The 144,179-nt window shown below is 29.8% G+C and overlaps 17 protein-coding genes and 1 non-coding gene across 25 annotated transcripts; 12 read left to right on the top strand and 6 right to left on the bottom strand.

Moving 5' to 3' along the window:
• On the top strand, positions 4,807-5,506 carry LOC109333785 (auxin-responsive protein SAUR71-like). Its single transcript, XM_019569356.1, has one exon. The coding sequence runs from the start codon at positions 4,915-4,917 to the stop codon at positions 5,353-5,355; it is 441 nt and encodes a 146-aa protein (XP_019424901.1). The 5' UTR covers positions 4,807-4,914; the 3' UTR covers positions 5,356-5,506.
• LOC109333740 lies at positions 31,327-33,228 on the bottom strand. Its single transcript, XM_019569305.1, has 2 exons — positions 32,908-33,228; positions 31,327-31,857 (listed from the first exon to the last, which is right to left on the bottom strand). The coding sequence occupies exons 1-2, from the start codon at positions 33,148-33,150 to the stop codon at positions 31,339-31,341; spliced, it is 762 nt and encodes a 253-aa protein (XP_019424850.1). The 5' UTR covers positions 33,151-33,228; the 3' UTR covers positions 31,327-31,338.
• Positions 34,340-46,557, top strand: LOC109333573 (ubiquitin-NEDD8-like protein RUB2). Of its 2 annotated transcripts, XM_019569075.1 has the most exons (4): positions 34,340-34,490; positions 35,290-35,549; positions 36,684-36,806; positions 46,546-46,557. In XM_019569075.1, the coding sequence occupies exons 1-3, from the start codon at positions 34,398-34,400 to the stop codon at positions 36,793-36,795; spliced, it is 465 nt and encodes a 154-aa protein (XP_019424620.1). In that variant the 5' UTR covers positions 34,340-34,397; the 3' UTR covers positions 36,796-36,806; positions 46,546-46,557. The 2 variants fall into 2 exon arrangements, with proteins under 2 accessions (XP_019424620.1, XP_019424619.1); XM_019569074.1 differs by lacking the exon at positions 46,546-46,557 and having other exon boundaries at positions 36,684-36,932.
• LOC109333572 (myb-related protein Myb4-like) lies at positions 46,803-49,735 on the top strand. The gene is made up of 3 exons (XM_019569073.1): positions 46,803-46,989; positions 48,378-48,507; positions 48,725-49,735. The coding sequence occupies exons 1-3, from the start codon at positions 46,809-46,811 to the stop codon at positions 49,554-49,556; spliced, it is 1,143 nt and encodes a 380-aa protein (XP_019424618.1). The 5' UTR covers positions 46,803-46,808; the 3' UTR covers positions 49,557-49,735.
• Positions 49,943-50,016, top strand: TRNAT-AGU. The gene has a single exon. It is a non-coding gene; the product is annotated as a tRNA-Thr (tRNA).
• On the top strand, positions 55,533-56,816 carry LOC109333878 (probable aspartic protease At2g35615). Its single transcript, XM_019569461.1, has one exon. It carries the CDS (start codon positions 55,533-55,535, stop codon positions 56,814-56,816), a length of 1,284 nt encoding a protein of 427 aa, XP_019425006.1.
• On the bottom strand, positions 59,876-61,212 carry LOC109333877 (aspartic proteinase CDR1-like). Its single transcript, XM_019569460.1, has 2 exons — positions 60,851-61,212; positions 59,876-60,662 (listed from the first exon to the last, which is right to left on the bottom strand). The coding sequence occupies exons 1-2, from the start codon at positions 61,210-61,212 to the stop codon at positions 59,876-59,878; spliced, it is 1,149 nt and encodes a 382-aa protein (XP_019425005.1).
• On the top strand, positions 66,152-72,799 carry LOC109334268 (probable serine/threonine-protein kinase DDB_G0282963). 7 transcript variants are annotated; one of them, XM_019569934.1, is made up of 10 exons: positions 66,152-66,474; positions 67,195-68,499; positions 68,530-70,229; positions 70,314-70,394; positions 70,939-71,091; positions 71,226-71,389; positions 71,548-71,695; positions 71,776-71,898; positions 72,055-72,142; positions 72,391-72,799. In XM_019569934.1, exons 2-10 carry the CDS (start codon positions 67,509-67,511, stop codon positions 72,585-72,587), a joined length of 3,645 nt encoding a protein of 1,214 aa, XP_019425479.1. In that variant the 5' UTR covers positions 66,152-66,474; positions 67,195-67,508; the 3' UTR covers positions 72,588-72,799. The 7 variants fall into 7 exon arrangements, with proteins under 7 accessions (XP_019425479.1, XP_019425480.1, XP_019425482.1 ...); XM_019569935.1 differs by having other exon boundaries at positions 67,195-68,759; positions 68,790-70,229; XM_019569937.1 differs by having other exon boundaries at positions 67,195-68,892; positions 68,968-70,229.
• On the bottom strand, positions 74,064-74,694 carry LOC109334269 (SKP1-like protein 14). The gene has a single exon (XM_019569938.1). The coding sequence runs from the start codon at positions 74,637-74,639 to the stop codon at positions 74,139-74,141; it is 501 nt and encodes a 166-aa protein (XP_019425483.1). The 5' UTR covers positions 74,640-74,694; the 3' UTR covers positions 74,064-74,138.
• LOC109334704 (phosphoglycerate kinase 3, cytosolic-like) lies at positions 81,698-84,103 on the top strand. Its single transcript, XM_019570609.1, has 6 exons — positions 81,698-81,902; positions 82,380-82,457; positions 82,706-82,966; positions 83,053-83,370; positions 83,577-83,735; positions 83,855-84,103. Exons 1-6 carry the CDS (start codon positions 81,708-81,710, stop codon positions 84,047-84,049), a joined length of 1,206 nt encoding a protein of 401 aa, XP_019426154.1. The 5' UTR covers positions 81,698-81,707; the 3' UTR covers positions 84,050-84,103.
• LOC109334703 lies at positions 84,281-91,409 on the bottom strand. Its single transcript, XM_019570608.1, has 13 exons — positions 91,328-91,409; positions 90,033-90,210; positions 89,428-89,478; positions 88,511-88,641; positions 88,290-88,403; positions 88,049-88,168; positions 86,914-86,981; positions 86,052-86,227; positions 85,710-85,763; positions 85,220-85,329; positions 84,980-85,093; positions 84,670-84,795; positions 84,281-84,492 (listed from the first exon to the last, which is right to left on the bottom strand). The coding sequence occupies exons 2-13, from the start codon at positions 90,207-90,209 to the stop codon at positions 84,465-84,467; spliced, it is 1,269 nt and encodes a 422-aa protein (XP_019426153.1). The 5' UTR covers position 90,210; positions 91,328-91,409; the 3' UTR covers positions 84,281-84,464.
• LOC109334705 (DCN1-like protein 2) lies at positions 95,153-101,838 on the bottom strand. The gene is made up of 11 exons (XM_019570610.1): positions 101,723-101,838; positions 101,254-101,315; positions 100,570-100,706; positions 100,041-100,099; positions 99,094-99,117; positions 98,239-98,321; positions 98,091-98,155; positions 97,903-97,952; positions 96,410-96,511; positions 96,192-96,251; positions 95,153-95,617 (listed from the first exon to the last, which is right to left on the bottom strand). Exons 1-11 carry the CDS (start codon positions 101,723-101,725, stop codon positions 95,513-95,515), a joined length of 750 nt encoding a protein of 249 aa, XP_019426155.1. The 5' UTR covers positions 101,726-101,838; the 3' UTR covers positions 95,153-95,512.
• LOC109333876 (metal tolerance protein 9-like) lies at positions 106,405-109,111 on the top strand. The gene is made up of 6 exons (XM_019569459.1): positions 106,405-106,539; positions 106,912-107,157; positions 107,555-107,652; positions 107,935-108,151; positions 108,266-108,431; positions 108,897-109,111. The coding sequence occupies exons 1-6, from the start codon at positions 106,405-106,407 to the stop codon at positions 109,109-109,111; spliced, it is 1,077 nt and encodes a 358-aa protein (XP_019425004.1).
• On the top strand, positions 110,862-112,383 carry LOC109333636. Its single transcript, XM_019569163.1, has 2 exons — positions 110,862-111,285; positions 111,693-112,383. The coding sequence occupies exons 1-2, from the start codon at positions 110,996-110,998 to the stop codon at positions 112,168-112,170; spliced, it is 768 nt and encodes a 255-aa protein (XP_019424708.1). The 5' UTR covers positions 110,862-110,995; the 3' UTR covers positions 112,171-112,383.
• LOC109333635 (zinc transporter 1-like) lies at positions 116,242-118,545 on the top strand. The gene is made up of 3 exons (XM_019569162.1): positions 116,242-116,847; positions 117,005-117,154; positions 118,174-118,545. The coding sequence occupies exons 1-3, from the start codon at positions 116,254-116,256 to the stop codon at positions 118,477-118,479; spliced, it is 1,050 nt and encodes a 349-aa protein (XP_019424707.1). The 5' UTR covers positions 116,242-116,253; the 3' UTR covers positions 118,480-118,545.
• LOC109334439 (ALA-interacting subunit 3-like) lies at positions 121,472-125,511 on the bottom strand. Its single transcript, XM_019570224.1, has 8 exons — positions 125,234-125,511; positions 124,068-124,126; positions 123,860-123,934; positions 123,669-123,779; positions 123,482-123,552; positions 122,903-123,200; positions 122,364-122,653; positions 121,472-121,747 (listed from the first exon to the last, which is right to left on the bottom strand). The coding sequence occupies exons 1-8, from the start codon at positions 125,307-125,309 to the stop codon at positions 121,696-121,698; spliced, it is 1,032 nt and encodes a 343-aa protein (XP_019425769.1). The 5' UTR covers positions 125,310-125,511; the 3' UTR covers positions 121,472-121,695.
• On the top strand, positions 128,962-138,724 carry LOC109334436 (succinate-semialdehyde dehydrogenase, mitochondrial-like). The gene is made up of 20 exons (XM_019570222.1): positions 128,962-129,110; positions 129,888-130,001; positions 130,220-130,319; positions 130,809-130,857; positions 131,738-131,825; positions 131,949-132,059; positions 132,985-133,047; positions 133,169-133,279; positions 133,846-133,911; positions 133,994-134,071; positions 134,173-134,250; positions 134,491-134,557; positions 135,104-135,189; positions 135,457-135,489; positions 135,602-135,634; positions 136,831-136,931; positions 137,115-137,200; positions 137,362-137,468; positions 137,550-137,627; positions 138,435-138,724. Exons 1-20 carry the CDS (start codon positions 129,015-129,017, stop codon positions 138,471-138,473), a joined length of 1,584 nt encoding a protein of 527 aa, XP_019425767.1. The 5' UTR covers positions 128,962-129,014; the 3' UTR covers positions 138,474-138,724.
• On the top strand, positions 140,592-142,290 carry LOC109334437. Its single transcript, XM_019570223.1, has 2 exons — positions 140,592-140,711; positions 140,825-142,290. The coding sequence occupies exons 1-2, from the start codon at positions 140,621-140,623 to the stop codon at positions 142,288-142,290; spliced, it is 1,557 nt and encodes a 518-aa protein (XP_019425768.1). The 5' UTR covers positions 140,592-140,620.

The following is a 144,179-nucleotide window of genomic DNA, read 5'->3' as shown; positions in this document are numbered from 1 at the left end:
ATAGTGATCTCTCACTAATTTATTTCTTTTTAATTTCATCTCCCACACATCACATTTATAATCTAATACCTTATAACCAAAATATGTATAAAAATGGCTCACATAGTTTCATAAAAAAAACTACTTCAACTCAAGATTATATAGAGTTAAAATGATTCAGTTTTAACTGAGGCTCAAAACAATTTGTAAATATTTGGGTTCTAAAAAATTGTTGACAAACTACTTATTAGAAAAACGAATTTATACAATCTATATGCTTCGATATGAACATTCTTCAATTAGGGAGCATGAATGGATAAAAAAAAGTGTATTGGGGATTTAAAAAATGTAAGGTACATTAAAAATTAGATATTGTGATTACTAATACAATATTTCCATGATTTGAAACTAGAAGTGCTAGGACATTTTTATTAGAATAATTGAATAAAAGAAAAAATGTAAATCATTCTAAAATAGTAACTAACAAATCCTAGGGTATGTGAATAATGATAATATGTGTTATGAGGTGATATTTCTATCATATTTAATTTATTCGTGATGCCTATCGATTTTATGTGTTAGAATGACTTATATATTACTTTTACAAGTCATGAAGAAGTTGGTGGAAATCCTTGTCATAAAACTTAGCTAGTGAATCATAAAGTAAGAAGAAAAAAAAGTAGGTGTGTGGTTTGTCCTTTCTATTGGGGTACCACGATTCTCATACTCTACTCTTTAAAAATGTTATTCCTTGCTTGATCTTAAATAAGGTTAATCAAAATGATTTTTGAATTTCAATTCAATCTTATATTTAAAGGTATATTAAATTTTATATGTGGATCAAGTTAACTTTAGACTTTAAACTCAACTCTGACTCGATTAAATATAAAATATTCTCCTCTTGATAAAGTTTTCTTAGTATTAATTTTTTGCAAGTAATTTGATATGTGAACATAAAAGTATTTTATTAGTCATCTACATATGTGTTATGAAAAGATTAGATTATCAATATCATATGAAATGATATAGAGATCATGACAATAAATTATTTTCACAATAGCTCTTAAATAACTAGCAAAAGTAATTGAAAAACATAGTTAAAAATATAAACTAATATCACTAGAGGGGTTGTTGCAACCAAATACACTACTTATTTTGAGCCAAAGACACAATTACTTTGTACACAACTAAATAATAATGTATAAACAGAAGTCAAACATGAGCATCTGTTAGATAAGTCTTATCCTTTAATAGATCCAAAATATTAAATGAGTCTAATCTTTTAACCCGAAATTAATCCTAAATCTAATGAAACCTGAAAATTTATAAGTCCAATAAGGATTGAGTCAAAGTGCATGAGCGAATAATAAAGTAGATCATCCTTACTCCTATAGCATGTAAACTACATGACTTTCCCACACTTCAAGTGGTCCACCATTACCTACAACAATAGAAACATAGATCAAAATTCAACACTGAATAAAAATTAAAAGTATACAAAAAATATGATATTATGGATATATTTTTTTATTAATAGTTTCATCACATTATTTTATTTATTTATTTATGGATATTACAATAATTTTTTGAATTTATAAAGTCTCTAATAAAAAAATTGGTCAAAAAGGGTACTCTTGTATTTTTCACAGTTAAATAAAATATTTTTATTCAACTCGAGATTGTTTTGTAAACAATATTTATAAAAATACATTTATCGCAAAAATCATATTTTTGGATTTTTTTAGTACCAATTTTATCTTCATTCAAATATTCGAATCAATATCAAATATCATAAAGTCATTTAATTATCGACAATTTCATTTTAAATATTTGAATTTTAAAAATCATATAATAAGTCGTAATTCTATTTCTGTTACTGGTTAATCGATTAAGACCAATTGTTAACCGATTAACTGAGCTGTTTTTCCAGCAACTAGGTTGTTGATAAAAAGCGGTAAATTTTAACCGCCACACCTATTCAACCCCCTTCTAGGTATATTCCGTCACTGATACCTAACATATCGAAGTATGAATTTTGGTTGGATAACCATATTTCCAAATTAGCTAGGCACAAAAGAGAGTTTTATGTGTTTTGACCTCAAAAAATATAGTGGCAAGTGTATATTATTTGGGAGAGATCAATCTTGCATTATCTATCTTTTATATGAAACCAATGATCCATTGAAGATTAGGCCATGACAAAGTCATTGCCATTTTTGTAGAATTTAGTGTAAACTTCTGTAAATAATTGTTAGTGTTATTCTAAATATCAAAACGCAATCTAATAATAATAAATGAATATTCTAACATTAATAATTTTAATAATAAATGAACCATATAATAATAATATATAACAATTTAGTAATAATAATATTAAAAGAGAATATTCACTATAGTCTTTATAATTTTCTATGTGTACCAATTAGATTCTTGAAAAAATAAAAGATAAACTAATATTTAATAATCATGGATGCAAGTCAAAATAGTCTCAATGAAGTATTATAAAATATGCTAAAATAACTAATTTGATCCATATTGATATTTCTAGGAACTATTTTGAATTTTTCAATGATCAAATTGATACACTACACGTAAAAATTTGAGGAACCAAAATAAATGTTTATTCTATTATTTTTAATAATTACAAGAATAAGTCAATTAAAACATAAAATTGGTTAATGAACATTTTTTATTGAATTAATCATTAAGGCTTGTGAGACTAAGGAGGCAGGAATTGTTGCTTCCTTTTTTTAGAGTGAAATGAATTGACATATGAATAATTAGTTTCCTTTTCATCTTCTATATCCTCCTCAATTTCTTCATGTCACTCTTCATCAACAACATTTTAACTCCATATTGATACCACAACTTTGCTCTTTTCATTTTGGAACTAGTTGCAACATCTTTTTCAACATATATATTAAGCACTCCCATCGAAGATTCCTTTAAATAATTAATAATCGTGTATGCATCAATACAATAGCGCATATATGAAATAAGCACATATATCAATCCAGCATGAAAGCGTTATTATACATCTAAAATAAGCACCTATATTAAATGTATTTTGGTGGGTTTTCTTGTTCAAACAATGTCACACAAGACTTCACAATAGATTGATATTGTTCAATGTTCCATCCATTATGAATCATTTTCTTCAAAATACTATAGTCAAAACCTCATTGCATTCGTAATAATTTTCTCCTTCCATTAAACATAACTCTTTGCCTTCCTTCATAAATTCTATTTAAAATAGAAAGGGAACTAAAATCTTAATGGTTGAGTAACACCTATACAAAATACCATAAAAATTATTGAACTTATTAAAAATATTAACATTAATAAACCCAGAAGAATAAAAAAATACTCTAAAAGTAATTTTATTAGAAATCTAATAGATTAATGGACATGGTTATTAATAATAAATTTACTTTTTTAAATTAACTACAACATAAACATGAGAAAGAAATAATATAATAAAAATAAAATAAAAACAAATATAATAAGTGAGTATATAGGAAATTTTTGAATGGGGGTAGAAGCATATAAAAGGAAAAAATAAATATGAATGAAAAACATATAAAATAAGCAGAAGTCAAAGTAAAAATTAAAATTACATTACCTTAATAGGTAGAAGTATGACTAAAAAAATAAAAGTAATAAAAGTTTAAAAAGTAAAAAAATAACCAGAATATATTTTGTGGAGATTGAGAATAAAGGAAATATGAAATAAAATGTGTATGGGAATATATAAATGAAGAAAGTTGAAAGATAATTTAAGAGGAGAGGTGATGAAGAAACACGATGTTATCAATTTCAGATTGTATAACGGGATTGACTAGTATATTAGGTAACAAATCTCATACTAATACCATACACATAATAGTCATCTATTAAAATTGGTTAAATTCGATTTTAATTGGCCAAATTTCTAATGTATAATATCAACCATATATACTCGTAGTTTTTCTTAAAAAAATATGATACAAAATTCAATTTGTACCAAGTGTCTATATACAACTATAATAATATTATTAATGTTTAATGAGGGTTACAATATTAATAAGCAAAAAATGCATGCACTCATATTGTAAAATTTTTATATACATTCAATTTATCATCCACCATTTATTTTTAATCACCATTGACTCTTCAAAAAATGATACAAATAAATGACAAATAATTTTGACTGTGCATAAATTTTTACACTTACAATATATGAATATTGGACTCTATTAAATATTAATAATATAAGAGAAATAAGTTGGAAAGATTTATTCCAATGTGGCATGACTCAAAGTTAGGATTCTCTATTATTGGCGAGACAAAGAAAAATACAATTTTTAAATACACATTTACCTTTCTAGTTATAATAAAATTATACTTTTATCTTTAAAAGTAAAAGAAAATATATATAATTAAGAGAATTTTTGTTCCACTCAATGAGAAAGTTGCAACTCACATAATAAATTGGAACATTAAATATTAAGATATTTAATAAATTTAATATTACTTTTAACTCTATGATCATACCATAAACATTATTAAAAGAAAAACATTTAAATATAAAATATATTTAAATACTTTACTTACTAGGAAGAATAAATAAAAAACTCTTATACTAGTTTTATGACTAATTTCTTATTTCCCTAAATATTTTCAATGGAATCACATCTCCCATTTTTTTTTATGTTTCATAGTATCTTAACCCAATTAAAAGTTGTTATCTATTTAAAAATAATAATAAAAACATAAAGTAATTTTCTTTTCGTTGTACCTGGCAAGTACGCTTCTGTGTACCGGCCAAGTACGCTTTCCGATATATATACACACATCACCTTCTCCTCTTCTCTCTCATATTCTCTTTCATCCTTTCTCTCTCTTCTTTCTCTCTCTAACTTTTTGAAAACTCTTCACTCTCTCTTCGCCGTCGTCATGAAGCAGTTGATCCGCCGTTTCTCGCGAGTCGCCGACTTCCCTCGCTACACTCGCCTCCGCTCCGAGAACCCGCACCCTCGCCGCTTCCGGCGGAATCACAAGATCCGCCACTCGTCCTCCGACGTGCCGGAGGGACACGTGCCGATCTACGTCGGCGACGAGATGGAGCGGTTCGTCGTGAGCACTGAGCTCTTCCACCACCCGATCTTCGTGAAGCTTCTGAATCAGTCGGCGCAGGAATACGGTTACGAACACAAAGGCGTTCTCCGATTGCCGTGCCACGTCATCGTATTTGAGCGCGTGCTCGACGCGCTTCTACTAGGCCACGACACGCGAGAAATTCAAAAAATGCTCAGTTTATCGGCGGAAGAGTTGAGTGCAGAAGAAGAAGAAGAAGAAGAAGAAGAAAAGTTTGAAGAGGAAAATATGGAATGGTAAAATAGAGAGATCTTGTTTTTCTGTAAATATAAATCAGGATTTTGAAGAGAAAAACAAGTACAGTGATTAGAAATGTTTAGGGTTTGTTTTTTGTTCTTGTGTTTTACTCTTTTTTGGTTGCTGCTTAATTCTTCACAAAGGAGAAAATATTCTAATGTTTTTTGCAACCAAGGAATGAGAATCACTGAATAACCTATCCTAGAGTGAGACTTGTCTCAGGTAATATAATGGAGAGAGAAAAATACTCTTAAAAACAAAGAAAAACAAGTATAATAACTTTCCTTACACTTTTATAAATAAAATAACTAATATCGTTTCTTTTTTAGTATCCATCATTTTCGTGGTTACTTTATTGAAAAATAAACAGAAATTAGGAAATTTATGGACTATTTTTTGAATTTTTTTAGGAGTATTAATAGTATAGTCTTTCCTCCGAAAATATGTCATTATCTTTCCTAATAAAATTAATTTTTTAATATTTTTATATATATAATGGAATCTTACACTATTTGATTAATATTTGGTGAGATATTGTTTGTATTTAAGATTTGATCAAGTGTGAGTAATTTTGGGTAGTTTTAATTGAATGAATAAGTTTATCTACAAAGATAATTTCTCAGTCAATTATGGGAAATGTTAAATATTAATTAATTAAATTAAGAGAGAGGATTTATTTACTCTGAGAATTAGTTTAAAAAACTTACTATATATCTTAGTCATCAATTCTATGAAAGTTTAATGTTTTAGATCTATTCATTAATTTAAATCATTGGATTTTCCTAAAAATCAATGACTAAAATTATGAATAAGTTTTAGAAAATATTATTCTTGAAATAAGTAGATTCTCTTCTATTAATTTAAATAGTGAAGTTAGCACCACTTCTCCATGGTCCACACTAGTACATTTAGTTACATGCATGTAAATTATTTAAGTATCTTTTATTCTTACCAACAAAGTGACTTATCCATTTAGTGACATGTAAATTATTGAAGTATGTTTTATTCTTACGGAGAAAGTTTTTATTATGTACACGATAAGAATATTCCAGCATCAAACTGGTAACGTCTTACTTAACAACTAAATCATTCAATCATTTGAGAAGAATTCTCTCCATTATAAAAAAGAGAGAATAAAAGACAACTATTATAAAAAACAAATGAAACAAAAACATGGTAAAACATTGTTATGGCTTTATTAATAACACAACAAAAAAGGACATTGTAGTGTGTTGTGTTTTAACAGCACAACGTATAATGACTCAGCAACGTTACTTCACAAGAGTGATAATTTGCTCATGTTTGTCAATGATGTTTCGGTAAGTCTTTCCAAATCAATGTCAAAGAAGTCTTGGTAGGTATTGGTTACTGAGAAAAATATATATAGCGTAAGAATTTTTTACACTGTCACTGTATTATCTATCATTTATTTTCAATTATAATTAATTCTTACATAAAAATAATTCAAATGAATGGTGAACGATACACTGAAAGTGAATAAATTTTTACACTATCAGTATATTGATATTTCATTTTGTTATTTTCTTTGGATATTGGTGAGGTTTGATGATCATGTAGAATGAAGAGAAGTGATGTAGATAATGTATAGCACAAACCCTACGAAGTATTCCACTTTTATTACCACATTTTTACTCTTTTAATTGAAGTCTTAATTTCCTAATTCATTTGTGTTATGGCATGTTTTTGTCCAAATCTCTTTAAATTTGATCACATCAACATTATTCTCGCAGAAACCCAGCCCTCTTCCAACTTTATATATATATTCTCTATGAAGACTCAATTTTTAACTCCTCAAAAGTAATAATATCTCAATACTTGACATAAGGAAATGGCCAAATGGGTCAGCAAAATTGACGTGTCCTATGAGCATATTGGGGAGTCTTAAATTGAAAATTTGGAAATCTGTATACCAATATTATGAGAATAGGACCGGACGGGATGGTCTGAGTGGTTCAACTACTGACTGGACTTGAAAATAGTTGTGGTTTATAGTCTTAACTGAATGAGGGTTAGACCACTTTAAACTGAAAAAATTCAAGTCTGATCTTGATAAACCTATTTAAATCGTAGTAACCCGAGAAGTAAACCGGACAAATGACTTAAAATTTAGAAAAATGGAATATTACGCTAAGCTTTTGTTTTAATTCTGTCCAAAAAGATGGAGAATAACTATTAATTATATAATAATTTACATGTATATATAATTATAGATAAAACATATTAATTATATATGAAATCATTTGGTCCAACTGGATAGTTTAACCGGTTAAACCTAATACGAGATCTTTTCCAATTTAACGATCGGCTCGTGTTTCACAACATTGCTATATACTATATAATAAAAAAAAGGTTCCACCACATTATTAATTCCATGACACATGTCACAACTTCTGCAAAAAAAATTCCAACACTCCACTTTCTTAATGTACATCCTCCCACACAAGATAAAAATATATCTTTACACATTGTTCATTACTCAATATATTATTTAACAATAATATATAATAATAATAACATTTAATAATGTAATAAAATAACATTTAATCATTTTATTAAATTGTACTTGTATTGATCATACGAGTAACACAAGTGTTCTTAACGATGCAAATGTATGTGTTTAAAATTTTATAAACTTTACCGATTATATCTGACTTGATTATTAAGATTAACTTTGGCATAAAATATATGTTGTCTCAATATTTTTTGTTACTCATATCATCTTTCTTTCTTTTCAAATAAGTGTTAAACCCGCAAAAATACATTAAACCTTGAATAATATTGTGCTGGCTGGTCAAGGACATGAATAATATTCACAGAAAATATTCAACACCAACTTTATTGGGTTAAGAAAACATTCCTTAACGTGAAACCTAACTTTGAATCTCGAGGTTGAATTTTGAGGTTGAATTTTGGGGTTGAATTTTGGGGCAGTACGGACTACGGAAAGTATTAAAGAAAAGGAAAAAAAATCACATGCCTGGATTTTCATTACTTTTGTCCTTAAAAATTGTGTTAAACTTTAGACTTAGAGTGAAAAAATCCTCTTATCTTTAACACCGATATCCCTTGTGTATGAAGAAAAAAATATTATACTATTTTAAATGTATTCGAACTGTAAATTACCTTCACAATATGTGCAAAAATAATTTCCTTTTTTATAAGTGCCTTTTAATTTGGTGAATATTAAAAATGCATTTTTATACAGGTGATAGCGTACTTTATTTTTTGGGTTTTCAGTGAATTTATTTTAATTTTACATTATAATCAACAAGAAAGGAAGGTTGCTGTAATTTTGAGAAAATACTAACATCATTAAAGATGTAACACGAACCTCTATTAATTGTGTCATTTTTAGCTTAATTATTTCTCCAATTATATAATTTATTCTCCTATAGGTGTCGTATTCTATCTGTAATTCAAAACTCACGATATATCAATAGATGTTGATCTAGTAGTATAAGAGCCTACTAAATTCTTATGATAACTAAAAAAATCAAAAATTCGATTATTAGAAGCGCGGCCAAACTCACAGAAAGATATTAGTTCTTTACCCAAAAAATATGCGGAATATCCTTCGTACTACTAAAAACCCCATGCAATGGCATATAACCCTAAATTCAATGGATTTTTAGACCAAATTTTGGGTTGAATATAGTTTTTTGAAGATATTATATTTGTTCTTCATTCATGTACGGCATGTGAGTAATATTAATAGTAGGTTCCAAAATAAAATGTCACGGTATTGTGAAAGTTTTGTCCATTTCTTTTGTTTCCACCCTCGAGGGAATTTGGACTTGCATGAGCACACAATTTTGTTATATAAACAACTGGTTTTGTCAAAGATGAATAAAATTATCTTGATGAAAGAGACAATCAAGCAAAACTTTAGGCCACAAAATATGTAATTACGTATGGTGTTAAATGAATCCGCAACTTTTAGAATATAATAAATAATTTGAAGTTAAATTATTCAAAATGATAGAGTATATGATGAAAAAGAAAGCAGGTTTGGTTTTATATCAAGGACTTAATTTGGAATACGACTAAAGATATAATTTACATATCACAAGTAAAAATCATAGCCAAGCTATGAAATGCTATGCTTGAAAATAAAAATGAAATACACGTAAAGAGCTTGAGTTCCGGGTCCATAATATGTTGATAAATTACCATAAGTTTATTTTAGTGGTGAGTGATATAATTTAAATAAGGTTATATTTATAAGGAAATTATTCAAAGAATATAAATTAAGTTAGAAATACAAGTTCAACACTTTTCAAAATTTTAACTACTTTGCTTGCCAATACAATTTTTTTTTAATTTATTTAAACAACGCTCTAATAGCATTTATTAATAATGGTTAATGACAACAAAATTGTAACCTAGTCAGATATAACTTATCCCATTTTTTTAAATGCAAAAATGACAAGGAGATGCTAACTAATATCATAAGTGAAAATGATTTTTGCTTTGGAAAATAGTGAATTTAAAATTCCGAGAAATAGTGGATTCAATTTTTCAATTTAAACTTTTTATTATAGTTTTTCTTATCAAAAGTACTTATAGAATACTAGTTAACAAAAACATTAATGATGATAACTAAGATTTAAATAACTCATCATTAGCCACAATATTCGATGTTTCCTTTTCCATTCACACTAAGAGATGCATGTATCATGACATCACTAGTTTGTACTATACGTACTTGAAGGGTCCTCATAGTCCATGGTATCTTATTTATGATTTCTTTAAAGCACTTAACCTAAAGTTTTAGATATACTAAACAAAGTATAAATAAATAACCATTTGATGATAGATTTAGATGCTATACATTCACTTCTCCTAATTTGAGGTCATAGATTCTCTCACTAAAGTTAAGTTGATTGCTCGTTAACTTCTTTATCTTTATTCGTATTTAATGGTTTTTAATTAAATTTATGTAATATTTTATTAATTTACCCCTTATCTTTATATAATACTTATACTAATTCTTTTTTTGACCTATTATCTCTTTTATTAATTAGATTTGAGTGGAATTGTAAAAAAAAATCATTAGACTAATAAATAAAAATATTTTTTTCCTAAATAAAATTTTAAAATATTATCTCTCTCTCCAATGGATAGCAATTAAAAAAAGACCAATCATATTTCCTCATACTGGGTTATAGGATCTGAACCCACTTTGAGTTGTTGATCAATAGAGAAGAGGGTTATGCCCCTCCCATCACCATTAAAGCTTATCATGTGCTATCCCAAATTAATTATGATTCTAATATGTATACAATTAGGTAAAAGTTTATACATAATTAATACTTTATTTATTTATTTATGACTTTATCTATTTATGTTTCATCATGATTGGTTAGGGACAGGTTTCGGGACAACAGATTTCCATCGGTATAATGCACTTGCCCAATATAAATAAGCTATAATTAATGTAGAGAGTCTCTTATACAATTCACGTGGCTACATTTATTTGATTTTTGCTCTACGACATTGGGAAATAGATCACCTATTATTATGGGTGTCACATCCTTTCTCGAGTTAATCAAATTTCAATAAGTAATATAAAAATATTATTTTTTTGCTTTTAAAAGTTTTATTCATATAACAATATTTGATTGGCTGAAACATCCTTAAAAACAAGTGATATTTTCATAACATTGTGCATCTTCTATCCTCTAGCCCTCCACATTTTCTCTCTGGTGTTTTACTCAGTCAACAACATAAGTAATGGTGCAGAACCATATGAAAGAACTATAACATAGCTAGCCGTAACTTTCCAAACAAGTTCCATAACTTATTAACTCTCACATGGTTTTAAATTGGGGTCATATTAAATATGGTTGTGGTATGTTTAAATAAGTTGTAAACTATTGTGGGAAAATATAGCCATTATGACCACCAACGATTATGGCAGTGATGAAGTTCAACATCATTGTTTTAATTAAATTGCAATATATATCTAAGTTGTACATTTTTATCCAATGATATATTGATACTTACACTTGTATTGATCTTTTTTGTAAATTATAATTGAGTTAGTACCGTGTACGTTTCTAATATATTTGCTTATAAAAAAAACTAATAGAGGCAATCAGTTAAATGTTGTTGGAGTGTAGTAAATTTTGGTATTTTGTGTTAATATTGTTTTGAACTAATAATTAGTTTAAATTTTATTTAACTTTTGTATTTTTATAATTAAAACATGTGTAAGATAGACTAGTTAGTTAAAAATTAAATATAATTAACTCTCTTATATTTTCTATATAATATGTTAGTTTATTTATAATTTAATTTCATTCAATATCATCTAATTTTTATAATTCAAATCATTCATCTAATCTATAAAATACACATTTTATTTTTTATTTGATTTTTAATATTTACTGATGTATTGGGTGACTACAGTTGGTCCTACATTTTTGCAATTCATAAAATTGTACAACAAGTTTTGTATAGATCTCATATATTTATTTAGTTATTTTCATTTTTAAGAAATTATTTGTAACAAATTTAAATTTTATTAAGTTTTAGTTTGAGGGGGTCTATTAAATATATTTAGATTGATAAAGAATAATGTTATTTAGGATTTAGTTAATTTCATTTTTTTTATTTGAGTTTATCATTAATTTAAGTTTATCTTATTAATTATTATTTGAGTTTATCATTTTATCGTTTGTAACACATTTTGTATATATAATAAATTAATTGGACTCACTCCTATTTGAGTTTGACCACTAATCTTTACCATATAAACTCTTACACATTATCTAAAGTATTTTGTTTAAAGTACAAAAAATTGATTTTTTTGATATAATGAATAGTTATGATCATTGTACTTTAGTTAGCAATAAATATAAAATAAAGTTTTATTAATAAGTCGCCTAAAAATTGTTAGGATAAAATTTAGCATAAATTACAATAAGTCGCCCAAAATTGTTGAGGTGGTTTGGAGTCCTCCGATGGTTGGTGGGATAAAAATTAATACGGATGGAGCTGCTCACGGATTCCCTAGGCATGCTGGAGGTGGTAGTGTTTTTAGAGACAACAACAAGATTTTCTTGGGTTGTTTTGCAGTTTATTTTGAAATTCAGAATTCCAGAGCTGTTAGCTGCAATAAAAGTCATCAACATTGCACACTCTATGGGCTGGAACTCGGTGTGGTTGGAATGTGATTCGACTATGGTGGTTGATATTTTTACTGGTATTGCTGCCCCTCCTTGGAAGCTGCTTCGCTGCTAGAACCAGTGCATGAAATTAATAAAGGGAATGAAGTTTAAAATATCGCATATCTTCAGAGAAGGAAACGCTTGTGCAGATAAATTGGCTAGTGTTGGAATCCAATCAAAGTATGACTCATGGTGGAATTGTATTCCCTCTTGTATTGTCTCGGATTAAATAAGAAATAGATATAGATTGCTTAATTTTAGATTCAGACACATGTAACTCTTATAGTTGTCTCCTTTAGGAGTTTCTGTATTTTCTTTTCTTCTCCTTTTACTTTGTTCTACTACTCTCCGATTAATGAATTTGGAGTGTAGTTGCACTCTAACCTTTATAAAAAAAACTTTAAAGTGGAAACTTCAGATCAAGATCAAGAAACATATAATTATGATGATTAAGTTATTCTCTATAATTACGAACGATAAGGGCATAATATGTTGACAATTGCAATCACAATAATGTAAAATTTGATCTTTTCAATAACGATAAATTAATTTTTTTGGTTAGCTTGTATATAATTCGCCAATTAAAATGTTTCACGTGGTATACTCATCAATTAAATGCCATTTTTATTTGGCTTCTATGGGACGAAAAGTATCATAATTAATTTTTTTGTTGTTGTTGTTTTCCACTTTTCCTACATGATATGGCCTTTTCATTATAAAATCTAGAAATATTATTAGGAGAGAACCTTTCATTTTCCTTTTACTTCACAAAATCTTTTATTTCTCAATAATAGTAAGAAACTCAGTGTGATAAGAAAATACAAAAACCATATACACGTACGCGTTCTATTTTTATCCCTTAAAGTTGATTCATTTTTCATGAAAGACTACATTGATAATGTTTTTTATACACATAACACAACAAGCACATGATTGTAATTTAGGGTGCAACTAACCAAATAAAGTTAAAAAAATCACTCAAAAAAATAATATATATATATATAACTCGTGACCTTATATTTTTTTGTGGGTTGCTCTGTCAATGTCACACCAAAACATGCCACTAGCAAAAAGAATTGTCCTTATCTATGTGGCTTTTGTTTTTTGGTGAGTATCAATCTATGTTTGGTTTTGCATGCTTGTCAGATCGCACAAATCAATAATTAGAAAATATTTTTATGACTTATGTTATTAGTTTCCGATTAAAACTTCAACTTTTGAATTATTTGAGATTTATATGATAGTGATTTTGTAAAAATTATAAGTAGTCTAATGAAGTTGCAAATTTGGGGTCACAAAGAAGAATTCAATATTTTTTGTTATGGATTAGATGATTCTGTACAATTATTCTTTATCAAATGACCTTATCTTATATCCAATATTCAATTATAAGGTGGAGCCACATACTAGAGAAAGAAAATGAAATTGAAGATCATTGCGTCACAAGAACGTATGCTCAATGTCATTAATATAGAATATGAAAAAAAAATTAATCTTCTACTACTTAATCATATAAATTCTCTTATTTCTATGTGAAAAAAGATAACATGTTTTTTTTATATTTCTATGTGAAAAAAGATAACATGTTTTTTTTTATATTTCTATGATAATATATTATATTTTTCTTCAATACTTACTTTACTTATTTTTTTGATAGACAAATATTAGTATAATAGTATTAGTTGTGGGTGAAACTCGAACTTTCAACCCCTTTACTTTATTTCTTAATCTCTTTACCCTAATCATTAAACTACTTTAGAACTCTTCACTCTGAAGTCCGGAAAAATATTATTATTAAATTTGTTAATCTTAGCCCTAATATACATATAAAGAAGTTTTTTAAAACATTTGAAACAATTTTGCATTTTGGATGGGTGTGTAGATGTTTCAAAATTTTCTTCCACTTTTCTCAAAAAAATCAACTAAAATCAGATGTAATATTTTATCTTAATGGTAACTTATTTTATTTTATCTACTTGGCTCGAATATAACTAGTTTTCACAAAACATTGAGTGCTTATATTTGCAGGACATTATTTGACATCAACAATTTAATATCATAAAGATTTCATATATTGTTGATAAAAAAAACAATTTAATATCATACCACATTTGTTTCTAAAATTGAGTTTAAAAGTGTTGATGTCAAATAAGCAAATAACATTAGACATAATAATAAATGTTTTCTTTCCTAATAAAAACTTTACACTTTCACATTCCCTAATAAAAACTTCACACTTTTACATTTATATTATTTTCCTTAACCCTTAAACCCCTTTCTATTTCTAATTAAATTCTATAAGGATTTGTATATTATACATAATAAAAATTTCTTTTAATGATTTTCACAACTGTTTGACAATTTTGATGCCCTACTTTTTCAAGAATTAACAATACTGACTTCAACAATTTAGGAACTGACGAGTAATGATCTCCAATAATTTCAAGAATATTTTTTTCTCACAAGACAACACATAAAGGTGCACAAAAATTCATTACTTTACAGCCTATACCCTCCTAGAAATACTAAAGGAAGAATAATATCACTAATTAAATAAACATCATTTTTGCTTCAAATACTACTACAGTGTAGTATATATATAAGAAATAAAAAAAATGAGAAAAAGATGTATGTGACTGTATATAAGTTTTTTATATTGTTACGTATCATTCACTTTCAATTATCATTCACTAAAGTTTAAATAAAAATATTACAAATAAATGATAGATAATATATTGACAATGTATAAATCGATAAATATTATGCTACATATCATCTTATTTGGCCTTAATTAACGTTGTAAAGCACATGCCAACTCTGCATTGGATTCTACAAGTATAAGAGGTAATCACGTTCTTAGCAATCATTATATTTCTTGCTCATTACGTTCTTTGAATTTTGAATCCATTTGTTGAAGAAGATTTCGAGAGAATCAAGGTATTTTTGTATACTTCTGTTTAATTTTCTTCTCTAATTTGACCCTGTCTAAGTGAGCAAATAAAAAAAATTTGTTTTACTTATAAATTATATATGATATCTTTTGATTTTTTAAATATAGCATTTTTTATCTGATTGTATCCCTTTTTATTCTTCATCTTCAACTCGGTAATGTTTAACAAAACTCTTAACTTAAATATTCATCCAAGGTAGTTATGGAAATGAAGATTCTCTCCTATATCAAACATGAAAGTCATTGAAAAAAAAAATACTTACTATAGTAATGAATTATATATATTGTCGTTGTATCATATATTATTTATATTTAATCATCGTTTACTGTTCCAAATAAGTAATCTAAACAATGAACTATATAATGACTATATAAATGTTTACATGTTATCACATTTTTAACTTTAAATTATAATGAAATCACATTTTATGAGTCAATAAATATTTCTCTCGTAAAAGATGATGAACACTAGTCAAGTTTTGTTTATCTCAGAATGCTTCTCTACACAAATTTTTCTTCCTCAAATCAGTAGGGAGCACATGCCACTATTACCCAAAAATGTTGTGCTATATAAAACTCTTGTGAAATCCCTCTTTTGTTGAACTGTATATTTATCAATAGCACTTATCACTTATTTATTATTATCTTCTCTTTATTTTAATTATAAATTGATTACATAGTATTTATTTAAAAAAAAAATCTAAAATAGATCAAATGGAGTTGTATCTAGGAAAGAAGGTTTTTATGCTATGGAGTTGTATCTAGGAAAGAAGGTTTTTATGCTATGGAGTTGTTGGATTTCATTAAAGTTAGTTCATGTAACTTTTGTTGGTTTTTATGCAGTGATTTTTGGGTCTTAGTTTTGTTGATCAAACTTTTGTTGATTGGTGTATGAACTCAATTTATTATATTGCTCAAGTTCATGTAACTTTAGATTGTGTATTTTGAGTACAACTAGTATTTTTTACCAATAAAATTATTTTTAATAAAAAAATCAAATGGATTTAAAGGTATATGTTAGTTGGTAATGTTAGCTATAAATATGTAGAAATTTTTTAGGGGTACATATATGTGGAAATAGTTTATATTCTTTAATCGTATTATACACACACAAAAAACTTAGATTTGTCTTCTAAATTCACTTGTGTTCTCAAGTTGGTCCTATAATTTTTTGGTTTTTAATAAAAAATTTATATTCTCTATTTTCAAATTAGTCATATAACTGAAGTTATTTTATGTTTCAAAGTAGTAAAATAAATTGATTCTAATCTTCTTCGGTAAATGAAATAATTTCTTGGGCTTTGGATCTTTTTTTCTTTTTGGGTAAATGAGCTTTGGATACCTTGGAACCCATTTAGGATGTTTGGAATTGATTCTAATCTTCTTGGGCTTAATCGTTTTTGTTAGCCCATCACTTATACAAGAAACTGAAATCCAGAGCAAGATCACTACTTAATTCGGGGTTTATCACTAGATTCAATCAAATAATTTGAGAAGGGTTGTCATAAAAATAACTGAGAGTCCATTTATGTTTGTTGGTGCAGTGGAAGCGATCGTTGCACAGTATTGACCACAAACAGTTAAATAAAGAGCATAACATGAATAGAAAGAGAAGAAACAAGATAATTTGTTAACGGGGTTCGGCCAATTGTGCATACATCTTCGAGAGCGCTGAGTAGGTACCAATATATTATTAGAGAATAAGGATTACAAACCCCTAGCACACCCATAGGCTCACCTGCCCATGATGTGTTTCTATTTGATGCTTATATCTGGTGTCCATTATAAGAAGGGACTTGAGTGCAATATATAATATTGATACTCTACTCTATTTTAATACTAGGCAATGTCGGACTTCATATAACAACATATTTCAAACATTCCCAACAATCTCCACCTTGATTGAAATAGACGAATATCTCGCTCCTGAGAAATTCTACACAAGAATCTCCACCTTAGCGAATATATGACTCCACATTGCTCAATGCCTAATTCTCTTTAACATCTCGACATTGGAGTTTGCTCCCATTCAGCATAAACTTTATGAGTATCCTTGACGATGTTAACAAGAGTCTACCTCTCCAAACTTGTAGTGCAGCTTCCCGTACTGCCATTAAATAGAACATGTCGCTTAGTCACTTATTGTTAGGAAGTATTTCGTTATATGGAACCTCTACACAAAAGTTCACCAACAATCGTCCTCTTCAATACTTACTCAAACTGAACCTTGGAGCTTCCTTGGAAAGCCTCAAGTGCTACCACAACTGTCAACTCCGACAATCTTAGTTCAAAAGAACTATCATACTCCACCATAAGGAGTATACCACAACACATACCTTGTATCAATGCTAACCAATGCATGTATCACATTCCTGCATCGAAACTAATACCCATGTCATACCCTGCATTTCAACCAATACCCATGTTAATGCCCATGTTGCACCCTATATCAAAGTCAGTCATCGCCTCTATGTTTTTGTGGATCTGCTAACAATTAATATCCTTCATTATGACGTCCTAAATAGACTATTAGGATATTCCATTTCTTATCTCAAATGAAATCATTCTCTTAACATCTAGAGTGATATTGTCAGCATGTGTCTCAGGGCAAAACTTAACACATGAGTCCCTATCTACATGAATTTCTGGGATGGGATTCTGGATCAACATATATCACCCCACCACAGTTCCACCATGTTGTCTTCTCCTTCAACTCATCTACTTTATCTTTGCCAGTACCTCTGACACATTTTGTCTAGGCATCACACCTTCAACCTCTTTAACCATTATTTGACGTATGAGTTAATAGCCATCTACCAATTGACTCTTATATCAATTATTGGTGCAAAGCGATCGTTGCATAATGTTTTCACAAGCAATCACATAAAGAGCATAGAATAAATAGAAGAGAAGAAACAAGAGAATTTGCTAATTGGGTTTGACCAATTGTGTCTACGTCCCTTGGAGCGTTGAGCGGCTACCAAAATATTATTAGAGAATAAAGATTACAAATCCTAGCTAACTCATGGGCCTACGGCCCACCTGCCCATGATGTGTTTCTATTTGGTGCTTATATCTGGTGCATATTATAACAATGAACTTGAGTCCAATATATAACTTTGATACTCTACTCTATTCTAATATTGTACAATATGAGACTTCATATAATAACATATTTCAAACATTTCCTAATCCTAAAAAAAAATTGTTTTAGATTTGTGTTGAAAAAAATAGGCAAGTTTTTGCATTTGATTTTGATTTTAAGGGGCCACTATCTCCCCATGAATCTAATTGTTATCAATGAACTCAAATAAACTGATTATCATTTTTACGGGCCCTTTATCCAATTTTTTGTCCTTTTATTTGCATACTATCTTGGAGTTCAAATTCAAATAGGCCCCGAAATAAAATAAAAAACACCGATCAAAAACCAAAACTGAAAAATTACATTCAAATTCAAAACAAATTATATTTATGTACCGAAAAAATCACATTCTATAGATGTATATTCAAAACAAATTATATATACTCTTAAATATTTACTATATAATAATAGTAATTTTTAGAATATTCATTACGTTTAAAAAGGCTTAATATAAATAAAATAGTAAAAGAATCAATAAATTTTAAATATTGAATTTTAAATCATATAAAACAGTCGAAGTTTCTAAAATAGTTATAAAATTAAAATATATAAATTTACTTTTTTTTGGTCCATATATATTTACTTTAAACTTACACATGTCTAGACCTTTCTAAAAACTAACTCACAAATATATAATTTGCTAATTTCCACCAACTTAGTTGAATATAAAGATTCATTTATACTCAAATTAAGTTACGCTAATTATACCAAATCTTAATAATTCATTTTCTTAAATCTGACGGACATATAAGAGTGAGTGAAATGAGAGAGAAAAATAAATCTTAGATGATTTTTCAGTTTCATCTCTCTGGTCCATTAAATTTAAGAAAATGAATGACTGAGATTGAGTATATCTTGTGTAACTAGTGTAAGTTAATTTGAGTGTAAAATGATTTCTCTTCATATATATATATGAAACATAATATATTCTCCTACTATATCATCATACTATATTTTTATACTAATTAGCCACAAGAATATGACATGTGTCATAATAAGATACTTTAATTATTAATTATTAATGATTGAATTACAAATAATATATATCACTTTTGTGTGGGTACGAGGATTTAGTAGTGACCAACGCATGGCAAACCCGGAAAAGTTTGACTTGTATGAGACACACGTGCCTTAAGTTAATCAACTTTGTAGTTTGCACGTAACATACCTGAAGGGACAACGTAACAAATAAGCAATCTTAATGGTCATAGATTCCAAAGGATGGTCATTTATTGCTGCACCTACATATTTTATTTCAACCTTGAGTTTGGGTCATTTACTTTACGCGTACTACTATTAATGCAAATAGTGGAATAAACTCACTTTGGTTCAACCAATCTTGTTTTCTTTTTGTTCAACTTCTAAGAACTTACGATTAGAATGTAAGATGGAAGAAACTCTCCATTGGAAGAGAAAAAGTGTCAACCTTTAAAAAAAAAAAAAGAGATACCTCGGTTTTTAGTTTAATTGTTATTTACTTGTGTATTTGGAAAAATTATTTATTTTATTTGCTAATTTTAAATTCATAGATAAATTTGAAAACAAAAAAAAAACTTGAAATTTCAGTATCATATGTCATGGTTATGTCTTTCTTTTGGTTTAAAAGTCTTGGGAGTGTTAATGTCTTCTTTTGCATATTGGTTGATGAATCCTCTATGTTGTATTTATATGGTGGGATAGTTATGCTTTCTTTAATGAGTTGAGTATCTGTGGTACTCTACACTAAGTGACAAGTTGTTAAATAGGTTAAAGAAAGAAGATAGATACGCTCAGAATAAAGTATATTCTCATACTAGAAGATAAATTATATATTCTAACTTCTAAAATCATGTATTATATTTAACCATTTTCTGCAAAAAATATTTTTAAAAACTAAAAATAAAAAGGACGTATATCGTATTTTTATTGGCTAGAGAAAATATAAGAAATATTTTATTCTCAATTAAAAATTGTTAAAATAATGACAAACAAAATAATAGCTTTGCATCACAAGTGAAGATCTTTTAATTACATACGAAAAGATATGCCTATATGACTTTGTCATTTGGAAATTTTATGAATGAAATTTGAATTCATTATTATAATGTTACATGAAAATTTTGTTTAAATAACTATCATTTAATTTGGAATTTCTTAACCTTATATTATTTTTCTAATGACTGGGGTCTGTAGATATTATCTGACTAATAGTTAGTGACTAACCCCATCAGAATATATAAATTATTCCCTTTTAATATTAGTATCACATTCTAATTAATTTTTGATAGATGGAAACTACAAAAAAGAAAAACAAGTTAATTCGAAGGAAACAAGTTCATGTCAAGCAATGAATAAACTGATGGATCTAATTAATTTGCATTAAAAATAATAATAGAGGTAAAGATGTTTATAATTTTTAAAAATAACAAATAATAGAAAATGAGTGAAAACTGAAAAGTAACATAGCAATAATTAAACACGAAAAAACGAAATACTCGTTTAAATTGAACGAAACACCCAATTGTATATAAACGAAATATCCAAAGGGACACAATTAGTTGGATGCATCATGTGAACTTTGGAATGAACAAGGTTACCTATCACCATTAATAGTTAGGGGACCCTAAAATTATTGTTTTTATATCTTCCTGACAAATTAACTTTCTCTAAATAATAAAAAAAATGTTATTTCATGGTTTTAGAAATTTTCTTTTTAATTATGTGATATTTTTCTATTAAACCAGGATAAGAAATTGGAACATGAATGATGATAGATGATCTCTGTCCAGAGAAAGACTTATGTGTAAACTAGAGATAACCAATACAATCTTGATAACACATTAAATATTAAATTTTAATTAAAATTTAGTTATTAATAATGTACCAAAAATATAAACACATTTATCTCTAAATATAACATGTTGTATATATTTCTCTCATATGTCCGATAGTTAATTAGGTACTCAAGAAATGAGTGTGGCTTCTCTTCATTATCAGAGAGGGCAATGCATATTTAAGATTATAACACATGATAAAAATAATTGTCCATATTTTTGTTTTTTTATAAATTATTTTTTTAAAAAAAATAACCTCTCTCACATTCCAAATATTGGAGAGTCCATTACTTCATATAAATCTATTTCTCAAGAAATGCCATAGTTCTAAGAAGCATTATTGCAATGAGATGTACATGCTATCATTTCTATTTTATCTCCACAAAGAATTTTTTATTTCTATTTTTATATAATATTTAAAAGCTTAAGAATGTATTAATAATTTGTTTTTATATTTATCTTTATTTTATATTTTTATTAAAGTAAATTATGAAAATAAAAATAAAAATATGATTTATTCTCATACTTATAAGAAAAGTAATATATATCATAAAATAAAATAATAATGATTGATTTATAAATTTATATATGCCCACTTACTTATGGTTAATGAAAAATTTATAAGTAGATATTATTACTCAAAAATAAAGAACACAAAGGATAATTTACCATCTATTAGGAAAAGGAAAACACAATAAATCAACATCATGATATTTTTAAGGGACATATTTGTTTATAATGAGAGAGAAAGATGTGAACGGATGTAGTCCTCGCAAACATCAATTCAACATTTTAGTTTTATTTCATTTTTCTTCTTATTTTTTTCTTTTCATTTTTCTTCTTATTTGACCACAATAAATATTAATTAAAATAAAAGTTAAAAATATATGTGGCTCGTATGGTTTGTATTTTACTAGAAACCTGCTTTTAAATTTTAAATAGGCCACATTGTTTCTGTGATCAATTCAGTGTGTTAGGCTATTGCTACCCTCAAACATTTTCAAGTACATTTATACAAAAACGTGTTAATCAATTTGAGATGAGGCCTCACGCTATTATTTGAAGTTTATTTTACGGTAGAACATTGCATATTAAATTATGATAATTATTTCATTTTACATTTTTTCCTGTTGATAGTACAATCATTTATTTAGTTTTGGTGAGACGTTGATGTTCATGAAGATTTTCTTAGTTTTTCTTGTACTACTACAAATATTCATATGGATAAGGAATTAATCATTTTCATGATGCATGTCTATTCATCCTAACAAATATTGCTCACAAGAATCGAACTTTTGACTTTTTGATCATTTTGAGATTTAATAGAGCCTTACATTATTAGACTAATGCATTGTTGGTAGATTTCTTAATTCTTCTTTCCCTTGTTGGTAGATTTTCTTAAAACTCCCTTAATCTATAACTTTTAATTTGTTGGTTAATGTTAAATTGTTAAGACACATAATATGAAAGAGAAAAACCTAATATCATGTTACTCTTTTAAATATACAATCGCCACTAAGTTAGTTTAATTTTCTAAATGAAAGGGCTACCACATAAATATATGATAGTTAAAATGTTCACCACATAGTCCCCGTAAGATTCACATCACCATTTAATATGTTTCTAAAAGGATTAGTATGATAGTTATCAAACTTTCGAGACTTGCTTGATCATCATTTTCTTTGGAAGACTAACTTGATAATTATTGAATCTTTAAATGACTAAATTGATATTTTACCCATTTAGAAAAAATTTAAGGTGTATTATATTTGGACTAAAATATTTCTATTTATTTCATGATAGATGATAGAAAAAGTAGAATTAATTAATAAAAATTATGATATGAATAATTACATATGATGATGATAACTTTTAAACTAAAAGTTTGATAAGTCTCGAAATTTTAACACAATAGTATTTTTGGAATGAAAAAATAGTAATTATTTATAAGTATATAATTATAACTAATAACATTTCTCAATACCTAATTAATAACATTTTTGGAATGAAAAATAAGTGATTTCATATATAAGTAATAATTATCTATAAATATATAATCATATATAAATATAAAATTTTATATAATTAATAATTATTTATAATAAAATTGAAGTAACATTTCTCCATATTTTTCTGTTCTGATAAAACAAAATATTAGAATAGTATTCCGGTTTTTTAATTTTAAGTGAATCGTCTATTTCACTTATTAGGTTATTCCGGTTTAATCGGGTTTAACACGATTAAATTTCAATTTCATCCATTCAAAACATTTCAACCCTTCCTTTATTTAAGATTTCAAAACATAGTAGATTTTGTTGGAATTCAAGAAACAAAATTGGAAGTGTGTGACAATGCCCTTTGTCATGAATTATGGGGAAACAATAATTGTAAGTGGGATTTCATCCCTTCTGTTGGAACTTTGGATGGAATTCTAAGCATTTGGGATAGTAAAAAAATTCCATAAGTTTAGCATCTCAAAAGGAGTTGGTTTTCTGGTTGTTCTTGGAATTTGGATTTCGACTAAAAAGAATTGTTGCTTTGTCAACATTTATTCTCCTTGCCAATTATCCTTGAAGAAACAATTATGGTAGGATCTGCTTTGCTTGAAACGAAATATGGGTGATGTCTTGTGGTGTTTTTTTGGAGATTTTAATGATGTGAGAAGTATTTCTGAGAGGAGCTATGAATCAGGGCAGGGTTGTAGAAGACAAGATTGTCTCTTTAACTCTTGGATTGGAGAAATGGAGCTAATTGATCTTCCGCTAATTGGTAGAAGCTTTACTTGGTTCCATCCTAGTAATAGTTCTTTGAGCAGGCTGGATAGATTCCTTCTTTCATCGGATTGGCTGAATGCTTGGCCGGACTCAACTCAATGGGCTCTTAATAGAGAATTCTCAGACAATTGTCCTGTTATTTTAAGATACAAGAAGTTGGAGAAAGGTCATATACCTTTTAAATTTAATAATTGTTGGTTACATCATCCTTCATTTGCGGCTGTTGTCTCAAAATCTTGGGCTAATTCAGATGTTGTTGGTAAATGGGCATTCATTATAAAAGAAAAATTGAAGCACCTAAAGAAGGATATTAAGGTGTGGAATAAAGAGTGTTTTGGTTGTCTTGACACAAAATTAGGAGTTTTGGTTAGTGATATTCAAGCCATCGACCTAATTGGTGAATCTACCGCTTTGAATGCAAATCAAATTGCGGATAGGAAGACTCTTCAAGCGGAGTGGTGGAAGACAACAAGTTGGAAGGATAACCTTTTGAGACACGAATCTAGAAGCAAATGGTTAAAGGAGGGGATGCTAATACGAGTTACTTTCATGCTTGTATTAACAATAGAATGAGGAGAAACAATATTATGGGGTGTGGATTGATGGGACTTGGTGTGAAGAGGACAATCTTATTCGACATGGAGTTTCGGATTACTTCAAATACTTGTTCTCACATGTGCCATCGACGAACCCAACTATGGATGGGGTAGATTTCTGGAGACTTTCTGATGTTTAGAGGTCAAGATTAGATGCTGCATTCTTAGAGGAAGAAATCAGACAAGCAGTTTGGAGTTGTGCTGGAGATTAAAGTCCAGGGCCTGATGGGTTCAACTTCAAATTTTTTTCAAGCTTTTTGGGATATTATCAAGAAGGAAATCATTCTCTTTGTTCAGGAGTTCCACTTATCAGGGAGGTTACCTAGAGGCCTTAACTCTTTGTTTATCGCTCTGATACCGAAGAGTAATAGCCCTACGAAGATACAAAATTTTAGACCAATTTCTCTAGTGGGTTCTCTATACAAGATCTTGGCAAAGATCTTGGCTGGGAGGCTTAAAAGTGTGATGGACTCTATTATTAGTTCCTCTCAATCAGCTTTTGTTCATGACAGGAATATTTTGGATGTCACGGTGGTCATTAGTGAAACCATCCATTTGGCAAGAAGGCTAAAGATGGATGTTTGCTTCTCAAGGTTGATTTTGAGAAAGAATATGATTATGTGGAATGAAAGTTTCTTGACTATATGTTGCTTAGGCTTGGGTTTTTAGATAAATGGAGGAAGTGGATTAGTGCTTGTCTTTCATCTACCTCTTTGTCTGTTTTGGTTAATGGTACCCCTTCAGATCATTTCTCGGTCTCAAAGGGTATTAGACAAGATGATCCAATGACTCATTTCCTTTTCCTTGTAGTTTCAAAAGGATTTGCAGGTTTGGTAAGGCCAACTAGAATTGTTGGGTTACTAGATGGCTATAAAATTGGTAGATAGGGAGTGGAGGTGTGTGATCTCCAGTTTGTTGATGACACAATTCTAGTGTGCAAGCCTTCGACTTCAAATCTATAGACTATTAAGAGTATCCTTAGATGCTTTGAATTAGCTTCAGGTTTGAGAGTTAATGCCCAGAAAAGCTCTTTGTTTTCCATTACAGTGCTAGCTGATTTTATATCAGAAGCAGCGAGATTTTTAGCTTGTAAAATTGGATCCATACCATTCCTTTATTTGGGAATTCCGGTGGGGGCCAACCCAAAAATACTGACAACGTGGCAGGGCATTATTGAGGTAGTTTCTAAGAGACTTGCATCCTGGAAATGTAAGCATATTTATTTTGGTGGTAGGTTAGTCCTTCTTAATTCAATTCTATCTAGCATCCCTACCTACTTGTTATCTTTGTATAAAGCTCCGAAGAAGGTGTTGTCCAAGATTGCCAGCTTGTAAAGGAAATTTCTTTGGGGGAATAAGAGAGGGAGTAAAGGCATTGCTTAGGTGCCTTGGTTGGAGGTTTGCAAACCCAAATTTCTTGGGGGATTGGAAGTAAGAGATTTATCACGTTTCAATAATTTTTTGCTTGGTAAGTGGAGATGACGTCGATTGGAAGAGAAGGATGCTTTTTGGGTTAAGGTGATTAACTCAAAATATGGGGATGATGTCCTTGCACATGCTAAGAATTCAGATTCTACTTGGTGGAGAGATTTATGTAAAATTGGCTCTAATTTGGGAGATGATGGTGGTTGGTTTCATGAGAACATTTGGAAGGAAATAGGAGATGGAACTCAAACTCTTTTCTGGACAGATACCTGGGTGAGTCATCAAAGGTTGGAAGAGCTTTTCCCTAGATTATTTGCCTTAGCTTTAAATAAAAGGGCAACAATGGCGGATTGTGGAGGTTGGGTTGATGATGTGTGGATTTGTAAGATTCAATGGCGTCGTCATGTGTTTGACAGAGAGGAGATTATGGTTAGAAATATGTATGATTTAATTCGTTATCACTCTTGCAAGAAGGATATCGCTGATAGATGGAGACGAGGTCTTCATGCTTCTAGGAATTATTTGGTGAAGTCGGCTTATCTCATTCAAATTGATTCAAGTATTATGCCTCTAGGTAACATTTACTTAAGTCTTGGATTAACTGCGTTCCATCAAAAATATGTTATTTTGTCTGGAAACTTCTTAGATATAGAATTCCTACAAAGATTGAGCTTTTCAAAAGGCAAGTTATTCTTAGGACTGAGGAATTGAAGTGCATTTTTTGCAAGAACCATGACGAGTCAATTGACCATCTTTTTCTATCTTGTGAGTTTGCATCTTCTGTTTGGAAATGTGTTCATTAGTGGCTTCAAGTTGATGAGCCGAAACCTACAACAATCATTGAATCATTGAACATGCATGATACTATTGATCATAGGACTAGTAGTTCTGAGATGTGGAGGATGATATGGTTTGCTGTTGTGTGGTCTATATAGATTATGAGGAATGATGTCATATTCTCTGATAAGCCAATGAGTTTTATGCACATAATGGATCTCATTCAAGTCCGATCCTGGTATTGGTTTCAATCAAAAGTAGTTTCAACTTCTTTACTCTTTGCTAATTGGTGTAATGACCGAATTGCTTGTATTTCTATATCGTCTAAAAAGATCAATTTATGATCTTTCTCTTGTATTGGGTTAACACCCCTTGTACTTCTTTAATACATTTTCGCTTAACGAAAAAAACCATAGTTGTTTTCAAGCCCATTCAGCAATCAAATTATCTAGTCCGGTTTTCACAAGATTGGTAATGAGAATAGGCAGATGTTCTCGTCACCCGCTGCCACATAAGGTTATTTAGACAATTGCCTAGGCCCCCAAAAAAAACTATAGTTATATTACTATATAATACTCACTTATTATTAATGTAGGCGATAAACTTTTTTGGGACTTATTATTAATGTGCGTATTTTGTAACGCACACAATGTATTTAGGACTTATAACAATTGGAGGTAGTTTTAGCACAAAAAAAAGGAATGCCTCAAAATGTTGTAGCTAATAGGTGAGATATGGTCATATATTTGTTTCCTAGATTATGTAACACTTCATTTAAATCAACTTTTACCTCACAATTTCTATACAACAATCATATTCCTAACTTTACCAACGAGTATTAGTTCAAGTGGTACATGCTTGATTCCCTTTAAGAAAGATATCAGGTTTGAGTTTTGTGGAGGAAAAAATGTCCACTGAAAAAGTTAGCTCCACACCCACATACTTGTGAATGTTCCTAGCTTAAACATGATTGTCTCCAGTGCGAGGATATATGTGAAAAACCAAAAAAATCATATTCCTCACTTTATCTAGAAAATTAAAGAAACATATATGGATATATTTTTATGGCAAAACAAAACATAGAAGTAGCAATAGAGCATTGTCCTCAGTTCAATCTTGACACGGAAAATGAAGTATATATAATTCTCCATATCAACATTGAAAAGCAGTACGTTTTAGTTGATTAATTAATGGTGCAATTAAAGAAGAGTTATATATCTGCGGCTCAACAAAAATCAGAGAATAAACATCAAAGTAATATGAGAAGTTAGGTGAACAACTTTAATGACTATGAGAAAAATTAAATGGACATTTAATGTTTGTTAGGTGTAATAATGAATTGGTCTAGTAAATGACCTTAATTAATTTCGTGCAGCAATAGCATCCATTAAACACACATCACTTTGACAAAGTGTAGGTCGATGCTATTTTCAAACATTTAAAGGACACAACAATATTTTGTACATCACTTTCCATGTAAATAATATTATACCATATGAATATTAGAGTCCCTTATATGGAAGAGCAAGAAAAATGTCTGAAAAGTTTAAATAGATACAAACTTATGAAAATCAAAATTGGATGGATATTAGTCCTAATCTGAAATTAAAGACATTATAACAATACTCATAATGGGTATTCATTTTTATTAAATTCAGTGCTTGAAATGGTTATCACAAGCAGCACAAAATGTTAGTTGTATACCAAATATAAGGGTAGGCCTAATTATTGTAAGATGGACTTATGAGAAGACAAACATTGTGCATTTATTAACCCTAACCTCAATTAGTTCAAGGTTTCAATCAAGTGTGTATTACTCATGGCTATGATCATGGATAATAAATTATTATTATTAGGCAATATAGTAGTTGAACCATCGATGAAAATTGGTGCTTAAAAGAATAAGGGTACGTAATAATCTTAAAAGAAAATGTGAATTAGAAAACGAAAAAAGAGAGACGTAAACAACAAATAATAGCATGTGTGGCTTGGTACAAAACCAGCTTCTACCATGGCAACACTAAAAACTTGTCCATGTTATAATAAGGATAAGAGGAAGAGGAAGTATTTTTGTAACGTAGTCATATTAGGGTTGAATTTTGAAGTATCATATTATCAAAAGAGAACTATATTTGTTGGTTCAATCATAAAATTTGATTATAACAGTGGGTTCAACCAAAAAATTTAATTGTACTAGTAGATTCAACCACAAAATTGATATATGTATTTTAATATCGGTTTAGTATAACAATTATATCCATTATAAAATTATATTTGTCAAAACTGATTGATTTTCATTTAAACCGTAATGATTGTACAATTTTCATTTAAAATTATATTTCTTTTATATGGAACGTGTCTTAATTTTACCAAATATTGATGTGATGGGCCAATCACTTAAACACTAAAAACTTAGCTTAATACTCTATACATCATTGTTCATATTGTGTTGTAGTTAATGTAATCTTTTTTGAAGTTTTAAAAATGGAAAATATGAATTTATGATGTGTATCAAGAAAAATGGATAACAAATTTTGATGGGTCGTAAAAATAAGTTACCAAATTTCATGGTTCCTACAAGTTTTAAGCAATAATCTTAAAAATAAGTTGTTCAAGTTAAGATACGATTTTAAAACTCATAATCATATTATGCATTAAACCCAAGTTGAGAATGGAGAGAATTGTGATAAAAAAACTAAATGGTGGGACATAAAAGCAACAAATCCGAAAATAGAAAATAATCAATAAAATATTTTTGCCTATATGTAATTAATATGATTATTTGCATCAAATTGTGTAATTTTTAATATGTATATGTCTTTCTATAATAATCATAATCATCCATTTTCACTTTTAATCTCCCGTCATATTGATTGAAGAATTTTAAAAAGAAACATTAATGTTGTCTTAATTAATAAATAAAAACACATTCCCCTAAAATGTATGCTTATTAAGAAGAAGTAGTGGAGTTTTTCTGTTAGGCATAAAATTAAATTGTATTGATGTAATTAATAAGAGTGTATTTTCATTTTCATGTATTATGACATGTACCTAAACTATTGACTAGTGACATGTTCTAAATCAGTTTTGTTCTTGTGTAGTTAATGTTATAAGCGTATTGATTAAGGAATACAAATTTATTAAGTCATATTTAGACATTTAAATCTATCATTTCTAGAAAATGTTAAATACATCATTTTCCAATACAAATTATATTTTTAGCTTCCTTAAACACGGCTGTAAAAGCACTTCTTATACTAAAAATTATTTATTTATAATATCATATTTATTAATGTAATATTTGTGTAGTTATTATATTTAAAGATCATAAAGTTAAGCATTTGATTAAAACATATTTACAATAAATATGATTTATTTTCCTATTCATTATTCATGATATTTTATATTTCTTAAAAAAATATTTTTTTGATAAACAAAATATATTAAAATTAGCATAAAGAATGTTAACCCAATATAAATTTATTAAGTGATCTTAAACTACTATTTCTTACTGTAAGTCATTTGTTCTAAAAACTGTGTAGTAATGTGAGTATATATATATATATATATTACTTAAATTCATATCATACTATAGAATAAATCACGTTATATTTCTTTGAATATAGAAATGTCATACAAAAACTCACATAATTAAATTGAACTTTTATTTAAATATAGAAAGTCAAACGACTACAGTGAGTAAACTTTGATTCAAATTTGATAATTTAATCAAACCAAACAACATATTTGAATTTTTTCTTAGTAATTGTGTTATTAGTTCTAGGGATACATATTTCTTGTAAATAAAAACGTGTTTTTAACATGTGCCCAAATGAGAAACATTAAAATATTTAAAACTCATGTGCATAAATACTCATGTATTCTCAGTTTTAAGTACAATTTTTTTTTTGGATAATTGAAATGTGACTTAAGAAAAACATAGCATTTTCTTTCAAGTCCTCTTAGTTCTAGACTCAACTTTGTTAAAATTTAAAGTAACGCTGATATTAACACTTTTACATTTAAATGATTACAAAGAGTAAAATTAAGCCGTTAAATTTTTATGGATTAACAAAAAAATAATAATTGTACAAACTAGAAGTCTAGAAAAAAGAACCACAATTATTCAGAGACTATAAACTAAATTGAATGCAGACACTGAAATATTTTTATTATCTTTGCTAGTGAAATTGAAGTGACTTTTCAATATACATAAATAAACCCCTTCTAATATCACTTAACAAATTATCCTATCTTTAAACAACAACCTAAACTTACCTATCATTCCATTTACAAAACAAAAAATATATATAATTAAATTGATATATTAAGATCAATCCTAGGTTTCTTTATAGATGGAATAGGAACAACATTGTTACACCTAGGACACTTAGGATTATTCTTCATTATCAATACATATGATAAACAACCAGGGCACCCTACAGCCATTGGTGATGAAATAAGATCACTTTCTTCTTCTTGGGTTTCTTTGATTGATGATGAAGATGATGAATATGAAGGTGATGTTGTTGATAATGATGATTTGAAGAATGATGTTCTTTTAATTCTTGGCACTTTCTCTACTCTTTCAAGTGCTGATTTCACCTTGTCAAGGGTGCATACACTTTGATAATTGTTTGATGGTAATGATGAAGAGAAAAGCTTTAGGTCTAGGCTTGTATCATCAAATAGATTCAAGGGTACTTTGGTAGGACAAGATGGGAAATTAAGGTCCTTTAATTTTTTTGGACTTGTTTGTTTCACTTTGAGTTTTTGTTCAAATATAGGTGCTGACTCTAATGTCTTGCACCTATGAATAGAGACTCTTCCTGTCTGCAAATATGAATAAAAATTCATCAATACACTATTTCATATATCATAAAACCTATATATACATTCATACATATATATGATATAAAAATATGAGATATGGTCCAATGAAGCAAGTCAAATAATTATATTATAAGGATGGAATCAAGCCAAATAAATATTAAGCTTAGCCTTTAAACTCTTGCTTATGAGAAAAGAATAGAGGTAAAAAGGAACTAAAATTGATAAATTATTGGTCTGTCATACATTTTTTTATTACTACCAATAATATTTTTTTACTTTTTCGGCAATGAATTAACTCCTTTTGAAGGTGTGGATGTCTCTCTCAACAATTGTTTCTCATGATTTGAAATGTAACACTGTTTTTTTTTAAATTGTTCCACTATCCTTCACTCCCTCATCAACAAGTCAAAAGAACAGAAATACTATAAATTCTAAATCAAGCATTCGATAATGAAAATCACAAATCAAAATCTAAAAACAAGTAGAGAGAGAAAAAAACAGAACAATAACACGTGGATGAATTCTGTAACATAAACTGGTGTAAAGTAGTAACAACAAAAAGACCAAACAATGAAAGAAAACCATAACAAAATATGATATAAAATTGAGACACACTGACACTTATTAAGAACACAATTCAAGGTTGTAGGAACCATGAGTTAAATTATGATCAATGGAGAATCAAGCGATTGTTTTTACTCACATTTTTAATAGTAAAAATGTGGTTTTATTGTAAAAAAGAGGATAAAAATGGAGTTAAGATCATTTTTATTAATGAAGAGGCAAATACATAACAAAATAAAGAAAAAACACAATCTCCAGTAACACATTTGTCTTTCTAATTATAATAAAATGACACTATTACCATTAAAAAACAAATGAAAAGTCATGTACTTGTTTCTCCATTAATAGAGAGGATCTTTGTTCATAAAATTAATATTATATATTATATTTTGTATTTTATTGTGTGACATTTGTCTTTCTATTAGCGGAGAGGATCTACACTCGACTTAAAGGCAGTTGAAAAGAAACACAGCAAAATTAACGAACCTGTAGGTCGAGGCGCTTCTCCCAACCACTTGGTACCTGTGAATCGAGGTCCAATTCCTGGGATTCAATGGTGGACCCACCAAGCAGGTCCCTTGTGATCAGAGCTGTTGATTTATCACCATGTGATTCATTTCCCACCACACGATGATGATGATGATGCCGTTGCTTCTCCTCCTTATCGCCGCCGCCACCACCACCACCACCACCCAGAACCCGAATCAGAGAACTCACCTCTGTAGCCATTGCTATATGTTCTCAAAGAGTTTCTAGAGAGAGAAAGTAGAGAGAGAGATGGGGTTGTTGTTCTTTCATGTGTGTGACTGTGAGAGAGTTATATACGCCAATGAAGATAGATGGTACGTTACTATAATAATTAATTTTATTATTTATTTATTTCTAGAGAATGGAAGAAAATCGAAACATGTGTTTTTTAATTTCATTAAGTGGAATTAAATTAAGCTTTATGCTTCATATATCATATATATGTGGTGTTTATGATAAACTATATCAGTATAAAAAACTTATTCACAATCAGTAAATTATTTATCATTCGTTTATGATGATTAAATATAAATATTTGATGTTGTAATGATAGTGTATAAAAAACTTTTATACTCTCGGTATATTTTTTTTCTTAATTGAAATCTGGAGTATTGAATTTTGTTAAATTAAGGTTTATGGTTTTGTTATTTGGCTATTTTGAAATTAAAAATTAATTTCATTAATTGAATCATTTATTGGGTGAAGGGTACTTATGAAAGGGTAGTGGAGGAGTGGGAAGAGAATTCAAGGAAAGGGTGGCAAGTAAGTAATGTAGCATTTAATGCAGATAAGTAGACAAATTTTGGTGCCTTAATTAGGCAAGATTTTAAAATATTTTAAATTTAAATCATTTATTTATCTTCTTCCGTTTTTGGGTAATTCAATTTTCACGAGAATTAAAGAATGGTCATATAATGACATAATGGTTTTGTATTTATTTGCTAATAATTAAAAGTTATGTATTTTTTTCGAAAATGGGTCTCTAACTTTTAATGGTTTCAAGCACTCATTAATGAACTTGGACCTTGTGTGAATGCATGACGTTAGATTTGTACTATCAACCCCTCAATAAATTTCGGTAGAATACAGTTTTGACACGTACCCGATCTCGTTAGGATTAAATATGTTGCTTCATTTTGTATTTCATTCATGTTTTTTATATTTCCCACGTATATCTTCATATCGGTGGTAATCATGTTCGAACCGGGATATGTTATAGTCTCATATATAGAATAAAAAAGTTAATGATAAATTGGAATAAAGATGGGCTATTTTGCATGTAGCAATATTTTGCAAATAGCATTGTATCCAATCAAGTAATTCCAATCCATTTCTCAATCTAATCACATATTCTTATTCCAATTCCTATTCCTATTCCAATTCCAATTCTTATTCCTATTCCTATTCCTATTCCAATTCAAACACTCGATCACGAGAAGAAGAAGAAGATGCAGATTTTCGTCAAAACTTTGACCGGAAAGACCATCACTCTCGAAGTTGAGAGCAGCGACACCATCGACAACGTCAAAGCCAAGATCCAGGTTCATTTGCTTCTTCTTCTTCTTCTTCTTCCTTATTGCATTAATTTGATGAAGTTAGGGTTTTAGTTATTTTGGTGATTTCGTTGATATATATTTACAAGTTAAGGGTTTATGACGAACTTGGTGTTCAGAAAGATTCAAAATTTGGAACTATGGGATTGTAAAGGTTAAAGCTTGAATCACATGTTTTTAGGAGAAAGTAATATAAATCATAAGAAAAATGCGATTAGAGTTACCCTTTTGGACTAGGATTATTTGGCCTTTATAAAAATTCATGCTTTATATGATATTAATAAATGTTTTATTATTTGTTGGTGTTGTTGTTAAATTCCTTTGCTTTGGATATTGGGTTCTATTAATTAGTTTATGGCTTCTCAAACCTAGTTGAATGGTTGTGACTTGTGAAAACTGTATTGGTTTTAATGGTTAGTTCAGAATTATTATAAAAACAACTTCCACATAGGACCTAAGCTGGTTTTAGTGTTCGCGAAGTAGCTTATGAAAATAAGCCCTTTAGCGGCTTATATGGGTCTGAAAAATCATATGAACAGGACGGAAATGCTGTGTAAGTGGTTATTGCAATAGGTGAACTCAAATATGCTGAAAATAAGCTCTTACAAACAGGGTTTTTTATCCATTGGTTTTTGAGGTGGCAGGATTCTTGTGCCTGAGTGTGTTTTGTATATTGTGTAGGACTCGATTTTCTACCGGGTTTGAACTTTAGGTATAAAATGATAGTGCCATTGTTATTTATAAGTTGCACCATTAATTTCTAACTGCTATTGGGATGTGTTTGTAGGACAAGGAGGGTATCCCCCCGGACCAGCAGAGGTTGATTTTTGCTGGTAAGCAGTTGGAAGATGGACGCACTCTTGCTGATTATAATATACAGAAGGAATCAACGCTTCACTTGGTTTTGAGGCTTAGGGGTGGAACCATGATTAAAGTGAAGACTCTAACTGGAAAAGAAATTGAAATCGACATCGAGCCTACTGATACCATCGACCGCATCAAGGAACGCGTTGAAGAAAAGGAGGGAATTCCTCCTGTGCAGCAGAGGTTTGTCTTTTACTTTTTCTTTTTAAAGTATGCTGATTATACTTATCTAATTCCCCGGCTGATGATTTATTTCTTAAATAAAAACATGCACATCACTTGTTAACTGTGAAAATTTGTGCTTCTGATCTTATATTTGAATTTAGTCTCCTTGTATTATTTTGGAACATAAAGGGAAAGAAGATACATGCATGTAGATAACTAGATACCATTGGTTCATTATGTTTGTACACATTTAAAGCTTCCCCGTTCAGGGCATCTTGATGATTATGTGGTCTAGAAAGTTCAGTGAAGTTGACTAAGATGTAATATTTTCAGTGATAAAATGATATAAAGTGGAGTAATAAATTCATACATAACTTAGGTTTGATCTGTCTATTATACTCTATACCTTTATAATATGATTACTGGATGCTATGTCTAGGTAAGGATACAATGTAGACAATGTTTGGAATGCTTATCCATATCGGAGAAAGCTCCTCTCTTAGTTTAATCTTAGGCGCATTGGAGTCGTAAACTACGAAAATTCAATAGATGTATACCCTTTCTTGCTAGCTTGATACATTTTCACTTTTAATGTTTTTATCCATCCATATCCATGCCTTAATACATGCAGCTTTTGAATTAGTTAGTTACTGGTAATTGTAGTGGTGCACTATTTACTTCTTTCTGCAACATGTTTATAAAGTCTGAAGAAGTTTTATTGCATAATTGAACTATTGCTGAACATTTTGAATGATGCTTATTGCTCCTTTGGCGCTTTTGACATGGAGATCTTTTATGCATATAGATTGACATGCTTTGTTGCATCAAGCATGGCCCTGCTGCTTAGTTTTTAGGCTTTTCTTTTAGTTTTCTATGAAAATGTCTAATTCCTCTTGCAATCTTCTCTCATCTCAACTAATTATATTTCTTTTATCATAAAAACAATGACACTTTGCCGTAGTGTCGGACATGCTTTACATGGTGGCAACACTTGCATGTCGAGCAAAGTCATTGATGGATGCACCACTTAGCGAGATAAATGCTTGGTTATTATTGATATCGAAAAGCAACAGTGATTTTTAATTCTCATTCCTTTCGATCGAAATATATACGTCAAGTTTCGAATGACATTTCTGTTGGCACATGGTGCAGGCTTATATATGCTGGTAAGCAACTTGCTGATGACAAAACAGCTAAAGAGTACAATATTGAAGGTGGTTCTGTCCTTCACTTAGTGCTTGCATTAAGGGGTGGTCTTTATTAGGCACAATCAATGTTTGAGCAGAAGCACATTATGTACTTGGTTTTTGTAATTTTGAGGCTATTATTGGTGGTCACTATCTTTAAGTTGTATGGTTCTGACCCATAAATTGGTCCTTATAATGAATCCTTGAACCAATATACACTGCAGAAATAGGTCTACTATGACCCTAAGCTTATATTCATCCACCAAAAGAATACAGCTTCAAATTCACTTCTTAGAACTAATCACATAAAATTAATCTCAAAAAATGTTTTTTATAGCTTCAAACTTAGTTTTAACGATGTAGATTTTAGAAAATAATAAAGGAAGTTTGTTGATCTTTACACTGAATTCAATGACACAAACTGAAAATTTTGATTAAAATCAAGAATTGTAACAAAAAACTTGTTGGACAGAGACTAAAAAAATGATAATTACATAATCAAATTAACATAGAGAATAAGTATTTAACTTATCTCCTTAAATTCATATAGTGTTTGACATGTGTCTTGTTTTTTTCTTTTATAATTTATTTTAAAATGAAGACTTCTTAAATGAAGAGAAATAAGATACATATAAAAAACTGTGTAGATTGAAGAAGATAAGTTATCTCCTGGTATGAATAAATATTTTATTCTTTAGTATTCCTTTTAACTAGTAATTAGAGATTTACTTTTGACTAAATTATACGTGCATAAATAAAAAATCAGAATACTATATCTAGACATTTACTTTATTGCTTAAAGAAATAAGGTGACATCACAATTTTAACTAAATAAAAAATACACCATATTTAAATTAGCATAATTACTAGATATTAAACATCAAATTATTTTAAAAAAATAGTATACATATTAATTAAATATAATAAAATAATAGTACTAATTTTTTTAATGATAATAAAGAGGATGAGTTATAATAAACGAGAATTGATATTTTAAGGGTATTATGGGAATAATAGTTTTTGAAAACTCTAGACTTAGTCTTGTTAAACAAAACATGAACAATTTGTCATTTCTTTTTAGAGAAAAAATATATACACCGACAATATAATTTTTTTCACATTATTACCGTATCATCTATCATTCATTTCATTCATTATTAACTCTTAAAATTATGCATAGATATTACATTATTCTTTTTTAAAACTATGGTTTTCAGTTCAATTTCAATTATGGCAAGCAGGATTTTGAAATGCCAAACATATTGCAAAAATTCAAAATAAAAAAATGTTTGGAGGTTCTAGAGGTACTTTTGCCCCTCCACAACTATATGCTAAACACATACTAAATCCATTTTATGCACATTATATCAAAGGTCATTTTACATTTGAGGGATGTGACAGGATAAATTTAATTTGGCATGAACACTATCTTTTATTGAATTAATTTTGTTTGAGCCCGAGTTTTAGCCATGACCTAATATATTAAACTTATGACAATATATTATGTCGAACCAAAGTTGAATGGACCTAATATATTGGCATAATAATATACATATGTACATTATATAATTAAATTATAGATAAAAAAGTAGAAATATAATTTACAATATATTCCAAACTAAATAATATCGACATAAATATCAATATGTTTGGGAGTTGCTCCATCACATAATCATCAACCATAATCTTCTCAATACTTCTTCTCTTTCTATAAGTTTACCTATTTAGTTTTAAAAACTAATTTATAGTTGATTGAATATTTTTATCACATTATCTAGAAAATCAAGAGTCAATGAACAAAAAGTGTTAGAAGCTTGGAGTATTAAGTGGCTAGCAACAATTTAGTTTATATGATTAGTTGAGAATAATATTATCTTCAATTTAACTCAAACATCCTAACAATATATGATTGAAACAACAAAAATGAACTATTTACTTTGGATCATTGGAAAAACGAATAGATCAAGAATGCTCTACTCTAACTCGAATGACATCCATGTAAATGTCTTCTAAAATTGTCTTGATCCCCTTCACCTGTCTTAAACACACCTTTTATTTTTTCACTCTATCATCCTTATAACACTTTTTTATTAGAAATTTATGTTAGTATTTGTCGTGAGCGAGTCTCGAACTCTCAACATATTTTACTCCATTCATTAAACTCTCAAACTACCTTGTGATTCCCTATTCCTTATAACATTTTTGTAATTTTTTGTACATTCATTATATGTTTAATAAAATTGTGTTTTGCAGATAAAAAATATTATTATAATAACTATTAATTTAAACGGTCTTATTATTATTATTATGATTATTATTATTATTATGATTATTATTATTATCTATGTCCAATCACTTATGTCTAATTTCAAAATATATTTGTTTAAAAAGAACAAGACACCAAGCTAGCAAGGTTGAAAGGACATGACACAAACCCATCCATTTCTAGATTTCAAACTCATCACAATTAATATTAGCAAGCTTGTTTTAGTTTAACTAGAGTTTTTGATTTGGAGTACTTGATATATGATAATACAATTAGATTAAATATTGGCTAAGCATAGTTTTGCTCCTTATAGTGATCTTAATTAATTATATGCACAGGATTGTCTACATGCAGGATATCTATGGTTAAAATAAAAAAATGCCCTTTCGATATTATAGAAAGGAATGGGAGAAAAACCGAGTAATGAATTTGGCCATGTTAGTGCATATGTTTATTTATTTGGGTAATTGAAGACTATAAAGTATAAACTATATTTAAGTTCCACAATTCATATCCACATTGCTTTTGTCATTCACTTCAGCAAAGTTTGGTGTTGCATGCAGCACGCTGTTAATTTCTTACATATTGTAACTTGTCCCAAATACATTATGCTTTAATTTTGATATTGTAACTCGATTAATATTGTCGATTATGTCATGCTACTAGAGAATATTCATGTATTTTCTTTTGAAAATTTAAGAAACAGACATGACATATTAGTCTTGCTTTTCAAAGTAAAAATAGGAGTTGAATAATAATCGATGCACACATAAATCTTACAATAAGAAAAGATTGAGTTAAAATTTTCTAATATATATGAAGTAGTTGATGAAAAATTCCGAAATAGTTTGTGAGAATATGCCTCTATGCTATGCATCTATCTCATTCATAAATGTTTGGTGATGATATCCTAAATGTCACTTCACATGATTTATATAATTTAGTTTTTTATTGGATTTATTTGATATTTTGAATTTAATTCATTTGCCCACTTGTGTTTTACCCATAAAATTAAAAGACAAGACAAAACTTTAGATGCCTCCTACAATATATTTTTATAAATGGCCTATCCGATTCAACCTATCTTAATTTAAAGAATGAAAAATGTGAAAGTTTGATAAACATTTTAAGGTTAAATCTCAACACGATCTCACATATTCCTTAGACATTATCTAGAGTTTAGTGACCCATCATTGTGATTGATTTGTTCCATCTAACTAGGGTTGGACCAACATTGGTTAGATAGGGAGCACATGCCCCATAACTTGGGATTTTTTTATTATTCATTTTAGTCATCTCACATTTATTTATATATTCTCTTTGTTCTCATCACTATTATTTGTATATTATCTTTCATTCTATGACCAAAAATTTCCAAATCTATTATTGAAATGAACTCAATCTAAAAGCTAGTTGATATGTAAGGGTACTTTGGATATTCGGATTTGGATTCTCAATATATAATAAGGGACCTTATATTTTCGTTATTATTTTTAATTAGCAATGAAGTTTATTAAAAAAAGAAAAGTAAAAAACTAAGAGAACAAGTAGTACTTCTATCTACAAACACAAAATTAGTTATCAAAAAGACACCCGTATGGATTCAACGTCCAATCCAAAAAAAAAAAATTAAAACTATTACAACGAATTCTTAAAATATTCGACGAATGTAAGAATATAAGTTCCATCACCTCATTATATTTTTATTATTGGTGAGAATCATTTGCTTTTACTCAATAAATATATTGTGAAACTTGAACTCTTACCTGAATTGCCAAGCAACCATTGTGTAGGAAATAGACCTTTGCAAACATGTGTTCACAATGACCAAACTCACAAAACCTTAACCAGGTGGATTGCATCCAAGGTGGTTTACAACACTTTTAACACATAGCTCATACGTCATGCATATGCAATATTAATTATATATATATATACACTTTCATTTTCTTTGCTATATATTTTCAATTTTCTTGAATCTTCTCGTTTTCTCCTTGGACTTTGTTCAGTTTGGTAGTAATTTAAAGTCTTTAATGGTAAGTAAAACCTTACTAACCAAAAAGAAAGATGTGAAGATTAGGTACCTAATGATACAATAGCATGGTTATGTTAGTTTCCCTAACATAGAGACTTAATTACATTTGCAATTTAATATAAAGTCATTTTCCTACAGTCATTTTCATGTAGGTAGATTGATGATATGTAAAATTGCATGCGGTATAGTTTTGGCATATATAGGTTAAAATTGATATTTGTTTTGTAATGAGCATCAGCTTTATATTATAAATATTCGAAAGTCACTAATTATAGGTGTTTACCTAAATTACAAGGGTTTATCACTTGTGTTTGACTTGCAAACACAACATGAAATTTAAGAATTGGGAGAATATATCTATTTAATTATCAGGGTGTGAAGTTCTCTATAAACAAAATTACATCTATAATATATATTTTTCATTAAAAAAACACATTAAGAGAAAATTTTTATACATGACTTATAATATATAGTTCATCCGTTCCACTTTAATAAACGTTTAAGGTAATGCATAATGTAGAAATTACATTTTAATTTCTTTGCCAACCAAAAAAAAGGCATAGAAATTATGATTATTAAAAGTGTTAATTACCTATATAAAATAAATTATTTTTACTAAATTACTCCTAATAACTCATACTTACAATTACCACACTCTATTTAATTTGCATTAATAATCATAAGAGCAAACATGATAAAATGTGATTATTTCTTGATTTCCTAAAGTGATGGATATGGAATAGGTGAAAATTTTCAAAGCCACAACAACTAAATAGAAACGAAAGGGAGTATTAGCCTATTAGGGAAGTTATATGTGGTTGAGATTAAAGAATAAAGTAAAGAAAGTTGTGGATTTGAGTCTCACCTACAACAAATATTAATGTACTAATAAAAGCTAGGGTCCAATGCCTATTGTTTTAGTTTAGGCTAAATTTTTAAATTCATGTTCTACATGGTGGAGTGCCTTAGTGAAGGACGAATGTGGATCAGCTGTCCCACTTTTTTGTGTCTCATTATGTTCTAAACTAATAGAAAATTGACACATAGTTAAAAAATATAGAAAATATTATTTTTTATATTATTTGGTGGATATCATTGGCTTGAGATATTGGGACAGAGAATACTGGTTTGTCGAGTATACCTATGGTTTGAAACAAAAAAAAAAAGAAAAAAAGAAACCAAGGGTTGAGAAATTTTGTGTGTGTAGCAAATGTGGCTCTCAACCAATACTCAAAGGCTTATGTCTTATGAGCTGAGAATGTTATGGAAATGGATATAGCCTTTTTCAGCATACCCTTTTCCATACACATACTATACTACATGAATCAAATCTCTCACATCATACTTAAAAGTCTAATTATCTACCAACTTTATATTAGACCTAGTAGGTTAAGAAATTTAAATTACACACTTCTGATTTATAATTTAACTACTATATTATGTTATAATCATGTTAAAAATTAATATATTATTATTAATTGATAGGTAATAAATTTGTGTTATACTTTTAAAAAATTATAAAATATATAAGTATATTACTATCAACCCTATAAGAACCTAGGGCCACACACATAAATATATGACATGTATATGGATGCAAAAGTAAACAACATCCATTTATAAATGATTGTTTATTCTACATGAGAACGAGTATTCATATTAATGACAAATGAGGATTAGCTCTCCCATGATTTGTCATTTTTCCTCTCATCACCATTCAAATGTTGACATTGAGAGACTGAAAGGGGAATATGAATGAAGATATTAAAGTTAGAGTAATATGAATGAAGATATTAAAGTTAGAGTAAATTATATTGATATTCTCTAAGTTTTAGTGAAATTATACAAATTATCTCTTCATTTTTTACACCTATAAAACCCCATAATTTATATACATATATTATACTGACTACCTCTGTATGAGAAATATGAGTGATATTTTAAATAAAAAATGATGATAAATATAATTAAGTTAAACAAAATATGATATATTATGGAAACATGTCCAAAGAGTATACGAGTCAATACATTTTTATTATTTTTATTCATTAAAAAATGGATCAATAATTCTAAAGTGATATTGTTTAAGTCACTGATATATTATATTATAACGAACAAAAAATAATAAAAATATATTAAGAGTCATATATTTGGACTTGTTTTTAAATATTACCAAACTTCATAATACTATGAGAGGAAATATGCACCTGAAATATACATGCTAGGGTGACAACCTTGTATGTATAATAACATAATAAATATTTGTTTGCACGTTAAGATTTATATGGAGGTATAATTTAGATGTTTTTCTATAAGTAACTATCACAAGTGTTTTAAAATATGAATGCGGTAACATTGTATTTTTCGTAATTATGAAAAACTGTGAGAAAATATTATAGATGCTATTATAATTGTAGATGTGATGTGGCAGAAACTATCAAAAGTATAATATTATTATAATCATAATTTCTAATATAAATGTAATTTAAAACATGGAGGCCAGAGTTGGACCATAATATGAATCTATCACTAAGATTGAGATCATTTATTCCAAATGGCGTCTCAATCTATGTCCCAAGCTAAGTCAATTAGAGTGTTTTATTTTATTACATTTTATTTTTAAATTTTTTATTTTATCCACGTATTAATATATAATTAGTTTGAGATATGAAATGAGGCAGTAGTAGTGAGGGAATAGGAAAAACCTTATGTCCACATTATTATATTATACAAGGAATAAAAACTTATGTCCTAAACTATATCCTAATTTTTATTACGTATCAATGAAAAAATACTATATTAATTATAAAATTTAACTATTCATTGTTATTAATACTAGACATAATTTTAGACAATATATTTTTTCATATTATATGCGGTCAAAAGCAAACATGAATTTTCCTTCTACTTATAACTCCCTTTGAATTCTCGAACAGCCTAGAATTTACAAAACAATGAGAACATTTATTTAGATTCAGTCAACAACTAAAACTAAAAGTACCAGTTTAAAATAATGATATGTTATCAACTGGTGATTTTCCACGTCAAGTACTGCATGTGAAAATGTGAATAATGCACTAATTAATTAATTAATTAATTACTTTTACGAGCTAGCAGTACCTTTTCTACTTGGTTGGTGTGGTAATTAGCTTACATAATCTCTGTCATATGGGTATTGAAAATATTAATACTATGTGATATATCATCATGACATCACTAATTAATATAGTGTTGTGGACTTATGGTGACTTAATCTTGCAGATTTCTGTTGTTTTTAAATGCTATACCCCCTAATGTAAGGTTCAAAAAGATTAACTTATATTGTGCATTAGAAAGTAATATACTTAATATAATTTTTCCCTACTTTGTTGTTGAGTTACTTATTCACATTCACATTACTTTTACAAATTGATGATACCTATATAACAGCATATTAAACTATTCTAAAGTCTAAAACTAAGCTAAATTTGAGAAGGTATCTACAAATACTGAGCAGAAAATTACTTAGATACTTCCGAGCTTAATGGAAACAAAATGAGATTAATATATATTATCGGTATGAGGTTTTCTACATTATTATAAAGTTAGGAAAACAAATCTTGAACCAAAAGATTTTTTAAACTTAGGAAGTATTTAGATGATTTTAATAATTAAGCTTCACTGCTTTTAATAAATTTTAAATTACATTTTCATAAAATTTAATTTTTATGGATGACAATATAAGCTATTATATTACTAAATGTGAAAATCGTCTAGTCATGTTATTCTAGCTTAACTAGATATCTCAAGTTTTAATCTCCATAAATATATTAAATATTTAGTGTGAAAAACATTGTCATTGATAATAATTTTATACGACTCAAAAAGTTTGGAGAATAGTTGTGATTCAAATCCAAATCATCTTCAGCATCTTAATCCTAAACAAAGATTTTTGTGTACAACAAAGAATCATTACATAATAGTCTAAAACAATTCCATATATAGACATTGCATTTAAATTACATCAATTTTTATTTAAATAACAGGCACTACATAAATTTCACAAAATATTTTTTAAAAGTTAACCACTATACTTGGAAAACGATGACATCATAAAACAACAATTGATATTAATGTTCACTAGGCCTAACAAAATTATTCATAGACCATGGGTCCCTACATTCTATTAATAAAAAAAATGTTTATTAAATGGATGGATAATGATTAATATTAATGTTAAATTGACTAAAATTTTCAATTGAATTATATCTTATGGACAAAATTTTCAAAACTATTATTTGCAATCCATTGTGTTGGATGAGGGCTAGGTGTGGGGTACAATTGAGGGCGACATCCGATTAAATCAAAGGACCAATGTAAGAGTTGGTTTAGTGAAGTAGAAGTCGGTTAAAGGGGTCAATGAGACAATCACTACATGGAATATGCACTAGGTCGATATCAAGATTGGTGTGTGTGTGTGGGGTGAGGGTTAATATTGGATGCTGATTTTTGGGATATGGCTTGGGTAGAAGGTGAAAACCATGATCAGTTTGTAAGCTGACATTGGGATTGGTAGGCTTAGGTAAGGGTCAATGTTAACTTGGACCAAAGGTCATGTTGGCAGCATACCCGGGGCTGAGATTGATGTATGGCTTAGGGTTGATGTCAAAGTTAAGTCAACTCGGGCTTAACGTTAGCATTGGGCTCAAAGTTAAGTAGGGTCAATGTCGAGTTGGACCCAAGGTCATGTTGGCGTCAAGCTCGAGATTGAGGTCGATGTATGGCTCATGGTTGATGTTAAAGTTAAGTTTAGTTAGACTTGATGTTGACATTGGGCTCAAAGTTAATGTGGGGTTGATTCATTGGGAATACATTAACCCTAGCGCCATGTATTAGGTATGGGTTAGATTTTGTTTCAACGATCAAAGAAATATTGACAATAATAATATAAAGTTTCATATTTGATATGCATTCATAATAAATAAGTTTATGAGATAAGTCATAGGTAAATTTGAATTTACTTACTAGATGATCATAAATATGTTCATGATTTTACTAATCCAGTCCGTTATACCTACAATTAAAATTCATCCAAATAATCCATTCGCCATTCCCAAATTTTAGTAAGCTTGTGGCTTTTATAATTATGATCACAATCCTATGTGTAGCAAGAGTTGCATGGTGGTAAATCTCAAAAAAGTAAGCAAAACTAAAACAACATTATCTTGAGTAAATAACAATTGTTTTATGGTATAATTAAAAGTATTCATTCACCTTATAAATAAAGAATTAATCCTTTTTAATTTATGATTGTCCTCCAAATGTCATTATCAGTAATCAAACGTTTAATTTTTTGGCCTATCTAAGAATTTAGTTAATTGGATATTACACAACTGGTTTATACATTGTTTTAAGTAAAAGATAGAAGGGTTCTTTAACAAAATAATAAGGAGATCCTTCTTTCTTTTCCTAAAGAAATGTCTTATTAGCTTAATTGCCAAGATAGCAATCATTTATATAATATCTACGTGACACTTTTTTAAAGAGAAATATTACATTATAAAAATATTATATCAATAGTCTTGGATTTTATTCTATTTAATACATTTGACCTCATCATACTAATTTGTGGCATGACTCTTGTTGGTTAGTTGCAGAGTCTTCACTTTCTCCACCATGCAACTATTATATATACTATATAGACAAAGGTAGGACACATAGAGTGAGATATATATATATTTGAACTAATCTAATAGTGATACATTGAGATTTTTAAAAGATACACTTGACCTTAGATAGTGTTAGAGTGCATGCAACAAAACCTAAGGTTGTGTGATAAGAGAGAGATTACCATGGGAAAAGGAAGAGCACCATGTTGTGATAAGACTCAAGTTAAGAGAGGACCTTGGAGCCCTGAAGAAGATCTCAAACTCATAGCTTTTATTCAGAAAAATGGCCATGATAATTGGAGATCTCTCCCCAAACAATCAGGTATATAATATAATATCCATTGAATTTTCTAGCATTTGCTTTTCTATAAGAGAGACATTAGTTTCAAGTTTCAACTAGGTTGTATATATGATCTCATTCATTTTATATATCTATATGAGAATTTGTACTTTTCAGCATCAATCTTTCAATCCTTATGTGCATTATTTCCTATAGGGAAATTTGTATTATGTTAACCCAACTTTTCATTAAAATAACATTTCATATATGCACATCAAACATGAGGCAACAATTATTTAATTATTTTTATGATGCGTTTTTAAGATGTGGGCATGCATACATAAAAGAATTAAGTGAGAGATAAAAAAAATGTTCAATTCTAATAAAAAATAATTTCTAGTATCGGGTAAAAAAAAATTTTATTTCTATTCTATGTTAGTTCATGTCAAGTAAAAAATAATTTCAATCTTTTTTTTTGGTGTGTAAATTAATTTAATTGAATTATTCAAATAGATTTAAAATAAAGCAAGTTTGGTAGAAATTGGTGGACCTATGACACTTAGCTTTTCCTAAGTTAGCCAATCTGTCACTTTGTCACCAATCTGTGAAAGTAGGTACTTCTATCTATAATAACAATGACATTTGAAATATTGTACTAGAGAAAGTTACATGCATGTATTTATTCTTTATTATTTATTCTTCACATACATTTTATATTATATGGCTAATTTATTATAATAATGCATATTCGCCTACCATAGCCTAGCCAGCTTGAATATCATTCCATATATGAATTATTAACATTAAGGTATAGTAGGAGCTACTAGGGTTGGGCTAGCTTAGTTTTTAATTTGTATGTGACCATGAATCTGTAAGTTTAAATGAAGTTTTCTATTGAGAATGATAAAATGGACATACATTAACAATTGTTAAACATAACATTTATAATTCACATATAAACAATTATTGATTTTAAGTATAAGTCATACACTTGAATAAGATATGATATATTAATAGTGTAAAATACTTTAAACTAGCAAATGATTGTTTTAGTTATTTTGGTGATAGGTCTATTAGTATTCTATTATGATTTCAATTCATCCATAGGTTTCAATCTATATCTGAACTAGGAAATTGGAATCATACCCCAAAACTAATATGAAATAAGCAAGTGCCACCTTCATGTATAGTAATTTGTGATGGCACTATTATTAGTTACTTATTAATTTAAATTTAGTACCATCACCATCATAATTATAATTAATGTGTAGAGAATATATGTTGATTGTGAAAGGAGTATTAAAGAAAACTAAAAGAAGAGGCACTCTTCATGCCATCTAAACTAGGATGTCAAATAATTGAATCATATTATTTAATTTTTTGTCTATTAATCCTTCTAGTTATAAACTAACTTAATATTTGTTATTAAGGGCTTTTGCGGTGTGGGAAAAGTTGTCGTTTGAGATGGATCAATTATCTCAGACCTGATGTAAAGAGAGGCAATTTTACAATACAAGAAGAGGAAGCCATAATAAGACTACATAAGGACTTTGGAAATAAGTAAGTCTTCTCATGTTATTTCGGATTATGTAAAAGTTTTTAACACTATAAGCACATCATCTATTTTTTATATATTTAAAAAACATCAACTTAGAAATTAAAATGATATGCATAAATGATGAATGAAATGTTAATAATTTAAATTGCACAACCTTTTTCTATTTTCATTTTGTGGCTTTGGCTTATATAAGTATGCTTCCAAATAAATTGGTTTCAGGTGGTCAAAGATTGCATCCTGTTTGCCTGGTAGGACTGACAATGAGATCAAGAATGTGTGGAACACTCACTTAAAGAAAAGATTGAGTATCCAAAGTTCTGAATCTAGCACAGATGAATCCAAACTTGAATCATCAATAACTTCCTCTTCCTCATCTTTATCTGAATCATTGTCCTCAAATGATGCACCAAATCTAGCAGCAAAGACTATTCCTAGTAATGAACTAAATGAACAAGAAACCCTAGAAACAATGAATGATAAAATTGAACAACATTCAGAAAAACAAATATCCAATGAAGTTATTAGCATCATTGAGGACCCAAAAGAGTTAACAACTTCACTCTCTTTTGTTGAATCAAATATCCTTAACTCAAACCACATTGTTGCTTTCACACCAGAACAACAATTATGTTCTCCATTAACCAATCTAGAACCCTATGATGCTGACAATAATAATACATTGCAAGAGGTTGATAAACCAAACCATCTTAATGAAATACCATGGGATTTAGATGATGATATTTGGAAGATGGTAGATAACTTTGTATCAATGCAATCAAATGAAGTCCAATTAGAGGGGGTCCCATCAAACCAAATCTCAAATCCTATAGAAGAGAGTGTTCAAGATGTTGAAACCATGAAATGGTTCCATGAATTTGATAATGTGTTTGGATTAGTAGGTGAAACAAATGAATCTAACAAAGATGGGTATCTACCAAAGAATTATTCATCTGAACTAGGAGTGGACCCTCAAACATTTGATTTGGATGTTATGGAAAGTACAGAATCTGAATTAGATTTGAGTTATATTCAATTATGGCTCATGGCCTGAAATATAATAATAGTATATCTGAGAATTATGAATTTGTGATTTACTTATATTGACTATGGTATATTAATAATCAATATGATTAATTAGTTCCATTGTGATGTATGATGAGTTTCATGTATTCTTCCACAAAATTAAATTAGGATAGATTGTATATAGATTGAAACATAAATGTATGTAGTGTATCCATCATTAAGACTATGGAATGTATTGAATAAAGAAATTGTTGGTAAACAACAACTATCATAAAATTTGCTAAGTGGGTAGGTGAAAATCTCCACTTACTACCACTATTGTGACATTTTTTCTTCATGTTCTCACACCTTTGAAAATTTGAAGTTGCGGGAGAATGTTTCACCAAAATATAAGAATAATTACGTATACCAACGGCTCTCGTAGCTCAGTTGGTTAGAGCACCCGTTTAGTAAGCGGGAGGTCTTGAGTTCAACTCTCAACGAGAGCATTAAATTCATTTTTATAGATTCAATTAAACCCAAGCACTTAAACCCTGATGCATTGGTAATATTTAAAGGACAAGTTACATTTGGTTGTAGCATGAATCTCTTTGTCAATAGCATTTGGGTAGGCTTACTAAAAAAGGTGATAAATTCATATATTAAGTTACATAGTAGTGTCATTGTTCTCAACATCCATGCTCCACTTACAAACAATAGTTCATTTGTTAGAAAAGATAACATCTCTCTAGCAAATAGGGGAAACCAATGTTGTGTAGTTATATATTGTCTCTTTTTTCAGAACTAGAAGTTTTTCACAAAAAATAAATTATGAAAATTGAGTGTATTTTCTAAATGTATATGAAAATTGAGAATGTATGTGTTGCTAATAAATGTATATGTTGGTATTAATGTGTACAAATCAACAACGTATTCTAGGGGAAACCCTAGCATGCGTTGTCGTAAAGAATAATACAATAACGCTTTTTATAGATTGCATTGTTGTACATTATTAATACAACAATGTTATATGTGTGTTGCATTGTTGTATTAAGGTGTTGGTTGAGAATATTAATGAATAATACAACAATTCTTTTCTACTAATGTGTTGTTATATATATGCAATACAACAGTGCAAAAATAAGCTATGCTAATAATACTTATAAAATGTGTTGTTTATGTATGAAATATATGATAGCGCTTTGTGTATGATGCGTTGTTGTATTTATGCAATATACGAGAACGCTTTGTGTACAATGTGTTGTTAAATATATCCAATACAACAACGTATGAGAAGCGTTGTTACTCATGATATATACTATTGCGGTCAAACAGAAAGTGCACGAAAGCGTTGTTATATATCTAAAATTCTCGTTGTTGAACGAAAACTCTGGTGTAGTGGTCGGGTTCAAGTTTCCCGAAACTCGACGGGTTCGAGGATGATACCATTATTTTTAATCCTTGTGAGTTTGGGTTTAGGTTCGGGTTCAGATTCTGAATTTCGAGTTTATGATTGGGTAAGTAAAAACCCGATCCTGGTTCGTCTCGTTGTCATTCCTATTAACAATAGAGAATATGAAAGCTTTTCTATATGAACTGATGTGAAGCCTCCATGGGTGGTTTGCTTTACTTGTACGATCGTTCTTGCTTGAACCTCAATTTGGGTCGCGAAATATGACTTTTATGTCAAACTCACGTTTTTGGTTAGGTTTAAGTGTTTTGGCTAAGTGTATGGGCAAAGTGTATGGGAAAGTGTATGGGGAATGTGTATGGCACAACTAGGGTTAGGGCTAAGTGTTTGGTCACGGTTTGGTGTTTTGGCTAGTGTAAGGGCAAAGTGGGTTAAGTCAAAGGTATGATAATCTCCTTGATTGCACAAATTCAAATGAATATGATAATCTCCTTGATTGCACAAAAGTAGCCACACATAGCATGGTAGGAGGCCAAGTCCAAATTGAACAACACTTGACTAGCCTTTGTGATCTCCACGGTTAGAACTTAGGACCAACCATACTCCTTGACAAATTGGTCACAGTTTTATCCAAAAGAAAACCACACGACCAAGCTTGAATTCAAATAGATTTGAATACGTCTTTGGCATGAAAATCTCCCTTGGTAGCAAGTTATCTATACGTCAATTGAGTTTGAACTTGAATTCAAATACTAAGGATTTTACTACATAACTTGAATTTAAATGAGTTGAACAAGTCATTGATCCGCTTAGTCCCTTGTGCCACACACCTAGCTTGCCTTGAACCATCTTCCATGCGCCTAGCTTGGTGCTTCATGAGCATAGCGCCTACCCAACTTCATACTTGGCTATAATGTGTCATTTTTACATGTATAATTCCCAACCCAAATAACATGAATTTATTTGCAAATAAATAATAAAATACATAAAAAGAAATAAACCTAAACTACCCATGAGAAATTAATCTCATTTATTATAAAATTTAAAATAACTAAAATTAAGGACAAAAATGCCCTCCATTATCATGGTCTCTAGGTGGTTATCCTGCATGAATAGTGTCTTTTCAAGTTGGTCGTGTGACATTTTGGCTCTTGCCTTAGTCCAAGGCCCCCTAGGTCTTGCATGACCCTTAAATCAAGAGTTGCCCCTAGCTGGTTCACATCATAAAGAGATATAAGTATTTAGGGTTAGCAGGTGTTGCTACTTTTTTTTGGAGAAAATATAAGGTTTATGTATAATATATAAAATATATAAAAATAATAATATAGTAATAATTACAATAAAAAATAAAATGGTTATATGAAAATTAAAGTCGTTGTGGAAATTATATATATATATATATATATATATATATATATTTTATATTGCAATATTATAATATAAAATAGTATACAATATAATAGTAAGATAATAAGATGAATATATGTTGTTTGAGATAAAATTATCAAAAACATAAAGAATTTTATGTAATTAATAATTATGTATAATTATATTGAAAAAATATTTTCATCTCATTTTGGATTGTAATAAAACAAAATATTATAGTAGTATTCTTTTTTTATTTTAAGTAAACGGCTGGTTCACTTCATCGGTTATTGCAGTTTAACCGATTTTAACATGTCCAAAGATCCAAATTTTACACATTCAAAGTGATTCAACTCCTAATTCGATTCAGACTACAAACTAGAGCCGTTTTTAAGTCCAGTAGTAATTGAACTAGTTGGGCTGCCCAATCTAGTGTGGTTCTCACAACATTGATTGTTTTTTCATGTAGTTTGATGCTTTTTAAACTAGAGTCATTCAATGAACAAAAATAATAAGAGTTTTAATTAATTTATTGGTTACTTTTATTTTCCCATTATAAAATCTACCAAATTACATTAATTAAACCGAACTAAAATACATACTAATAAATTTAAATAATTAGTAATAATTTTACAAAAGTACTAAATTCAAAAAAAAGAATTAATTAATAGACAAAAAAATTTATTATTCTATAATAGAAAAAAGAAAGATAGATTCAAATAGAATAGAGATAGAGATATGATATAAGCGGGTAGAGGGAATCGGGCTATTCATTATAGTCGACATTGATTCAAAAAATTTAACATCTCTAATTCAAAACTGAACGTGAAACTTTTGTAGCGACTTATTTATTTAATTTTATACCAATTAATAATTATAAATTACTATATAATTAAGGAAATAATAGCTAATCATTTACAAAATTAATTAGTTTTATCTAACAAGTCTAATTCTAGTTAAATACGCTACTACGTAATTACACATTTCTAGCTATCTTTACATCTATTAGTAGACATATACAAACACATTTTTTTGGAGACAAAAAAAAGTAGAGTATTAACCAGTGTTATAAAACTTAGCTCTAAAGGTCAATCTGAATGATTCAACCGTGAACCAAACATATAATTGGTTCGAACCCATCATCTAACTGGTTTTGCATCGAAGTCAGATTGACTCAGTTCAACTCAATCGATTAAAGCCTAAAATTAGTGACTCGAATTGTTGGACTTATTTTTATATATATTTTTCACATGTTAACTTATTTTTATATATATTTTTCACATGTTAACTTAGATTATAACAAAAAATTTGTTTTTAATTACATTTTAAGCTTATGTACAATTTTCTTGTTATTAAAACATAATAAATATATTGTTTGACAATGTTTTCAACTTATTTGTGAGGGACCGTCACGAACCCCGAAAGAGGTTCTTTCATTACCGAAAAGAGAAGGATATACTCTTGGTAGTACCAAAAAAATGTATTTGTGACATTTGATAGTAATGAAATATTCTTTGTTGTTTAATTAATTAGATATGATAATGTTTTCAAATTTGGAATATAGAACTATTAAATAATATTAATTAATATTACGAATTTTTTCAGATTTGTTAACTGATACGATATTAATAACACTCCTCATAAGTACTAAAATATTATGAGTAATTTATTAAAAATATATTTTTAAATAACATTTTTACACACAAAAAAAAACACTTTCTAAAATACATAGATTTGATGGGCTATAAGATTACAAATAAATTAATTTGTTTATAGGATAAAACAAAATATCATAAATTTATTAGATAAACATCTTATCATCAATTCCTTACATAAAGAAAAAAATTATTTATTTTTAGATATAAAAAATAAGTCAAAACTTTGACTTGCACTTTTAAAAAAACAAGAAAATAAAGTGTTATTACGGCAATATAAAATTAGTGTGATAATTATGTTACTCCCTCTCCCTTTCCATCTAATTATTACTTTCGCAGTTTTTTAATATTTTTTCATTTTATTTGTCTCCTTAGAAAATCAAGAAACATTGATGAATTTTTTATCATGTTCGTTATTTCATGTATATTGTCATACATTAATTACTCATACTTATACACTCTTCAAATCCTTTTTAGTTTCTATAAGATCATTTTTGGATAGTTTTATGGATTAAGAAAATGTGAAACAACATTAAATTTATGAACAATATAATTGAATGTAGTCTATCAAAATCACCAATCTTTAATTGAATTTATCATTTTCTCTTTTATTTGGATATTATGAGTAAATAAGAAACAATTTGTAGCAAATTCTTTTATTGTGGCTAGAACTTTGAAAGTGATTCTATGACCATAAACAAAATTCCAAAAAAGGTCATATAAATGCATTTTTCCTATAAAGTAATAATGTTGCAACAAATGTTGTATCTGAAAACAAAGCTGTCAAGTGTAATCAATTAACTCGTTAGAAATTCATTTGAAACATTCATCAATCAATTCTTATAATTGACACATTTTACACATTTAATAAATGTTAAAATTGTTTCACAACATGTATTTATTAGTTTGTTAGAGAGTTAATTAGGTTAGTTATATTACTTACTTTACAAGATATTATTATATATAAACAACACTATATTGTATCATTGTAATTCAATCAATACAATCAAAAATATACTTTTCATACACTCTTCTATTTTTTCTTTTAAAATCGCAATATGTTGTGAAACTCCCAACATCAAATCGATTAAATGTTATTCTCTGACCAAAAGATATCATATATAACTAATAATTATATATATTTAATGCAAAAATTTTATATAATTAATAATTATGTATAACTATATTGAAATAATATCTTCATATTATTTTGGACTGAAATAAAACAAAATGTTAGAGTAATATTTTTTTTTAAGTAAACTGCTCAGTAAAGGAGAGGACTCAATCTCGTATTTGTGACATTTGACAATAATAAAATATTCTTTGTTTTTTAATTAATTAGGTATGATAATGTTTTCAAATTTGGAATATAGAGCCATTAAATAATTTTAATTAATATTACGAATTTTTCAGATTTGTTAATATAAATCGAGTCAATCGGTCCAAACTACTTAATTCAATGCCCTACCCAAGTTATTGACCGATCCAAATTTAATAACACTCATATTAATATAAAGTCAAACTTTTGCACATATTCCTTATTTAAGGTGAATATATATATTCCTCTTTCTTGCACTATAGTGGGTTTTGCAACATGCATGGATTTGTATACTTTGCCATTATACTATTCCAATTATCAATATCATCTTCATCATCTGAACCTAATAATGGTCTCAGCGTTGATCTCTTTCATCGTAATTCACCATTATCACCCTACTACAACCCTTCAATGAACCATTCTGATTACATTATTAATGCAGCATTTCGCTCAATTTCTAGAGTGAATAGCTTCAACTTCACCAACAAAGCTGCTCAAACTATAGCAACGGAAAGTAGAGGGGAATACCTAATGCAAATATTCATAGGTACCCCACCAAAAAAGGTAATAGCTGGTGCTGATACTGGCAGTGACCTTACTTGGATTCAATGCTTTCCTTGTAAAGAGTGTTACTTTCAAAACTACCCACTTTTTAATCCAGCAAATTCTTACACTCACCATCTGATACCTTGTGAAAAAATTACTTGTAAGTATCTATTCATACATTCATGTGGAATTGCAGCAGAATGCCTTTATGGTGTTGAATATGCGGATAATTCATACTCAAAAGGAACCTTGAGTACTGATACAGTTAGTTTTAATAATACCTATATTGGGAAGATTGTAAACTATCCTAACATTGTATTAGGGTGTGGATACCATAATAATGGGCTTTTCAGTCCTACTGGAGAAGGTGTAATTGGTCTTGGTGGTGGACCTTTGTCATTAATAACACAAATTGGTTATAAATTTGGTAAACGCAAATTCTCTTATTGTCTTCCTCCTTATAATTCCAAAGGTATTAGTCAAATAAAGTTTGGGGTTGATACACAAAAAAACAGAAGAAATGTTGTTACTACTCCTTTAGTGCCAAAATTTCCATCAACCTTTTACTACGCTAGTCTTGAAGGTATTTCTGTGAATGGGAGAATGTTTAAGCCAATGGCAAATGAAACTATAGGTAACATTGTTATTGATTCTGGTACATCATTGAGTGTACTTGAATTCGATTTGTTTTACAAACTTAAAGCTCTTATTATTCAAACTATTGGCAAAGAGCATGTCCCTCTAAGAAACCCACCTGAACCATTTGAGTTATGTTATAGGTATGGATCAGTTGAGTACTTTCCTCGTATTTCATTCCATTTTTTTGCTGCTGATTATGGTTTAGATTTCTCTGAAGCTAATGTATTTGGGAAGCTTGGAAACTTAATGTGTCTTTGGATGCTCTCTACTACTAGTGGACACTCAGTTCTTGGAAACTATCAACAAGTATACTTTAATGTTGAGTATGATCTTGATAAGAGTACTGTTTCTTTTGCACCTTCGGATTGTAAATAGAAGCATATAATCTTTCATGGAAGACATATATTATAAGACTATATGTTTCTTATATATGATAGTGGATGATTTAGACTTATCAGAAAAAAATAAATGAAATAGAATTACCCTGCTCAAATTTCAGCCTTACTTGAACATACTGTTTTAATTTTTTTGTATATTATTCACTATTTTAGGAAATTAAAAACTATTAACTATTTTTCCTTGTTTCCTTTTAGTTTTATATCAGTGTATAAGTTAATTATTCAAATTACTCGTCTTGAAAGTGAAAATAGGATTGATAGTTTAAAAAAACATTGTTAGACATACTTCACTCAAAACTCCATTATTTTACATTATAACTAGTAAGTTACTCGTCCATTTGTACGAGCAGTAATTTTATGTTGCATGGTTAGGAACATGTTATTCGTGTATTCACATGGTTAAGAACACATATGTTACTCGTGCATTTGTTTGGTTAAAAACACACATATTACTTGTGCATTCGTTTGGTTAAAAACACACATGTTACCTGTGCATTCACATGATTAAGAATACACATGTTGCTCGTGCATTCGCATGGTTAAGAACGCACATGTTACCCGTTCAATCGCATGGTTAAGAACACATGTGTTACATGTGCATTCATATGGTTAAGAACATGTTACTCGTGCATCCAGATGGTTAAGAATATGCATATTACATCATTTATTAGTTAAAATATTCACTTTGAGAACTAATAGAGGAAAATTTAAAATCACAAACATATATATTAAAATCTATAAATTTTTTTGGTTACAATTCGAATTTTGTGAAAATATATTATTCCACTGTTACAATTCTAATATTATAATAAATGCACTTTAATATTATATAACATAATATAATATAATGATTGTGCTTTAATATTATGTATCGTAACAACTGGACATTTATGTTTTTTTTAATGTAATGAATGTATTGTATGTGTGAGTATGGAAGAAGTTAACTCAGTCATCGTTTCATTGATTTTATATTAAATAAATTTTAAAATAACATGACCGACAAACATATATATTAAAATTTATAAATTTTGTTGGTCATAACTCTACAGTTATAATTCCTTTTTTACAATTCAAATTTTATGAAAATATATCATTACCATGTTACAAATCAAATATTATTTTGATTGCACTTTAATATTATATAACATAATATAATGATTGTACTTTAATATTGTAAATTGTAACGCCCGTACATTTATGTTTTATAATGAAATGGATGCATGATAACTGTGAGTATGGAAGAAATTAACTTTTTAAGCGTTTCATTGATTTTATATTAACTTAATTTTAAAATAATATAAATGACCAATAAATTTTTCATAACGTAGTGAAAATATTAATTAAGCAATTTTGCGCACAGTATAAAATCTCTTTCCTAAAATAAATGTAAATAATAACATACCTTAAATTATATAATTTTCCATCTGAGAAGATTTTTTTGGTTTCCCACAGGTATCTTCACACTGGAGGCAATTCTGTCCAAGCCGGGAACATCCACAGGTATGTGGGGCTAACTCTCTCAACGAGCATTTTTTCCATCCACAAGACTCAAACTCGGGTTCTTGCTTAAGGGGAATCAAACATGTACCACTTGAACCAACGCCGATTGATCATCTTAGAAGATTTGATTCTATTACACTTGTGATATTGAATGAATTTTCTAGTCGATTAAATTGAAAGTCTTAAATACATTAGAATAAAAACCTAAACGGTACAATAAAAATATACTCTTAAATCAATATACAAATCATTATACATTACAAACTGACATTAAACACAATAAATATTATATTATTATATAATGCATCAAGATATGTTGGGTGTGTTACTTGGTATGTTTTCTAAGTAAGATACTTGCCTCCATACAAAATATATCACATATTATTAAATAATGCATAAAATGACCCCAAAAAACATATCTTGAGTTTTTTTTTATATATATCTTAATTCTACCTACTTCAACACCACATATTTAAAGAATTACAAATAAAAACACCATTTGCTTGTTTTATAAGGTTACTTTTATAATCATTATCTATGTAAAACATTACCATCTTAAAAAGAAAAACGAAATTGGGACTAATATGGACTAATATTGGGACTAATAAAAACAGAAATGAGGGTAAACAAGTATCACTTTTGGGTGAAAGACTAAATGTGGAGAAGCTTAGTTTCGGGTTCAAAATTGTATTTATGAATAGAGATTTATATGATACTTACAAAAATTTGAAGGAGTAAAATGTGTGATTTTAATTGGAGCTGGTGAAGGGGAAGAAGATAATAAAAATAACATTGTTCTCTATCTTATTTTTAAAAAACAAAAATTGAAACGACATTATTTCGCTGAGTTAGCAAAACTTGCCAGCATGGAATCGTCACTCGAGATCATGTCACCACTTACTTAACTACACACATAGATAAGTATGTTGACATTAATAGATAGTAAGGAACAGAAGGACTAACGTGATTCTATGTTAAAAATATTGGGGACTAAGATCATAATTTAAAATTATTGAGGACGTAGTTAATAAGGTCAAAAAAAACATGAGAGATTGAAATAGATAATTACTCTAAAAAGTTATTGTCAAAGATCTTTTATTTAATTAAAATAATAGGTTTATATATTTTTTTATGTACTACTCTTTTGGGTAAGGAACTAATCCTTTTTGAGATGTGTGGTGCCCCTCTAACAATGTTGCTCTCAATAATCGAATCATTGACATTTTAGTTATCCTAATTTCTACGGATCTAGCAGAACCTTATAACACTATATTAAGACATTGTTGATAAATTATATTTATATTATCCACTTCTTATTTATATAATAGATTATATGTTTAATTTAAATTTTTCTTTACAAAAAATGTAATCATGCACCAAAAAAGTGAAAAGTAAACAAGTAAATGTGTATTAACTGATGGACTTAAGAGTACACTTCATTTTCACATTATGAACATGATAATAAAAATTTATTCATCTTAAACTTAATAATCATAACTTGAGAATGTGGAATATGTAAGAAATTTTGAAGGCTTTCTACTCCTTTGTACAATCCGTAGGAGCAAAAGAAACAGTGTTCCTCTTCAGATCAAACTCTACCTTAAAGTTTACTTGTGCTGAGTTACCAAGAACCGAAACCCCTTCAGTTGGAACAATAGACAAACACAAATTATTACCCACATTCACAAATACATTATGTTTTGGAAGATGCATATCAACCTTAGGAAAATGGAATTTGATAGAAGGAACAACATCATCATCCATGCTTCCTAACTCATAGCATAACTTATATGGTTTAGGTGGACTCAATACTGCATCATATTCAACAGCATCAGCAACTGAAATCTCAATACTGTCATAGAAAGATTTTGCAATATAAGTCAATGTGGTACTGGAATCAATTATCATATTTAAACTTTGTGATGGTTTCAGTTTTGTAGATTCAACTGAGACACTTTCAAGCTTAAGAGTGTATGGAGATTCTGACACCAAAGGGGTAGTACTAATTGCTACATTTGGTGGCATTGTTGAAACACTCCCAATTTTTAGTTTACTAGTAATGTTTTTAGTGTAGGAGATAAGACAGTATGAGAATATGTGACCAATTCCATCACCAAGTTGTGAAACTAATGATAATGGTCCACCACCAAGACCAATTACTCCTTCTCTTCTGCTTTTCAAATTCTCAATATTAACATTTTCACATCTCAATATAGTTTTAGAATATGTTATCAAAGGACCATTATTTGGACCAAAGCTAATGTTATCAATAGCCAAGTCTCCTTGTAAGATAGATCTATCCTTCAATGATAAATAATGTTTCCTGCATAGGTAAAAGTCCAAAATTTATTTCAATTTGAAAGAGGTATAAGATGAAACCAATATTCTATATCAAGTTTAAAATTAAGAATGTCGTCACATACTGTAATTGTGATCGCAATACTGTTATATGGAACCATGCATAGACCATGGTATAGTCATATTCCCATGCATCCCTTAAAGAGTAAGTACCTGCATTGGGTTGAAGCTATACAAGCACGTTTCTTCAGAAAACTACAAGATTCAGAGTGTTGTACCCAAATATGATCAATGCCTATGTCTACAATAGCAAGTGACTCAATTGGTGGAGTACCTATAAAGATTTTCATGAGGTAATCTCCATTGTTTGGAATGATTACTGCTCCAGCTTTGTTTCGAGAGATTGAGCGCATGGCAGCATTTATAAGAACCTCTTTGTGGGCCAATGAAGAGTTGTAGAAGGGTGACAAAGGTGAGTCTCTATGAATAAGATCAATGTTGAGGCCATTAGGTTTAGCTGAAGATGGTATTGATAGATGGAATAGTATAATGGCAAAGTATAAAACTCGGTTCATGTTGCAAATTAGGTACAATGCTATTGACGATGGAATGAGGTTGGAGAATATATTATACACATTTATAAGAATATTAAGTGAGAATCTCATGCAACTATGGATGAGATTATTGTTATCGGACAATATGAGAATGAAACATCTTGACGAGGTTTTTTCACTTCTAAAATTTTATAATAATACTATCATATGATTATATGTACAATGAGATGTCACCATATACTAATTTAGAATATCCAACATTAATTATGGATAAAAGTCTATTAGGGAATGATATGCAAATCACCATATGATGTAATATATAAGGTAATTTTCCAATATGAATTATGTAATATCACTAAATACAATAAAAATCTACTGAGTGATAATTAAACATAGCCATGCTACAAAGTAATAATGAAATCAAAATCACGGATATGAGTCAATGTCAATAAAATCCATTAAATATGTATTTGGTATATGTTATGTTTTAAGTTTTAGTTTATAAATTGTTATAATATATTTATATTTAGTTATCTTAGTTGAAAAATTGAATATAAATTAATTTGTTTCATTTTGATAAGGTAGATAATTATATTTTTACAGAATAAATTATAAAAAATTATGAAATTATTTGTTTATGTTATGATTATTTTGATTTTTATACTATTTTAAAGTATACATTTTTAATATTTATCATTATATATATTTTTACTATAATTTTTTTTAATTTTAATACTTGTGTGAAAGGCTAAAAATTGTTAAAATAAAAGACAGAATAATAATCAATATCAATGTTGTAAATACAACATGATGCACAAATAAATAAAAAGTATTAAACTTGAGTTAGACAATCACAAGGTAAATAATGCACAAATGATAAAATAAGCAGTTTAAGAAGAGGTCAATCTAAAGATGACATGTGTTATTGAAATGTTAGGAGTAAAATGGGAAGTTTTTTGGATGGAAAAAATACGCAATAAAAAACATCTCACCATAAAAGAGAAGTATTTTTTTGCTTATTTTTCTTAAATAAAAGGAGTTGATAATGTAGGTGAATTGCCAAATATTATTGTATTGTAACTTTAAGCTTATTTAAAAAAAAAACAAACTTTCATTTATACGAAATAAGTAGTAAGTGAATGTTTTAGATAGTAGCTAGAGTAATGATATCAAAATCAACATATTATATAATTTATTAGTAAATATCAATAAAAATCTAGTTTGACATAGATATTACAAAGTAATGATATCAAAATCACTAATATGACAATATCTATAAATATCAATAAAAGTCAAGTGATAGTTTTCATATATAGTAGTTACAAGGTAATGATATCAAAATCACCTTATGGTAATATCATTAAATATCAATAAAAGTTGACAATTTTAGATGATAAATTACAATATTATATAATATCACCATATTATATAATATCAGTAAATATCAATAAAAGTTTACTTTAAGTGACAGTTTTACATAACTAGCTAGTAAGATATCTATGCATTTGTAAGGGTCATTATGATTTGTTGTTCAGATTTTAAAGAAATATAGTTCAATTTTAATATATTCATGCATGTTTAAAATTAATATTTTGAATTTATACAATCATAAATATACATGTTTAAATTTAATTTAAATATCAACAATTTTAACAAATCAATCTATACATGGATTTCACTTCATGGTCAATTTAATATATCATATTATCATCAATATTCCTTCTATTATTGTATTCATTATTATTATTATCTCATTAATATTAGTATTATGGTTACAATATTATCATCTTATGTTATACCAAATTCAAATTTGAAATATCCAAAAAAATCATAAAAGTATGATTGTATGAATTATTACTAGCATTGATTTGTTGAAAGGTTTGATTCTAAACTAACTCCTAATAAATAAAATTCAAATTGTATGAAATAATATCTCTCATCTATATTCTCAATATAAATATAAGGACTTATTTGTGCATAATATTTTTTTGGGATTATGTTACTAGTAGGTTGACAGTCTTTCTCCTGTTTGTCAACCCGCTTTTCAATTATTTAGAATGTAATTGTGTATTTAAATAATTGATTATTTGCCATTAGTTTTATAGATGAAGTGTATAATTAGGGCATAATTCTTATTTTTTTAGTAATAATGATTGTACAAAGTAGTAGATATTATAAACCGACTAATGATTTTTTATTGGTATGACAAAATTGAGAAAAAAATTATACTTTATAATTTATAGTGTTGTTATTGAATAATGAAATCATAAGAACACTTTGAGAGACAAATATTATTGCAAAATATTTTTTGTTCAATATGTAAATAAAAAATGTTGCGGTTACAAAAATAAGAAGGAAGATACAATTAAAAAAATAATATGAACATGTAATGGGATATGGCATTAGATTGTATGATTTTTTTGTGTAGAAAATAAAAAATAGTAAGGGCAAAATAAGAAATTATAAATTACTATATGGTGGGTGGTTACACCATGTTTTGACTTTATAATAAGTATAAATAAATAAATACTATATAAATTTATAAAGTATTTTTAAGCATATCTCTTCAATGATTATGATTTATTTTAGATTGATATCCATTATTTTTAAATATTGGAATTTACACGTTCAATATTAACATATCTTTAGAATGATTATGTTTTATTTTAGATTTAACCTCATTATCGTTTATACTATGAATTTGCTATTTTTAATATTATGAATTCATAGGAACATGGATGTACATGTTTAAAATTAATTTTAATACCAACAATTTTAACAAATCAATGTTTACATTTGAAATTTTAATAACAGAAAATTATAAACATTCTTTTTACATTATGTTTCCTATTGTTACTATTCATTTTACATTGTGTGTTTATAATAATATTTAGTTTAAGGTGAGAGATGTGGTTAATTAATGTGTTGATGATAGTTAATTATGATTATATGGTTTTTTGAAAAAAATTAAATAATGTGAAGGGAAAAATAGAAAGTAAAAATTACATAGAAATTACATGATATTTTAACTTTATATACAGTATATAGGACATAGATATAGATGTTTACATTATTAAAATTAACCTTATAGGATTTTAGTGAGATATCATTGATGTTTGTGTTTAATGATGAATGATTTGCTTTTTACCCGTGTTTTATGGAAGATGAAATAAATAGAGGATGAGATGAAATAATGAGTGAGGTTTCACTTCCTAGTTAATTTAATCTATCATATTATCATTACTATTCTCTTTATGATTGTATCTAATATTATCATTATCCCATTAATATATTATTATTATTATTATGAATAACATCTTATGCTATACCCAATTTGAATTTGTTATATAAAAAAAATCACAAAATGTAATTATATGAATTATTACTGATTTTCTAAATTTATAACATGAAATATTAGCATAAATCACACGGAAATTAATTAAAATTATTAATATGCATTACGATTTATTGATTTACAATTAATATTATTTAATTATTAATATTGCTTTATAATTAAGCATAAATGCACTGGAGTATTAATATGTGTTTACAATGAAATTGCTTAAAATGGTATGATTGGTTTTATTGTATTAATCAAATAATTCATACAATATATTTTAAGATTAATTTGATGGTTTTTATGTACAAATGCTTTTAATATGTGTTACAAAGAAAATGCTTAAAATAATAAGATTGTTTTTATTTTACTAATCAAATAATATGATTGCTTTTATGTAACAAATACTCCCTTGACCCACTCTATCATACCTTGGGGGAAGCATGTGTTGGGTTGCGTTAGGTAATATTTCTTTCTTACTTGACCCTGAATGTTTAGCGGATTATTTTTTGAACTCGAGCTCGATCTATGCCTAAAAGCTAACTTAAATCCAAACTGAATGTGTCAACTTTTAAATTCGAACTTTATCATAAACCTAATTAAATATAATGTATACTCCTTTTAGGTAAAAAAATTAATATTATTTATTTTTATAAACATGTAATTTTACATATGAAATGATATATATATATAGATATTTTATTAATATTATATATATAATAAAAAATAGAGAATTATAATATTTTTAGTCGAATAGATATGAATTCTACTGTTGAATATATACATGCAAACATGAGGAATATGCAAATATTTTTACCTAATGTTATTAAACTCAAATTGATCAATAACTCGGTCAGGATACCGAGTCAATGAGTCATTGGTTGGACTAGTGGGTCAATGGTAAGATTAGTTGTTTCAGTTTAAATTAAAAATTCTAAAAAATACATAATATTATCTAACACTATTTAATAACTCTATGTTCCAACTTTTAAAACATTATTATACATAATTAAATAATCAATAAAGAATATTTTATTACTATAAAATATCACAAATAAGTCGAAAACATCATCAAATAACATATATATTTTGTTTTAATTGAACCAAAATTAAGTTTAAAATTTAATTAAATTTGTTATAACATAAGTTAATAAATGACAAATATACAAATAGGTTAAAGCATTTGATTTTTATTTCATATCAAAACCACATTACTTTCGATGTTTTAAACTAAATTTAGTTCAACCATCCAAACTAAATTTATCTAATTTTAATACAAACCATTAGATAACATACTCAAACTAGTCGGATGTATAATTCACAGTTGAACCAGTCAGTCTGACTGATCCAAACCGAATTTTATAACACTATATTTACCTTATCCAATTCAAAACATATTTCATCATTTCCTTAGAATATCATTTGGTTACATTTCCTAGTTCAAAATAAACATATAATGAAAATATTATATCAAGTACAAAACATAAAATAATGAAAACAGTTATTTGTCTTGACTTATAACCGACACGTATAACGAACTGTTGCAGTAATAATAATAGTAAAAAAACATAGGCTTGTTTTGGAACTCAACTATAGGACACTTGAACCTTGTTATGCTTCACACCGTTGACTATTTTCTTACACAATAACCTTTTTTTATATTCCAAACCAGAAACACAATCATAAATATACAGCTTCTATAGTCCACAAAATATAGAGAGAGAAAGTGTTGTGTCATATGTTCCTAAAGGATAATTGATGTAAAGTAGAATCATATAGCTTGAAAAAAATATATCAAAAGATGGGGTAGATAAAGTTCGATTCTTTTTAGATTTGCTTTTTTTTTTCCACATGATTTTTTTTTATTTTTTTCCCAGATATAAGCCATGGCTCTTCCTTTGAAAGCCTCTTGACTATGTTTCAAGATCAAAACAATCATCAGTGAGGTATTTAGTTCATTCAATTTCATGTTTTTTTTCTTCTTTTGATTCTGTTGTTGTATTTCTAATTTCCTGATTGACATCTTTTTCAGTCAATTGAATCAAACATGACTTATAGAACTATGATTATTTATGTTGTGTTTTGATTATGGAAGGTTATAGTTGTGATTATCAAAGATGATCTTATATAAGGTGTTTAGATGTCCCAATTTTTTTTATTCTGATTTTATTGCATATGATCTTTGCATGTGGTTTGGTCTGCTATAAAAATTATGGAGATCATATTTTTCCCAATTATCGACGCAATTGTAAGGATGTTGTCTCGCGATCTGTGAGTCACGAGTTCAAGTCCCGGAAATAGCCTTTTCACTTGTTGGGATAAGGCTGTATACATATAAAACTGTGGTCCATTTTATATACCATTTTCTTCTTCTGAAGTCTTAACTACTCAGTGTAAGTAATCAGAGATAGTTGCAGAATAAACTACAGATACTAGACAAAGAATTTATTTATCCATGATCTTAAATTTTTAGATAGTTTCATTAGGTTTTGTATTCAATATCATGACAACTCTATAACTGGCACTATTGATGATATTCCAAATAATTGTATTGGCTATAAATCTGGTAATCTTTTATTTCACATCTGTTCATGTAGTATAGTTGTTTCTATCTCTTGTTACATCTTATATGCTAAGCAGTTCCTAAATTTCATTATTTTCGCAAGGTAACATATTTTGAAGGCATTTTGATCATTGGATAAAGTAGCCACTCTTGTAAATTCTGATATTGTGGAAGCTTATTCATGTGTTGAATACGGTGACATAAACTGGAGAGGTTGTAAAGCTTCTTTTCCACTCATTGGCTTTGGTTAAGGAACTGAAAGTTTCGGAGTTATTTGTAACCCAGTCTTTGAGTTTGGAAATTGAATTTACCTTTACAGTATTAGGTGCACTATTTCTGCATGATGTTGAGTGCTTTTCCGGTAATAGGGAGCCACAGTAAATCCCAGCATTTAATTTCACATATGATGCTTTGATTATGCAACCAAGAATGCAGAAACATCAATACAATACCACGGAACCTAGGAACGATGAATTCCATCCTGCGCCACAGTCGATCCATCAAGACCATCTTGATGGCGTGCATATCAATACACGACTTTCGGCCTCCAACATGCCCGAAAATAAACCTATACTGAATTACTCCATACAGACTGGTGAGGAATTTTCTCTTGCATTTATGAGAGACAGGGTTAACCTGAGGAATCCCGTCTTTCCAAATGTCGTGGGTAATCCCAATTATGCAACAGGGTATATGGAATTGAAAGGCATTTTAGGCCATACAGGATCGGATAGTGGGTCTGATATTTCTATACTCACAAAAGTAGAAAAAGGTCCTAAAGACAGAAGTAGTTATAAATCAGCTCAATCAATTCCTAGAACTTCATCCAATCAAGACAATAACCGAGTCCTCCAGAGTATTGCCTCTTCTGGATCTTCGGGAAGCTCATCGATGAAGGTGAAGGTTCTATGCAGCTTTGGTGGTAGAATATTACCACGACCAGGTGACGGTAAGCTTAGATATGTTGGGGGTGAAACGCGTATTATTAGTATAAGAAAGGACATTCGTTGGCCGGAGCTTATGCATAAAATGTCATCAATCTATAATGAGGTTCATGTAATGAAGTATCAGCTACCTGGTGAAGATCTTGATGCCTTAGTTTCAGTATCTTCTGATGAGGATCTATGGAATATGATGGAAGAATGTCATGAGCTACAAAGCCGAAGAGGGTCACTAAAGCTTAGGATGTTTCTGTTCTCTATAAATGATTTGAATGACACTCAGTTTGGTCTCGGTAGCATTGGTGGTGATTCTGAAATGGAGTATGTAGTTGCTGTTAACGGCATGGACTTGGGATCGAGAAACAACTCAATTCTCCTTGGAGCAAGCAGTTCTACCAATCATCTACATGAACTGGATGGACAGAATATTGAGAGGGGAACCAGCAGAGTTCCCGAAGAATCATTTGGTGTCAGCAGCTCTTCCTTGACTGGCAATGTTAACCCGTCTTTGACAATTCAATCTTCGGAACCGATGGTACAAACATCCTCAAATGCTTATGAAACCTATCCATTGTTTTACAATGACCAGGTCATTCACCATGGGGAAACTAGTCAATATCCAAAACACAACTACCTTGAACCTTCCAACAACGCTCCTCGCAGTCTCGGAGAGATTCCAGTTTCTGTGTCTACCCCTGATCTTGTTAACCAAGGTACTATGAATGAAGGGAAAAACTCAGATTTTCCAACAATTCAGGTGAAAAGAAAGGGTGATAGTTTCATTCATTCAGGCAGCGAGGGCAATTTGCAAGGTAACGTTTCAGAGGCGTCAGTTACAATTGCATTATCAGAAGGGAATCATCCTACACTGCCATCAACAAATAAAGGTAAACACCAGCAGTTTGAAGATGCTTCTTCATTGGTTAGTACTATGAATCCGACACAGACTCTTAAATCTGGTGAAGATGATACTGTACCTACTGATGCATTTCGGGATGCTCAGGTTGATGCCGAGTCCAATTTTATTGATTTCAGTTACCTTGAACCACCTCCACTTCCCAGTAGAGTCTATTATTCTGAGAGAATTCCCAGGGAGCTGGAAGATTTGCTGAACCGATCTACGAAGTCAGATGATGCATATGGTTCTCATTTACTCATAACAGATTTACTTTCTGACTTCAACCAGAAGAATCCAGTTACAGAATCCAGTGACATATATCATGGTGGGAATCTGTCAAATCTGAATAAAGTGTCCGGCTCCGAAGCAAATACCTTGCAAGTAGATGGCCATACCGATGGCGAGTGGTTTTCCCAACTGAAGTACAATAAGGTACCTGATGCAGCAGGTCAGGTAAATTCAGAGCAGAAGCAGGTTTTATCAGAGAACAAAGTTTATAGCAATCAGGATCATGTCCTTAGTTCTGAAAAGGAAACGAGTCGCGCCAAAGATAATCATAACATTCTCCAAGTTGATGAAACCAGGGGCACTGAACATCCTTCATTTCCCCGGGTCCCCTCTGTTGGACGCAATGAGAATAAAGGATCTAAACTTCCAGACCTTAATATGAGTGAAGTTTCTACCAAGGAATCTAATAACAATATTAAGGTCCAAGAAAAGCCTCTAGTTTTAACTGAAAACAGAAGCCAAGATGTTTCTCAAGATTCTCCCTTGGATGCTAAATCCAGAACTGCCGAGGGTGACATTCTGATTGATATCGATGACAGGTTTCCCCGTGATTTCTTTTATGAAATGTTCTCAAAGGCGATACTTTCTGAAGATTCACCAAACGTTGGTTCACTATCAGCAGATAGAGTAGGTTTGAGCTTAAACGTGGACAATCATGAGCCTAAACGTTGGTCATTTTTTCAGAAGCTGGCCCAAGAGGGGTTCGATAATGTGTCTTTAATTGATCAGGATAATCCTGGTTTTTCATCTGGCCTAAGAAATGTAGAAGAAGGAAATAGTAAGTCTCAGCAATCTGCTCCTCTACCAGCAGATGGTGTTTTGGCCGGACACAAGGAATCCTACCCGAATTTTGGCGAAGAAAATCAGAAAAACTTACCTGTAACAACTACAACGGAGATCACTGTTTTTCATCCAAAACATGACCATTCCCAAATTAAGGGCAACGAAAAGACGAACGTCGATGCTACGATTGAAAACATAAGACCAGAGGAGTGTGATTATCAGGTTCAGGTATGCTTTTTAATTGTTCTTTATTTAAAGAACCTCCACAAATATGCTTTTTCTTGTAACAAACTTGTAATGGATTGAATATAGGATGCGAAGAATGAAACAAGGAGTGTGGATCTACCCCGACAAGATCCTTCTTTTGTGAATTTTGACATCAGTACTCTGCAGGTATTATATCTACCTTCTCGACACAAACTAATAATTCGTGATTTTGTATGTTCGTATTCTCCATTGTAGAAATTATGAATCAACTTCTCAGCCAAGTAAAGCTCTTTTTTTCATTCGATTTTTGAAAAGCTTCATCTTTCACACCACGGAAAGTTACTTACATCCTTTCTTGCCATGAATGGATTATTGTCTAATATTTGATCCTACACTAAAATGTTTAGCTTGTGTGGAATTTATAGGTGAAAGCATGTTATGATCGGATTTTTTCTTATGAATTAACTAGTTTGATGCTGCATATGATTTTATTCTTTGAAATGATAACTGTGTCTATTAAGTTATCAGACAAATTAGGTTCAAGTAAACCAACTCGATAATCCATAACACTTATATAATTGTTTTTGGCATCTCTGATGAAGGCTGAAGAAGCTCCGTATATGATGATGCCATGGTTGCTTAATGGCTTATTTTTGTTACGTTGTTATAGAAAATAAAGTGCATAAAATTTTATTACTTTCATTCATTATATTTCTAATTCACATGACAGCTCATAAAGAATGATGATCTTGAAGAGCTGCGAGAACTAGGTTCTGGTACCTTCGGGACTGTGTATCATGGGAAATGGCGAGGATCCGATGTTGCAATTAAAAGAATAAAGAAAAGCTGTTTCGCTGGTAGATCATCAGAACAAGAGAGACTGGTAAATTGTTTCTTTTTCCCTTACTTATGTAGTTACATATCATTGTCATGTCACGCATTTATTAGAAGGCACACATTGGTATAATGATGCCTTGTTAAAGGACCTATGTTGTTGATATTCGTTTCCGTTTTCAGACTGTAGAGTTCTGGCGAGAAGCTGATATACTGTCCAAGCTTCACCATCCAAATGTAGTGGCTTTTTATGGCGTAGTTCAGGATGGACCTGGAGCCACATTAGCAACTGTTACAGAGTTCATGGTGGATGGTTCTCTTAGGCATGTTTTGCTTCGTAAGGATAGGTATGTATCCGTCCTCCGAAGTTATTGCATTTATATATTGACCTATTATTCAATGGAAGACTTGACATTTTGCTACTAATTATAATTCTTTGATACCATTAAGTATTTTGTCACGAAGAAAGTGTTTAAGGGATTTTTGCATGACATTTTGCTTCCAGGCCTCTTGATCGTCGTAAGAGACTAATAATTGCCATGGACGCAGCTTTCGGAATGGAATATTTACACTCAAAAAATATTGTGCATTTTGACTTGAAATGTGACAATCTGCTTGTGAATTTGAAGGATCCTTTACGGCCAATATGCAAGGTATTCATGTCGGGAATCACTCATCCTATTGTAACAATGCCTTCAGTGTTGACAAAGCTAAGAAATTTTCTTTTCACCAGGTTGGCGATTTTGGCCTTTCAAAAATTAAGAGAAATACCCTTGTTTCTGGTGGCGTGCGCGGAACTCTACCTTGGATGGCACCCGAGCTGCTGAATGGTAGCAGCAATAGGGTTTCCGAAAAGGTAAAATTTCTGAGGCCTAATGGAAAATTTGAATTACAATCGGTTACGATGATAAATTCAACATAGAAAAATAAATTCTTGTCCTAAACTGCATCTCTTGTTGCTATCCCACACAACAAGCAACTGATTCCTAATGCTATTTTGTCAAATCTTTAGGTTGATGTGTTCTCTTTTGGCATTGTGTTATGGGAGATTCTTACCGGTGAGGAGCCATATGCAAATATGCACTATGGTGCAATCATAGGTGATGTCTTTTTCTCTTCGCGTTGAAGATTTGTCTATAGTTTCATGGATTAAAGTAGTGAAGCACCTTTCTGAAAAGCTAGTTCTCAATTTGTATAAATAGAACTTTCATTTCAAGTGATAGAACTTTCATTTCAAGTGATAGAACTTCAAGTTATGTTCTTCTGTCATATTTTGTTATCATCAAGGAACTCATTATGTCCTCAATTGTATTTTCTTTCTTCTGACTCTCTAGCACACTACATGCAGGAGGTATTGTAAATAACACACTAAGACCTACGATCCCCGGTTATTGCGATATCGAATGGAGAACACTAATGGAGCAATGCTGGGCACCAAATCCTTCAATCAGGCCATCCTTCACAGAAATTGCTCGCCGCTTGCGAGTGATGTCGGCATCTGCTAGTCAGACCAAGGGACATGGCCACAAGGCATCTAAATCATAATCAATCGATTTGATCTGATACCATGTATCCATTCAGTTATGCATCAAAAAATATACATGGTATGATTACATTTATATGAGGGCCTGCAATAGTTGATTATGTTGATTTTCTGGTCACTTCACACTAGCTCTTGATGTTGATGAATGTAAATATGTATGTGTGTGAAACCTCATAAATGGCATGGGTGCAGGACCTTAATTAACATTTGGGAATTGTATTTATAATGCTATTTGCACAGTGATTTCTGTACCCATGTCTTCATTTCTAGATAAAAGTTTCAATCAAAAGTCTTATATATTACTTGCATTTTTAAATATGTCAAATAATAGTTTCTTTTATTTTTGGTGAAGGGGAAAAACAAATTTCCCAATACACATGTCAGCAAGAATCCAAAGATTGAACCAGTCATGTCATTCATTTTAATCAATACACATGGGTTGAATGTCAACATGTATTTTATAAATAGACAAATACATGTATGATATTATAGGACCACCAATTAAAAAAAAGTTGTAGGATTTCAAATCAAAAAATAACAGAGGACAAATCTATTATATATTTTTACGCTGATAGTACTTAATACCTAATTAACCAATACATATTTAAACATGTAATTTAGAATATTTAGAATATATTTTTACCACCGCATTTTTTTTTTTTTTTAAATGTATGCATTAATAATATAAAAGTTTTTTACGATCATTATATCATTCATATTTAATAATTATTAACTCTTTTAAAATAGGCTAATACAAATGAAAACAAATAAATGATATGAATGATATAATAAATAAATATATATATATATAATATTATATTTTCATTCCATAAAAATATTCCCATAGAGACGTGATTAATGTCTTTACCTGAAGGAAGACATAGATCCAAAAAATATAAGGTGCATAAGAAACGTTTATGTTGGTAATGGTATAGTAAAAGTATTCCTCATTCTCAACAATCAAACACTTTTTACATAGTAATATTCAGAGATGTAATGGAATCTTATAACAGTAAAGTAAGGTCTTGTCAGTAAATGTAATAAAATATAAATATTGCATAATTAAATAATATGATTTATATGAAAAGTGCAGGGTAATGTAAGAGATATATATGTGCTACAAATCATATTATATGTCTCATATTATATATCTTTATACCTATCAATAAATATATTATTTTATAAGAATATAATATTTATGTCTAGTAAAGATTTATAAAAGGATTTAATATCTATATACTAATAGTATAAGTGTTTTTATACTATTAGCGAATCATTATAGTGGATGATGTAATAATAACATAAATACGTCGATTTTAAACTCTAAAATTACCATATGTTATCGGTGCATATTTTTACTCATCTTATAATTGTTTGCAATTGTGTCAAAGATTTATAATCAGGTTTTAATGAAGCAAAATTGCTTATAGATGAATTAAGGATAGCATTTCTCTGAAAAGATAAGATAACAACAATAATATTGTAATTTGATGATCTTATTGGAAGAAAAACTAACAACAACAACAATAACAATAAGAATTACTCTGAACGATTCAATCTTCATCAACACCTTCAAACGCCCATCGATGCTGCTGACGAAGCTCTTCCTCTTCCTCAGGCGTATACGTTGAAACAATTCCAAAGAAATTCCTCACATATTCAACGCTCTTGTTCTCAATAATATCCGCTATAGTTTGAAACAACAATTCAAGAAGCTCCTTCACATTCAAGTAATTAGCAGCAATAAGCAACATCTTCAATTCATCATGACTCAATCCCTTCGTGAACTTCTCATCGAACTCCTTCGCCTCCTCATCATTTGAATCAACACCTTTGCGAAAATTATGATGATAATCGAGGTAATCGATGATCTTAGAGAGTTCCGAAGCGTTGACATTGGGGAGAGGAACCACGGAGGAAGTGACTGAAACTGATGAATCATCTCCGATGAAGTTTTGAACGATTTCCATGTGCTTCGCGATAATCGGAGACACGTTGAAGGTTTCGCCATCAGCGGTTTTCAGAGAAATCAAAGGGAGATTCGGTTCCGCCATTGTTGAAGAGAATTGAGAATTGAGAATTGAGAATTGAGAGAAAAACGGGTGAGAGTAGTATTTATAGTGGGATTGGAAATAGAGAGGGTTAAGGAAACGCTGATGAAGTAAGACACGTATTTCTTTGAAAATATGGTCACCATTTCAACTTTCTTTTATCTTAAGTAACTACCCATTTCTAGATACGAATTCAACTCCAGTGCTGAAAAATAGTGTAAATATTTTTTTCTTATATTTTATATTACTTTTTTGTTTCTCACATGTATTTTTATACCAAAAGTAATTATGTCCGAACTGAGAACATTCACATGTATGTGAGGCTAACTCTCTTAGCAGATATTTTTTCATTCAGAAGACTCGAAGTCGAGAAATTGCTTAAGATGAATCAAACATGTATCGTCTGAACCAATACACGCTATATTACTTTATGTACCACTCCGAGACCTTTCTAGTAATGTTTTATATTACTTTATTAAAAAAAATAATCTAAAATTGGAGTTGTTAAATATTTTTTGTATCATATTTCATTATTTTGGTCTATTACTTGACTTTCTAGTAATGAAGATGATCTATTCTCCAAAATTATAACTTGATTTTGTGTTGTTTTGACCAAATAAAATCAAATGATTCATATTAATTGTTATTATTTTTGCTTATAAAAAAATTTATTATTATTTTTATAAAGTTCTCACTTAATTCATTTCCTAAATGTATTGATTTTTTTTCCTATTATAAGATATTTTTGTACTGACCCACTAATTAAATTGAATAGTAGTGAGATTAAATATATATAATATCAATATTTTGATAAAAATTAAGTTATTTTAAAAAAAATAAAAAATTAACTAGTATAGTTGGAATGATTCAATTGAAAAATGATTAATAATGTCAGCACAGTCGGTTAGTTTTGATACACGATTGGTAGTATATATGGTGTTCGATTCAAAGATATATGTACTATTAATAAAGGGAAAACACAAAATAACCACTTATCATGGTGTAATTTGTGTTTTCCTATTTTGCCCTTAATATCTTTTTATTTCTACCAAAAAACTATATAATATTATTTTTTTATTTTATCCTTATTATCTTCTTATTTTAAAAATGTATTTAAAAAATTGAATATTAAACCAATTGAATAAACTCAACCGTAAATTTAGCGCAAAAAATTATATTCGAATTTATAAAATATAAACTATACATTACAAACGATAGTACCTATAAAAAGACAAGTACGGTATGATAATGAAAATATACTTTTATGTAATTTTATGTAGATTATAGATCAACTTAAAGTCAAATCATAATTTAGAAGATGGATATATTATTTTTTTTATCAAGCTTTTTATTAAGTACATAATTATTTAATACACCTATGACTTTTTAAGTTTAGGAAATACTTATAGAAAAATATTTATAATAATAGAATAGTGTATATAGTTGAAACATATCATATAAAAGTATATAATATATAATAAAAATGAATTGTTTACATCAATTTAAATTAAGTCAATTATTACATTGTTAGTAATTTTTTATAAATATAAATTAATTCATCTGCTCATTAATGAATATATAACAGCTAGATCATTTTCTCAAATTTGAATATCAATTAATATATAATTAAATGACTCCAATTCTTATATACTTTGAAAACATGTATTGCACTAATTTTGATGCCTATAAAAGAAGTACCATAAAAATTTATTTTTTATAAAATTTGATATGTGAGATATATAAGTTTTAACTTTCAATAATATAATTAATTTTATATTTGATAAAAATTATTAGTAGCGTAATAGATGACACAATATAAATTTGTGTAAAAAGATTACTCCTCATAATCGTAATTAATAAGTATGAAATCATTTGAATAAGTTTTTAAATAAAATTTATTTTATATCGTGAATGAATCCCTCCCCTATTATATATAGACATATTTGTCTAATTTGGAATGATATTGATAAATTTTTAAATAGAATTTATTTATATATTGTATTTAATAATGTACTAAAAATAGTTACTTTTTTTAACCTTAAATACTAGTTACTATTTATTCATTAATTACATATAAACTTATAACCTATAAGTAATATATTTTTAAAAGTACATAAAAGGCTTTGTGTATTGATAAAGATAAACTCACTTTGATAAAAGAATGCTAGTTCATTTTTGAGACAAAGAAATCATCCTAATGAGCTTTGGCTCTATCACAATTGTATATAAATGCAATGATTTCATAATGTTCTATCATAAATTATATTAATTGATGAAACATTAATTTTTAATAATTTCGTCCATGCATACTAAAATTTTATAATGTATGAATCTATTGTATTTTCTATAAACTCTTACCGCATTCAATTCTAATTCTATCTTTTTTACTCTATAAACTCATATATAATTCAATACAACCAATTAGGAGTTATGAGGTAATATGATGGTTAAAGTGAAAGGGATTTAAGAGATGAAGTGAAAAAGATTGTAGGTTCGAGTCTCACCCATAACAAACTTAAAAAAATAATAAGAGAACTATAAGGTGATTTGATCATTAGAAGTGTAATGAAGTAGATTGAATGTTCTGATCCACAACAAATACTAATATGCTAACATGCATGAAAAAAATTCATACAACCAATTAAAATATGAATGGAAAATTACATTGTGGGAGTAATGAAACTTATGCAACATGCATTGATAAAATGAGAAGAGAAGATAAGATGCTTATAATGTAAATAAAAACAATCAATATACCAAGTAAATACTCAATAGTTGTGCAATATAATAATACACCAGTTTTTGTCTATGATAATTATTGTTGTAGTCAATAGAGGTTTCATGAAAACATATAGAAAAATACTAACGCTTTAGGGAAGTCTATAAATAAGAACTAATAGATGCAATATAAAAGGTGGCAATGAATATTTCTCTAATATATATATATATTTAAAATATTCCTTTAACTATTAATCAATTAAATATATTTTGTTTTTATCTTAGTCAATCTCCTACTATGTTCAACTATTATTTATATCATCCGCTAAAATCAACAAGTCTAATTGTTCTGATCTTGTGACCGTTGTATACCAAATAAAATTGTGTTTTTTTGTTTATACTTTCTCTTATTTTCATTCATGATAATGGACATAAGAAAGACAACATATCCAAATAATTTATTACCCAATAAATTAAATCTGCATCAATAAACAATAAATACAGCACATGACTTTGTGAAGTTTAGGAACTAGCTACTAAATAAGAAAACTAAAACAACAAATCACATAGTGAATGACCAATGCATGATTGGTAATAGTGATAAGTCACTTAAATTTGATATTTCACTTTACTCTCTTCACCTGTCCTATTTTCTATATTTTATTGCGTCTTCATCCAATTGAAAATTACGACATATTTAAAAAGAAAAAACATAAAAACAAAACATGATTTTTTATGTTAGTTGGTGAAATTTGATTGGTTCGGAACATGCGAACATAAATATTTGGGGAAGAGTATCTTGGTTCGGGACATGCGAACATGAATATTTAGGGAAGAGTATCTTGGTTCACTCTCTTCAAGTCTTTCTATCTGTATCACATCACTCCTTTCTAACTAGCAAAGCCATTTTTCTATGCTACCATTTGTAACCTCCAAATGCATGCTAGCTCAATATCCACAAATGAACATGTTCACTGCAAAATGAAATAACATATTTCAAACCAATAAAAGGTGGTGGAAGGCATAAAAACTTTGATAAATCTCTTTTTTTAATTAAATTTGCCTTTAGAGTTGAACTAAGCAAAGATGTATTTACCTTAATTTGACAAATTTATATAATGAGTGTCACTAAAATAAAACCTAAGGTGACATCGTCACAATAGTGGGTATAGTCTTAAAAATATATACCCATTATTTATAAGTTGTTATACTTATAATTTTATATCATAGATATAGGTTTTGGGGTTATACCAATAAATAAGAATCGTAGTTGTAACTAAATTACCTATATATATGAAAACAAAATAGTGAATACAATGACTTATAGAAATGAAAACACTCATAAGTACAAGTTTTTTAGGTTATAACTACAATTTTTAGTCTTTTACTAATGATTTTGTTGTTTCCACTAAGTGTAAGTTTTCTTGTAGTATTATACATCATACTAAATGATATAGTAATGATAGATATGGTTTTAATTACTCACTTTAAAAAGTGGATAATTTAGACTATGTAATAAGTTTCAATAAGAAGTGCTATCTAATAAGTTCTCCTTAGGATATCATCATAAAAAAAATCATCAACTTTGACTAGAATAATGTAAAAAGTTGCAACTAAAAGATACCAAATTTCTCAAACTTTTAAACAATAATGACCATTAGCAATGTTTGTTCAATGAGTAACACCACGTCTTGAACCAAAACTTTAAATTATTAGTTTCATGGGTCTTTCTTTCTTATAAACTCTTTTATTCCTCCCCGCATATCCAATGTGGGACTTCACACTTGAATAAACCCAACAATAAACAACTCTTTGCATGCACTTACCAGATAGCTATGATGATGAGGTTCAGTACTCACCAAACAATGATGACATAAACCAAGACAAAGCAAGGAATGATACTTAAACATAGAGCTATCCCAATTGGAGGTTCTGGTTGAATATATAGAGGGAATAAGAAAAGTGACAAGAGAAGATGCAATATAAGCAACACTATAGCCAATTTCATGTTACTTCTGAGGCACATTCCTTCTAAGAAAAGAAGCCAAAACAACAACAATGAAGAAGAAGAAGAAGAAAATGTAGAGAAGGAAACCACTTAGATGAATTATGAATATATATATATATGATAGCACAAGTTGAGGAATTGAAGTTGCTTCTATGCGTTTTCTCTTGTATGCACATGACTAATAATATTGAAGCAAAAATAGAAAAAATAATAATAAATGTTTAATTTTTTAACCAACATGACATGTTTTCGTTGATTTAGTACATGGTTTGAGACATCATTTAAGACAACGGAATATGCATTTCCATGTTTAGATGTCCTCTCCTCAATCCTTTTCACAAAAAGATTCCTCTAAAACTTGTGGATTCTACAACTAAAGGTGTAAAGAGTTATGCTTTTTTGGTTTACTCTCATCTTGCCATGTCATAATATTGCAAAGAATTTCCATTAAGGGTATGGTTTTTATTTCATGCTTGTCACCATTATGACTTCTCTATAACAAGTAATAAAAACAAGTTATTATTATATGGTTTATGTGTTACTTTCATGTGCCATGCATTCAAGTTTCAAACTCTCTTCTTGGTTGCTATAGATGGAAAAAACTCGTGAATATATTATCTTATGTTATGTACTTTATGTTCTCTTTATTCTAGGTGGAATATATATATTTTACCCTCGTTTAACTTGTGTTTTGATTGAGTTTGAGAACTTGTGTATAGATAAAAATGATTAAAAGAAATGTGCTTAACATAGAACATAGAAAAAGGAAGGGTTGTATTGTACTACTGGCTTTGGAGGGGTTTATAAAGAGAACCTAAAATTGGAAGAGTGGTGCAGAAAATAAACGTGCTAAATTATTAAATCCAAAATAATTTTATAGGGTATCACATTGTGAATAAAAAATTTCATATTTGTTATGCAATAGGGAACATAAAATATAAGATACTGAGTTATTAAAAAATGGCACATTTCTAGCTAGAAATAATTTTCAAGTGGGTGTATTTTTTTTTATTGATAAGATATTTGGTGATGAAAAAATACACAAAAAAATGTCCACAATGTTATGGAACATATGAAAACATAAGTAGTTATTTACAAAACATTTTTCAAACTCATGATTGATTTCAACCTGGGCCAATAATGCAGGTATATATAGTAGGTTACCATTTTCACCATGACTTCCTCTCTGCTGGTATTAGTCTTGCAAGCATAGAACTCGGTTCGAAGTCCATTCGAACCAAGATATATTGACAGACTTATATTTTCCTTTTATCCAGATTCATGATTTGAGTTTTATATCATCCAATATGTCCTCTATATTTGTTGAAAATTGCGGCATTCCTCAATATATTATGCTTAGTGATCATCTACCCATTATTCATATATCATATATATTAACACTGACTTTAGAATTGAGCATTTTGTAGAACTTTTTGTTTTAAAGAAACTTTTCTTCATTTATAATCAATGAAATAACCATTTACTATTCTCTTATTCAATTTCTTTTATTGTGAATTATAGTTTATATTTTTTGGTTGACAAGCTTAAGCATGCATGTAATTTAGACTATGTTTTTTCTCTTCAGAAGAGCTCACATGAGTTAACTTGATGTGAACCTAAGAGGATAAATATCACTTTCTTATGATTAGACTATGCCAAATGATAAATATCACAAAAAATCAAAATCTCTAGTAATCTTACAACAATTCCATGCCAAATGATCAACCTGGTTATATATAAAAAATTGATCTTTAACTTCATTTTTTTTTTGTAGAATCTTTCATCCCAGGAGTAAGGAATGAATCGCATTTTGGAAGAAATGTGATTATTCCTCCCAACAAATACAAAAATCGAATATTTAACGTATTATAATGCAACAAATATGAGGATCCAATATAACTTTACATTAGTTCTAACATCTAGTTAGCAGTGTAATTTGATTTTGCTTTGTTTTAGATAGCAATTCTCTCTTCATTAATGGGGAGGAGTCTAACTCCACATACACCGTCCTTTCCTTGTATAAATGTTATAGAATATTTAGCACAATCAGAGTGGACAAACAATATTTTCATTTTTATTTGGGTCACACACATTATTTTATAATTTATTACAATTTCAAGTGGTACATGTTTTTTTGATTAAGTTAGTCTCAGGTTCGAGTATCGTGGGTGGAAAAAAATAACAAACATCTCACTATGGTAGTTGCTCTTACTTGACTTTGATCTTGTATACTTGATCTATTTCCATTATTATACACTAACATCTTGACTTTTGTCACCAAAGTTGCAATCTTTATTCCATTCCATGTATTGGGTTATTTTTAGACTTTGATTTCATTCACAAAAATGGCAACAAAGAGAAGCGTTGGAACATTGAAGGAGAGTGAGTTGAAAGGAAAGAGAGTGTTTGTGAGGGTTGATTTGAACGTTCCTTTGGATGATAACTCTAACATCACTGATGATACTAGGATTCGTGCAGCTATACCCACCATCAACTACTTAACCGGTTATGGTGCTAAGGTTATCTTAGCTTCCCACCTGGTATGTTCTTCTATCTAACATTTTCATGTGTTTTTGGTTTATGGGTATGTTTTGTTTTTGTCTTTTGATTTATCTGTATTCTGGGTTTTTGTTTTGCTTTGTTTGAATTAGATTTGTGTTGTTGGTACTAGATATTTTTAGTATATGTAACTTGGGTTTGTCTATGTGCTTTTTTGTTGCTCAAAAGAGGAAGTACTTTTTATGATCAAAGGTTTGATAAGTGGTACGTGTGGATATTCCCGGCTTGGACATGATTACCTCTAGTGCGAAGATACCTGTGAGAAACCAAAAAAAAAAAAAAGGTTTGATACGTGGTGATCTAATTTGTAGTCACATATTGTTTAAATCATTAAAATTTAAAAATTAACCTCCCAATTTAGTACCTGGGAAATTAATAATATCAAACTTGATTCTTTAGAATCTAGATTCTGAGTTTCTGATCTAAATAGTCCTTGAAGTTGAAGATGATGTTTTCAGGGTCGTCCAAAGGGTGTAACACCTAAGTACAGCTTGAAGCCCCTTGTACCAAGGCTATCTGCACTTCTTCGAACTGAGGTATACCTTTTATACTTATGTGCCGTGTTTTAAATTGCGGCCGTAGTTGCAGATATTGTGCATTTACCACAATTGTGGAAAATTGAGGGAAAATGTGGCTGGCTACGATTGCGGTCGAGATGTCATTGCAATGACTACCAAAACCACAATACGGTTTGCGGAATGCAACTTAAAACAGTTTTTCTGTTTGTTTTGGCATGCCCCTCTTGTTATAGTATTGAATCATTGTGTTATTTTTGACCGATCAGGTTAAGATAGCAAATGACTCTATTGGGGAGGAAGTTGAGAAATTGGTTGCGCAACTTCGAGAAGGTGATGTGTTGCTTCTAGAGAATGTAAGGTTCTACAAAGAGGAGGAGGAGAACGACCCTGAGTTTGCGAAGAAGCTAGCTGCTCTTGCAGATGTCTATGTGAATGATGCATTTGGCACTGCCCACAGAGCTCATGCTTCAACAGAAGGAGTGGCTAAATATTTGAAGCCTGCTGTCACCGGATTCCTTATGCAAAAGGTATGTAGGAAGTAATTGCGAGTTTTGTTGAATGTTGGGTAGTTTATATTGTCGATTGATCTGTTACCAGTTTTTACTTCTTTCAGGAGCTCGACTATCTAGTCGGAGCCGTGTCAAACCCGAAGAGGCCGTTTGCTGCTATTGTGGGTGGATCGAAGGTGTCTACCAAGATTGGTGTTATTGAATCTTTGCTGTCGAGTGTTAATGTTCTTCTTCTTGGTGGAGGGATGATCTATACCTTTTACAAGGCACAAGGTTATTCTGTTGGATCATCTCTTTTGGAGGAAGACAAGCTTGATCTTGCAACTTCTGTTCTCGAAAAAGCTAAAACCAAAGGGGTTTCCCTATTGCTTCCAACTGATGTAGTCATAGCCGATAAGTTCGCCGCTGATGCTAACAGCAAGGTACTATCATTTTCTTCGAGTTGCTCGGACAATATTGATTTCTTTATTGTGAATTTAGGAGTTCTGTTGATTTACTAACAAGTTATCTACATTTTCAAACTAATGAAATATTCTAATGAGTTAATGACTATTTTTTCAACTCCAAGGCTCTAATATTCTTTAGAATGTTGTGATATATATAAAGTTCTTCTTTCATATGTTCACAGATTGTAGCAGCATCAAGCATTCCAGATGAATGGATGGGATTGGATATTGGACCTGATTCCATTAAAACATTCAATGAAGCATTAAACAAAACTCAGACCATTATTTGGAATGGACCAATGGGTGTTTTCGAGTTTGACAAGTTTGCACTAGGAACAGAGGTATGGAATTATGTTAAACTTACTAGATCATCCACCATTGATGAGGGTTCTTTTGTCCTATACTTCAAGTTTTTATAGTTTGATATTTTGGAGTGATGACTATTTTCATTCATGTGCAGGCTATAACTAAGAAACTAGCGGAACTGAGCGACAAGGGAGTAACAACCATCATCGGAGGAGGTGACTCGGTCGCCGCTGTGGAGAAGGTTGGCCTTCCTGACAAGATGAGCCACATCTCTACCGGTGGTGGTGCCAGCTTAGAGCTTCTTGAGGGGAAGCAACTCCCTGGAGTCCTTGCTCTTGATGATGCTTAAACAAACACCAAATAGGCCTTAACATGTAGTATGTATGTTCATTTTCGGAATGTATGGTTATCACTCTCAACAAATATCGCTTCTAAAAATCGTTTCGAGTTTAGGCCTTAAGGTTAAGGTGCTGAAAAGGGGAAACATGAGAAAGGATATAATGCGAATTTTTTATAGTTGAATATGTTTACACTTTGGGTTGAATAGATTTGCTCCTATACCATATTCAAAAGCATGAGGGTGATCAAAAAAATTATTATCAATAATATAATAGACAATTTCTTCTGTTTTTTAATCATGTTGTACTAAGATCCTTTTCTATAATAACAACAACCCCTATCAATTTGTTTCACTATTACAATTACATAACTCTCAAATGAAATACAAAGATAAGAACTTGGCACAGAACCCTCCTAGTGTCAGGTTACATGATGGAGCAGCTATCACGATTCCTGTAAAACCAAATCAATATAATCAGATTTGCAATATGTGATTGGTCTGAGATAAGGAATGAGATACCATTGGGGACACATGGTCTCTATCTCTATGAGACAAAGGAGTGAGTTTTTTTGGACAAGTATTGCAGAAAAGTAGTTTGTGTCTATCTCATAAGCATCCATAATTTGTACCTCTTTGATTCTTCATATTTGTTTAGAGCTTCCACAAAGTTTAGCCAAAGAGGACTATTATCCTGAGGTTTCACTTTTTTTGGCCCCACAAAGTATGCTTGAGCAACAAAGTCTAGTGTTCTTTCCCTGAATTACAATCAAAATTATGTCAATGCTATTATCACAAGGACTAATTTGATCTTAAAAGTTAACATTGAAAATCCGAGTCCCAACTATTGGAACAACACATGTAGAACGTGTGATTGTAACACGGATTGTAAAATCTTCAACTTCCAACATCAAAATATATGCATACAAAAGTGATGCATACCTTCCTTCATATTCTGATAACCATGCTACATAGGCAGCAGCAAAGTACATTGACACAAATGGACATTTTAGATCATGAACAGTTTCAAGTTTATAAGCCCTGTAACCCAATTCCCTGAACAAAACAAACACACATCATTATTAACAGAAGAAACAATAACACTGCTTAATATTTACAAATATACACTTGCTTCCATAAATATATGTTTCAAATATGATAATGAACATGTTCTATACTTACAAGTAAATCCAGTAAGCAGTGGAATAGTCAATCCCCATTATTCCAGGATGATCTCCAAATCCATTTACGAAACGCTTGCTAACAACCTCTCCAATGGCACAAAGTACTGTCTGTGCACCAAAGAACATTTTGAAGTGAACTCAAACTTTATGTGTTACAAACAAAGTTTTCTTTAATCCGGAAGGTCCAACCGAAAAAAAAGTCCGGTCACTTATGGACCGTTTCCAAGTCGGTTTTCAGAAGGAAGAATATGGAAGACTTCAAATTTTCTCATAACTGTATTTCATGGTCTCAAAGTCTCCCCCTTCCGACCCGAACAGGTAAACATTCCTATTGGTAAAACCCAAAAAAATTGGTTGTTTCATTTTATATATGATATCATTTTAGATCCTTACAAAAGGGTTAGGATTCTCAACTTTTTAAACTTGTTTTAGTCTATGTTATGGAAAAAGACTAAAATCAAACTCCTTCAATAAGACTATATACTTACAGATTTAATTTTCTTTGTTCGGAAGTGTTTGGATAGAACTATATCTGCAACTGCCTGTAAGAAAAGATCAACATTATAAGAAACCATATACTTAATATTCATATGCATTTGATTTCTTAAACACAAATAACTTTAAAACTTCGGGTGTATGCTATCTTTAAGTGGATGTGAAGCATGAGTTCGAGTCTCATTTCGGCTCGGTGTTAGGAAAAACTACTATAACAGCTAACAAAATACCATCATTTATCATAGAACATTGAATAAACTTTCATAATGTGCAGTTGGAGAAAAAAGCAACAGACAAGAAGAATAACTTTTTCATTACTAGTAATAGTTTCATACCTTCAATTCCACCGGGGAAAGATACGGAGTCTTGTTTTCATCTTGTTTGAAACGCGCCTTTCCCCTTTTCTCTTTAGATTTCTTCCAGTGTCTTCGGACCTCGGGATGATTCCACATATCTGCCATATCTTCTGGAGAAGCTCTGGAGTCCCAATATTTGTCATCACTTGCAACAACTACATCTAAAAACATATCAAACTACTCATCAGCCAATATATGATATTTAGAATGCAATAATTCAAAATCATATGAGGACTAAGACTAACATAATTTCATATCAATATCAATGTGAGGTTTATGTTGCTTAATGGTGTATAAATTCTCGGTTAATCGCATGTATTGTTGTTTAATGAGTACATTCATGGTTAATGGTTAACTCATCAACCATCCAATACAAAAAATAACCTGAACTTATACACCATTAACCAGATCTAAAAGCCATAAAACTAATACTCTTGTTAGTTTAACAATTTTGAACATTGTATTTAAGGCCACATATATTTATCTCTATCACTTACATTTTATCTTCTTTGTATACACCCAATTTAAAAATATATCAAAAAAGTAAACATATCGAATACCGATTTTAATGTTCAAGAAATATTTTTGAAGACTAAACCTCCACATGACCAAAACACAGGATTAACAAACTAGACAAAGTCTGAAAATATAAATCTAACTGATATAACAACTTACTAAGTTACTAAATAATGATGATGTAGTAAGGTCAGTGTAATATTAAGATGAGCCTCAATGCGAAATTTAAACCAAAACAATGACACCAAGCAATGTCTCTTATATCTCAGAAGTTGCAAATTAAAAAGCAGGTTGGGAAGGAAAGGTGGGGGTTAGGGGATGTGACCTGTTGATTTTTTTGATGAAGGTTCTGGAGCATCATTCCGAGGAGTACGGACGACAATCACAGGTTTTCTGCACAAGAATGAAGTAATAAGAATAAGACATTCTTCATAACTCACTAAATTTGAGCTTTCCTTCTAAGGTCTAACCCGGAAAACATACAATGACTCATAATTTAATATAATGCTGCTGTTTCTGTGTCTCCTGCACTCACACAGACACATATATGTAGATATATATATATATATATATATGTATATGACAGCATAGAAAGAAAGCATCATACATGCTAGAGATTTGAGTCCTAAAACTTGACATACAATTTTGGCCTGATTGTTAGGATTAATTGTGCACATATACCATCTTAACCTGAGCCGAAATCTTCAAAGCATAGCCTCAGACACATAAGTTCGTTTTTCACACATGCATCTAATAGTAATTTCTCAGGCTTCACTTGATTTGCAGAAAGTGACATGAATATGAAAAAATATTCAGTAAGAAGGTTTCTAGAATTGATTCTCAGGTGAGGATAACTTATTGGAAAGTATTACTGTTACTATTTAGAATTACCAACTAAAAACACCCTCTGACAAAATTTTGCTGAGACATGATCCTATAACCTTCTAGTGTTTGGTTTTATGTGGAAAATGACTATTGTTTTCACTCCTAGACTAGAAGAGTTTTTCTCACTATTTTTTCTGTTGTTTATTATACGAAGCATGGCGAAATAAGATATCTACATCAAATTCAAAAACATTTTCTAGGAAGTTATTTTTCATAAATCAAATAGACCTTGGAAATTCTATATGTTCGCACAAGGATACTACTCAGTCTATAGATAAATATTAATAGACAGCATTAGCAAACTACCCAAGAGCATATTTTTAAGAACAATATATGAAAACAGGACACCACAGTGCACGAGTCTCATGCCAAGTTGGAAGGATAAATGTACTCAGCCTTGCCCCGCAATTGAAGAGATTGTTTCCAGGATTTGCATTCATGGCCACTAGGTCACGAGACATTAACCAACTTTACTGTTGCACCAAGGCTCACCATCGATCTAAAAACAATCTCTTGAAAGTACCAAAAACTTCAAACGAAACTATATTTTACCAATAAGGAAAAGGAGGAAACACCTGGATGGATAACTTTCTTTGACTGAGAGATATCCTTTCCAATAGTCCAAAGTTGATTTATGAATCGCCTTCTTCGTACCGCCTTTATATGCCCTTACAATGAACTCTTCACTTCTTTTTCTGCAGGTAATGCTCTCAATGTGATAAATATTTCAGAACAAACAATCATGACAATCACTATGCAATATTCATTTCTAGAGTATACTTTATACATTGACCATATGAAGCATGTAGAACTTACTTGTTATCAAATTTTGACAACCACTTAATACAAGCAGCACCAAAATATACATTTACAAAGGGTCTGAAAAGGAAATATTCATCGCCTTCTCCATATTGACGATAACCTAATTCACTGTAAACTCCAGTTAATCTCCGGGAACCATAATCATATAACAATGAAATAAGGAACTTTTGCTGTGTTTTAGCACATGAAATAAGCGATCAACGTCTAGCCAATACCTCATCAACCACTTGACAGTTTTTGATGAGAGTTGCATAAGCCCCAATGTAGCCTCCGTAGGGTCCTTGTCAGATCGCATAACAAGTAGTTGCCTATCACTTTCAAGTTCAGCAATAGCACAAATCATGCTCTGCAGCAAGCAAAAAAATGCATTTCTTACAAACTATAATCACTATTGACACTCTTAACAATTGAAATATTTATATTGGTCATAAAAGGATGCAAATTAGTAAGAGTTAAAGGGTATGCAACGAAAGATAGTTCTATGACCTACATTATTCGTGTCTGCGAATCACACCCTTCATCAGTAGTAGAACAAAATCTATTGGCTCTAGAACTTTACCAAACTTAAAACTTCTGTCAAAGAATAACAGTGTCAAGCTCATCCTTGTGATCTTATAATACTTCATAGCAGACTGAATTCGATCTTATACAACATTCTTCTTTCAAGTTTTTTTCTTTTTTCGCCCCCTTCTAGCTACGGTAAGATTAGGATGTTGAGCATCTATTTATGTTTTCAATATTTGATATTCAACCTCAACAAATCCTAGACAGTACTATTTTTACACAGCACTGCATACATGTAAAATATAAAAATTCAAATGCCATCGAACATAAAACGTAAACAGTCAAGAGTTAATTTATAGAGGCGATTATAAAAGATCGAGCTTGTGGAGGAAGCATATTGATTTCAACTATGAATTTGCATTGATGCAGCAAATTAACCACTACATATGGGATTGCAGATTTACAACTTCTTGTTATCATTGTCTGGGAAGAAAGAGCAATTAACATCCAATAACTCTAACACCTTTCTTTATAATGCTTAAAACAGTATTAGTCAAACTTATTCCGGGCTCCGAAAACAAATTTACAAAATAATATGACGCAATAACAAAACAAAAGGGAAACATACAGGATCTATCTTTGATTGAAAGTGCCTGCTGATGACAATGTCCGCTAAAGCCTGAAAATCACAAAATGATGCAAAGTAAAAAACAAAGGAGAACACAAGGCTTTCGGGACTTCCCATTTCTACAATAGTATAATGAACTGACAGAAACATAGAAGAAATCGAAACATTTAGAAATACAATATCGAAAAGGAATGGTATGTCTATTCAAGAGATAAATGGTTAGAATTTAGAACCATAAAACCATCTTTTTTGTTGATCATGGATATCCATACTCTCAAATGTCAACTAACTGTTGCCATATAACTTATAAATCGAAGTTATTCTGTATAAGGACATACAACCAATCGAGCATAAGCGAAACGTTAAGCTTAGGATATTGATTATGTTACAAAAGTCTAGTTCTGAAAAGTAGCTTTAAGGGCTATAATTTGTAAGGTCACGGCCCACAAGCAACTTGTAAAAGCATCCCACAAAAAGGACAAAACTTGAAATAGCTTTTGAGATGTTTACCGAAATCTTGACACATGTGTTTGTTATAAGTAGAAGCCAACAACCAAGAAATTCCAAACATAGGCAAATCCTTAAGGTAGAGCAATTTGTTTTACCCGCATTTCGGTCTGTGTTAAATATGGCTGCCCATCAGGATCGCGTGAGAGATGAACCTTGTGACCTCTCACCTCGCCCGCTTTTAACCATTCTGTGCGCACTTCAGGTACCTCCCACATTGCCTCCAAATCCTGGAGGTCAACACAATCATCCCAATAGGTGAAGCTAGTGGCCATCCTGACATGAAATTCACGAATCAAGAACCGATAAACACTAAAGAAATTCATCAAAGCTAAGAAAAATTGCAGATAATAACATTGTGACTGCTATCTGTGTTAGCATTAACCAGATCTTTGACTTCGTCGGCTAAGTTTTAGACACCGGAATGGCAGAAACTACCACCCGATAAACAGATAAGTATGTAAAAGAAAGCTTCTTCTGGAAATCGCAAATTTAGTAGGAGAAATTTGAACTACTGAGAAGTCAAAATTGGATTGAAAAATAATATCTACAATCTACATTGGAATCCAAAGCAGGATAGAGATAAAAACTATGCAATGGAAACTGCAACTAAGAAAATATGAACTATTAAAGAAGCTAATTGATATATGATGCCACATGAATAACCTCACAAGCAAAAATAATAGCTGAATAATCCGAGTTGAGCCGAAAACACCTACTTATGGGGCAAAATATCTCACGTTGCCTATTTTTTCATTCTCGAGAATTGAACTGAGCTTATTGAGCGACTCAGTACATGAGACTACTCCCACCCAGTAGGGTTTTGGAAGAATAGATTAAGCAGTCCTACCCTCCCAACCAAAGAGGCTATTTCCAGAATTCGAAATATCATGACTTACCGTTGTACAAGATTCACCCTCCCGATATAATATAATATATATAGCAAAAATCACAAACTAGGGTTTTTATGAAGCTTCTTTCAACAATTACTCTGCAAATTAAACAATGTAATTCAAACACCCTCAACTCCAAATTACACCCCAAACAAAACAAAAAATTTGTTTGCCACAGGTATTCTCGCACCAGAGTCAATACTGTCCGAGCCGAGAACATCCGCAGGTATATGGGGCTAACTCTCCCAGCGAGTATTTTTTCATGCGCAATACTAGAACTCGATACATTGCTTAAGGGGAATCAAACATGTACTACTTGAACCAACACCCGTTGGTCACCCAAACAAAATTAACATAACATAATCATGTTACATTCAGATTTCACATGCCACAAGCCTAATGCAACAACAAAATTAATATCCAATCAAACAATTCCTCTAGCAAAAATGCAAAAAATAAATAACTACATACAAATTATTACATGCATGATTTATACTCACAGGACTAAGAAAGTTGATAGAGATACAATATAATTTTTCAAGGATATGGAACAAGGTTTTGTTCTAAGGGTAACAATGAAATAATTTGTTACAAATTAACAACTATGGTTTCATCAAAAATGAGGTGTATTAATGTATATTTTCATTAGGCCATTTAAGGAAATATTCACATAAGTAAGTTTTTGTGGTAATAATCATTTTATAATGACACGTGGCATGCTATAGTTTTTGGTCAACGAATCTTCTATGGGTCTATACAGTTTCTGTAATTTTGTGAAAAGGGTAAGGTAACATTTGATATATTAGAAATACTTTTAATATTATAACATTATTATTATATTCAATTTAATTTTATATTGATTTATTAATTTAGTATTTTTATTACTTGGTATATTTTCTTAATAGGTAAGTATATTCTTTTAATTTTTAGGATGGGCATTCATATATTATTAATTACAAAAGGTAATCATTGATTAATATTATTTTTTTTGGAAAATGAGTCACTTAGAGTTGTCATTATCATATACAATACCTATTTTGTGTTGTCATATTTTAGTATACAAAATATGTTTTAAATTTAGGAGTTTTTTCCTTTTTTATTTTCACAAATGTTGGTTAATTTTTTACAAAAATTAGTTGTCTATGGATTAAGGGCAAAATGAGTATGAATTTGGCTCCTAAATTAAAATAGAAATAATTTAATGTCATTTTTTTTTTAAAACTAGTAGAGTTATATATATTTATATGACACCAACCAACAAGATGTTGACCTAGTGTTCTAAGGTTTGTTAGATCTTTAAGATGAACAAAAGATCAATGATTCAATTTCTGTGAATAATATTTGTTGGAAGGAGTAGTACCTCGAAAAAAAATAGCTCCTAAGGGATAGGATATTTTTTATAATACCAAAAAATAAAAAATAAAAAATATATATATATATATATATATATGACAAAATCAGAGGGATTGTGAATGAGATGAGAATTAATGTATAATAATCTAAATCATTGATTATACTTAACAATTCAATTTTACATTTTCCTTTAAAGGAATTATGCCATAGAGCATTTTTTTATATCTGTTTATATGGATGTTTTTTATGTCATTTAAATTAAAGTAATGTTTATTATGATTATTTATTCTAAATCTCGAATTTGGAAAGTGAATTCAAGGTGAACCTGTTTTTATTTTTTCGAATATCTCTTCTCTGACACCAAATATTCTCTATTTAATTAACAAAATATTAATGGAGAATCTCCTAATTAATTAAATCATTTTTGGAGATTATCCTACTCAATTAAACATATTTTTAACAATGAATTGATAAAATATATCATTTAATCAATAAAAAAAATCTTTAATAATTATTAAGTAATTGGGAGTAGCTCATAATTATTTTGAATCTTTTCAATTATGAACAGTGATAGATCTGAGATCTGGAAATAAAGCATATATTAAAATTAAAATAATAAATATTATTATATATAAAATGATGAAATCATAAATATGAAAAACACAAAATTTGAATATATTAATTAAAAAAGTTATATATTTTATAATTCTCCATGTGACTTCATATTTTAAAATTGTTGAATTACCAACTCGTTACGAATGTTATTGAATACTTCTCGCTCAATATAAGTAACTAAACAATCTTTCATTACTGCATTTTTCATTCGATTACGCAACATATTTTTTACAATTTTCATACTTAAAAAGACTCTTCCTATAGTTGTTGTGGCAATAGGTAAAATCATTATTAACTTTAAAAAAGATAAGCTAATGAGTAAATAATATGTCTTTTACATTCAAACAATATATCTAAAAGATTATTGATTCATTTTAAAGAAATAAATTCAACATTAATACATATTTGCAAGTGTCAAGTTGATTATCAAACACCGCTAAATAAAATGAACAAAAATCACGTGGTAAAACTTTGTAAATTCAATCAGTTTTGTCATACCAAAACTAGAGAATAAGTTGGTTGTACTCAAACAAGACATACAAAGAAGTAGCTGAATATTTGTTTCAGAGAAATGATCGTGAATTTCCTTAAGTTGTATATCCATGTAATAATGACTATTTTTTCAAGAAACATGTGATATTTTGTACAAAAAAAACAAATTTTAGATTTGTAGAGTTGTAGGAAAATGTGCATACTTTGAGGTGCATGTAGCACCATGATTAATTATGAATAATTGATAAGAAATACTTATCAAATCAATAACAACTATTTTAATGATTAATTACGTTAAGACTAATAGGTTAAAATAAATATAAATTTTTTAAGTATAAAACGACGACAAATATTTGGATCCTATCTTTTATTCCCCTTATGTGAGATGTAATATAGTTATTATTATTGCTTCTATCATCTCTTGAAACTAGGAATATGAAACTAGTAATATAGTTATTATTATTTTAAAAAGTTAACATTTGTTTATATAACATATTACATTAAAGATGAATGAATAGTCGTGTAGATTAATATGATGTATTTGTTTTCTCATTACATTTGTGATAGGAATAAGTAAGATAAACTCATATCAAATATAGAAAACTATATTTTGTCTTCTTTATTATAAATAATTACAAATAAGTAAGCAAAAAGCTTAGGGTGTGAGTTCAAGCAATTAACAAAAATATCATTTCAATACAGACACACAAAGCACTAATATCTTAGATGTTTTTTTACACAAATCTTGGGTTTGAGTTCCAAGATTTGCAAAAGAGTGTACTTTTTTAGTTTTGTTTGCATAAATATAAGAGTAAATTTCACTAATATCTCTTGAGTTTTAGTAAAATTATACAAATCATCTATTATTTTTTTTACACCTACCCAAATTCACTCACTAATTTTTATAATTTCATTATACTGACCACCTCTGCACGATAAGTAAGTGTAATATTTTAAACAAAAAAATACGATAAATGTAATTAAGTAAATAAAATATAATATATTGTGGGAGACAAGTCCAAATAATATACAAATCAATGTATCTTCATTATTTTTTGTTACAAAATACATCAACAATTCTAAAGAAATATTGTTTAAATCACTCTTATAATATATCATAACAAACCAAAAATAATAAAGATGTATTGAATCGTATATTATTTGAGTTTGTCTCCACAATATACAATGTTTTGTTTAATTTAATTGCATTTATTACATTTTTTGTTTAAAAGATTATACTTATTTCTCGTGCAGAGTGGTCAGTGTAATGAAATTATAAAAACTAGGAATTTATATAATTTCATTAAAACTAAGGAGGTGTGAATATAATTCATGATAGAGTATGCTGACCCATGTCAAGATTGAGACATTACTAGTATAATTCATTTATTAAGATGTAGATTATAGAGACAATACTAGTATAAAAATCATTTATTAAAATATTGATTATCTACTAATATTATATTTCATGATATATTTTACAAGTTTTAAGGATGTTAACACCTAATGTTATATTTTCACAATTTCAATACTAGTTTAATTTTTTATTAACATTGTGATGCCTTCCTTGGTTGTACTGATGCTAAAGTTTACATTATCCACTTAGAAATTGTCTTAATAATTATAGAGACTTATAAAACTGGCTATGTGATAGTAAATTGTACACTAGTAATACATTTTTTTAATAAACTCTTTATAAAATATTGATTAAGAGTGTGCTAAAAATATTTATGCATGATATATTTTTTACAGAATGATATTATAGTATATTTTTTAATATTCAATAATATATAAAGATGTATCCTCTACCATACATCAATTGTGATTCAAGAACATGCACATATTTTCTGTCTTTTTCCATCTCAGAATGTTTTAACAACTTGGTGCTGCATATATTACAAGATGATAAGAATGTGACAGAAACAAGGACAATCAGACACAATTGTAAGTATTCTTATCTAACAAGCCAACATAAAATAACTAATTATTATATCAAAAGGAACAAGAAACTATAACACTAAGGAATCATTAGAGGCTCACATTACTAATTCTACCATACAATCTTACAAGTAATTTATGATTGTTCTTGTCAGCAAAATGAGTTTATATAAGCTAGTAGCCATGTTCTCTTCTTTTTGGCATTTAGAGTAAACCCAAAATGACAAGAGTTCAATCGCCGGAAACACGAATATAATCACCATTTTAGACTGGAGTCACCGATCTTATCACTTTTGGATGATGCCATTCTCATTCAGATATTCAACAAATTCATCGATAAGATACGGCCAAGCACCTTCAGCATCATAATCTGATAAATTTGAACCCACGGTCTGCATAACAGAGCATGACAAATTTAGTGGCATATTAATACACAAAAAATGGAAGAGGGGGAACAAAATCAAAACTATATGACTAATTTTTTGAGATGACATTAACCATGCTCTTGGATTTAAAAATGATAAACTTAATGGTTAACAAACTGTTCCTTAAGGACAATGGTTCACTGTTTTTTAATTATTAGTGAAAACATAACCCAAACAACTCCTAATATTTCATGTTATTTTTTACCCGGAATCACGGAAATGCATTCAGTTAAATTGAAGATTGATTATGAAACATGGACAACAAATGAAATATAAAATTTGAACATCACAGTTCACAAACTTTCATGTTTAAATATTTACTACAGCAACCATGAAAGTTTGCAGAAAAGAAGGATAACCAGGTTTCAATTTCCTTCTTATATCATTCTGGATAGTAAGTCTAGCTCAACCACGTAGGCACGTATATACAGTGCTACAGAAACAGACACTATACGTAGATATATTCATGCAACAAAAAATCCACATCAACACAAATTTGAGTGAGACCTATTGAACTTTATTCTAATGTTTGATAGTTTACCTTCGCAAACTCCAAAAGCTGAGACCATGTGTCCCTAGAGATTGCTTTATTGTGACGAGCCTGAGTAGGTAGCATCAAAATTTCTTATAAGTAAAATAATCAAATATTAGGAGATATCTGAACTCCAAGTTAGTTATCCTAATAAAGAAGATTCAAAGTTTAAACAAACTCACTTTGAAAGCTAAAACTGTGTAAAAAGATAACAATTCATATATTACCTGTAAGAACTGGCACCAGTGGTCAACCAGTGGCCACTGCTTTTCAGCAAATAATAATTGCCACATTCCAATAGCTGTATCCAATGCCAGAGATTTTTGGCCCTGCAATAGGTGACATTAAGTACTAAAATCTTCAAAATTTTACTGTTATATGATAAATTACATCTTCAAAATTCAAAGAATCAATGCAGTGTTAAAATCCACAAATAATTTATACCCAATCCAAAATGCTAAGGTATACGAACATAAATTAACATCAACTCATTCACTAGAAGAAGATCCATGCATCCTACTTTGATCAATTGATGTTCTAAAGTCCTTTCTTAAATGTTAGAACTCTAATCCCTATAGCACCCCAAACTTATTATATAACACTACCCAAGCAAGAACCAACATTCATGATCAATGCCTTTATGTCTCACATACAAATACAGAAACAAAGAGCAGTTCGTAAGTAATACAATCAAGTTTACCAGAGCAATCCCAAGCTTATTTTGTGTATGAGTAGTTAAACAAAAATGCAGAAAAAGAACTCCAAAATAAGCTCAAGTGCTCAACCAAGCTGCTACAAAACATTAACCTATGTATAAAAAGTGCTTAAAGTACATAGGCACGGATCAATCAACAAAATGAGCAAGGCAAGCAAATCCAACTTTTGTGTTTGAAAGTAAACCTCATGATCCTCGTATAGACTTTTAAGACATGCATATAATAGATCAGACTCTGGTCAGCACAACATAGTAGTAGTGTTCAAGAACTAAATGAAATTTAGTGAGCAGAAACTGAAGTTCTGCTGGAGAAAATTCATTTTTAAAAGAAAAAACACAGGTACACTAGTAATGAAATAGTACCTCAGTTCCCAAATAACTAATGTTTAAGGATTGTACTAAGATTAAGAAACTCATTAATTAGTAATAAAATCACTACTTCACCACATTGTCCTTACTCCTTACTGAAAACAGTTTCATAAATGATGCATATGATGTGATATTTTCCATTATAAATGCCCAAGGGTATAGGTTCATTGATCTTTTAAAGAATCAAAATGGAACAAGACTAAATTCTCAGAGTTTGTTATTCAGGCAGGAGTAGTACACAGAATACTGAACCACAAAAGCAAGAAAGAACAGGACAATGACTACGGTTCACTGGAAGAAAAGGAAGATCCTGAGCCCTCTATTTCAAACTTCCAATATAATTCATTGAAATTTTGATCCAAAGAATCCTGTCCAACAATATTTAAGAATAACTTAATTTAGTAATTACTAGTCAGATTCATTATGACTTCACCATTAGTTTCCTGAGAGCTCCCCTGTTCCATCAAGATGCCGCCAGTTGCACCTAGCTCTTAAGTATGAACTATTATATTGTATAAGGTCTGAATACATTACTTAAATTGGGCTATAGCCATAGATCATCACTAATTAGCATCCAAATTAATTAAGCTACACTACACGGGTGGAGAGTACCAGCCAGAAGAAATCAACACATACCTTCTCTTTTGCCCAGCCAAAAGCAAAGTTATATATCTCACGGAACCTCTCTGGACAATCAAAAAAGTGAATATCATTTCAGGGAGCTTCTTCAATAATTGCTGGAGATGAAATTCTTTGCAACAAATGAATTATAAAGTGTGACTAAAGCTAATTTGTAGCTATAATATGAATGCTACTATCAGTACGTTCATCTTTCAGCTCAGAGCGCATATATGGTATCTTTTCACGGAACTTCTCCAATGAATCAACCCTGCAATAAATTTATGCCCTTCAATTGGGGTTTAGTCATTACAGGAACAAAAACTCTTTAAAAACACCAAAAAAATTGCATACCCCAGAGATTGTAAACCGTCAATAAACTCCTTCTTGGAAAACTCACACATTGTGCCAGCTTTCATATGCCATGAAATAACTAACTGCAAAAATGTCAACATCCCATGTTACCTAAAGCACTCCTTGTCATCCACAGGCATTCCCACCATACAAACAAGTTACCAGTAGGAAGAGTAAACAGACGTAAATTTCATGGTCAACCATTCTTCATTTAAAATTACAAACATGAAGTCTTCATTTGTTATTTGTTTGCGTTTTCTCTACAAAAGAAGGACCTTATCTTGTTATCTTAATATCTTTTGGACTTCATTAGAAAAATGGCTGATTGCGAAACTAGTTTCAATATTCCAGTACCAGAGACAGAAAGATAAATCTTTTCCTGCCATGTTCAACGTCTTTAGGGGTCCATAAAAATTTAAAACTTTTACGCTGAGAAAAATGACTGACTGAGACACCAACATAAACCTTTCTGTACGTCATATGTAATTTAGTGGCCATGTACATCTAACCGAAGTGTACAATTAATATATATTCTTCACACCTTCAACTTGATAACTTTTGTCAATTTTATGATTATCTTGATTAAATTAGACTGGTTATATGATCATTTTGTTTTAGATTAATTTGCATAAAAACAATCAGAAAATATCTTCAAGCAATAAATTTATAGATTTTACACTATCTACGAACTTTGCAGTTATTAGGTATTTGAAACTAAAATGATCATCATTAAAACAGTTGGTTTCCTAAAATATAATGCATGGGATTATATTAAAGGAAGAAATAAATAGCCAAGGAATTATGTATGATCAATTGATTATGAAATGGAAAATATTTTGAGATGCACACTCATACCGTTACTATATCTTGAGGATCCACCTGCGCAGGAAAACAAGACTCAAGTATCAATTACACTGTGAAAAAGATGGCCTTAACTTTCTAAATGAGTCAAAACTCAAAGACACTGGAAATATAAAAAAGAATATGTTAAAAAGTCTGGATTCCAGGTGATTGATGCCAACAACTTACAACTGTATGAGATATGTTTACATTTAACAAGACCTAAGAAACAGGGATGATAAAACATACATGAATGTGATACATAATAAAAGGAGCATCACGTCTGGTATCTATATAATAAATGTTGTAATCAGATAAACTTTGATAAAAATAGGTTATAGTAGGGTATATTAAATAGAATGTAAGAAATTCATAGACACTTAAATAGACCATATGAAAATATGCATGATATATATTCAATGTAAATCATGCTTACCCCTTTCGCAAATTACATTTTCATTCTTCCTTAAGTCTTTTGCAACCTATGCCAATATTGTTTCCTTCCATCTTGTCCATGTGATTAACATGGGTCTTAACTTTAGACTACTTGATCCCCATGTTTTGACTAATCCTAGTGTAAGCAATTACCCAAGAATAAATGAAAGGTTATTTTTAAGGCAATACAGAAGTTGTCAAGACATCCTGCATATCTTAGGTGTTACAGTGTGAAACCTAGGTTTTGTTCTTCCTCTCTATCTCCCAGTACTCACTACTCAGATCAATTCTGATAGACTCCCAATCATATTCATAATCAAATCATATGCCTTAAAATAATCCAATAGAAAAAAAGCCCTCAAGCAATTGACTGTAACATGCATTTCGACTCCAAATACAATCAAATTCTCTAGAATTATTGTTTGCAAGTACTACTCGCACCGTATAAAAGCTTCCATAATTGCAATTATAAAGACACTACATCAAGATGTCAAGAATATAATTAATTTGGGTTCATAAAAAGCAACCTGTATATCATTGCAAAGGAGAGTGATACCATCTGCCATAATCATATCTGCATATGGATCTGCAATGAAATTAGTGCAATAAAGGATTAGAAAATGGGCATGATAAACCATGTTTTAATAAAGGATAGCAAGTTATAAATGGGTAAAAGTCTAAAAGATAACTTGAAAGTAACCAACTAGCAAGATTGCAGATTTAAAATTGGTATTAGCATCTAAAACAACAACAACAACAACAATGAAGCCTCAATCCCAGTAGGTGGGGTCGACTACATGGATTGAAAGACGTCATAATACTCTATCATAAATCATATTCATTGATATAACATTGACCTCTAAATCTTTCTTAATCATTTCCCTTGTGGTTTTTCTGGGTCTCTTTCTTCCTCTACAAATTGGACTAACCTCCATTTTTTTTCATTTTTACATATTAATCAATTGTTGTATTCATTGGACGGTACAAGACTACATACAACTATTCTGAAAGCTATCACTATTAGAGACTCAAATTTTGCTCATCTTCATTGCTAACCTTTATATCTATTGTATAGCTCCTCCAAGTGCCTAGAATCAGTAAATGCCCTCAGCTGAGGCTGGCTGTAAAAAAAATCAAATGCTCCTTCAAGATGCCAATCACTTGCCTTCAGAGCCTGTAGTGCAGCTTTCTCACTGAAAATACATGATGGCAATTTCAAATTGAAAACAGAAGTGACAGATGCAAGGATGGGAGTGCACAAGTTACAATAATAACCCCAACAAATAAATTTGAATATGATAGACCTACAATTAAGAATGTGTATAACAGAAGAGTATAAAGGGGCAGGAGCAGACACCAATGAACTCTCTTCTTACTTCGGCCATTTCGGCAGAGAAAGCACTTTGCTTCCTTAACTCTCTTCTCACTTTTCTATTGTTACTTCTATATCCTACATTTTTTGTTCTCGACTACCATAGTTGGGGCTTGGTTCCTTAGTTTTCTTGCTGTTTTAGTGTTTTGTACTATCAGTACCAGTTCATATCAATTCGTATCAGAGGATCCCGATCCAATGAGCCTCTTGATGGTACTGATACACATTGAGAAAAGATGCCCTACATATACATTTATGTAATGAAAGTAAAGTACTTAAGCTTCACAAGCAAATGACAAAATCATTGCAGGCGCTTAGTTTAACGATACAAATTGGAGCAACGAAATCAGAGGCAACTGAGAAATTACCTGGCTCCAGTTATTGTCATGAACTGCTGGAGTTTATCGCGATGACCTCTCCCCAATTTGTGCTGTGTAGTCAAATTCAGATCAAGTAATTAGTATATATTATATCATATAATATATATAATAATGGGCATAACACACAACACCTTAAATAAAACATTAAGAACAAAACATTTAATTAACACAGCTTAATTTGAGTTTCATCATCAATCAATCATAAGAGACAAGTCGTTCAATTCAACAAACCCCAAACAAAATTAAAAAAAAAAAATCAAACCAATTCAGAGAGAAAATGAAAAAGTATAACAGCAAGGAACATTTTTAACATTAGAATATAACGAAAATGGTACACAAGTATGAGAAGTCGGAGAAACAAAGCAACAAAATTTTGAAAATTGGTGTAAAACCTTGAAGATGAAAATAGAGCTAGAAAGCTAAGAAAAGCAAAGCGTAGAAAAAGAGAGGAAGTAACCATTGTAAAAGGTGCAGAAGGAAAACCCTAGACTCGGAGAGAGAGAGAGAGGGAGGGAGGGGAAATTAGGGTTTTGGATGGAATTGAATGAATTGGGATTGGAATCTGTGGACCCCATACACCTTTTGTGCATTGCCATTTGGCACTCTTCACTCTTTACTTTTAACAAGTCACTATTTATTTCTTCGATAATAAATAACATATTCATTCTTATTATAATTTTTAATGAAATCAGAATAATATCTACTTTTTTTCATACAATGACAACTATTATTTTTATTCTTATTTGGGTTTCATAACATCTATTTCTTCTCCCACAAAATCTATATCACTTCTCATTTTTTCTTTGTGGTTAAGAAGAACCTACAAATGTTCTTATTTAACAACAAAAGTAATAAAAATAAAAACAATACACTAGAGAATAGTATAAAAATGTTCTTGTTCCATTAAGAACAATACAAAGAGTAACTACTGTGATTGCTCTAAGATGTATTCTTTGTTAATTTAATTTTTACTTGTGGTTAATTATAATATATGTTTTTTTATTATTATAAATTATTTGTAGGTTGAATTACTAAAGAATAAAACAAATAGTAGTAATGAGTATTAAATTTGTATAGAAGAAATGCATAGAAACATAATAATTTCTACAACAAGTTGTAGGTAATTGTTAATGAGTTTTTTTTTTGTGATGTAGCTGAATATAAAATTTTAATATTTGATATATGAAATTTGAGGTATAATAATTTTCTATTCAATTTTTCATATATATATTTGAGTAATGAGCTATAATTATAAATTATGTGTTTATTATAATCATAATTAAATTGTGAATATTAAAAGTTGTGAGAATTATCTAATTTTAACAGTGTTAATATGATTTAATTTTAACAAATAAATACAATATCAATGTGAAAATGTCTACTTTTTTTAACATTATGAGTGATTTTCTAAACTCTCTTCTTATTTTTTTGGTAGACCTCTCTTGTAAATCAAATTCATTTTTCTTTTTGCACGTAATCATTCTTTTGATTATCAATCAATTAATTTAAAGAGGTATGATCTTCTAATTCTTTGTGATTAATTAAGCATAAATATAAGTCACTTTCTAAACTGTTTTCCTCTTTCTTTATATATTTTTTACATTCTCCGTTAGAAAATCAAACTCATTTTCATCAATTGATTAGCTTCACGTGTATGATTTATCTTTCAAGCTTAGAACATGTCTATTTTTATTTGTTATTCAACTATTTAACAAAATAAAACCAGTTTAATTCAAAATGAAATTATTATTTGCACAACTATGACTAAAATGTGACAATTGAATCTCCTAGAGGCATTTCAATTAATTAAGTTGTTAGATAAATGGTGCAAATATAAACTATACAAATATAACAATACTATACTCCATTTAAGGAATTAACATGTAATCATTTTAATTTTGGTTTTTTTGTATTTCGTTTTATTTTTAATAATTATACTTACCTTGGAAGAGAATGATAATGGGAATATATAAGGTATATGTGTTTTCCTAATATCGTATTATGTTTAATGGGCAATACATTATTTTAATAATTATATTTGCATTTGTAATCGTCTAAATGGGCAATGTTGGTATTTTTCTATTTTTTCTGCACTAAGAATATTAATTTTGTTAATAAAAAGTTTGTGTACATTATAGCGAATTTGGATATCATTGGTTTCATTTCAAAATAATATGGGAGTAATAGTTTTTTAAAGAATAAAAATTGTAACGTGTTTAATCACATAAAAGGAATAATAACAGGTTTAATAAGAATTGTGATTTATTGATCTTAACATTTATTTTAAACATACAAATTTATATTATATGTATGTATAAATAGAAATTTATTTTCATTAAGGATAATTGTATCATTTACATTAGTATATATTTATTATATTAGATATATATATAAAACTTTAAAATATTCCCTATTACTTAGCATCCTAACAAACTCTTCAATCAATCCATTTTCCTATTGTTTATAATGTATAGTATGTATGTTATAAATGACAAATATAGTACTTTGTCTTAAATATTTATAATTTGTAGTTGAATTTATTCGATTGGTGTAATGTTCAACTTTTTTCAATATACTTTCAAAATAAGAAGATAATGAGGGTAAAATAAGAAAATAATGTTATATGATTTTCTTTTGTAGAAATAAGAAGTTAATGAGGACAAAATAGGAGATCACAAATATGAGGTGATTATTTTGTATTTTTTGTTTATTAAGTAGTATAGAAGATAAAAAATAAAATATGTGTAATAAGACCATAATTAATTCATTTTATACAATTCATTTTTGTGGTCTTGGACATACAATTCATTTTTGTGGTCTTGGACATACAATTCATTATTCACTATAAATTCTATCACATAATTCAATTTGAAATAAAATAAATGTTAGTCAACAATGATATTGCAAAAAAAGCTGAATGTAGTAATCATTTCATAATCATGACTAATAAATATAGTTTACTTTTTTTAGGAGTTATAATAACGTAAATTTATTAAATACAATTGTTTGCATTTAAATTTTATGTGTATCTTGAATTTTAAATTGATCTCAATATAATATTAATGTTACTACAGAAACATTAGAATGGAAAAACTTCAATATATTTTTTCTAAAAGTTTGTTAGAATTCTCATCCATCATTAAATTTGCGATTTCAATTTTTTTATTTTTATTATAGAATAAAATATCTCTTTGTATAAGGAGATAAATAGTTATTAAAATCATGACATGTGTCATATTTAATCATTTTTTATAAAAATATATTATTATATGGATTTATAGTTATCATTTTTTTAATATGATAAATTAGATATACATGTTTATATATGTAAACTTTTAAAGTACTGCATAAGAAAATAATATTATATTCATAATGAGTATGGCACGCAATTAAGGAATCAAGCATAATCTATATAATATCACACTTTCACAAATCAATGTTGGTAATTTTCTATTATAATACAAACACTTTTTAAACATTAAATAATAACTGAGATAACGTAGCGAATTGAAAGGGTATTCTTGCAATATTTTGAAATGTAATAAGTTCATAGTTTGTACAATTTTTCTTAGTTGGAGAATATAGAAGATATATATTATTCCATACAATTTAAATTTTATGCATTAGAATTTATTTTAGAATACAACAAGGAGCTACAAATATTAATAAAATACAATTTCAACCATAAAATGAGAATCAAAGTATTAGAACCATATTAATGATTTGTTTTATGTTAAACGTTCATGTTAATGATTTGTTAATATGTTAACCAATATAAGAACAATATTAATGGGCATTGTTGGTGTTTAATTTCTTTCCCTAATTCTTCTTTTGATATATTTATTACATCAATGTAAATTGCAGTGTAAAAATTTATACGTACTTAGTATATCATTCATCATTTATTTGTATTATTTTTTATAAGAGTCAGTGATAATTAAAATCAATGACGCAATCATATTATGTATAAAACATATACACGGTTAGTGCATACATCTCTTTTCTTATTATATTATATAGACAAAACTTTAAAGTCATGTTTTTTTGTTACCAAATCCTGGTAAGGAATTACTTCCTTTCGGGTTTGTGGCTGTCCCTCCCAACAAGTATAACTTAAAGTAATCAAATTTTCGACCATGAGGATTTAGTGAGGTCTAACATCGCTAGACCAATGCATTGTTGGTCTTTAAATTCATGTTCAATCTAAATTACTTAACATCCTAACAAACTCTTATATTTTGTAATTTAGGAATAATGAAATCCTATTGGAAAATTAAAATCATAGAAAATTTGTGTAGCGATAGTAGAATCAATTCAATTTGTAATTTTGTACAATTCATTGTTGTGGTTCTTATATGTAATTCATTATTCAACGTAAATTTTATTACATTATTCAATTTGAAACAACATAAATATTAGTCATCTATTATATAACAAAAAACAAGGAATGCAATGGTCATTTTATTTCATAATCATCACTAATAAATATATTTTAATTCATAAGAATTATAAAAAACATTGCAACCAACAATTTTTTCTCTAGGACCATGTGGTTTTGATTTATATATTACATATATGAATAAGGTATATAAGTAAGATAAACTCTTATTACACATAAAAAAACAAAAATTAATTTTTTGTTTTAATTAAATTCTTAATCAAATAAAGTAAGGATATAATTAATCAATTAATACAATTTTTTGAATGCATGCATTTTTGTTATATAGGTAGCTCCTTACTAGTTTCAACTAATCCAAAACCAAAAACTAAAAACTAAAAACCAATTTTGATGGACTCTGACAGTGGAGTTCATGGTGGCGCCGCTGTAGAAAACACCGCAAGAAAGGGAGAATGGAAACTTGACGTGAAGGGCTTTCAACAGCCACCTCAAACTCAAAAGGATGATAATAATAAGAATCAGAACAGTGTTTCTCATTTCCCTTTTCGTAACAACAGTGAGATTTTCTTTCTCTCTTTTCCTTCTCTTATATTCAACGTCCAAACTTTCTGTTTTTCTTCTTCTTTCTATTAGTCCTTCTTTCTATTACTTAGCTTTTTTACTATTTACTACTCTACAAGTTCCACTTTTTTATGCAGATATATATATATATATATATATATATAACTGTATATTTATATATGTCTGAATCATTTGTTTTAGGGAAGCAACGCAAGATAGCAGATTATTACAAGAAACAAGAAATGCTCCTTGAAGGATTCAATGAGGTGGAGACTATGAATGAAACTGGTTTATTCCCTGGAAGTCTCACTAAGGTTCATTTTCTATCACCTTCTTTTACTTACAACTTTTCAAAGATGAAGCTGCATTAACCATTGTTTGCTATATATTCTTGGTGAAATTTCCTAGTTTTCTAAGTAAGGTTGATAACCTCAAACTCGGACAAAGTTCTGTAGTCCCAGATCATATTCCATATGATGCCCAGAGCCAATAATAATAAGCAAAAACAACAATCATAATGAATGTTTAAAATTTTTAATCGATATGATATTTTTTCATTAGTCTGAGACATCATATAAGACAAGATCTGGAGAGCCGATTTGCCGATCTTTTTTCCTCAAACACATGTTGATTCATAAAGGGGATTGTAATAAATAAATGTGAATCATATATATGTTTCTGATCAGGATGAAATGAAGCAACTAGCAAAGAGTGAAAGGGTTGCAGTTCTTGTGTCAAATGCATGCAACTTGGTGTTGTTTGGAGCAAAGGTTTTTACATCAATTGAGAGCAAATCATTAGCAGTTATTGCATCAACACTAGATTCTCTATTAGATCTATTATCAGGGTTCATATTGTGGTTTACTTCCAATGCCATGAAAACTCCAAATCATTATCACTACCCTATTGGAAAGAAACGCATGCAACCAGTGGTAAGACCTAATTTCAAATTCACTGCACTATAGCAGATTTTATAGTAAACTATTGAGTCTACTATCTTAATAACCTAGACCTAATTATCTATAATGTAAATTTTTTTGTTAACATTATGAGTTTGAATTCCATATATATACACAATTTCTAAAGATAATATTACGTTAATGGCAACTTTAATTTGTTTTGTTTTATATGTTAAGCTATAAAACTGTCAAATTTTTCATATAAACATTTTGAATAATATAAGATAATCTAGTTTAACAATCATCAATAGTATCATAAAATGCCCAAAGAGTGAAAATGATGTAGTTGGTGACTTAAGATACTTTCAAAATAATCAATGCATTGTTAATTAATATGCATACACACTAATTAATCTGATTTCCTTTGCAGGGTATCATAGTTTTTGCATCAGTGATGGCAACCTTAGGGTTGCAGGTTTTGATTGAGTCTGGCCGGGGAATCATTTCCAAGGTAATAAATTTTTCTGGGTACTATCAAGGGTATTCTCTTACCTTTAGGTACGGAACTAATCACTTTCGGGGTTCGTGGCTGCCATTTCCAACAAGTATTGCTTCCAACCCTCGACCTTGGAGATCCAACGGGGCCTTATACAACTTGACCAACTTTTTGTTACTCTTATTTGTTAAATATATCCCATAAATTGGATTCAACTCCTATTTAATTTGTTGTTATCATTCATGTGAGTAGGTATATATTGTTAATTGATCTCATAATTATATTTTATGTTTGTTATAGACTAAACCTGAGAGTGATCCATTAAAGTTGAAATGGACAATAGGGATTATGACATTTGCAACTGTAGTGAAGTTCATACTTATGGTATATTGTAGAAGATTTAAGAATGAAATTGTGAGAGCTTATGCACAAGATCACCTTTTTGATGTCATTACTAATTCAGTTGGATTAGCTGCTGCTGTTTTATCTGTTAAATTTGCTTGGTGGATTGATCCAACTGGAGCTATTCTTGTAAGTTTTCGTTAATATCTATACATTGTCGGTGTAAAAACTTATATACATTCATTTGTATTACTTTTTTTTGAAGAGTCGATAATTGATCTTTAAATGTGTAATGTAATGCAGATTGCATTATATACAATTAATACATGGGCAAACACAGTGATTGAGAATGTATGGTCTCTGATTGGAAGGACAGCACCACCTGATTTTCTGGCTAAGTTAACTTACCTTATATGGAACCATCATGAACAAATTAAGCACATAGATACAGTTAGAGCCTACACTTTTGGTCAGTGTTGTTGGAACCGGACCGGACCGGACGGTCCGACCGGTCTGACCGCTGATCGGACTTGAAAACGGCTCTGGTTTGTCGTCTTAACCGAATGAGAGTTGGACCGCTTTGAACCGGAAAAAATCCGGTCCGACCATGTTAAACCCGGTTAAACCGGATTAACCCGGGAAGTAAACCGGACGGCTCACTTAAAAATAAAAAAAATGGGACAATGTTCTAATATTTTGTTTTACTACGGTCCAAAAAAAAATAAAGCGATATTATTTCAATATAATTATACATAATTATTAATTATATAAAGTTTTACATTTATATATAACTATATATTTATAAATAAAAATTATTAATTATGTACGAAATCACCCGGTCAGACCGGACGGTTTAACCGTTTAAACCGGTTAAACCTAATACGAGACCTTTGCCGGTTTGACGTCCGGCTCGGGTTTCACAACACTGCTTTTGGTGCATGTTACTTTGTGGAAGTTGATATTGTCTTACAAGAGGACATGCCTCTCAAAGAAGCACACAATATTGGTGAGACACTTCAAATTAAGCTAGAGCAACTTCCACAAGTTGAAAGAGCTTTTGTACACATTGATTTTGAATTCACTCATAGGCCTGAACATAAGGCCAATGTACGAGTGTATATCGTGTACCATGACTTTGTGATTGGTTAAAAAAAATATATTTAACTTAAAATTTAATTTTTAAGTATTTTTCTGATCAATCATAGTTTATAGCACGTAAAATAACACTCATTATAAGATAGAAAATGTGCTCGAGGATAATGATGGCAAACTGGCAATGGGGTGGGGTCTAACTCCAGCTTTTTGTAGGATAAAGGAATTCTAACAATTATTTATTTTCACAAATCATGTTTTATAGATTCTTTCCCACCAATAATAATGAAATAAAAATATAAAAATTTAATTTTTTTAATCAACATGTTACATTTTTATTGACACGATATAGCGCAGGAAATAATATATCTTTGTTCTTCAATTTACCTATGCTGAATATTTTATTGTTTATTTTAAGTTAAACCAAGTATATTCTGAATTGTAATAGGTGGGGTTATACTATTTGATCCATGTTTATATGATTGCTTTTGTCTGTAGTTAAAGTAATATCATTATATTAAGCTTTCGGTTGGGAAAGATAATATTGAAGAATATCCACTTCAGAATTCCTTTTGGGGAGGACCTACTATGTATTGATTTTGCTTTCAGTTTGTCATTTTTATCCAAACAAGGATTTGCAAATTATATTATGCACAACCCTTCAATCCAAATCGGAGCAGAGTCAGACTCCTCTTCGTTATCGGAGAGGTTAGTTAGTTAAAAATATATGAAAAAACCAAAATATAATGATACTTTTATCACTTTACTTTATATTTTTATTATATTTTCACCCTTAAAAATACACTAAAAATCTAACTGTTATCTCCAATAATGAGGAAGAGTTGTTATATGATAAATAATTGATGTAAGGGGTGTGCTTTGGTGAATCAGATTCCTTAGGAAAGAGATATAATCTAGTCTCAAACCAATAAAAACATATTAAATTGATTAAAAAATTTAAATATTCATTATTTTATTATTTTTACTTTATTATCATTAATAGTAACAATTTATAACATATTTCTATTTTTATCATAGGATATTGCATGCAATCTTCTTTTTTAGTAGTCTAAGTTAATTAAGTTCTCGAATTGGAAGTCATATTGTACGATTATTTATACATATTTGAGAAGCATGGCTTGAATATTTGATTGAAATTTAGTGGGAAGTCACAATTTTGTTCCTTGATTCAAACATAACTTGGTGCTTCAACACTAAATTCTTGACTCTCAAATAAGAATAAGGACCTAACTAGCAAAGTTTCAAGCTTCCAAGTATATGAAACTAACATTTTAGTTCGTGCTTTTATCACACCTTGTATTTTCAAGCAAATTATTTGCTAAGAAATCTCAAGACCATCAATCATTGTTAATTGAGCTTTCATAATTTTGAATATTTTCCTCTTAATTTATACCTCATTTAGATTCCAACTAAAATTAAAAATACAGTGTAATGCACATGACACACATAATTATTGTATTTTTCTGCTTTGTGCTTTTTTCACAAAATTCATTTTCCCCTAGCTGGGATGTAAAATATCATAAATTGCAAGGAGCAATTTGCAAAAATGACAATATTTGTGTCTACAGATCCAATTCCATGGACATATTGAAAGCCACTCAAACATAAGTACACATCTATTGTTCCACGAATTGTATCACTGCATATACCAGCAGATGTAATTAGTCAGAAAAATGATTTATTATTAATTTTGTAACTTAAAAATATTTTTCCAAACTAATGATATAAACCGTGACACAATTTGTGGGACCGCAGCAGATGTTCCCATCAAACATGAACAACAAAAGTTAAGAACAACCTCAATCACCTCAGCACACAAAACAGAACAACCACCACATATCTCTCTTTCTCTGTCTCTCTCTCTCAAATGAAAAAAATGATATCTTTACAAAGAACAACTATTTAACATTAAAGGTTACTATGGCTTTTCTTCTACCCAAGTTTCAACCTTCTCTCATAACCCAATACTTATTATCCAACAAAGACAAACAACCATTTCTTCATCAAACTCTTTCATTGCCAAAACCCACTTCTCAGATTCATATATCTTTCATTTCTTCTTCAATTGCACAGGTCAATACACCACAAGGTATTCATGATAAGAAGCAGCCAAAGGATGAGTTTTATGTCAATCTTGGCATTGCTATTAGAACCCTTCGTGAGGATATGCCTTTGATCTTCATCAAAGACCTTAATTATGATATTTACAGGTAATTTTATGACTCTATCTAATCATGTCTTTAAATTCACTTATATGGGTTGTTTTATTTATATTTAGTTTTTTCAAGTTTTAAGGATTTCTTAAGAGTTTAATTTTGATACTTTTATCATTTAAAATGTATGATTCTTATGATAGTGACATGTCATGAACCCGGTTGCGATTAAGTTGTGTTTACTGCAATTGTGGTAATGCAGCTAATAGGGTGCAATTGTTGGAAGATGCGGCCGATAAGGTCTTATTGCGGTTTTGGAGAATCCCGCAATAGTAATATTGTTGCTGCAATTGTTGTTGCGGATTGCAATTTAAAACATTGGTTCGCATAGATTGACCATGTAAATTTTAGGTTGTACTACAATGATAAATTTTAGGTTGTAATTAGAATTTGATTATTTGCAGGGATGATATAACATTTAAGGACCCCTTGAACACATTTACTGGGATTGATAAGTACAAATTGATCTTCTGGGCATTAAGGTTTCATGGCAAAATCTTGTTTCGCGAGATTAGTCTCGATGTGTATCGAGTGTGGCAGCCTTCAGAGAATGTGATACTGATAAGGTGGAACCTTAGGGGCGTGCCGCGCGTTCCATGGGAGGCCGAAGGAGAATTTCAGGGTACTTCGCGGTATAAATTGGACAGAAATGGCAAAATTTATGAGCACAAAGTTGATAACTTGGCATTCAATTTTCCACAGAATATCAAACAAGTTTCAGTTTTGAATTTGGTTACTGCAAGTCCAAATCCTACATTTTTATGGGGTCCTATGGATTCTTACTCTTGTTCTTCATGGATAGCTTTTTACAAACTAGTTATGGAAACATTGGATCAAGAAGGGATTTTGCTACCACAAGATTCTCTAGCTACATGTTCATAGCTATCACTTATTGAACAATTTCATGGTGTAATAGGTTAGGTATAATGAATTTGCTTCATGGTATACATTGCTTTTTCTTCAAAGACAAAAAGTGTATATAGAATATAGATAGGCAAGGATGCAAAAGAGTCCAAGTTGTTCATTCTGTTGTTGAGGAAATTAAGACTCCTATGTTTGGTAAGCTTATACATATCATATAATTCGAATTCCGTTAGTCCAGAACATGGTTTGGGATAACAAATTCTTATCCCGATCTTTCACATAATTCGAATTGAATAAGGGACAAGTTACTTTGTTCCTTAACAGTGAAACTTGCAGGTTCAGGAACTTCAACAGATCCTTTCCACCTATCCACAACAATCCCCATTGATCCATTGAACATGTTGATCTAAGCTTCTCTCAATATCACAGTAGATCCTTCTTGCATCAAATCCACTTGATCATTGAATGCATTAAATATGATCATTCCTGTTTCATCTCCAACCAAACATTCATTGATTCACATTTGTCGTTGGAATCGAATCTTCGGGATCATCATCTTCGTATCGATCACCTTTACGGTTAGTGTGTGACCACTACTCCATGGACGAAGCTGCTCAATCTTGGTGAGCATTGTGGTTTTTGATGATTCTGCCATAGCTAAGTGCTAAGGTAGTTATGAAGGCTAAGAAAGTGTGATAATGAATTTGAGTCACACCAATGTTTCATATGATTTAATATGTATACACTGAGAATGTAAGTGATTTTTACACTATCAACAAATCACCACCACACCATTCATTATCAATGGTGGATAATGTGCTGACAGTGTAAAAAACACTATAGTGCATAGATTTTAAATTCTTAATTACATAGATAAGGTTGTAATAGTAGATAAAGTGATGAGATATTCAAGGGAAAGATTAATAAATCACAATTGAAATCAAACAAATTGTAGATTATGAGTGAAGATAAAATTACAAAATAACTAATACTCGAATTTTAAATTCAAAGTAAATCAAATAACTAAATCTTAAAATAAGATAATATAACCAGAAAAGATCTCAAAAGTTAAATCTTTAAGTTTTTTATCACAAGGGATTGGAATTCTTAATTAAATGTATATATTATAATAAGAGTAAAAGATGTATACATTGATAGTGTATAAGTTTTATGTATTGTCATTGCATCATCTATTATTAATATTTAATCATTGTTGACTTTTCAAAAAAGTAGTTCAAATGAATAGTATATAATATGGTATATGTGCATAAATCTTTACACTGACCGACATATAAATTTTACACTCTTATAATAATGTTACACCCTCTTAACATTAATATAATTATCCCTTCTATTCTTCCACTTTATGTACATGTACATATTATTTATATATATATTATATAATATTCTTAAGCTTACTTTTAGAAAGATAATATATTATGAAGAAAAAAAATGTATAGATTATAACAATGTAAGAGTTTTTTTATACTTTATTATATCATTATCATTCATTTTTAATTATTATTAATTTTTTTTTAAAAATTCAAATAAACGATGGATAATACACTGATTGTGTATACATTTTTACACTATAAATACATAGATTTAACATACTTTTTAAATTACACTAGAAGTGTAAAGACATAATATCAACATATTAGCCAAACTAAGACACAAAATAAACTAGTCTTGAATAAAGTGGATTGGTTATAGTATCTGTATGACATCATACATATGCTACACATTAATATTAAAAAAGAATACATTGCATCCACCTATATAAAAAATTAAAAATAACTTTAGTTTTGATGAGTAATCATGCACAATTCCTTAGCCAATGCAATTTACCTAACACTGATATATATTTTTTTGCCCTAGTGTCTTAGTTTGGTAAATATGTCGATATTTTGTCTTTACACTACCTACATCTAATACTTAATGCACATTATATAAAAATGTAAGTGGTGCTGAAATCTTTTTTGAATTAAATTTATTAATTAAAAAAAACTATGGCCCATTTCAAAGTAGTGCCTAATTTTCACCTTCAGAAGTTTTGAATCATCCATTTTTTGCATGAGTGATATACTTCAATTTAAAAGAGAGAAAAAATCCACCATTTGCATCTTATTAATGTTCTTCAACCTGGGTTGCACCCTGCATTTGAAGATAACAATGTGAAAATAAAAGAATATTTTAAAAGTGAAATTATTTTATAAGTATAAGTTGTTAGAAAAAAGCACAGGAGAAAACCCAATGGCCTCCACCTAAAGAAATTGCAATGGAAAGATGACAAATTTATGTAATGTTTGGATATAAAAATAATAATAATAAAAGCATGCTATGATAACTTTTGTATACCTATAAATCCAATAGGACACTTGCTTTAACTAACTTTATGCTATGATTGAATAATTAAAATCAAGTGAAGAGAAGCTTTATATAATGGGTATGAGATGTGAAATGTTGGAGAAGTTAAGACATAATATCGACATATTAACTAAACTATGATACATAATGAATCAATCTTAGGTAAATTACATTGGTTAAGATTTTTGCATGACAACATAGTGTTCACACTAGTGCATGTAAATTAGTCTTTATCCTTTTCCCTTCTTTTATAAGAAAAGAATCAGAGGCAAGTTCTTGATTTTCTACATGTACTTAAGGGTAAAAATGTGATATTCTTGTATTTTAAGGATAAAAGTGTCCTATCACTTAATTTTTTTACTTTTTAGGTATTTGCCTCTATATTAATGGAGATGATTTAAACCCCTTTTATAGGAGTGGGGATCCTCTCTAGTACTGGAGAATCCAATACTTGATAAGATTAAGACATGTGACAATTTTTTTAATGGTGATGATTACATGTTATTTTTTATTAAAAAATAAATAAAAATTCTTTAAAAAAATCTCATCCTCATATTCTAGTACTGAGTTCTCCAGTACCGGAGAGGAGATAAACTCCTTTCGTAAATGACACATCTTTTCACACTATGGATGCATGTCCTTCTATCTCATTACCTCATTTCTTGTTTTTATAACTCTATCTTTTCACTTCATTGCTACAAAAGGACTTAAATGCCCTTTAGTGCCAAAGGGTGTTTTTGCTTTGTCATTCAAGTTTGGACAACTTGCACTTTTTATTGTAAAATATTAAAAAAAAAATTAACTGAAACATTTAGTATGACAAATTATTTATCATAAAAATTGAACTATTCACCTTTTTATTGAACCTTCACTTTTTTGGTAATGAATTAATCTCTTTTGGGTTCATGACTACTCCTTCCAACAAATATCATTATTAGAAATCGAATCATTCACCTTGAGGATCCAACGAAACCTTACACTACTAGATCAATTCCTTCTTTGCAAAAAACATCTAATTACAATTAAAATGAGTTGAGCTGAAATTTTTCTATAGGAGATAAAACTCTCACAACTTCTATTTTTCTCAATAATATTTTTTTTGAAAATCATCAAATTAAACACCTAAACATAACACCTTCCTTTTTATGAAAAGAAAGAAGAGTGGTACTTATTATTTTATTGTAGAATAGTCCTTCTTTCTATCTCTTTTTCTCTAAAACAGCATATATTGAATTTGAGTGACTAATTTAGCAATCAAATTAACAACTTTTTTCACCACTTCAACCACAACTAGAATACTTATTTTCCATCAACTTTTATTGCTATATGGCAAAAACAATGAGCATGCAATTCAACCTCTTGCAACAAATAAATCACATTTATAACTCAATTTCCTCCATTGAAGTTCTCCTCAAAATAGAAGTAAGTGTGTGCTATGTTCTACCACATGCATTTAGATTTTGTATGGTGTTGTTGACTATTTAAGATGCTCACATTTCCAGCCTCTAAGAGTGGCTTCAATTTTCTTTCATTTAGTCTTTTATATACCCAATAATATTTGATCCTATAAACATATATATATTTAATACCCCAACTTTTCCCTTAGTATATAACAACCTTAATAACTATATTCTAAGTGACTCTGATTGAAACCAAGTACCATATAGTGATATAGTGATATAGTTCAATATCCCTCCTTTCTCAGTTCCAATTCCCAACCACACCAAAAGAATAATGATGAATACCATCTTAAACTTGTTCTTTATCTATGCCCTAATCTTCTCAACTATAGCATCAGGTAAATCCTTATGTGATATAGAAGAAGCAAAGTTAAGTGATTCAAGTGAAGCTCTCCATTACAAACTTGCTTCAATTGCTTCTGTTCTTGTTGCTGGTGCTCTTGGTGTGAGCCTTCCACTTTTGAGCAAGAAAATACCAACTTTAGACCCTCAAAATGACATATTTTTCATGGTTAAAGCTTTTGCAGCTGGTGTGATTCTTGCAACTGGATTCATCCATATACTACCTGAGTCATTTCAAAGCTTGACTTCACCTTGCTTGAAGGAAAATCCATGGGGGAAATTTCCTTTTACTGGTTTTGTTGCTATGGTGTCCTCTATAGTAACATTGATGATTGATTCATTAGCCACTGGGTACTACCAAAGACAACATTTTAATACTTCTAAGCAATTTCCTACTGATGAAGAAATTGGAGATGGACATGTTGATCATATACATCTTCATACACATGCCACTCATGGTCATTCTCATGGATCATCTAATTCTTCCGAGGCTTCAGAGTTAATTAGGAAACGCATCATATCACAAGTAATATCACTGAACCGTTCATGTTTTCTTTTTGATATGGTTCATCGAGGTCACAGGTCGATATTTTCAAAGAGTCTCGTTCACTCGGACACCTCTTATTATTTGTTGATTATAATTAATGTTTAGTTCGGTTCGGTTTGGTTGGTTTGTGTTTTAGGTGTTGGAGATTGGAATAGTGGTCCATTCAGTGATCATTGGAATATCTTTGGGTACTGCTTCTAGCATTGATACCATAAAGCCACTCATGGTGGCCTTGTCTTTCCATCAATTTTTTGAAGGGTTGGGTCTTGGTGGTTGCATATCTCAGGTAATGTAATTTATTTGTAATCAATGTTTCTATTTATATATTCATTCATACTATAAAGCCTCTTAATTTACTTATATATACGATGTTGAACTGCAACTCTAACGTAGTATATGTTTATAATGTGAGGTTGTTTTTGGATCAAAAAATAAGCAATTGTTTATCTTAGTTAAAGCTAAATTAAAACATGCCTTCAACAATTAGTATTTTATTTTACCCAATGGACTTTTATGTTACAAATCACACATGGTATTAAGGAAATGATGACAACATCCTCATATTTATAATTAAGAAACAAAAATATCTAACTTTTTGACCAACTAATGAAGAAAGACCAAAAACCATAGTGAATAAAGACTTGATTTTTGGTTTATGGCTTTTTGCATGTTAATTACTAGTCATACATCATCTCATTATTAGAGAAGACAACTATAAGAGAAAAAACAAAGGAAAACCAAATAATAATGATGTTTTTTTCTTTTAATTTATATTGAGATTACATTTTTATTTTTAATAATATATGTAGAAAGAGAATTGTCCTCTCCGATAATAGAGAGAAGCTGATTCGTTAATTACATGACTCAAATGAATTGAATCATTGAGAATTTTGATTTTGTTGACTTGAATAAAGTTTTAAATCTAATTTACTATTCTTCATCTTTCATCTGATGATTCTAATTTTCTAAAATCACCAAAATCATCATATTCAAAGTCACATAATCCAATTCTTCTAAAATAAACGCAAAACACCATTCTATATCAATATATATCTATGTTAGTACATTTGTTTATGGAATTTGGATTCTCTCCATTATTGAAAAATCCATTACCATATTTGGATTATGACATATGACAAAAATAAAAATCTAATAGTCTTGATTTTAATTTATTTCTCAATAAAATAAATTATAAATATCATTTCCCGTTATAATTCAGTACTGGACTACCCAATACTCGAAAGGAGTTGAACCCTAGTTTAGGTGCTTTTTCTAATGGTAAATAGAACAATTTGTGTTTTGCAGGCAAAGTTTGAATCTAGGTCCACAACAATTATGGCTACATTTTTCTCCCTAACAACTCCAATTGGGATAGCAATAGGAATGGGAATATCAAGTGTGTATAAAGAGAATAGCCAAACAGCTCTAATTGTTGAAGGAGTTTTCAATTCTTCTTCTGCTGGAATTTTGATTTATATGGCATTAGTGGACCTATTAGCAGCAGATTTTATGAGCCCTACATTACAGAATAATTTGAAGCTTCAACTTGGTGCAAATATCTCACTCCTTTTAGGTGCAGGTTGCATGTCTCTATTGGCCAAATGGGCTTAAGCTTTTTTTCATTTTTAGTGTTCATTTGTCATCAAAATATAACCTTTATTTTACCACCTTTTGCTTAATTTTATGTCATTTTCTATACTTTTTTTCTTTATATATATGCATATTCTTTTTAACAGTGCTAGTGCTATACCAAAATATTATGCACCACTAGAATAGAAGTCAGAAATTCAATAATGTTCTTAAACAATTACGTATCTTATACTTAAAAAAAATGGAATTGGATGCTTTTTTAGTCATACATCTCAAATCTTCAATGATCGGTGATGAGGAAAAGGAGAAATAAAAATCTTTTGGCTTATTAATTCTCTTAACTAGTGGTAATATATCATTGATATTTTTGGTATATTCCAAGTTGAAACCATGTTGGTGGGATACATTTATGTGATATATTGTTATATATCACCTATAAAGTTAAAATGAATAATATATTATATATGGATATAAGCATGGTGTTGTTTGAGAATTGTATTATAATTGTTCAAATGATCGAAATCCAAGGGTGAGTTAGAGAATCTATTTGTAAAAATGAGTTTTGATAAACAAGATTTTGAGAATTAACTTTTTAGAAAAAGCGAGTTCATAGTATTTGGCTTTTTTTCATTTTGATGTTGAAAGTGATGGTAGTTGGTTGAATAAATATTGTTTGGATAATGTTATCAAGTATATATTTATTTATGGAATTAGTGATATGAAATTATGAACATTGAAAAAGAATGAAGAAGCAATTAAGGTCAATGATAGGGATTACATCTATAATATTAATATAAACCATAATGCCATGCATAAATGCATTTTGTGCATGTAGACCACTTTTCCTATGAAAGCAACCACTCGCAAAAATTCATGATTAAAAGATCGAATCCGCATAAAATAGATTAAGGGTTTTTCTTGTCTAGATATTATTGTCCATCATTGGTGTATGGGAGTATTTTTTATTGAAAAAAATGGCCAATTGTCCCATTTGTGTATTAAAGTATCAAAGGAGTCCATTCTAGAGTTTCCACCTTAGTGTGTGTATATAATTATATATATATATATAAGGAGAGATCTGACTACATCTAAATTAAATTACACTAGTTAATTTTAATCACTCATTTTCTTAAATCTAACGGGTTGGGTGAGTGAAATAAATGATCAGAGAAAAAAAAAAGAAATCATAAATAAAATTTTAAGTTTCACTAATTTGATCTGTTAGATTTAAGAAAATAAATGACTGAAATCGAGTTAACTTAACTTGGATGTAAACAAATTTCTCTTTTATATATATATATATATATATATATGGGAAATGTAGGAGGTGTTAGAAATGAATAATATATGTTATCTCTAATCTTATTGCAATTCATGAATATGCAATTGCTACCCATTTACTAATCAAAGAGACTTTGATTAATCATTACTCTTATGTCAATGTTTAAGGAATCTAAAATATAACGCCACTCTTAAAAAACTCAAAATGTTGATTCTTAGTATAAAATATATCACTTCCCAATGTGAATTTTACATTTAATGATATTTGATACATGCACCCTTCTTCAATACTTTATAATGATACTAATCTGCATTTGAACTTATTTAACTCCTATTACTTATTATCCATGATGTAGAGGATGATATGTCTCTTTATTGAGTTTAAAATGTATGCATTGACATTATAAAGATTTATATATAGTCAGTGCATTATCCACCATTCATTTGCAATATTTTTATTTAGAAGTCAATAATAACTAAAAATCAATGTAAATAATGTAATAACAGTATAAAAAACATTTTCATTATCGGTGTATATTTCCCTTCTTCATTTACTATAATATTGCTTTTGTATTTTCCATTTTGCCTAATGACAAAGCCTTAGCTGCTTTGGGAAAAGAATCATGTACATTGCAAGAGACAATTACTTATTTTGTATATATGTGTATTTAAGGGTATAAGAATCATGTATCTATAAGGCAATAATATCACATCACATAATTTTATCCTTTGTTTTTCATACAATTCTACCCCTGTGTTGTGTTTGTGTTGCACTTTGATTTCATTAAGAAAAAGCGACATTAGATATCTCTGGTTTATTACTATTTGGACTTTGTGGTATGTCAGGAATAAAATCATTTTCGAAAATTCTAGGTTCCATGTAGATGAGGCTATGGAACTTTTTTTTTTTGCATTGACATAATTTTCAAATTACTTTGATTCTGTCAAATTTGTCTTGGACTTTCCTAAATTTGATTTCATGCTTTTTCTTTCTGATCAAGTGAACGTTATTGTTAGCATTTATGCTGTAATATTATTTGATTCTTATGAATTTTGATTCTTAGCATTTATTCAGCTATTATTTGTCATTTATTCTTAGCATCATTTGTCATAAGCTAACATTGCTTTCTTTCTACTGCCAAAATCATTCCCTACATTCTTTGGTCATTTTAAACTAATGTTTAAAATATATACTTATAAATAAATAGTTACAATGTTACTCCATCAATACAATCCTCAAAATTCTATATATGAATCTCAAAATTGAAGTACTACACCATTTACTTCAGATTTCAGACAACTATAACATTCTTACTCTCCATCAAACTGTTTACTTCAACTGATCAAAATTCTAGCCAATAATGTTTTATTTCACGCTCACAAATAATAAATTTGAGTTTTTTTTTCATTCACCTATTTGGGTCATAAAAATAATCATTTGGATTGAGCCATTATGGCATAAAGATACCCTACATGCAATTATTATCATTTATTTATAGTAACAGATTTTAGGGTCATGCTTAGTAATGTTATATTTGTGTTCAAGTCGCTTTTAATGCAAAGAAGCAACTCTCTAAGGTGATGTTTCTTGATATTGGTTTTTAGCATCTTCAGATATATACATAAACCCAATGTTCATCTTCATAAGGGGAGGAGGATCCTGCTAATGTTGAATTTCTCCTATTTTCACTCAGCATTAAAAACCACACAATAATTTTACTGTTTTTCTAGATTGTATAAGACAGAAACTTGCACATATATTGAAAGCTATATATGGAAACTCTGATACATAAGACCGAAAAGTTTAAAAGGCATTCAGTTTTTTTTGTGTGTGTGTGTGGGGTGGGGGGATAAAGAACACTAATTTCACAAGTACAAAGATTACACCTACCAATGCAGTATACCAAAAGGTTTGGAAACTTAGATAACAAGCAATCACATAATTAGTTTCTTTACTCAGCTTCCTGGATTCCTATTCCATGACAAGTATGAAGGATCTCCTAGTTGCCTATAAAGATAAACAAAAATATAGGTCAGGACTCAGGACCAAACTAAATAACATTCAAATTTGACATTACCATTCTGCATGGCTGTTGAAATATATAAGAGAATTTTCCATTATGATCATACAGTGTACATGAATAGAGAAATATGTGGACAAAAACAAAAATCATGTCAACGCGTTTAAAACCTCGAGATTTTTTTCATATAGAAGTTCAATTCTGATCAAAAGCCTTTCATCAATAGTCTCCAAATTATATCCCATGAATAACGCTTAAGAGGTTTTTCTTTTTACAACTTTAGCAGTCTCCCCCATGTCAGAAAAGAAAACTCTCAAACTCATGGTACAAAGGATTTTATAAAGTACACAATGAATTTGCAATACACTTTTAACATACAAATCAATCAAACATTATGTAGATTCTAATCAAATTGACTAATATAACCAATGCTGATTTGAGTTAAGAAGGTAGGAAGGAGTTGAAGTAAAATCAAGCTCTGCCAACTCCATGTGATAAGAATGCATCAAACACCATTTTTGTTGGTAAAAAAATACAAGAAATCAAGCAAACAACAAAAGGAACGCTATCGGTCGAAAGCAATTGAGGATTTTAAGTATTTACCTTGGCTTGACAAAGTATACAACGGTAAAAGCCAAAGCCAAAAAGAAGCACAACCCTCCAACAGTGAGATAAGCAATGCCAAGGAAGTCATTCTTCCCTCCAAGCCAGCTAGTAGTTGACAGCACAAGCTTTTTCTTGCCATTAAAACTGTATGTGTTATAGTTATTTTCCAGCATAACATCTATGCTATCACCTTCATTCAGATCCACCTCTATCTTTCCATACAACTTCCTAAAAGTTGGCAAAGCAGCAGTTCGCATCCAGACAATAAGATCTTCTTGCTCACTCAACTATTCCATGAAAAACTCAAAAAGTGAGCAATATATCTCAATGAATTGTGAATACCAGACTAACCACAAGATGAACAATATATATACTAATCAATAGGCAGCTTAAAGTAATGCAAGCTTAACAACAAAAAAACGCATGCAAGGGTAAAACAAAGGCTAGGTTTAGACTGCAATCATCTTTAGAAAGATAATTTTAGATGAAGATATATGCCTAACTCAATCATAACACAAGTTCATGTAAAGACTTACAGGTATGGACTCAATGAGATGTGCACCACCTATAATAGAACTATTTTGGAAGTTTTTAGGGAAAACATCTTTTCCAAATTTGTGCTCCCTATCACTCTTCCAGGAGATGCCTTTTTTGTTCACTGTAATATTCTCGTTGTTACGGGAGAAGCTGTATGTATCATTGAATAAACTCCAAGCTATAAGACCACAAGGTACAATTGGACGTCCATCTACAGTATCTTCAGGTTTACAAGTACTTGTTGAGCTCTCTTTTTTAGGATTCCTCAACTGCTCATCACTTCGGCTTTTAACATACCTAAACAAATGGAAATCATGGTAATTATTAAAACATCACCAATCATAGATAATCAACAACATATGCCTTAGATTCAACTGTTAACCACCCAAATATTAAGACATGAGCAAAAGCAAAATCAGCAGCTTCTTCGCACCCCCCTCCAATAATTGTCAAAAACCATTGAAGAAAGGATCATAAAATCCTTGTTTCTTAAAAACATACATTCCCTTGCTTTGTAAATGTGAAATTAAAATAAATAAAAATATATCGATGCATGAGAGCAAAAGAGCATGACATACCGGCGATGGTTCTGGTAGAAGTTGTCAAGCTGATAGTAAACATAAATAGGTGACTTCATATGCTTGTGCACCTGTTCATAAGAGCATAACAATGTGAACTCCATTAATTATCAATTATGGGAACAGAGTTAGTATAAGGATGATGGTTAACCAATGAAATAGATAAAATTGAGCCACAGAGACTTACCGGTAGCTTTAACTGGCATGTTTTATTTGCAGAACTCTGAATGTATGCTACCTTGTCTCCAACATGACCTGGTATGCACTCTGACTCATACCTGTACACAATTTCAACAACCTAGGAGGTAACAAGAAGACCAAAGTCATTACTGAGCATTGTACACTAACTGTAAAAATATATTTGACACTCCAGCATACCTTTCGTGAAGCCATTAGCGAAACAACTCCAATAGGAACAAATACAACAGTTACAAGCAGGAAAGCGGAAATAACCTGCAGGGAAAGATTTAAATGAAGTAAACACATCGCCCCACATAAATAATGACTTGAAGATGCATGTAGGTAACATATACAATCATGACCAGGAACATATTCAAATAAGCAGTACTCAAAAAGGTAGTATTACAGCTCGTGGTGTAAGAATCGGCTTGCATGCTGGAAGTTCTTGCTGAGTAAACTTCGAATCTGAAAGGCAATAAATTTTCAAAGAGAACTTGTCAGTGCCATAACTTAATTGGAACCATTGGGATACCCCCTCTTGATTAAGCTGAAAAACTAGAAAGAAAAGACAGAAAACAAGTGCAGACTAAGAGGGTACGTGTCCTCCCCAGACAAATGGTCACAAGCCTTCGCACAATAATTGCTTACTTTTCTCTCCATCCTCCCATGAGTATATAACCCTCTTCTATTTTCTTTCTAACTAACCTGCCACATTGGCAGGTTCATAATAAACTCCACCATTGTCCTCTCACGTTTCATATGTGGTCCAGTGATAGGACCTGCACGTACAAGCCCGGGACTGATAATGAATTGGACCAGGTGCTGGACCTGAATCCAAAGAGTCACATCATAGGGAAAGCATATTCTAGAAGAGAAAAGAAGGGAGGACCGGGGAATGAGAGTTAGTTAGTGACAACTGACATCACTGGGTGTGTGGATATCCAACCGATTATTCTGTTATGCAAAAAGGTGATTTGAGACAGCCATGGGTAGTGTTATACATTCATGCAATTTATATAGGACTGTTAGGCGCGAATATTCTCTGAAGGAGCCACAGGCTTTGGAACTACATTTTCTAGTTGTTTTCTTTTTCCATTGTAAGAGCTCTTGAGCTCGTCTTTAATTGATTCCCGGTATACAGTTCACTCGGACTTGGTTACGCAGTTCATCACTTTTTACATTAATTTTATAAGACATCATTTATCACGAACCTGGTAGGTGGTACTAGTTTCTATTTCTCTACAAACAATTATTTTCCATGTCAAAAACCATTTAAGAGAAATAGAAACTCTCAGAACCATAAATGAAATTAAAAGGAAAAAACAACACATGATGCAGATATCTTCATGAAATATAACTTCAGCAACAGTTACCTGAATCAAGATATTGTTATGCACTAAATAGAACTTCAGAAATAACCCCCCAACATGCATACAATTTAACCCCAAAAAATAAAATATAAAAAACATAAATTTTCATTATAAACCATCAATTTTTACAAAAAGGGAAAAAAATTCACTGAAAATCGAACTAAGAAATGAGAGATTAGAGAGTAAAAAAGGGGGAAATTACACTTGGGTCGCTTGGTAGTTCTTATCGTAGCAGTGGAATCAGCGGATCCAGCAGGTGCGGCGCTCGAAGACGCCATCAAAGAATCGGAATCGGTGAAAAACACGATCTTTGGTAATGGGAACCCTAGAATTAAGCGAAAACGCGTTAAAATTGAAAATTGAAATTAAAACCCTAAAATAGAAGAGAGAGAAGAATGTGCTATGTTTGGTAGATTTGATTCTCTCTCTTTCTTTCTTTGTTTCTTTCTTATTCTAATAACTCTCGAAGAAGAAGAAGATGAAGATGAATGGAGAGAGAGAAAAACACAGTTTATGCTTGTACATTCTTTTACCCATTGTTCTTATTAATATTCTTTTATCTCAATTTTGTTCAACAAGATTCTTTTTAGATATCACATGTTGAGAAAAGGAAGACAAAATCAACAAAATAATAATTGATAAAAATAATAGTTTCATATTATAATTGCCGACCAACGGAGTGTTGGTTCAAGTAATACATATTTAATTTATTTTAAGTAAAGTCTCGTATTCAAGTTTTATGGATGAAAACAATATCTGCTAGGAGAGTTAGCCTCAAATACATGTAGATGTTCCTGATTCAGACATAATTGTCTTTGGTGGAGAAAACATGTGAGAAACCAAAAAATATACTAATTGTAGTGTAATCGAAATGCCACATTTGATGACTTCAATAAAGCGTGTGATCGAAAATCAGGTCACCCACTTATCATGCCTCGATTTTGATTATGTGACTCCAAAGCATAATTTTGAAGTATAATATTAGAGTTTCAATATTTGATGTATATAAAAAATATATGTTATTCTTATTTTACGATGAGTTGTAATAAATTATAAAATAATATTTGTGATCCAAATAAAAATAAAAATATTATTGAAGATGCTCCTATGTATTTCAATCTCTTATTCATTTTCATCCTAACCTCTCTTTTTTTCTTTAAACCAAAAAGGATGTGTTGACTAAAAATATGTTAGCATTTAAAATTTTACACCAACATTGTGCCATGCATATGATTGTAAGGATGATAAAAAGAATTATAAACCCACTCATTTTGAATCTATTGATCACAATGTTACCATGTATGTGAAATAATGTTATATTTTCTTACTCTTTCATTTAAGCTTCAACTTCACCATTAGTTGTGCATTCCACAACTCCCTTTGAAACATGTAACAAAAAAATCATGAGTATAAGTTTCTATTGTCTATCATGAACCATAGAAATGTTGTCCAAGAACTCCTAATAAACTACATGAATGGAGGAACCAAAAAATTTAATAATACATAAGTTTTAATAAAATACATAAATTATTCATCTTTTTTTACACATACAGAAATCACCCCTAATATATATATATATACTACCCTTATAATCTTTTAAATGATTGATGTAATTTTAAGTTATAATTCGAAGGGTGTGTTGGTGTAATTTCCTCTTAATTAATTATACATTTAGCTATAATACAATGATATTTAAAATTTTGATATAGAATTTAATTATAAAATAATTATTCTCTTTTGTGTATTTACCCGACATCTTATAATTATTGATGCATTTTATCACGAACCAAAATAAGTATTTTATAATTCTAAGGAGATGTTGCTTAAATATAAAAAAAGGTAAGCAAAATTTCATAATCAAATTCTATATGTGAATTTAAATGATCAATTTAGCATAGCTAATATATAATTAATTAAGAGAATAAAATATTTCATCTCCTTCAGCCACTACAATCATGACATGTGTCATATTTCATCATTTCCTGAAAAATATTTCTAAAAATGAAAAAATAAGAAAGATGTCATAATTTTAGTGGTTAGATGAATAATTTATCTTCTCATATAAGAAAAATATATTTTATTCTCATTAATTAATTAAGAGTGTGGATACATACCTATTTTTTTTTATAAATATTATAAAATGAATATTTTCATGTTTTACTTTTCTTCAAAAGTTTCCAAATGCAACATTCTACTAAAAATATCACTCTCCCAACAAAGCAAATAGTTATTATGCTATAAATGGTAAATAATCCCAAGTATTAAAATGATTTAGTGGTTACCAGTTTTGATGTATAAAAGTGAACTTTGACATGTTGAAGCAACATATGGTTGGTACCAATCAAAGTATCCTAAAATAAGATTAGTCATGTTCAAATAATACCTTACTTAAATGTATTGTTCAGATAAAAGTGCTAATTATTTTAGAGTAAATTATACTACACCCCAACCTCATGAATTTTAGTTAAATTATATATATTAACTCTCTATTTTTTCACATATACAAAACATTTATAGTTTATATATATACATTATATTGACTATATTTCTGTTGTGAAAATAAATGTAATATTTTAAACAAAAATAGGTGATGAGTATATTTAAGTTAAACTTCAATAGTTCAATATAATTTAATTATTTAATTATACATTAGCTAGAATAAATTGACCACTCGTAAGTTCACATATATAATCTTATTGTGAAATCACACTTCTCTTTTGTGTATTTAATATATGTGACACAAGTATCTATAGTTCACTCAAATTCAAAAAAAAATTAAATTCATCTATTTAAATGAATATAATTTAGTGAATAATTTTAGTAATAGATGAATTCAAATTCATTCATTATATACAATGGACATATATGAATGTATCGATTAATTAGATATTTAATTCATCCAAAAAAACAAAAATGCCTATTGGTTTTTAATTCCCTTCATTATCTCAGCTCTCATTGTCTTGTTCAGATAACAGTGAGATTAATTCTAGGTCATATGGATGTAGTATGGTTAATCATAAAAATTAGTTCTTAAATTTATAGTATATCTAAATATTTGTTAAAAAGTTTACACGTAAAACCTTAGACATGACATTCTCGTATAATATTGTAAAATAAATGATTTTTTAAAAAGTTTCAAAATTCATTTTTTAAGAAGTATCTCTTAACAAAATTTTAAAAGTGATTTTCTTCCAAAAAAAAATGTTTTTTTTAAAAGATGATTGTTTAAAAATGTGGTTGATGACTTTTCACATCTATATGAGTAATGGTAATAAAGCTTCAATTACATGTTGTGGCAAAGCTTCTTTTCAATTACCTTTTGATTCTAAAGTATCTATGTCCTTATACAAATTACTTATTATCATGTCTATGGAATCATACAAGTCAAAACTAATCAAAACCGATTATAACAACCAATTTTCAATTGAACTTATACATGCTAATTTTCATTTAAAATTATTTTTAATGAGAATGACTTAAATTTTTAGCAAAATATTGGTATGAAGGATCAAACACATAACTATTATCGTTGTTTATACTTCTAAAACATAGTTTATCAAAAACTGACATATTTTATTTTAACAAATTATATAAATAAAAGAAATTATTGTCTTCGTTATTAATTTTTAAATGTTAATATTTTTTGGCACTACCAATGATATATCATTACCTTTTAAATAGAGAATCTAGTAGAATCTTACACAATTATAACGCTTTATTGGTATATTAATATTAGTATAATATATAAGTATATATAGCAGAATTTTACACACTAAACTAACAGTTTCTTGATTTATTAATATTAATATTAATATAATATAACATATCTACAATTTAATTAATGACCAATTAAATCTATTCATCTATTAGAATTCAAAATATGATTGAATAAATTTATATAAATTAATAAATCACTTTTCATTGATTTGAGTGAAACTCTTAGTGTTGTTTTAGCATAACACAGTCCAGTTGAAACCAAATCAATGGCAGCATTGAAACTAGCCATGAAACTTCGATCCTCAAACCTTCTCTCCATTCACTTTCAGATTCAACACTCCACTCCTTCTCTCACTCGAAAGGCACCCACTTTTATAATATGATTTCTTATAATGGATAAATGCTTTATACTTTATGAGATTTGAAATTCATTGCAAAGTTACAATCTTTTTTACTGTTTCTACCCACCCATTTGAATTATGTGTCTTGTTTTATGAGTTTTAGCTACTGCATGTTTGATATATCATATACTATATACATATACATATACCTCTGCATATGTTTTTTTTAATGTTTTAGTCTTTTAGTCTAGGATGTTCTGATTAAATATGCAAATCCATTTAATGGATGAACAAATTCAATTGGATTATGCTTGTTTTTCTGATTATTATTATTATTAGATTAGTTTAAACATCCAATTTTGTCTTCCAAATATAACAGAACTTAGAACGGTACTGAATTGTATTTATAAATATAACAGAACAGAATAGGAGGTTAAAAAGTAAAATAATTTGGTTTCATCAAGAGAAGAAACTAGAGAGAACATAATATATCATGTTGTATGCCAAACACTTTGTTCTCTAACAATAGATACATCAACATGGTTTTTCAATGTGTATTTTTGACGTCAAATTCGCCATTTTTCAATATGAAATGACCAATTTGATGTCAAAATTTAATATTTAAAAACCAATTTTATGTATTTATTTCTGGAGGATCAAACTGATGAAACTGGTTTCTTTGGAGGATCATCTGTTTACTCTTCTTCTTATTATATTTTTGGGATATCCTTGATTGCTTGTATCGGTACATGGCTTTTTTTATTGTGTCGTGTTTGAGTAAGGGGTTTTGAATGGCAGATAAGCATAGATGCACGGAGTGTTGCTTCCCAGCTTAATAGTTCTGGCCTTTTGAGGACTCAGGGGCTTATTGGAGGGAAATGGAGCGATGCTTATGATGGGAAAACAATAAAGGTTTGGCATAGCTGCTGTTATTCTCTCTTTGCATTTCTTTTAGGCAAATTAAAAAGGAAGGGGGAAGCATGTACTTGCTGCCCCATTGTTAAATGGTACTGCTAGTGGTTACATTCTATAGCTGCGATTTTAGTATTTTCTCCCGTTTTTATCACTACAAGTTCCATTGTTTTGGTTGTGATATTGTGTAAGAATCTTCTATATTCAATGTGTGGCAGGTTTACAATCCAGCAACGGGTGAATCCATAGCAGATGTTGCATGCATGGGTGAAAGAGAGACGAATGATGCAATTTCTTCAGCCTATGATGCATTTAGATGTATGCAACTTCACATTTTAATGCTACATCCTTCATGTCATACTCGAAGCAAAAATATTGGAGATGACTAGGATAATATTATCATAAATGACTGAATATCTATGTCTCTATGTAAGATACTTAGACTTAGCCACTTAGGGTATAATTATCAAATAGCTTAGATGTCGCTGCGTCTTTTTATGAGTTGAGTTTTAGTTAATATTTGCAGCCAGGACAATTTTATTCTTTTGATAACTAAAGAAATTTCATCAGAAGAGAATAAAATAGTACAAGAGAAGAGAATAAGAAATTCCCGCAAAAAACAAAAAGAAAGGGGAACAACTATGCTAGGAGGAAGAGCGACGCAACAAGCATGCCATTCTCTTCGCTATAAAATCCAACATGATAACTTGGATTCTGTTGTGGGGATTTTTATTTTTGTTTTCTTTCAGCTTTTTCCCGCCTTTTGGAAGATTTAAAGATATAATAACGAAAATTTCCTCTGTGTAGCATGGAGCAAAATCACTGCTGCTGAGAGGAGCAAATATCTGAGGAAATGGTATAGTTGTTCTCTGCTTCTTATGAAATATTTCACTTATCTTCCCACATGTATTTGTTTTAAGCTCTGATACCAATTAGGTTTTGTTATTGTAATTTGATTTAGTCATTTTAATTTTTAGCTACAAATACTGCTTTTGCTAATGCTCAATCATTCTAACATGGTATTAGAGCCTACGCCGATGTTGGGTCGCCTCCAGATGGCTGTGAAGGGGTATGTTAATTGCCAGACTCCCACATTGGTAGGTGTTGGGAGTTATCAGTCTCACATCAATGGGTCAAAAGAATGTTCAAGGCCTCAAGGGTATATAAGCTTGAGTGCTATGAGTTCAAAATCCAAGTTGCCATGGTATTTTGGACAAACAAGCAACTCAACTGAATTCCCAATAGTTTAAATTCATTAGCACACTCTTCCATCCAGAATTAAATGGGCCTGCTTCTAAATTCTAGTAGTTGATAATATGAGCCAATAGTCGTTTATAATAACTTGGGAAATCCTCCAAAAATGAGCTAGTTTTTGGGTGGAATTAGGCCCAATTAGGTATATTAGAAATGTTTATAAGTAGTATAAGGGGTAATTTATAATACTACGATTATACTGTATTAGATGTCTATAATCCATTGCTAAATTTAGCTGGCGAACAATAATCTGGTTGCTGGTCTGCTAAATTACTGCAATAGATGTCTACCTGCTGATCTTCTTGTAATGCACTATATTTGTTCAAGTTTGAGTAATTGAGTTCTTGACTTGGATGAAGCCTGCTGCATTTCAGCATTTGTATTTATCCGTAACAGATTGACTTTATAACGATGAAAGCTTTCTAAATTGATTTGTCCTGATAATATTTACATTTTGTCAATTTCTCCTCAATTCTTTGAAGGTATGATTTGCTAATTGCACATAAAGAAGAGCTAGCACAGCTTATGACCTTGGAGCAAGGGAAGCCTCTTAAAGAATCTTTGGGCGAGGTACATTAAAGATAAAATTTGTTATTGTGTCGCTTCTAATTTTTGTTTTTTTCTTTTTTATATATTTTCTCAAGTTAAATTTTAATTATCTTGCTTCATATTAAGAAAGTGAGTGTTTTGTAGGTAAACTATGGGGCTGCTTTTATTGAGTTTGCATCTGAGGAGGCAAAACGTATATATGGTGATATAATTCCGTCACCTCTATCTGATCGGCGATTATTTGTTTTAAAGCAGGTAAACATGAAAAGTTATTTGGTGTCTTCAGTTTCGTATTGAAGCAGTTTCCTAGTGAAACTTTATAGCTAGGCTATATCAATTGATGGCAAATGCACATTTGTCTACACCTAGTGTAATGCACTAAAACAAGTGGAGTATGATAGTTAGCATTACAAGTCATGTCGTAGGGTTATATTTTAGCTTAGTTTTTTTCCATCTAACTTGGTAGGTTTTAATCCATAACTTGTACCATCTGACCATTTTAGTGCATTGCACCAGGTGTACTAGCTGCACTTTTTGCATTGCAGTTCCAGCGTTTTCTGATGTTAATTGCTTAACTGTGTGAAACTCAAACTAATGAGGAAAAATAGTGAAGAAAATTGAAAGAATTGGCTGTCCTGTTTCCTTTAATAAAGTTCTCCAAGGGTCCTTTTGGGTGATGGAATTGTCTTCAGAATTTTAATTTCAATTCTGTTAGAATTTGATTTGACTCAGAATTATAAATGATATGTCCGGATCGTGCAGAGAATTGAGATATAAAATGTAATTCTAAATTCATTTCCCTAGAATTGGCAGCAGCGACAGTAGCAGTAATGGTCGGAAGATGATGCTGACAACTTGGTCGTTATAGACAATAATGGTTGTTGAAGTATGCAACACTTGTTGCTAATTATAACATCATTGTTTTAGGATAGGCACTCCTGCCGTTCTTCTTTTCTTTCTTACCCCTCCCTTCCCTTTTAAGCCTTTTTTCCAAAACCCTCCAATTTGGGGGAACTAGAGAGAGGGTTTGGAGGGTTAGCGAAAAAATGTCTATCCGAGTCTTGTCTTTCCCCCATATTTTGCTGATTTTTTATATTCAATTTATGTTTAGTAATCCTGATTCCTAAAATTTCAATATAAAGCTCTTACGTTTATGTACCTCTTGTTTTGGTATTTGCAGCCTGTCGGGGTTGTAGGTGCAATCACACCATGGAACTTTCCCCTGGCCATGATTACGCGAAAGGTATTTTCAGTTCGAATACTGAGCCTGACTGTCCAAATTTTACCCATTTTCAGTTTAAAGTACTTTTTGGAGCAGCTGAGTGACAATCATTTTGAGAATTATGCATTTTATCTTATATTAGGTTGGTCCAGCCCTAGCATGTGGCTGTACAGTGGTCATAAAGCCCTCTGAACTTACGCCTCTCACTGCTTTAGCTGCTGCAGAACTCTCTATTCAAGCTGGAATACCTGCGGTAGTTTCTTATACCTACTTTTATAGGCGGAATAAAAGTTAATTGCATATTTGGCTAATTGGCTCTGTAGTTTTCCCTTTAGATAATCGTCACTTTTGTATTAGTTTTGTTTCAAAATTACTTGAGAGGCATGACAATTGTACATCAGGGGCATAATTGTGATGTGTATTGGAAGTACATTGTGATATATTGGTTTGCAATCCACTGTGATTTTATGTTAACTTTGTTTAAACACGTGCTGTATTGTAGTTTCCCTGCTCGTTTATTATTTTAAATTTTATTTCATGTTCATGGAGCTTAAATATTGTATATCTGAAGTGGGTCTGCAGAAGAAAAATAGTTGTTTCCTTTTATGGCGTTGGTCATAATTAGTTTCTTCCACTAGATTGCATAAATCGTGCAGCAACTTTGAGCTCCAAGTCCTTGATTTACCTACATTTCGCTAACTATTTACAGACCTTTTCTCTGACCATTTCTTCTTTCCTTCTTTAACCCATAAATGAAGTTTCCTTTTTTCTTCTCTGTTCGCTTTTTTGTTATTCTAATGCTCTCTATTAATGTTATAGGGTGTTGTGAATGTGGTTATGGGAAATGCTCCTGAAATTGGGGACGCTTTAGTTGCAAGTCCACAGGTTCTGTAACTTCACACTTTTATGAAGCATTTATCTTGCAAATGTAATTGCATCTGAGGAAGATATTATCAACCTTATTTAGGTACGCAAGATCACATTCACTGGCTCAACAGCTGTTGGAAAGAAATTGATGGCAGGTTCAGCCGAGACAGTAAAAAAAGTATGCTTAGATGCTATTATTAATATTTCCAAATACTGAATCTAGACGTCTTTAATCGAAAATGGAATTTCCCCCTTATATATACGTTTTTTTACTTTCAGGTATCGCTGGAACTTGGTGGCAATGCACCTTGCGTAGTTTTTGATGATGCTGACCTGGATGTTGCAGTAAAAGGAACTGTAAGTTAGAAAGGATGACAATGCATATTGGTCAAAATTATGATTTTGTTTGTGATACTATTTTGTGTCAACATGCTTTGCCTGATTTGATAATAAATTAATGTGTTCAGTGCCTGAGACATTTTGATGATGACTCTAACAGTACCGGTGATAGTTGAGGGACATTTTTCTGATCCGGCCCTTCTATTTTTGGCATGTTAATATTTTAATAACCATATAATTTCATTTATTTAATTTCAGATTGCAGCAAAGTTCCGTAATAGTGGACAAACATGTGTTTGTGCTAATAGAATTCTCGTGCAAGAAGGTTAGATTAAAATGATAGTTAGCTATCAAATTTACAATATTATGTATTTATTTGTTTTGCCACCTCTTAAATCTTCATTTGATCATAGCATGTTTATTAGTTCCCAACTTATGAATGTTTGTAGTTGTATGTGATTGAATACTTTGATATTTTCTGATCTTTTTGCTTTAAGTTCCTTTTCCTAACTGGCGAAATTCCTGGGTTCGTGTCACACACACTAGCTGGTTTGTAACCCTGTCTCACCCTAGTCATAAGGCTCATTGGTTGCGATTGCATCTGTAGTTACTCACTTAGTATGGACCTCATAACCGTGACATGAAATTTAGTGTTGCTTTTTCTCAAAAATAAAATTAAAAAATGAAAATAGGAAAACAAGACGACAGGAGATAAAGAATAAAGATAGATTGCATTACATTGTTAAATGAGATTTTGCTCCAATTAGTAGTGTTAGTGCTGTTTCTTACTCACAAATATGTAAATCTTCACATAGATAGATACATTACTTTTTTTCACAAAACAATATTTTTAACTGAACTCTCTGTGAAGGTATATATGACAAATTTGCAAAGGCTTTGATTGATGCTGTCCAGAATATGAAAGTCGGGGATGGTTTTAGTGAAGGTGTTGCTCAGGTATTTATTTGATTTATTTATTTATTCAATTTTGGTTTATCTTTCGAACCATCTAAGGAAATGGTTTATCTTTCCATCTCTGTTCCCACTTATGGTATTCTCGATTCTCGACTAATTTAGACTTCACTTTCGAGTACTTTAAATATGATTTTCTTGTAGCAATATGCTTTGAGTGTCACTAAACTTTAGAGTCCTGCCCCAAATTGAGATAAAATGTGTCAAGATTTCTGCACCATGGTGTAACTCAATTATCCTTTTTCTAAACAGGGCCCTCTGATCAATGAAGCTGCTGTTAAAAAGGTCTATGTCTCTCTTAGTATTTCAATGTCTGATATGCATTGTTACAGCGTGTCCCATCTAACTCATGTGAACTTCTGTGTCACCTGGTGTGCTCTGTGATTCTGCCTTACAGGTCGAGACCTTACTTCATGACGCTACATCAAAGGTTTGTCATCTTTGCTATTCCTCCACTCCGATTCTCGAAACTTCATCTCCGCAGATTTCTATGGGAACATTTTACATAATGATTCTAAGAAAATTGAATAAATGACTCTATTTCTGCCAACTATGAACTGTATTTTTCCATCTGAGATCCCCTCTGGGATTAGGATTGTCGTATTATTTATTAATATCACAATTTTCTATCCAACAAAACATTTTCCTCCTGGAGTCATCCTTAGGGTTATGACGGAAGATTTATATGCATAAGGCATTTTTGGGTTACTTTGGCATTTTTTGTTGCTCTTTTGCTACTATGGTGTATGCTTCAGGGGTGGAGGTAGAAGATTTTTTACCAAGGCATAATAATACTTCATTTAAGTGGGCCACATTAAAGAATTTATATATATATTTAAATAAAGTATCATGTGAAAAACTTGATTTTTAAGAACTTCTGGAGTAGTGATGTTATTGCACTGAAGCCGCCCCTGGATATGAAGCATGAACACTTCAAAGTAGTTGTGTCCTTGTCGGATACATTTGTATTAGATGCTTCACGGACACTTTCAGATACTCTATGTATTTTTATAATTCTTTACTTTCTTTTTGAATTTTATACCCATGTAGTTGGGAATATAACAATAATTAGATAAATTTTAGCATTTTATGTTTGTAGTGATTTATGTTAACTTTTGATACATTATTTCTCTCATCTAATTTAGCATTTGTACTTTTATGTTAATGCTACTGATTTTATAATGTACGACATGGATTTGGTGTCTTGTAATTTTTAGAATTTGCTGTATCCGTGTTTCTATCGTATCCATTTAGTGAGTTTGTCGCGTTTGTGCTTCATGGGCCCCTGGTATATTTGAACAACCAAGCCGTATTCCTGAGGTGGGGTTGGTTACATTGATCAAATTACTTCATTGTGCTATATCAAAAATCAAATTTTCAGAAGAAAAAAACCCATGTATTTCGAGGCCTTTCTTAATGGTTTCTTCTAAAGTTATCATTTTGTTTTTTATTTTTATAGTTCTTCCTCTCCCTATGATGTATTTTTAGCAGAAAAAAATAAATCTAAACTCGTTTTGTTTTACTTATGATTACATTTCCCTTTAGTGTTCTCTCTGGAAAATGTAACGGTAGTATGTCAATTGACCGATGATAATTCTGATGATTGAGTTCCATTCTTATCTGCAGGGGGCTAAAATAGTTCTTGGAGGTAAAAGGCATAGCCTTGGATTAACCTTTTATGAACCAACGGTCGTCCGTGATGTCAGTAATGAGATGCTAATATCAAGGTATACCTTTTAAGATGCAACATAGTTTTGCTGACTTGTTGCTAGTTCACACATTAGAATTTTGAGTTTTTACCAGCAACTTCGACATAATATTGTAACGAATTTCAAGTATAATTGATGTAAACAACTCACATCTTGAATATTGTTTCTGTTAATTCGCCTTTATGATTTTTCTTACACCAGAGAGGAAGTGTTTGGACCTGTCGCACCCCTTTTGAAGTTCAAAACCGAAGAGGATGCTATTGGAATTGCTAACAACACTAATGCAGGTTGTTATTGCAGCTCTATTTTCTAATATGGTTTTTCTTCCTACAGCCCGGAAGAAAGTTATTTTTTACCCTCCTATACTGTTTCACCACATGTCTCTATTCGCAATTCACGTTGACGATGAACATTTTTTGACCATGGAACCTGACTTGTACATATGAAGGTTTGGGTTCATACGTATTTACTAGCAGTATCCAACGCTCATGGCGTGTTGCCGAGGCTCTTGAATATGGACTTGTGGGTGTCAATGAAGGAGTGATTTCAACTGAGGTGCATCTCTTTTCTTATTAAAAATGATATAAGTGTCAGATATGTTTTTTTGATGGATTTATAATGTATGTGATGATGTAGGTGGCTCCGTTTGGCGGTTTCAAACAGTCTGGCCTTGGACGAGAAGGCTCCAAATATGGGATGGATGATTATTTAGAGGTAAACATATATATTTTAAAATGGTAGTTCTCATTTTCTCATTGAATTTAACAAAACAAAACTGCTTCATATTCCATATTTATTGATTGTAGGGGTGAGCAGGATGCGACCCTATCTGCTCACCTGACACGGCCTGATAGAGTTGAGTCTAATCGGGTCTAGGGCCGGGTTCGGGTTCAAAAAATAGACCCGGTCAATATTTAAAGTCGAGTAGGGACCAATCATGACCTGACCCGTCTCGTCCCGTGGTCACTCATCATGTTTGTTGTCCTTTCAAAGTTTGTAAAACCATTTTGGTTGTGGTTTGAAGTAAATAACTAGTAGAGAAAATGAGGCTAGGGGCACTTTTTTTAAGAATTTCAAGTGTGGTTGAAGTTAGAGGATTGTCTTATGGCACAGTATTTTGGGTCAATACAAAAAGTTTTTTATACTTGGTATATGAAATGCTGTTATTTTCATCGACTGATATCTACAAAATGAAGCTAATAGGGCCATTCAACTATTTCAAATGTAGTATAGGAGGAGAATTAGAATGATTCATACCCTTTCTTTGTTCAGTTTGAGTTAAGAATACAGCTATTCATTCAAGTGGAAAGATATAGTGACATATATCAAGAGCCAATGCTATTAAATATCAACAACCACACCCTAATCTTACTAGGTGAGATCGGTTATATACTTACATGGATGGAATGCTCTATCATAAATCATGTCCATTGACAAAATATCGATCTCTAGATTTTCTTTTTGTTATAATCTAGATTAATATGCATAGACATTGAAGCTTTCCCTCATTACATTTTGCAGATAAAGTATGTGTGCATGGGAAACATGAACAAAAACTGAAGTATGAGGTATATATACAAGAGGGTAGTGCCAAAGATAATGCTGCTATGAATGAATATTCAAATATATAAGATGTTTGGAAAATATGCATTACCACTATTTTATTTGTTTCAATTTTCTTTCATTTTGCTATTTTTGAGGTATTTTACAATATTATTAAATGCACTATAGAAGTTACCATATTTAAACACATTGCAAATTCCCTTTGTCAAAAAAGATTTATTTATTTAATAAAGATATAGAGGTATGAGAGATATTACAAAAAGGTTCAAAAGAAGTAGTGATTTTTCGTCCCAATCAAGGTAAGATATTACAAGTTTGTGGCTTTTTCCTTTGATCCAAAGCCAAGATTTTATCTTGTTGTCTTCGTTTGTTCCAAATTATTTTTTGTCATTCCTATTCATGGTTATCAAATCTTGATCGAATGCAAATTGTAAAGTCTTATTTTTTAAAGTTGTGAAGATGATATATAGCATATTTGTGTACATATATACCTATAAAATTAAATATAGAAATAAATAAATCTCATTTTCCTTTTTAGGAACACTAATTTCTATTTATTCTATTTCTTTTTTTCATTAGATGTACATTAGTTAATTTTATTATGTCCTATTAGTATGAAGTAATTTGTTATATCCTTTAAATATTATATTTATTATAAGGTATTTGTGTCTTTAATTATTTCATGACAGTGGCCAGCCTTTTGTTGATCATCACTTATATTAATTAATTATTAAAGATGTAACAAACCTTAGTATTTTGATTCAAATTAGTTGTCATGGGAATCTTCTAACATGTTTTTTTTTTGTCATTGTCTAGGAGTAGAAAAATACTCCTAAAGTCACAAGAAGTTTTATGAAATGTTATTCCAATATTAAAAATGTAATTTTTTTTTGTCATATGTTTTAATTTGTATCTTATTAAGAAAATTGAAAATGTAATTAATCATATTAAAAATAAAGTAATTTCTTTTGATTATTTTATTTGTATATTATGTATGTTAAAAGGTTGGTGTATGGTCAATGTTCAAGTGCTTAGTAAAAATTATCATCTCATATCACTCCACTCATTTTTTATTGTTACCCTTGTATGAAATGTGAAGCTGAAATCTTTTTTGAGCTACATAATTTATAATTGCTATTTTTTGTTTAATTTGACTAGTGAATTTGATTTGTCTTTAGCAAATAACATTATCCATGTGTTAATTATGTCACTCAACTTGATTCTACAGCTGTTAAACTATGCATTATATAAAGTATTCAGTTCTAGGCTTCAAGCTACATGTGGAATATTTATAATAAATAAGCATTTTATTAATCTGATTTTATTATTTCTATGATATATTGATTTTATTAATCTAATCAACAAAAAGAATATTATGAAGGAACCTAACCTAATGCCTTCTGTAAACTCAAAAATGATAAATTAATCAAATTTTTCTACATGATTGGGTAGTTAGCACGTGATTAATTGTGTGATTATTTTTCCATTTTTCCTAGAAGGTTGGTCCAATATGCACTATGATGCTTTGGCTAACCTTTTGTTTAATAAATTTTCAATTATAAAACAAAAAAAATCAAAATTTTCTTAGTGCAAAGTTCTATCACTATGGACATTTTGCAAAATTATCCATATGGTAAAGTTCAAAGAAATTAAGCAAAAACTTGCCATGAATGGTACTTATTTGGCTTACCTTTTATCATTTTTTTAAGTATGATTATTTGGTTGTTGTGATTATTATTATTTCGTACTATAGTAAAAGCTATAATGCAATTTTGATTTATTCTAAAAGTTGGTATACGTAGTAGACAATTAACACATTCTATTGAATATATAGTACTTAATTGCTTTGTTTTACTTGGTCAAAAATAGAGAGCTAGCACTACAAGTTCTAAACTACATTATCTAAATTATCCATAATGTATTCACATAGTTGAAAGTAACACTTTCTTTTCTTACAAGCCCCTTCATTAGTGAACAATAATATACTTTTCTTTTGCACATTTTGAAGTATTATATTTTGATATTAAATCATCACATTTATCATGAGTATATACTCTACATCTACAATATACTTCTTACATATCCTACTTCTATATATAATACCAATTAGCCACAATCTCCACACACACAAAAAAGTCACCAATATGGGGAATCAAACTTCTTCTATCAACAAAGAAACTCTTCCTATTGACACCACTTTTAATCTTCCCTCTAATATACCACTTTGGCCACAAGGTACACATTTAATTTCTCCCCTTACTTAATTGATATCATTAATTACTTCATAATTGATATGTTGATTAATGTTTTTGTTTCTTTTTGTGAATTATAACATTAATCATGTGTAGGTGGTGAATTTGCTAGTGGAATAATTGATCTTGGTGGATTAAAGGTGACTCAAATCTCAACATTTATCAAAGTTTGGACAACCTTACAAGGTGGACCAGATAATGCAGGTGCTACATTCTTTGAGCCATATGTAGTACCTGAAGGGTTTGTCATGTTAGGCAGCTACACCCAACCTAACAACAAGCCTCTCTTCGGAAGTGTTCTCGTTGCGAAAGACGATTCATCAGCTGAAAATGCAGTTTTAAAGAAACCAATTGATTACACATTGGTATGGAGTAGCAAGTCTCAAAAGATCAAACAAGACAATGATGGTTATGTTTGGTTACCAATATCACCAGATGGCTATAAGGCCTTAGGTCATGTTATCACAACCATACCAGAAAAACCTTCTGTGGACAAAATCAGGTGTGTCAGGTCAGATTTCACCGAACAATGTGAGACATACTCATGGATTTGGGGACCAAACAAGAAAATTGATGACAAAGATTTCAATGTGTTTGATGTAAGACCAAGCAATAGAGGCATTCAAGCTCCTAGTGTTCTAGTTGGAACATTTTATGCACAAGTTGGTGATACTAAAACTACTACTCCTCTATCTATTTCTTGTTTGAAAAACAATAATTATCTCACCTTCTCCTCTATGCCTAATCTACCTCAAATTGAGTCATTAATCAAAGCTTACTCTCCATTCATGTATTTGCATCCTAATGAAAAGTACCAATGTTCTTCTATTAATTGGTATTTCACAAATGGGGCATTGCTTTATAAAAAAGAAGAAAAGTCCAACCCAATACCCATAGATCCAAGAGGCTCTAACCTTCCTCAAGGTGGAACCAATGATGGTGCATATTGGTTGGACCTACCACTTGATAAAACCAACAAAGAGAGGGTCAAAAAAGGAGACTTCAAAACTACCCAAGCCTATATTCATGTAAAGCCCATGTTTGGTGGAACATTTACTGACCTTGCCATGTGGGTTTTCTACCCATTTAATGGGCCTGCAAAAGCAAAAGTTGTGGTAATAAATATTCCACTTGGGATGATAGGAGATCATATAGGAGATTGGGAACATGTCACATTAAGGATAAGTAATTTTGATGGAGGATTAAAGAAGGTATATTTTTCACAACATAGTAGTGGTCAATGGGTAGATGCTTCTGAGCTTGAGTTCCAAAGTGGTAATAAACTAGTGGCTTATTCTTCTTTGAATGGTCATGCTTTGTACCCAAAAATTGGACTTGTTTTACAAGGGGTTAGTGAAGTAGGAATAGGAGTAAGAAATGATGCTAGTAAGAGTGATATGGTGATTGATTTTGGGTTGGGTTTTGAAATTGTTTCTGGTGATTATTTGGGGTCAGAAATTATTGAGCCACCATGGTTAAACTATTTAAGGAAATGGGGTCCTGGGAAGGATGGACCCACAGGACCAAAGCTCAAGAGAAATTGGAGTGGAGATGAGATCTGAAGACTTCTGAAAGTATCTCCTGGTGTAAGGAGATAAATTATCTCATCCTATAATAAAATCATAACATGTATCGTGTTTTATTATTTTTTATAAAAATATTTCTAAAATAAAAAAAAAATAGTACGCATGTATGTTATATTTTTACAGACCCAGGAGGAGATAAATTATTCCTAGGAGCGAAAACAAGCAATTAAAATGAACACTTTGTTTGTTTGTGTATTTTTATATTCAAGAAATTTGATTTGATGTTTGGTGTGACACTTAAATAAGTTCTTCAAATAATATAGTCATATATATTATCTCAAAATATAGTCTATTGTTTGTAACTCTCCATTATTGGTACATATTTATATAAATACTCTAACCTATTGGTTAGTTTTGTTATTCTGTCTTTAAGATACATAAAAAAAAGACATACACCTAACGGTGTTCTCATAAATATAATATTATTTGAATGTGGCATTTTAAATGTCTTATCTTAAGTGTTACATAGTTGTTATTAACATATAAAACAAATTGCACTTTGTTGTATTTGAATGTAGCTTGTTCCCTTAACTTTAATTTAAAGAGCATGTGCCATTTTCTTTAAAAAATTGTTAGGAAGCAGAATATTGGAAAACGTTGTGTGATCTATTGATGAGAAAAAGCAGATTTTTTATAATGCGTGGAGAATATTAGTTGCAAGAAAGATATAGTTTGTGACAGATAAGCAAGATTAGTTTGATGAAAGATATATTATGTGAAAATTATGTTTTTTTTGGGAATAAATCAATGATACTAGCACACTAGTAGTGTACAAAATGAATATTATAATGGTAAAATCAGACATTAGAAAAGAAATCATATATAGTATGCAGTGACTACATATATAAAAGGGTGAAATATATTTTTGATAGTATAAAAAATATATAATAATATTTTATATTAATTTATCATTTTGTAATATTTGTGCATTCACGTTAAACAACTATAAAAAAGTTTACAATGGAGAGAACAAATTTTATACATGAAAATTTTCTAGTACAAAAGGAGAATATGATGGATAAGTTGTCTATATTTTTTTGGGTTAATGCTATGTAATAACATGATTTTTATGTTAACCAATGATATTTTTTATATTAACATTTGACATTCTATAATACGTATGGATTCATGAAGGTCTTATATATACATACAATTCCTTGTTAGTCTAATAGCATGCTTTTGAATAATGGCTTGCTTTTTTTGTGTACTTGGATGGAATTTATCAACCCTAGTACATGTTAATTGGTTAAACCTCATAAAAAAATAAATCTTCTTAGCTTCCGATGAAAATAGCTTTCAACAATTAATTATCACTGACACGGAAGACTAATGATTGATGAAGTCACAATTAGATTGTTTTTTAAAACATTTTGTGACATTGCCTAAAAAATGTGCAAACATATTATCAACCATATTGTCCTTATGATAAAATAGTCTCGCTTTCTGTTTTGTATTCTCACACTAACTTGAGAATCGATCTCGAATTACCCATATCTATTCTCAAATTATTCTCAATATAGCTAACAATTCCATTTCTCGAATTATCCACAACATGACTATTAGTGTTAATTCTCGAATTTCTCAAAATATGATTTAAAACCCACCCTATATCACACCACAAAAAAAGAGAGGGAGAAGAGAGCCGAAAATACATTGGTAAAGAGTGGAGAAAAAAGTTGAGATATTCCAGAAATGTATCTCAACTAGTGTGATTTTTATGAATGAGGAATACCTCTATTTACAAGTGGAGAACCCAACAACCAGTTTAATCCAACAATCCAAAAAAATATTAACACGATTATCTATTCAACATGATTAGCGCGTGTCTAAAAAAAATATTAATATTATTTAACAAAATAATAAAA

The sequence above is a fragment of the Lupinus angustifolius genome, chromosome LG19 (genome assembly GCF_001865875.1).
Source record: "Lupinus angustifolius cultivar Tanjil chromosome LG19, LupAngTanjil_v1.0, whole genome shotgun sequence".
NCBI classification, from domain to species: Eukaryota; Viridiplantae; Streptophyta; class Magnoliopsida; order Fabales; family Fabaceae; genus Lupinus; species Lupinus angustifolius.
Note: the sequence above shows the minus strand (reverse complement) of the source record. Positions and strands in the feature narration are given on the sequence as shown.

Bases quoted from the DNA above. Each gene is read 5' to 3' on its own strand.
- LOC109333785 (XM_019569356.1), top strand. From the start codon at position 4,915: ATGAAGCAGTTGATCCGCCGTTTCTCGCGAGTCGCCGACTTCCCTCGC.
- LOC109333740 (XM_019569305.1), bottom strand. From the start codon at position 33,150: ATGGCTACAGAGGTGAGTTCTCTGATTCGGGTTCTGGGTGGTGGTGGT. The intron at 31,858-32,907 runs GTTCGTTAATTT...TCATATTTGCAG, and splicing joins AGAAGCGCCTCGACCTACAG to ACAGGAAGAGTCTCTATTCA.
- LOC109333573 (XM_019569075.1), top strand. From the start codon at position 34,398: ATGCAGATTTTCGTCAAAACTTTGACCGGAAAGACCATCACTCTCGAA. The intron at 34,491-35,289 runs GTTCATTTGCTT...ATGTGTTTGTAG, and splicing joins ACGTCAAAGCCAAGATCCAG to GACAAGGAGGGTATCCCCCC. The intron at 35,550-36,683 runs GTTTGTCTTTTA...CACATGGTGCAG, and splicing joins ATTCCTCCTGTGCAGCAGAG to GCTTATATATGCTGGTAAGC.
- LOC109333572 (XM_019569073.1), top strand. From the start codon at position 46,809: ATGCAACAAAACCTAAGGTTGTGTGATAAGAGAGAGATTACCATGGGA. The intron at 46,990-48,377 runs GTATATAATATA...TTTGTTATTAAG, and splicing joins ATCTCTCCCCAAACAATCAG to GGCTTTTGCGGTGTGGGAAA. The intron at 48,508-48,724 runs GTAAGTCTTCTC...AATTGGTTTCAG, and splicing joins CATAAGGACTTTGGAAATAA to GTGGTCAAAGATTGCATCCT.
- LOC109333878 (XM_019569461.1), top strand. From the start codon at position 55,533: ATGCATGGATTTGTATACTTTGCCATTATACTATTCCAATTATCAATA.
- LOC109333877 (XM_019569460.1), bottom strand. From the start codon at position 61,212: ATGAACCGAGTTTTATACTTTGCCATTATACTATTCCATCTATCAATA. The intron at 60,663-60,850 runs GTACTTACTCTT...TTACCTATGCAG, and splicing joins ATAGCTTCAACCCAATGCAG to GAAACATTATTTATCATTGA.
- LOC109334268 (XM_019569932.1), top strand. From the start codon at position 67,509: ATGCAACCAAGAATGCAGAAACATCAATACAATACCACGGAACCTAGG. The intron at 71,092-71,225 runs GTAAATTGTTTC...TTCCGTTTTCAG, and splicing joins CATCAGAACAAGAGAGACTG to ACTGTAGAGTTCTGGCGAGA. The intron at 71,899-72,054 runs GTAAAATTTCTG...TCAAATCTTTAG, and splicing joins GCAATAGGGTTTCCGAAAAG to GTTGATGTGTTCTCTTTTGG.
- LOC109334269 (XM_019569938.1), bottom strand. From the start codon at position 74,639: ATGGCGGAACCGAATCTCCCTTTGATTTCTCTGAAAACCGCTGATGGC.
- LOC109334704 (XM_019570609.1), top strand. From the start codon at position 81,708: ATGGCAACAAAGAGAAGCGTTGGAACATTGAAGGAGAGTGAGTTGAAA. The intron at 82,967-83,052 runs GTATGTAGGAAG...TACTTCTTTCAG, and splicing joins CCGGATTCCTTATGCAAAAG to GAGCTCGACTATCTAGTCGG. The intron at 83,371-83,576 runs GTACTATCATTT...ATATGTTCACAG, and splicing joins CCGCTGATGCTAACAGCAAG to ATTGTAGCAGCATCAAGCAT.
- LOC109334703 (XM_019570608.1), bottom strand. From the start codon at position 90,209: ATGGCCACTAGCTTCACCTATTGGGATGATTGTGTTGACCTCCAGGAT. The intron at 88,169-88,289 runs GTAAGTTCTACA...CATTACCTGCAG, and splicing joins TTGTCAAAATTTGATAACAA to AAAAAGAAGTGAAGAGTTCA. The intron at 86,228-86,913 runs GTCACATCCCCT...TTTTAGATGTAG, and splicing joins TTCATCAAAAAAATCAACAG to TTGTTGCAAGTGATGACAAA.
- LOC109334705 (XM_019570610.1), bottom strand. The intron at 98,322-99,093 runs GTATGAGTGTGC...ACATTTTTGCAG, and splicing joins ATCCTCAAGATATAGTAACG to TTAGTTATTTCATGGCATAT. The intron at 97,953-98,090 runs GTACTGATAGTA...TTGATTGTCCAG, and splicing joins CTCTGAGCTGAAAGATGAAC to AGAGGTTCCGTGAGATATAT.
- LOC109333876 (XM_019569459.1), top strand. From the start codon at position 106,405: ATGTCTGAATCATTTGTTTTAGGGAAGCAACGCAAGATAGCAGATTAT. The intron at 107,653-107,934 runs GTACTATCAAGG...TAAACCTGAGAG, and splicing joins AAGGTAATAAATTTTTCTGG to TGATCCATTAAAGTTGAAAT. The intron at 108,152-108,265 runs GTAAGTTTTCGT...AATGTAATGCAG, and splicing joins ATCCAACTGGAGCTATTCTT to ATTGCATTATATACAATTAA.
- LOC109333636 (XM_019569163.1), top strand. From the start codon at position 110,996: ATGGCTTTTCTTCTACCCAAGTTTCAACCTTCTCTCATAACCCAATAC. The intron at 111,286-111,692 runs GTAATTTTATGA...GATTATTTGCAG, and splicing joins CTTAATTATGATATTTACAG to GGATGATATAACATTTAAGG.
- LOC109333635 (XM_019569162.1), top strand. From the start codon at position 116,254: ATGATGAATACCATCTTAAACTTGTTCTTTATCTATGCCCTAATCTTC. The intron at 116,848-117,004 runs GTAATATCACTG...TTTGTGTTTTAG, and splicing joins GGAAACGCATCATATCACAA to GTGTTGGAGATTGGAATAGT. The intron at 117,155-118,173 runs GTAATGTAATTT...TGTGTTTTGCAG, and splicing joins TTGGTGGTTGCATATCTCAG to GCAAAGTTTGAATCTAGGTC.
- LOC109334439 (XM_019570224.1), bottom strand. From the start codon at position 125,309: ATGGCGTCTTCGAGCGCCGCACCTGCTGGATCCGCTGATTCCACTGCT. The intron at 123,780-123,859 runs GTATGCTGGAGT...GTTACCTCCTAG, and splicing joins CGCTAATGGCTTCACGAAAG to GTTGTTGAAATTGTGTACAG. The intron at 121,748-122,363 runs GTAAATACTTAA...TTATCTTTATAG, and splicing joins GTATACTTTGTCAAGCCAAG to GCAACTAGGAGATCCTTCAT.
- LOC109334436 (XM_019570222.1), top strand. From the start codon at position 129,015: ATGGCAGCATTGAAACTAGCCATGAAACTTCGATCCTCAAACCTTCTC. The intron at 131,826-131,948 runs GTACATTAAAGA...AGTGTTTTGTAG, and splicing joins TTAAAGAATCTTTGGGCGAG to GTAAACTATGGGGCTGCTTT. The intron at 135,190-135,456 runs GTATTTATTTGA...TTTTCTAAACAG, and splicing joins TTAGTGAAGGTGTTGCTCAG to GGCCCTCTGATCAATGAAGC.
- LOC109334437 (XM_019570223.1), top strand. From the start codon at position 140,621: ATGGGGAATCAAACTTCTTCTATCAACAAAGAAACTCTTCCTATTGAC. The intron at 140,712-140,824 runs GTACACATTTAA...AATCATGTGTAG, and splicing joins TATACCACTTTGGCCACAAG to GTGGTGAATTTGCTAGTGGA.